The sequence below is a fragment of the Castanea sativa genome, chromosome 2, assembly GCF_040712315.1.
Source record: "Castanea sativa cultivar Marrone di Chiusa Pesio chromosome 2, ASM4071231v1".
NCBI classification, from domain to species: Eukaryota; Viridiplantae; Streptophyta; class Magnoliopsida; order Fagales; family Fagaceae; genus Castanea; species Castanea sativa.
The window spans coordinates 6,258,987-6,402,768 of NC_134014.1; the positions used below are offsets into that span (position 1 = coordinate 6,258,987).

The 143,782-nt window shown below is 34.2% G+C and overlaps 11 protein-coding genes across 17 annotated transcripts; 7 read left to right on the forward strand and 4 right to left on the reverse strand.

The window, feature by feature from the left end:
- The first annotated feature begins 9,982 nt into the window (after positions 1-9,982).
- LOC142624704 (mitogen-activated protein kinase 15) lies at positions 9,983-18,492 on the forward strand. Of its 2 annotated transcripts, none has more exons than XM_075798414.1 (11): positions 9,983-10,440; positions 10,596-10,792; positions 11,978-12,386; positions 12,546-12,673; positions 12,811-12,870; positions 14,417-14,566; positions 14,685-14,840; positions 14,921-15,132; positions 16,455-16,556; positions 16,703-16,863; positions 17,940-18,492. In XM_075798414.1, the coding sequence occupies exons 2-11, from the start codon at positions 10,769-10,771 to the stop codon at positions 18,230-18,232; spliced, it is 1,695 nt and encodes a 564-aa protein (XP_075654529.1). In that variant the 5' UTR covers positions 9,983-10,440; positions 10,596-10,768; the 3' UTR covers positions 18,233-18,492. The 2 variants fall into 2 exon arrangements, with proteins under 2 accessions (XP_075654529.1, XP_075654530.1); XM_075798415.1 differs by having other exon boundaries at positions 10,036-10,440; positions 10,615-10,792.
- A 3,339-nt stretch (positions 18,493-21,831) lies between these two features.
- Positions 21,832-32,320, reverse strand: LOC142624162 (BTB/POZ and MATH domain-containing protein 2-like). Its single transcript, XM_075797680.1, has 4 exons — positions 31,622-32,320; positions 24,469-24,817; positions 23,157-23,433; positions 21,832-22,313 (listed from the first exon to the last, which is right to left on the reverse strand). Exons 1-4 carry the CDS (start codon positions 32,062-32,064, stop codon positions 22,132-22,134), a joined length of 1,251 nt encoding a protein of 416 aa, XP_075653795.1. The 5' UTR covers positions 32,065-32,320; the 3' UTR covers positions 21,832-22,131.
- A 1,021-nt stretch (positions 32,321-33,341) lies between these two features.
- Positions 33,342-39,278, forward strand: LOC142624163 (guanylate kinase 3, chloroplastic). Of its 2 annotated transcripts, none has more exons than XM_075797683.1 (2): positions 33,342-34,732; positions 36,266-37,014. In XM_075797683.1, the coding sequence occupies exon 1, from the start codon at positions 33,845-33,847 to the stop codon at positions 34,718-34,720; it is 876 nt and encodes a 291-aa protein (XP_075653798.1). In that variant the 5' UTR covers positions 33,342-33,844; the 3' UTR covers positions 34,721-34,732; positions 36,266-37,014. The 2 variants fall into 2 exon arrangements, with proteins under 2 accessions (XP_075653798.1, XP_075653796.1); XM_075797681.1 differs by lacking the exon at positions 36,266-37,014 and adding an exon at positions 39,007-39,278 and having other exon boundaries at positions 33,346-34,732.
- A 3,539-nt stretch (positions 39,279-42,817) lies between these two features.
- On the forward strand, positions 42,818-45,838 carry LOC142623532 (uncharacterized). Its single transcript, XM_075796969.1, has 2 exons — positions 42,818-45,101; positions 45,239-45,838. Exons 1-2 carry the CDS (start codon positions 43,032-43,034, stop codon positions 45,662-45,664), a joined length of 2,496 nt encoding a protein of 831 aa, XP_075653084.1. The 5' UTR covers positions 42,818-43,031; the 3' UTR covers positions 45,665-45,838.
- A 2,780-nt stretch (positions 45,839-48,618) lies between these two features.
- LOC142624476 (elongation factor Tu, mitochondrial-like) lies at positions 48,619-53,965 on the reverse strand. The gene is made up of 12 exons (XM_075798047.1): positions 53,712-53,965; positions 53,016-53,091; positions 52,791-52,883; positions 52,537-52,611; positions 51,796-51,900; positions 51,603-51,693; positions 51,248-51,453; positions 50,681-50,764; positions 50,498-50,563; positions 50,362-50,424; positions 49,811-50,051; positions 48,619-48,950 (listed from the first exon to the last, which is right to left on the reverse strand). Exons 1-12 carry the CDS (start codon positions 53,903-53,905, stop codon positions 48,880-48,882), a joined length of 1,365 nt encoding a protein of 454 aa, XP_075654162.1. The 5' UTR covers positions 53,906-53,965; the 3' UTR covers positions 48,619-48,879.
- Positions 53,966-56,670: 2,705 nt separating this feature from the next.
- Positions 56,671-70,043, reverse strand: LOC142624475 (uncharacterized). Its single transcript, XM_075798046.1, has 14 exons — positions 69,527-70,043; positions 68,273-68,354; positions 67,489-67,592; positions 66,237-66,363; positions 64,215-64,309; positions 62,538-62,661; positions 61,689-61,769; positions 59,813-59,911; positions 59,031-59,189; positions 58,870-58,927; positions 58,686-58,756; positions 58,129-58,173; positions 57,602-57,778; positions 56,671-57,494 (listed from the first exon to the last, which is right to left on the reverse strand). Exons 1-14 carry the CDS (start codon positions 69,562-69,564, stop codon positions 57,000-57,002), a joined length of 1,755 nt encoding a protein of 584 aa, XP_075654161.1. The 5' UTR covers positions 69,565-70,043; the 3' UTR covers positions 56,671-56,999.
- Positions 70,044-78,927: 8,884 nt separating this feature from the next.
- On the forward strand, positions 78,928-84,868 carry LOC142623884 (glutamine synthetase leaf isozyme, chloroplastic). 3 transcript variants are annotated; one of them, XM_075797366.1, is made up of 15 exons: positions 79,055-79,131; positions 79,832-79,890; positions 80,176-80,448; positions 80,553-80,592; positions 80,715-80,818; positions 80,899-80,947; positions 81,059-81,165; positions 81,536-81,623; positions 81,737-81,865; positions 81,951-82,025; positions 82,793-82,846; positions 82,938-82,975; positions 83,361-83,520; positions 83,620-83,680; positions 84,426-84,868. In XM_075797366.1, the coding sequence occupies exons 3-15, from the start codon at positions 80,195-80,197 to the stop codon at positions 84,563-84,565; spliced, it is 1,299 nt and encodes a 432-aa protein (XP_075653481.1). In that variant the 5' UTR covers positions 79,055-79,131; positions 79,832-79,890; positions 80,176-80,194; the 3' UTR covers positions 84,566-84,868. The 3 variants fall into 3 exon arrangements, with proteins under 3 accessions (XP_075653479.1, XP_075653481.1, XP_075653480.1); XM_075797365.1 differs by having other exon boundaries at positions 79,832-79,885; XM_075797364.1 differs by lacking the exon at positions 79,832-79,890 and having other exon boundaries at positions 78,928-79,131.
- Positions 84,869-85,230: 362 nt separating this feature from the next.
- LOC142625771 (membrane protein PM19L) lies at positions 85,231-86,650 on the forward strand. The gene is made up of 4 exons (XM_075799484.1): positions 85,231-85,539; positions 85,636-85,855; positions 86,194-86,239; positions 86,316-86,650. Exons 1-4 carry the CDS (start codon positions 85,413-85,415, stop codon positions 86,433-86,435), a joined length of 513 nt encoding a protein of 170 aa, XP_075655599.1. The 5' UTR covers positions 85,231-85,412; the 3' UTR covers positions 86,436-86,650.
- Positions 86,651-90,708: 4,058 nt separating this feature from the next.
- LOC142626512 (pyruvate, phosphate dikinase, chloroplastic) lies at positions 90,709-98,373 on the reverse strand. Its single transcript, XM_075800350.1, has 20 exons — positions 98,320-98,373; positions 98,124-98,180; positions 97,765-97,998; positions 97,500-97,637; positions 97,058-97,220; positions 96,664-96,899; positions 96,417-96,545; positions 96,036-96,215; positions 95,482-95,619; positions 94,717-94,881; positions 94,468-94,629; positions 94,288-94,377; positions 93,632-93,770; positions 93,247-93,424; positions 92,598-92,727; positions 92,119-92,247; positions 91,787-91,924; positions 91,573-91,650; positions 90,993-91,084; positions 90,709-90,911 (listed from the first exon to the last, which is right to left on the reverse strand). The coding sequence occupies exons 1-20, from the start codon at positions 98,353-98,355 to the stop codon at positions 90,869-90,871; spliced, it is 2,655 nt and encodes an 884-aa protein (XP_075656465.1). The 5' UTR covers positions 98,356-98,373; the 3' UTR covers positions 90,709-90,868.
- A 5,025-nt stretch (positions 98,374-103,398) lies between these two features.
- On the forward strand, positions 103,399-103,752 carry LOC142624808 (uncharacterized). Its single transcript, XM_075798559.1, has one exon. The coding sequence runs from the start codon at positions 103,399-103,401 to the stop codon at positions 103,750-103,752; it is 354 nt and encodes a 117-aa protein (XP_075654674.1).
- A 2,917-nt stretch (positions 103,753-106,669) lies between these two features.
- On the forward strand, positions 106,670-112,062 carry LOC142626511 (protein ABCI12, chloroplastic). 3 transcript variants are annotated; one of them, XR_012842514.1, is made up of 9 exons: positions 106,685-107,151; positions 107,898-108,014; positions 108,664-108,900; positions 109,253-109,417; positions 109,540-109,615; positions 110,562-110,626; positions 111,221-111,396; positions 111,492-111,567; positions 111,834-112,062. XR_012842514.1 is itself a non-coding variant. In XM_075800348.1 (8 exons), the coding sequence occupies exons 1-7, from the start codon at positions 106,786-106,788 to the stop codon at positions 111,371-111,373; spliced, it is 1,179 nt and encodes a 392-aa protein (XP_075656463.1). In that variant the 5' UTR covers positions 106,670-106,785; the 3' UTR covers positions 111,374-111,396; positions 111,492-112,062. The 3 variants fall into 3 exon arrangements, 2 of the variants coding, with proteins under 2 accessions (XP_075656463.1, XP_075656464.1); XM_075800348.1 differs by having other exon boundaries at positions 106,670-107,151; positions 111,492-112,062; XM_075800349.1 differs by lacking the exon at positions 107,898-108,014 and having other exon boundaries at positions 106,682-107,151; positions 111,492-112,062.
- Positions 112,063-143,782: the final 31,720 nt, after the last annotated feature.

Sequence of the window (143,782 nt, forward strand, 5' to 3'; positions counted from 1 at the left end):
GTACAAATTAGCTTAAGAAGTTTCTTTAATTTTCTCTTTACATGGATAGCAGTAACGATACAGCCATAAAAACGTTTACTACCAACACGAAGATATACAGCTTCTTCCTAGCTTTTGTCTAATAAAATAAATAAATAAATTGGCAAACATGTATGCAAATACAACTAGAGAGAGAAAATATATATATATATATATATATATATATATATATTAAAAAAATAATAAACATTAAAAGCAACTACGAGTTGATAACGATGCCATACCATTGTGAATTTTAGTGGTGACTGGCACTTCCTCATTTGGATGGTCACTTTGGTCTCCTCAGAATCTATATGTATCTCTAAAATAATTTTAATAACACACTAATTTTGCGCTAAATTTCACAACATGTTGATTTGTGCGACTATAATTCATTGGTATTTTTTGTCCACTATTTTTTAAACAGATCTGAATTCATTGTTTTTTTGTCCATTACTAACTATGGTCAATTGTTTACGATCACACAAATCGATATTATGAATTTGAGTGTGAAAATGTATCCATAAAGTTATTGTTATTATTATTATTTTCTACGTGAAAAAGCTTAATGGACACAAAAGGCTCTTGAGTTCATTATCATAATCATAACGCGGTGAGATAGTCCACGCGCAAATACAGCGAGTGCAAGGCAGGCACCGCTGTGGGAATGGAACCCCACATGACAGTTTCACTTGGTTACATCATGGGGAAAGCGCGTGGAATCAATCAGCTCCTCTTTTCCCTCCCACTAATTTTTTTATTTTTTTAGAAAAATTGTAGTACCTTTTTTAAAAATAATGATAGTAACTGCTTTTTCTAATCTAATCATATTTTATTATGATTTCCACTTCGTGACTTTAATGCCCTTTCTTTTTTGAATTACTGCAAATATGCCATTTTTTTTTTGAAATTTTTTATATAAAATAGAAATTCTGCTATAGTTTAATCTAATTGTGTGTATATATATATATATATATATATATATATATATATATATATATATATATATATATATATGCTCGTGTGTGTGTGAAATTCTCATTTGAAGACTCGAAATCTGGCCCTTGCCCCCCACACCCAACAAGTACTTATACTTGTGGAGTAACTATCGTGCCAAAAATTTAAAATGCCTGAAACAAAATTACTAAATTTGCTTACTTTTTTAATTTCTATTTTAATATATGAAATACTTTTAACTGCTATTGGCATGTTAGACAGTAACCACTTCATATTATTAAAAAAAAATTCTCCAGAATTCTATTTATCCATTTTAAAATTAGTAAATTTAATTTTTGTCATGTTACCAATATATAAACAAACTTAATTAATAATATATGTGACTTATTAATATTGTTATAGCAAAATTTGATTCATTAATTTTAAATAACATATATAGAATTTTAAGAACTCTATAATGGATTTATTTTAAAAACTCTATGGAGCTTAATTCGCATGAGGTTCAAAAAATATTGGATGATGGTTTTGTATGCATTACACTACTTTGAGAGTTACTTACACTTATTTTGTTCAATTCTTTAATTACTTTGCCAAAATAAATAAAAAATAAAAAAATCACCTGAGTACTATTGATATGTAACAATATTGGATGTGTTTTTTTAATAGTAAAACATTGTATAAGCTTCTTTCATTCATATTTGTGATGTACACTGTCAACATGTATGCATATCAAACTAATATATGTGAGTATCCTTTCGTTGCCACCAATATGAGCCAAATTTTCCATTGTCTAACACTCCTGAGATTTTATTTTTATCTCCTCCATTATATGTCCTTTCCAGCCATGGACAGGTTCAGTTGTATTAACATAGATAAGAGCTTGCTTGCATTGTCATCAACAAATCACCCTCCAGAATTAACTTATAATTAAGCATTTTCTTGCTTACTTTGTTTTTGCCTTTCCACGCCACTTGATAAGCATTTCCAAACCAAGAATATATATATAGTCTTTTTGTATTACTCACCATATCAAAGTATCTTGCAGAAGTTGACTGCATAAGGGATTTTTCTTTGTCAGCTCTACTTCATTTAATAAGATTGAATCTATTAGATTAGATTCGATTTCCACTATTGCATGTGTATGGCCATCAATCAACTCACTCGCTTTTGCATCTTCCCCTAAGATTTTACTTGGGAGTAGTAGTCACTTTGTAAGTCACTAACTATAGTGGAAGCCATTAATTTGTCTTTGCCTAAGCTTCACAGCTTCACCATTGCCAATCCTCTATCTACATCCATATATTTATCAGGACTTCTCTTCCTAGTTCCTTCAATGATGCTCCTCCATGCAAAATATGCATCATGGGCTCACTTTGGTCTCTAGGAAAGAGTTTGTTGGAAAAACATCTAGCCTTCATCACTCAAAACAATAAATAGTAACGAATGTGGATTATGCACGAGTCGACAACCTTCTTCTATTCTCTCTCTCTCTCTCTCTCTCTCTCTCTCTCTCATGCGAAGTTGAAAGTTTCCGAGTCCTTAAACCTCACTTCACCTCTCAATTCTCTCATCTTTGTTTCAAAGAAAAAAAAAACCCATTTAGCCTAGTGAATCAGCTCCTCTTCCCTTCTTTAATTGTTTTTTGTCCTCACTAGAGTGTTTCAACTTTCAGCCATAATCATTAATTCCTTGCACAATTAAAGGAACTTATTGTGTGTGTGTATATATATATGCTGAGATTAATTGTGTTGGATTGGCTTGTGAGTCTAATGTTTTTGTGCACTGAACGCGACACAAACATGACACGTGTTTAAAATGACTACATGTTAGCCTTGTATACTATTTAGTACACAAGAGCACTGGATGAAAGCTTTATCTAATTGTGCAACCACCTTATTTAGAACTTCTCATTTCTTATTCTCAAAAAAAAAAAACTTCTTATTTCTATAATAGTAGTGTTTCCTTTCCAAGCTTGAAGTTTTACTCTTCTTCTTTTCTTTTAACTCCAATGAATGCTTGCTTCTTTGATTTGTAGCATCCCATGAACAATTGCTTACTGAATTCTACAATTTGATAAAAGCTCAAGGGATAATACTTTCAGAAAAGAAAATGGTCATAGGAGTATCTTTTATTGACTTCTTGGGCGTAAATATTTCAGATGAAAAATACACTTTGCAGCCCCACATAGCAGTTTCTCTTAGTGAATTTCCAGATATGCTCACCAGCACCAAACAGATCCAGCAGTTTCTTGGAATTGTCAACTACATGTCAAATTTCATCCCAAAAATCTCCAGATACAGGGATTGTTTGTCTAAATTGTTGAAAAAATCTCCCCCAGAATGGAATCCAGTTCATACAGAAGCAGTCCAACAATTGAAAAAACTAGCAAAAAAACTTCCCCCTTTGCAGATTCTGGGAACAGGCAAACGAGTTCTACAGACAGATGCAAGTGATAAGTATTGGGCAGCAGCTCTCTTTGAAGAAATTGATGGCAAAAAAAATATTTGTGGATATAAAAGTGGTGCATTCAAGCCTTCAGAGCTTTATTACAATTTTACTTTCAAAGAAATCTTAGCAGTCAAACATGGAATTGAAAAGTTCCAGTTTCACCTCATTGGCCACAACTTTTTTGTAGAAATGGACATGTCCTCTTTTCCAAAAATGCTCCAATTCAAAAGAAAAATGCTCTCACATCCTCAGTTACTCAGATGGTCAAATTGGTTTTCACAATGGTCTTTTCAAGTCAAATACATCAAAGGTACAGATAACCCTATCACTGATTACCTTTCTAGAAAGCCTCCAGTCCTTCATACCACAATAATTCCTCCACCCTTATGTGTATATCCAATAACAGATCCATCATCATCCTCAGGCCCTTCTAGTTCAGCCCCTAATGATATCCTTAATATGATAGAAACACTTCCCCCAGAAATAAAAGACCAAATAAAGACCTTGACCCTTCAAGCCAGATCCAAAAGAATCATTAGAGTACTCCATAATTACCTCAAAGAACACCAACGTCATTTCCTTGCCCTTTTCCCAGACATTGAACAACTATGGAAAACTCCATTTGCATTTTGGCTAACAAATTGGACTGTTGTACACTACCTTTACATGTGGTACTTACTCAATGAGTACTACTTGTGCCTCCATTTTGAACCGAAATTCTACTCATATATTTATCAGGACTTCTCTTCCTAGTTCCTTCAACGATGCTCCTCCATGCAAAATATGCATCATGGGCTCACTTTGGTCTCTAGGAAAGAGTTTGTTGGAAAAACATCTAGCCTTCATCACTCAAAACAATAAATAGTAACGAATGTGGATTATGCACGAGTCGACAACCTTCTTCTACTCTCTCTCTCTCTCTCTCTCTCTCTCTCTCTCTCTCTCTCTCTCTCTCTCTCTCTCTCTCTCTCTCTCTCTCTCTCTCTCTCTCTCTCTCATGCGAAGCTGAAAGTTTCCAAGTCCTTAAACCTCACTCCACCTCTCAATGCTCTCATCTTTGTTTCAAAGAAAAAAAAAAAAAAAAACCCATTTAGCCTAGTGAATCAGCTCCTCTTCCCTTCTTTAATTGTTTTTTGTCCTCGCTAGAGTGTTTCAACTTTCAACCATAATCATTAATTCCTTGCACAACTAAAGGAACTTATTGTGTGTGTGTATATATATATTTTGTGAGTCTAATGTTTTTGTGCACTGTACGCGACACAAACATGATACGTGTTTAAAATGACCACATGCTAGCCTTGTATACTATTAAATACACAAGAGCACTATATGAAAGCTTTATCTAATGGTGCAACCACCTTATTTAGAACTTCTCTTTTCTTATTCTCAAAAAAAAAAAAAAAAAAAAAAAATTCTTATTTCTATAATAGTAGTGTTTCCTTTCCAAGCTTGAAGTTTTACTCTTCTTCTTTTCTTTTAACTCCAATGAATGCTTGCTTCTTTGATTTGTCTATTAGTGAAGACAACCACAATCGTTTTTTTTTTTTTTCATGCTGCTTAATATCTTGGACTTCTGAAAGGTTCTTCCATATCCACACTTCTAATTTACTTTACTACCTCTCGTTATTTGTGTTCCTACATTCACATTTGTTTTCTCTAAGTTTAACTTGTGCCTCAATACCTCCTCATAAATTTGTGAACTACTTTGAATTTCTTTGCCTTCCTCCATCTTTGCATTACAAAACAAGATGTTGTCATTTGCAATATATATATATGTGTGTGTATATATATATTGGTTGCAATATATATATATATATATATATATATATATATATATATATATATGTGTGTGTATAATATTGGAGCCTTCTCCATTTACTGCTATCCCATGAGTTTTTTTTTTTTTTTCTCATCTCTGTTTTTCTCAACAATGTTGATAATCCTCATGCAAATAATTAATAAGTAAGAAAAACCACAACATAAAAATTAATTAATTGATCAATCACGATCACATATTATTAATTGTTGGTCCTAAACAGCTAGCCTAGATTAAGTAGGTAAAGAAAACTTGGTTAGAGTCGCAATCAACTTAAGTTTGACTGACTATATATACTATTGTAACACGTTTGAAGTTTTAGTATTTGGCAGCATGTGCTTACTAATGATGTGAGGCTGGACAACTATACCCCACCCATTTACAGCCAAAAGCAACTTATTTTTATTATTTTATACAATTAATAATAATATATTAAAGTAGGAGTCCAAGAAATTAAGAATTAAGTTCATAATTTTTTATCAAAAAAAAAAGAATTAAGTATGAAGTACAGTATTTCAAAATTAGATTTTAAATCAACTATATTTATTTTCAAGTGTCTATTCAATTTAAAGTTAATTCAAGCTTATATAAAACTGCTTCAAGCCTACTCAAATCCATTTCAAATCCATCTAAAAATATTTCAAATCCATTTAAATTTACTTATAACCTATTTGAATATAATTTGCACTCTTTTATCAAAACTTATAATAATTTTATAAGTTTCACAACAATTAACCGAAGTTGTATTTTAGGTTTATTTAATTAGTAAAATCTGGAATTTTGATAATGAAAAAAAAAATCACAACAGGGCTTATAAGAACCAAACAGATAAATAAAATGTAATAAATATGTTATATTTTTATGAATTTTATAACATTAAAATACCACTTAGTATGTACATGGGTATCATTTGTTTTTTTAGTATTAATATTTATACTATTATTAAAGGGGTTTCTTTTATTTGGACTGGGTTTTTTTTGTTCTAAAATACCTCTACATCTCTATGTTTAAGTAGAAACAAAACTAAAGGACAATCCGGTAAAAAAAAAACCCAAACTTCCACTAACGCTCTGTTTGTTTCAATGGAAAACCTTGTATAAAAATAATTTTTCTTATTTTTCAGTGTTTGGTAGCATAAAAAAAGATGAGTCAAAAGAAAACTATCTTTGGTTAACATAAAAAGTATAGCTTATTTTTAGAGATTGTTTTCCATTAAATGTTTTTGGAAAACAACTCTATCTCACATCAAGCTAAATAAGGGAAGTTAGGAGGTTGTATTTCAACTCATTTAAAATTGCTACCAAACATTGGAAAATCATATAGTTTTCTAGAAAATGCTTTTTAGAAAATAACTCATTTTCTAGAAAATATCATTGTTGAAACAAACAGAGCGTAAAACATTGCCTAAAAAATAGGGTTACTTTCTTATTGATTTTCAAATTTATTTATCCACTTATAAATTAGATTCTAAAAATAAAAATTATATATATAAAATAAAATAAAAAAACATAAGTTTTTTTTGCTACTACCACTAAAAAAAAAGCCTCATCGCACACGCAAAGCGCATGTGATGAGGCTAGTTACATATAATGTGGCTTACATAACATGCCTGTGTATCTATGAATGTTGAGAATTGCATAATGACATGTATATTAGTTATAATTTTGCCTCTTTAGAGTGGCTCTGTCATTGTATTTCAACAAGAGTTAAGAGAGGTTAGTGTAATTTACCTATTTAATGAGCGACACTTTATTAACTCATTTAAGCCCATAAATAAGCAAGAAGTTAGAAGAGAGGTCATGACTAATGACTCCAAAAAGTATACAAAGAGCTCAAGATAGGGTTATGAAGACAAAAAAACTCATCACGGGTTGAATTTATCAGAAAGTAGTAGACTAGTAGTTTAGCATGATAGAGTTTAACTTTGGATAAAACTATACCATATAATCTATATTATATAGTTACAAAATGCAATCAAAGATTCCCACATGTAGATCCCATGTGAGGCACATGCATCATGAAATTCAATGAATAGTGAAACCTTTTACCTTTTCCTCTTCCCTATTATTATTGTTTTAAATTTTTAATATCAACATGAATAGGTACACTCTCTCTCTCAGGCCAACAAGTCAAGATGAGAATATGGAAGAAACCAAGAAATCATATACACCATCCATGAAAGTATACAGAGTTACAGAGCCACATACACACAAAATATATATATATATATATATATATATATATATATATATATATATATATAATTTGAAGACAAAAAAACCTACACCACAAAGGACGTGGAACTGTGAAGTTCTTTCATTGGGCCTGTGAAGGTCTTTCAAAAAATATGCAGATAGCTAGTTACAGCAGTAGCAGCAAGAAGTTAAGAACCTCATCCAAAAATAAAAAGCAAGAAGTTAAGAACAATCACAAACAGCGATTAAAACTATTTGTTATTGCTATTATTTGGTGTCAAAACGACAGCTTAATGTTCTCTAATCATTATCTATTTACCAAGTCATCATTATTTAATAACGAATTCTTTCAACCCCTCCATATGGCTGTCAAAGTGTCAATGTCACTTAATTTATTAAATTAGTAATAACTTAGAGTAATTATAATAACACCATTGGCTAGGAGAATTAATTCTAGGGCTAATTTTTTTTGTTAATTCACAATGTCATGAATTACTGCCATAGCGATTCTTAAATCAAAACATAACAAAAATATGATTTTATATGTATTGGATCAACTATAGACCATTCTCTCTTTTTAACTTTGTTATGTGATCACCCATAACCTCACTAATTTTATAACTCTTTTACTTATTCATTTATTTTTTAGATATGTGAGTTGTGATTAGTTTTGTAAATTAGTATAACTTTTATTTTGTAACATTTTATGCAGAAAATTAATTCGACAAAATTACTAATGTACCTAAACAGGCGAGGCTTTAAATTTTTAAAAATTTGTACATAATAAAATAAAATAAAATAAAAAAACCTACAATATTAACTCTATGATGATTGTTCTTTATTATCAAATCAAATATAATTTTTTTTCTCTTTATTGCATGTAGGATTCAAATTTAACCCTTTCAAAGAAGAGATTAGTTTAAACCCACAATTTTTTTGAGAGAATTTCAATTTATGGCGTTTATTCCTAATGATTACTTTTTATCATCAGACCGAAATACCAATCAATTTTTTGTATAAATGGGAATTGAACTTCAGGTCTTTTATTCAACCATCAGTGATTTTAATCATTTTATCAATTGAGTTAATTAGAACCCACAATTTAAACCCACAATTAAATAGGAACTTGGTACTTTACTATATTAATAATATTAATAGGATATAACTAGGGGTGTGCATGGTGTTTAAGGATCGCGCAATCACTAGGTGGTAATGACATTCTTATTGATTGATAGGATAGAATTTCAACCTATGCATGGTTTCTGCTCATGATGATTTGGGTTTGAATCTTAGATTTTTTATTCAATGACAAAATTTTTTACCAATTAAGTTAATTGGAACCCACATGATATTCTTTATAATGTCTTATGTTTGTAATTTAAACCCTACATTTCCCTCATTATCTACCTAACTAAAAAAAAGGTACGCATAGTTTGAGTTGGGCTAAGTTTGGAGTATATATTTGACCCAACTCAACTTCCTCAAGTGGAGAAATCTTCAATACAACCTAACCTAACCCATAAATGTCAATATGGGTTGAGTTGAGGCCAATTAGTTTGGCCTAATAAATAAATAAATAAATATATATATATATATAATATTTTCATTCAACTATTAGAGTTATTATTCAATAAATGATTACAATATGCTTAATTGAGACTATATTCCAATTTCATCCAAACCAATTCTCAAAATATCAACATAAATCAAACTAACATACTCAAACTAAGCCACAAAATCCAAAATAAATCAAACTAATAAACTTAAAATACATTTATATTTTTTAAAATTGTTAAAACTGTGACTTTGGATTGAAAATTTTGTTAATTTAAACTCAACCCAAACCAAGCTTCCAAAAAAAATTAGTATTCACACCAACCCAATCCACCAACCTATGAAAACTAACTTGATATATTGAATTGGATTTGTGGAATTAATACGTTGAATACACACCACTAAATACAATTTTGGAAAACTAATAAGATAATATTTTTTAATGATCAAAAAAGGAGTAGGAAGGAGTGATCAAGGGTGATTTTCCTACCTGATTATAATCATAATGACATCTTACACATTAAATTTAGGAGTAGTTCTAGAATCACAAATTATATCATGACTTTTTTGCCACAACTCTGAAATGACAAATTGTGAGTGATGAACCATCACTTACACATATATGGATCTTTTTTTTTTCTTCACCAATTACACTCTGCCACATCGTAATTGTGGCAAGAAATTGTGAAAATTTTTGTCTTTCTTAGACTTTTTTTTTATAGATTTATTGAGCAATTGCTACCTCAATCCCACTATAAGACATTTAAGTTACTCATGAAATAGATGGTATATGAAGAGTTCTTCCATGAAAGTGGGAAAAGAAAAAGAAAAAGAAAAAAAGAATGATGGTAAAATTGGTCCAAAATGAGTGGCAAAGTGGTCTTTCATCAAGACCCAAAAGAAAATGCATCTCTTTACAATCCCATGTTTAATTATCTTACCTTAATTAAAAATAAAAAAAAAATTCTATGTCGCATATTGCTCTCTCTCTCTCTCTCTCTCTGTTCCCAAAAGCCTTAAAAAGTAAAAACTTCACAAGTACACACCACTGCGTTTTGCCATCTCTCTCTCTCTCTCTATATCTCTTTCTCTGTGGGATCCAAAAGCACTTTAACTCTTACAATTTCCCCTTCCAACCCGCAATCAATCTGCCACTTCCTTTCTTTACTTTTCAGCACCAAAACCAAAACCACCTCCAGTATTCTCTCAAAAAACCAAACCTTTCCTCTTCATAATTTTTATATATAAATATTTCTATATATATAAAATAAATATATCTATATATCTTCAACACGTTTAGAGGTTATCGCCATCTTTGATTCTCCAAAGTTTACCTTGTGATCTGTAACCTCTTTGTCTCCAGCCACATTTTAGTGACTTCCGCCAAACTCCTTGTCCATTTCATTATATTCCTTTCCTGTCTTCTTCATTTGATTCGTTTTCACTGACAAAGTAAGTACCCGTTGCTTATTTCAACCACAAAGTTGCTATTTTTGCCTCAAAACTTTATCTGGGTGTGGCTTCCTTTGAGCTCAACCTTTTTGCTTCTTTTTTTTTTTCTTACTGAAAATTGGGTTTTCACGCTTGTGTGTGTTACTGATTTGTAGTTGTTCCTTGGTGATCTAGACGTTATAGTTCCAGTTCAGTCTTATTGAAGTGATTTGAGCTTCTGGGTTACTGGAAATTTTGGTTGTTGATCTGGGTTTTGCGTGTGAAGTCAAGGCCTTAGATGCACCTATTAGTTTATTGCTTTGAAGGGATTTAATGCTTTATTGCTAAGATGCAGCCTGATCAGAGAAGAAAGGTAAATTTTACTCATTTCTGCTATATATATATTGGTTTGTAGTTTTGGTTAAGATTAAGTAGGAATTGAAGATTCAAGAAATGCTTTTGTGTTGATTTTATGTAATTTTAAGCTGAAAATTTTATTTTATTTTTTCTTTATGTAATTGATTATGGTCCTCTCATTCTTTTTTGTGGTCCATCTGTGTTGGACCTTTTGTTCTGTTGTGGGTATTATACCTGCGTCTGGATGAGATGGAATAACTTGTCATGTTCATCTCAGCTTCTCTGCCAGATGCTTTGTACCCATTGCAGTTTGTGGAAGGTCCCACTGAAATACTCTTGACTCATGTGAAATTGCATAGTTGGGGTTTTAATTTTTTTTTCTTTCTTTTTTTTATGTTAGGTTGGTTTTTTATAATTATTTTAAATGATAGTGATTGAAAGTTGAAACTGTTAGTCTGGTGTGAGATTACATCTTGATTTTCTGATTTAATTACCTATTGTATCTGACTTACCTTGACAAGCAACCTCTAATTTCATTTTCTTGTCTTTTCCCACTTTACTTCACTTCTCTTAGTCTTGAAGTTATCATGGATCCTTGAATTTATTTATTCATGCAAAGCAACTATTTATTGTGCTTATTGTAGAATTCATTGTGATGTTTTGGTAATTCACTATAAGTCATATTCCCTTTGCATATACTTAGCTGTGGTTTGCTGTATATATCAAATCTAAATCCTTCATCAAGGGGGGTTGTAAAACTTTCAACAGTCTCTTCTAAAATAGAATTATGAAGCATTTTAATTTATTTATTATTTATTTTTTTATGAAGTCTAGTAATCAATTTGGTAAGTTAGAACATTTAGACATAATTTTTCAGTAAAACTTGCATTAAATCATGATTGCAAGTTACTCGGTAAACATTGCCTTAGTTAATGCTGGATGCCAAGACAGTTTGTGTAACCAAATATGATGACCACTAATAGGTTGTCAATGACCTTTTTCTCTCTAACTGAACTAGTATGTGGACTATCGATGTCAGGTATATCTGATTATGAAATCTGATTGTAAATTACATATTTAGCAGAAATATATGTATATTTTTTAAATTATGTTGCAGATAATGTAAACTACATTTTGTACTTCTGGGCTTCTGCTAGGGTTTCATGTTGATAAAATTGTATGATTTAATGTGGTGATGCAGTCAGCAGTGGATGTAGACTTTTTCACAGAATATGGTGAGGGGAGCAGGTACAGAATTGAGGAAGTAATTGGTAAAGGAAGCTATGGTGTTGTTTGCTCTGCATATGACACACATACTGGAGAAAAGGTAGCAATCAAGAAGATAAATGACATTTTTGAACATGTCTCTGATGCCACTCGTATCCTTCGTGAGATTAAACTTCTTAGACTCCTGCGCCATCCAGACATTGTGGAGATCAAGCACATCCTGTTACCACCTTCCAGGAGGGAATTCAAAGATATATATGTTGTTTTCGAACTCATGGAATCTGACTTACACCAGGTTATTAAAGCAAATGACGATTTGACGCCAGAACATTATCAGTTTTTTCTTTATCAGCTTCTTCGAGGCATGAAGTACATACACACAGGTTATAATCTTATAGTTTTTTTTTTAATGAAATATATCTTATAGCTCAACTACAGGAATTTCAAGAGCAATTTTTTTCCATTATAGTTATGTTTTGGATTTATTATGATCATTCTGTGACTGATTTTTTTTTTCTTCTTAATGTTTAACTATCTTGTAGCAAATGTCTTTCACCGTGATCTAAAACCCAAAAATATCCTAGCAAATGCTGACTGCAAACTCAAAATCTGTGACTTTGGTCTTGCGAGAGTAGCTTTTAATGATACACCCACGGCTATTTTCTGGACGGTAATTTTTTTTGGCCAATTGTCTTTCGAGATTTTTCTTTGATTGGCCTTTTGGAATTAACTTGTATATGATTCACAAATTGCTGATTCTTCGACAATATCTCTAGAAATGATTATTTCAAATTCTTGTGGTGGCAGGACTACGTTGCAACACGTTGGTACAGGGCTCCTGAATTGTGTGGATCCTTTTTTTCAAAGGTGCAAAAACTATTACCTCTTTTTCTTTTTCTTTTTTTTGGTTGAAATTTTTGTCTCATCTCTTTCTTCTCTCTCTGAACCCCCATATTTGCAAGAGAGTTTTGTAACTTCGTCTTGTGTACACCTTTAATTTATGCTTCTCCTCCGAGTTATAATTTGTGCCATATAATTTGGATAGGTTCTACTCTTGATTAATAGTAGTTGAACTTAGCTTCTTTTTTTCCACTTCCTTTTTTTCACTACAGCTTTGACTTGCAGGGTCATCTGTAGATCTGGAACATTTTTAAGAGCAAGACAACCTATATGACAAAATATTAACTATATTAGAGATAGATTTTAGTAAAATACTGAGGTTCAGAAGAAACTCAACCAAATGTTCATGTGTTGTCCTATGCATTTTGTTATACTTCTATTTTGTTGGATTTCACAGAACTATCTTTTGACAGTTTTTAACTACTGGCCAACATGCCTTTGCACAGGGATGTGATTCCATTTGCAATCCTACAGGCAAGAATTACAATTTGGCAGGCTAGGCATTCATGCTTTTTAATGAGCGGCAGCCCAGCTTTTCTTTTCTCTTAGGTCAAAGCTGGGCCTGGCTTGAAGTTGACTTTTTGTCTGTAAAATGGTCCTTAAGTTACTTGTACGGTTTAGACTCAGAATGTTCCAAGTAATTATTTAAATTTAGTAGATCATAACTGGGTTCAGTTCATGTTTATGGAATTAATTAGGAACATTGTATTTATGTGCTTTAACACATACGACCAGGTTATTATGCCTGTGCTAACTGGACATGTGCAACCCTGCATTTAAGGATTGTTATAGCCTGGCTGGGTTGGTCAGGTTCTCCACTACTAGCTCAAGCACAGCCTTTCTTCACCCTCACCAAGTGGTCTTTTCTTAATGTTATGTTCACTTGTAAGTCCCAAACACTTGGTTGGATTTATGTCTATGGGAGGAATGAACATTTGCAGCATTCTGCTTAACTAAGTTAGACAACCTCACGGATGTGGATTGTGTTGGATGTGTGGTGGTATCCCTTGTTCTGATTATCAGGAAAAATGAACATGTTATATTGTCGAAAGCACTTGGGTACATGGCATTTGTTTGAAAATATTAGTTGAAGAATAGTGGATTTTGATAATGTTAAAGACTACAAAACTTGCTTTACAATCCCACAAAACCATGATCTGAACAATAAATGTCAAGAACACCTCACCTGGTGTCAGTTGAGGCAATAACTCCTAAAGGTTTATGCAAAGCACATATGGTATCTGTATATGCCCTTGATGACTGACATAAACCACCTTTTTTAAAGTGTGGATACATATATAGTACTTAATTGCCTGAGGACCATAATACTGTGAAAGAATTATGAATTTGACCAATCCCTGAAATTAATTTCTTCCTATTCTGCCCATAAAATACTTGTTTTAAAATGATATTATGAATCAACTATCGCCTGTTGTCAGTTTCATTGCTATTATAAATTTATAATGTTGTGGTCTCAATTTCCTTTTGTGATCGTCTTATGTTTTGTTTTCAGTATACGCCAGCAATAGATATATGGAGCATCGGCTGCATCTTTGCAGAACTTTTGACTGGAAAACCTCTTTTTCCTGGGAAAAACGTAGTCCATCAATTAGATTTAATGACTGATATGTTGGGAACGCCATCTGCTGACGCCATTGCCAGGGTCTGTTTCCTGTGATCAACTTGTTCTTATGGATTTTGAGTATATTAGTATGCACCATTTTTCTGTTGCTTCCCTTGCAATGATTATTTGTCCTCAACTGTTGATACAATATGAACAGGTTCGCAATGAAAAGGCTCGGAGATACTTATGCAGCATGAGAAAGAAGAAGCCCATTCCTTTCTCCCATAAGTTCCCAAATGCAGATCCACTTGCACTTCGTTTATTAGAAAGAATGCTGGCATTTGAACCCAAGGATCGACCTACTGCTGAAGAGGTAAATGTTCATGCCTCTTCATCGTACTTTTTACAATATATCTTCTCTTTTTATGGAGCATTTTGTATTGCATGTTGTAGGCACTTGCTGATCCATACTTCAAGGGCTTGGCCAAGGTTGAGAGGGAGCCTTCTGCACAACCGGTTACCAAGATGGAATTTGAATTTGAGAGGCGAAGAATTACAAAGGAAGATGTGAGAGAGCTTATCTACCGAGAGATTCTGGAGTATCATCCAAAGATGCTGAAAGAACAATTAGAGGGATCGGAGCCAACAGGCTTCATGTATCCAAGGTATTTTCAATTTTTCATTTTTCATTTAATACTGATTGTGGCTTGAACCTCTTGCCTTTATTTTGCGGTCTCATCCTATTTCATATTGTCTTGTTGATGAATGCCATGGAAATTTCTGTTGGTATTCTGATTTTTCTTTCTTGGTTTACAATCTGGGACACCTAAGTTTTTCTTCTAAGCCTTGAATGCTAATGCATTAATTGGTATAGTATCACATTGATTCCATTCAATGTAGGAATTTTCTATTCCTTAGATGCCCAAATAGACCACACTAGTAATTCAGAGTCACTGATCCCAATTTTAACTTCGCAAACTACTTTCAGTAAATAAAGTCATATCTTCTGACTTATCCAAAAAAATATATATATAAGTCATATCTTTTGTACCAGATGAGGTTCAATCTCATCTTGCTATATTTATGGTCTTCAATCTCATTATGGCCTTTTCAGCAAGAAATGACAAAGCTTTCCACTGTTATAAAGGCCATTACCCATTAGTGGGATCCTGGGAGGGGACTGTATACAGCCTAACCCTTCAGTAATTTTCATGAAATGGCTGTTCTCAAGACTCAAACCCAAGCACTTGTGCTTGACAGCCCCATCACCAGACTTTTATCAACTGGGCACCTGCACTTGCACTTTCCACTTGTGCTTGATAGCCCAGTCAGTTTCAGAACTTATAATCTGAACCCTCAATATTATTATAGATGTTAATACTAACCATTCAAGTGAACAGTAGCTTTTATTTCTTATATACAGCCTGAAAGAGGCAAAAAAAAAAAAGCTAGAAAAGTTGTAACAATCCATGATATATGCGAAAGGACTGGTTAATACAACTCCAGACTAAACTGAGCCAACAGTAACTTATGTGAAGCTTTCATGGTGATCTATTGAACCATAAGCATGTAGATATTCTCCTTGCCTACTTCCGTGAAGGCTAGAATACACAATTCTTGAACCCGTTTGAGCAATTTGGACATTATTGTTCTTAAGATTTAGTGGTTAATGATTCATTTTTGTTGCCTCTACAATTCGAGTGCACATGCCATCAAGATCCATCTTTGTTTGATTTTGTGAAATTAGATTTACCACAGAATCTGATAAATTGTTCAGGATTTGGTGATTGGCGAATATAAATTCAATGTAAATTTATTGGTAATGCAACCAAAGTCCTTTTGGGGTCAGAGCCTTGAAAACCAATCCAAATGTCAAAATGCTATGCAACCAAGCAGATTTGAAATCTTTTCAAGTTTGCTTTGATTTAATTGATGGGTTGTCTAAAGCCAAATTTGATTTTCTTTTTTCTTTTTTCTTTTTATGCAGTGCTGTTGACCATTTTAAGAAGCAATTTGCTTTTCTTGAGGAGCATTATGGAAAAGGTGGAACTGTTGCTCCACTTGAGAGGCAACATGCATCATTACCCAGGTGCATTTTTAGCAAGCATTTCAATTATGATGCTATTCCTTTTTTCATGTTTCCTCCTAGAGTTTTTTTTTCTTTTTTTGGGGGGGGCTGCCTGCTATCCATAGTTTGCATCATCTAGTCTTCTGATAAAAGGGTTGTGTCTGCAGGGCATGTGTATTATATTCAGATAACTCAGTACAGAATTCAGCAGAGGTTGCAGATGATCTTTCCAAGTGTAGTATCAAAGAAGTTGAGAAGCCGCATATGGACAGGAATAGTGGGATCCCTGTCACTAGGCTGCCAATTCAAGTTCCCCAAAGTATCCAAGGTTTGTTTTGCATATGATTGCCTATACTCTACACCATCATTGTTGTATCGATTTCTCTCTCCCTCTCTCTCTCAACTGAAATCAACTAAAGCTTTATTCCAAAAAAAGTTGGGGCTGGCTTTATGGATTCTCTGGAATATCTGTAAAAGATCAAATTCATAGTTAACTTTGACTTTGGTCATTAACGTGTTGCAACCCTCCTTTCTCCAGGTTTGGGATTGCCTGCTTACAAAATTTATGACACCAAGCACTAAAACAACTGGAGTCTGTTTTTTAATATATACTAGTAGTTGCCCCTACGATTCACAAATTAATTAAAAGTTGGATGTAAATCAAAGAAAATAGTAATTATGTTTAAATTAAAGAAATTATTTTACTAATGTCATCTAAAATGTCTTAATAATTAGCTAGCCACTTGAAACTAATAGAGTTTCACCTAAAGTAAATTAATCTTAATAATTAATGAGTCACATGACAAAAACACACAAATTTACCATGTGTAATACATACGCATACCTAGAGTAATCTATTCTAACAATATATAAGATATTTTGATAATAACTTTTAATCCGAGGTAAACCATCTTAATAATTAATAAGAACGACTTGGCACAACCACAGATTTTAGGATCCAACTTTTATTATATAATGTCATTATTGGGAGATCCCAGACACTGCATAAGCAGAAGCATTGTGCATTGGGCGTGACCTTTTTTATATTATTATTTGAAGACATTTGCATACTGACTAGCTGGCTGATGGAAGTATTGTATTCCAAATTCCAATCCTCATTCCAGAATAGCCCCAGAATTCCTTGCATGCCTTGAATCTATGCACTCACATTCTGCCCCTGATTAGGGTGCTTAGAAAATACTCTTATTCTTTAGTAGGATTTGTTGAAACTAATTCATAATTTTTTAACAAGCACAATTTAAGTTAAACCAGTAACGTTTAACGTTGCTTCGCTGTCACTCCTTGTTCCCCCCCTCTGATTCTTGGATAACCTCACGCTTGGGTTACTTAGCATATCTAATTACATGGTATACCAACACTGATTACGTATGAATTACCCTGCAGGAGTTGCTGCAAGGCCTGGGAAAGTTGTTGGTTCAGTGTTGCGGTACAACAATTGTGGGGCAGCAGCAACAGCAGAGGCTCTTGAACAGCGGAGGATGTCTAGAAATGCAGCCGGAACAACTCAATATACTGCTTCAAATGGCTCATATCCAAGAAGAAACCCAAATTGCAAGAATGAGAGGTGTGAAGATGATGGGGTTGAAAGTTCTAACGGGCTTCAGCCAAAACCTCCTCAGTATATGCCAAGGAAAGTTGCCGCTGCTCAAGGTGGAGCTGGAGGTCACTGGTACTGAACCATGGTGTTAATTTTGTGGCTGATCACTGCCTATTTCATTCTACCCTACCGAGTTTAAGGGTACATCAGTCACACCTCATCCCAGGTTGACCTGCTGTCAATTATAAACTCTTCAGATGTAATGACATAATTCGATCAGAGTTGTAAGATGGCACAGGTGCTTGGGAATATAGCACCTGACAACTTTCGTTGGTGAAGTGATTGCTACAAGTTGCAATTTGCATAATTAATTTGAAGTTTAGAAAGGGTTCATATGGACTCCTGGCTTTGATCCCACTCTCTGATTGATAACAAAAACCAAGATATATAGCAAGCTGTCATTAGTCATGAATGAGGAATAGGCTAAGCTATTGATTGACTTCCAAGTTCTTTTGTTACGTTCTCATTCTTTGCAAGATTGAAGTAATTCTCCTAGTTATATATATATATATATATATATATATATATATATATATATATATATATATATATATATATCTATATAGATATTTTCCTGGGTTTTCCATGACTATGACATTGATTGTATCATTTAACCTCAGTTATTTGTACTCTGGATCTCTCTCAGTAGAACATCTTGAGCAGTGATTTCTGCAATAACTTAGTCAAAAGATGTGATTTTTTTTTTTTTTTGGTTGAAGAAGCATATTTGGTACCTGTACTTAAATGAACTTTATTGCAGTTTCTATGAGTCTTCTTTTTCTAACTTTGTGGATTTCACTACCGGTCAATAAATTTTGTAGTTTGTCCTAGTATAATTTTTTCTTGCTTTAAACAAAACCCCCCATTACCCCAAAAAAAAAAAAATCTCGGTAGGTTTTTTTTTTTTTTTTTCTCGTTTTTTGTTTTACTAGAAGAGAGGTGGTTTTAGGTACCAACATACGTCCTTTGTGGGGGGAATTACCCAATAAGTATTTAATATACAAAATAAATGTTTATTTTGAATTTATTGTGAAAGAAGTGCTATTGAGTTAGAATTTGTTGATCAATTCCCCTAATATTCATATTCAATTTACATATTCCACTGTTTCTCAAATAAAAAAAAAAAAACATATTCCACATTCCTCCCTCTTTTCTTATCTTGAGAAAAACATTTTCCACATTTCTATGTGAGCTGACTAGTCCTGGAAATTATGGTATTGTGGTAATCATAAAGTGCAGGGGTTGTAGGAAGGTGTATATATGAATGGGAGGACTCGAATCTAAATGGGTCTTTGTCAGGCATTGTAGCACTGATGCATATAGGGCAACAGGTTATTTAACCAACTTCAAGATTTTTCCAGCATATGGACAGTGAATCCCAAAAATGTACCAGCTGAGACACCCGAAGGTACATTTCAGTGGATTCATCTTCATCTTATTTGCTCGGCACCTCTTGAAGACCCAATCGAGCTATAGGTGCACCGTGCATGGACTTGGCTAGTGAAGCATAACTGCTCTTCTTTCCATAGAGAGTGCTACCCTTGTTTCAGAAAAATAATTAGTCACTCGCAAGGAATGAAAAGAAACATATTTTATTTGATCTATTAAGTCCTATCTCCAGCATGCGTGGACCTGGAATGACTGACTATGCATAGATCACCTCAATTTGTGAGGCTGTTCTAGTGACATGTTACTTGATGTGGGTCTTCAACATTCACCTTTCATAGATTTGGGAAAGCATTATTGGCTTAGGAAGTTACATTAAGACTGCATTCTATAAGCGACTTGTTCTAGTGACATCTATTTACGAGGGCTTGCACTTTATTATAGGGAAAGGGATGAAGAGCCCCCTAGAGGGCAGGGTCGTCAAAATAAGGATTTCAACAGTGAAGAATGCAGCTATCCAGAATAAAGTGGTAGTCTACCAGCATGGAACACGATCTGGATCCATCTTTATATCTAAATATGGAAGAATCAAGCATATGGGAGTAGGGGATTTCAATTAGAGAGTTGCTGGAAAAGGACCTTTGTCACTGGCCATTATCACCTAGTAGATCAAACTCCTCAACCAGATTCTTTGAGGCATCCACCTCAACACTCGCACACACACACTACCCTATTGTTGCAGCATGCTCCTCAAATTTACAGATTCGTAGGGGCCTTGGGCGCCTTTTTGTTAATTATAAACTATAATTTGTTATATTGTTGTTTCATTAATTATAAAATTATTAATTGTTGTTTAGCCTAACATAATTTAATTTGTTTGTTTTTTATAATGTATTGGTTAATTAAATTATTAATTATTGTTTATTAGTTGCTTCCCCCAATTAATTATTGGTTGATTAAATTATTGTTTATTAGTTGCACTAGCACACACCCCATGTGCATTTACTTCTCCCAATTCAAATATCCCACCCTGGTCCCATGCCCCCATCCACCCCCACTCAACAGACAAGCCCCATGGCCACCAATCACAAGAGCCAATTAGATAAATTCACAATCACAAATCACAATACACTAAAAAACAAACTCAGTAACTCACCAACACCAATGGATAAAGTCAAAACAGGTTCAAATAAATATTAACAAAGTTATAAAGTAAAGCTAAGCAATCAATCAATCACAGTTCAAAGAGAATCAGATAAAGTTTAAAGAGAGAGACAGAGAGAGACTCACATTTCACTTTCAGTCTTCAGATAAAGAGAGAGAGACAGAGAGTCTCAAACCAGTCACCACCGTATACATAAGAGAGAAACTCATTAACCCATATATGTAAGTGAGAAAAAGAGAGAGAAGTAAAGTGTAAAGATGAAATACCTTGAGGTTGAGGAAGCAGGGAGGCTTAAGGTTAAGGGGCGGCGCCGTTGGGGACTCAAGCAGCACGTCAAGGCAAGGAAGACCGATCTCCAATGCTCGATGTGCTTTGGAGCTCGAGTTTGAGGCTCGATATGATGACCAATGTGCTCTGGAGCTTGCGCCGTCCGTTAGTTGTTGTCGTTGATGACTGATGAGGTTTTTTTTTTCCTTAAAGTTAGGTTTTTTATTTAAGTTTTTGCTTTACTTGATGAATAGGCAGATGCGTATATTGGGGTTTTTTTTTTTTGTGAGAATCTATGGGTTGACTACCATCTGTAATCTATTGGGTTTGCTTTACTTCGTTTTTTTCTTTAGATTGGGTTTGCTTTACCATCTGTTGTTTAGGTTAAATGTTGGACTTTATTTCCCAAGTGGGCTTGCTCTATTACAAATTTTTTTTTTTTAATATTTTAGTTCAAAAATTTTTTTGGGCTTTTTATTTTTGCTTGAAAGTAGAACAAATAAAAAAAAAAATTTATTTGAGAGTGTTCCTAATTTTTTTTAAAGGGTAAACAAATAAATTTTTTTAAATTAATATATATAATATATTTTTTTTTTTTTCAGATCAGGGTGTCCTGAGAACACCCTGGACTGAACGTGGCGCCACCATTGGTTACATACATGCAAAATGGGAGCCTCCGTATTAAGCTTTCCAGATTATAATCCAAAGCAAAAACACCTAAGTTGTCGCCGCTGATTTCTCAATTTACTTGAAGCAAATAGGTAATAGCATATTCTTTGCAGGTTTCCTTTTGTGAGGTGTCTAAAATGCTTTACAAGAGCAACGTGTGTTCAATCAATGGCTTAGACTAGACCACATAATATTCAAAGCAGATATCTTACAAAAAGTATCTAATCGGTATGCTGAATCTTGAACAAATAAAGTCATTCTCAACCACACAGTGACCGCACACACAACAAATATGTAGAAGCAAATACTAAGAGCTTCATATTACACAATATTAGCCAACGGCCAAATGAACCACTAACATCACTTCTCTTTTTTTCTTTCTTCTTTCTCATTAAAATCAGTAATTGTTAGTACAATCCAAAAAGTCTAGATCCTAACAAAATCTATTCTTATTCTTGTAGAAAAAGGATGTCCTATCTGTTATTCCTAAATCAATATAACCTCGGTTTCACTCGCCTTCCATTCACATCGCTATTATCCAGGTAGAACTCATTATGGTATGCACGAACCTTGACAGAATGCTCACCGATCCTGGCCACATATTGCAGCAATTCAGAGAGGACAGAGGGGCAACTTTCCTTCAAATATACAAACCCATCTGTTTGCATCACAGCTAAAAACAACAATACAACATAAGTCACTAACTGTGTATTCATAAAGAAAAGGGGGTTAGAAAAACTCCAAAAAATTGACCAATTTAAATTATTCTTCAAGAACAAGGAAAATGCAACATAATATGCAAGTTAATCAATAAAGCAAAACTTTTCCCTTGAAGCTCAATAATAAATAAAAAGCATTTTTCTTCCTGAGACATCAGAAAATGACACCTTATTGGATTGGTTTCCACGGTAGTCAAAATAATAATTGAAAGAGGTTCCAATCATTTCGCATTATTAGATGGCTAACACTGAACTAACCTCACACATGACATCTCAGAACATTCATTGGCTGTTGTCCAGCGGCCAAACAAGACCATGCATAATTTGGCCATACAGTACACTTTGTAAATTTTTAACAAACCATACATGAAATTCCCCACAACAATATAATAGATGAAGCTATATAGTAACAAATATGTTCAAATAACTAACATACAACATAAAGATTGTTTTTATAGATGCCCCTATACAAGTAAAAGAACAAGTTATAATGATTACAAAAAAAGAGAGAGAATATTAATAAACATCACTAGCCAATCTCAGGATATGTTTCTATTCTGTGAAAACTGCTTCTAGAACCATGCTTGCCCATGCAAAATTAAGTAGTAAGGCTTCTCTTGCTAACATGTCAGGTTCTAGCCTAGTCATTCAAAATCTTTTCATGTGAACAGCATGTAGGGTTTGAATATTGACATATTGACATCTGGATATGCACACATCATTTCCTACAGAACTATAGAACAGCTTTAAGAGCACATTGAAAAATCCAAAACAGAGGCTGTGCTGGAAAGGTCTACCTCTTAAGTTTTCAGGCAGCGCAATGAATTTGAGACATACATCTTTCAGTTGGAAACAATGGTGCTGATCTGCCAAGGCCAATGTTGTCGCAACAGTGTTTATGGCAACATCCTCACAGAGTTTAACCTCACAGAGCAATCTGAGCCTCTCAAGGGCATATCGGTCGGCCGCTGCCAGCAGATGCTGAGCCATCAGTGTAAAGGCCCATTTAAAGTTTCCACCAAAAAGCTCTTGCATGTCCGGTAGGGCATCCCAATACATAAAATGAAGTAAAACCTGCAGTCATCCAATACACAGAGAAGAGGATAATTATACTCATGCAAGCTTTACTATTTTTTTTTGATAAGTAACAAAGAAATTTTATAAAAGCACACAGCCCAGTATATAGGAAATGTACAAAAAGGCAAAACATCAAGAAACCAAATTACAATGATCTAACAACACAGGAAGGAAAATACATGAAAAAGATGGTAAAATAAGACACCATTTGAGAAGAGTAAAAAAGAAGAAAGACTTAAGCTCAATCATGGACCATTCACGACCCTCAAAGCTTCTAGAATTCCATTCCCGCCAAATACACCACATCATATAGTGCGGCATAAGCCTCCAAATAACTACATTACGATGAAGCCTGAATTTGCATGTCCAACAATCCAACAAATCCACTACCCTCTGAGGCATCACCCAACAAACACCAAACAAGCTAAAGATCATACTCCACATAACTCATGCAAGCTTTACTATTACTATTGCAATTATAATAAAATTAAATGAAACTTAAGGAAAACCTCTAAATCTCTATTAGCCTGAAAGCAGAATCAAATAAACAACAAATTCTCACCAGAGCTATAAATGCTTAGTCACATGTATGGTGAAACACAAGTGCATGAGAGGACATATTAAAACAATCGAAGCAGAGTCATAATGACTTTAGTTTTTAGCCAATGAAACTGAACTTGGTTCCTGTATACTTTTTATTTTTAATAAGTAATGGATGTATACTTCCTGTATACTGATTTTGAGATTTAATGAAATTATATTACTTACCAAAAAAATTATACAATGCGCAGAATTTTTTTTTATAAAATTAAAAAATAAACCAAGCTTTTCCTCCTAGACAACAATCAGTAATCATATCTGCTTCCCAACAATTTGATTTATGTTTACAGCAAAAGAGAAAAATAATTTGGTTTATGATAAATGGCACGGCTGATCTATTATTAATTGATGAGCATTAAATGTGCAGCTGAACCGAGAGAGAGAGAGAGAGAGAAAACCCATGACATATGTTTGTAAGTTGAGAGAGAGAACCTTAAAAACAGGAGCTGTCATCTCTTCAACTTTAATGCACTGACTGTTTTGATCCTTCATTGGACCAAAAAGTTGTGCCCTGAACACAGGTGAGCGTGCTGCAAGCACCAACTTGTGGGCAGAAAATATCTCCCCTTCAACTTCGAAAGTCACATCAGCGTTTTTTCCACTTTCTAAAAGCTTCCCAAAATGTTGACCAATATCAGGAGGTGGCACTGCTATAGAGTAAATCTTAGGTCCCTCAGTTTGTGTCTTAACAACACCAACACAACAATGAATTATGAGACAATCATCTTTGAGGTAGTCTGATGTCTCTAGAAGACTTCTTTTGAAGAAGCGTTTATAACCCCTGCAATATCCAACAGCAGCATCTATTTTATTTCTGTTTGTCATCCACTGAACCTGTTGTGAAACTAAATGCAAATTTGAATAAAAAATGGGGATGCCAAACTGGTATCTCTAATGATGACAAAAACAGAATAGGTTGCTCCAAGAGATTCTGTATGTTCCATAGAATATTAATGCATTGCTCTCACTAGATGATGCTTACTTATACTGTTAACAGGTCACTGTGATGTCACAGTGGTCTACTTCTGGTGAACATAAGAATTGATGCATGCACACATGAAAAGGTAATGAAAACCTCTAGATGAAAATCATACTAATAGAATCTACATAGTCAGTACTCTTTTAAAGGAAGATTTCTGGGAGGCATCTTCCACCCCCCCCCCCCCCCACCCCTCCCTTCTCCCAGTATATGTTTTTAGAAGCTTTTTACAAGAAATTTTATTGAAAAATGTAAAGATATACAAAAATGTGAAACAATCACTCCCCAAAGAATACACAATCACAACAACAAAAAATCTATAGAATTAACAAAAGATAACAAGGGTATGCTACTAAAGCAGTCACCCTATCATCCAAGGACCTCAAAAGAAACTCTCTTATTACAAAAGTAGGTCACTCCAACCCCACCAAAAATGCTGCTGTTCAGATTTTTAGCATTTCAGCATCAGTCCTCCTGACCACCTAGCCCCAAAAAAGGTAAGTTGTCATGGGTTTTGGCCCCTCCAATGAAGTTCAATTGAGACTACCTGCCATATATTTCAATTTTTCCTCTCTCTCTCTCTCTCTCTCTCTCTCTCTTAAATTTAAACTGTGTTCATGATATCTTCAGAACGAGCAAAATGGTGAGACCAAAATTGGCATGAAGCCAAAATCTCATATCCTTGAACATTAAAACATTACTGGAAAAATGAAGAAGATAAATAAACATGAACCCCCACCCCCCCACCCCCCACCTTGATCCTTGATCCAAGCAGAAATTAAGGAACAAAAGCTTTAAAAACGTAATTCCTTGTATCAATGAGCACATAACACATAACCCCATCAATTAATAAAGAAACAAGCTGACAGTCTGAACCTATAACCATTCAGACTTAAAGATAGTTTCTATCCTTACTCAAGTAATTTAGTCACTGAACCAACACCAAGCATTTACCAAGAAAAACAAGTACAGGAGAATCAAGTGATTGAAATTCAGTTCAGAATTTGAGAAACAGCAGTAGAAACTTCAGGAAAAAAATAAAAAAAGCATTCCAAATATTCAAAATAAACAAGCACAGATGAAGATAGGCAACATGAATTATGAGATTTTCAGAATTATGACGTCAAGAAGGAACTTGAGTGCAGATTCTGGGTTCACCATGTTCATTCATTTATTTATCAAGCATTTCAATTACGTATTCAAACAAAGATTGGGGCAGAATGTCAAACATGAAAAAAAAAAACAAAAAATAGAGGGCAGGAATACAATAAAACCAGCTTTTACAATCACATATTCTTGCTTTGAATGCAAATCCAAAAGCCACTTTTTTTATGACTCATTTACCAATCAATCAACTTGTGTTCGAAATCAAGAAAATTACTTTCAAACTTGACACATGCGTCCACAATATTTGAGGGGTTAAAAAAAGTGGGCAAAAACATTACAACAACAAAGACAACAAAGCCCAGGGTTGTCGACAGATCTATAACATACTAATCAGGGCCACTCGCATGACCCCATTTCTTTTAAATAAAATGAAATAGAATGAATCTATCACTTTACCTTAAAAAAAAAATTAAAAAAAAAAGAACCAAGAATGGATCCCATTTCTTTCAAATAAATTAAAAAAGAATTTCATTTCTTTCATCTCCCAATGCAAAAAAAAAAAAAAAAAACACACCAAACTTTTTATACTCATTCATCATTCAATCAACAAGTACATTCATTTTCAATTGCATCACCAAAGAAGCCAAGAAAGCTTAATTTTACAAAAATACCATTTCTTGCTCTATAAATTCAAACCACTCTCAATTGCATCACAAAAATTAAAAATTATCACATGCTTCTGCTATATCTTAAGGGTACAATATTTAATTATCAAACAACATAAAAATATCTTAAAGGGTACAAAGAAGTGGGCAAAAACATTTTAAATGAAAAAGAATGAATGAAGTCCAGTTCTTATAATCTCCGAACGCAGAAACACAAAGAACCAAACTTTGTATACTCGTTCATCAATCAATCAACAAATATATTTCATATTCAATTGCATCACCAAGGAAATCAATAAATCTAACATTTAACAAATAATACCATTTCCTGCTCTCTAAATTCAATACCACTAGCAATTGAAACACCAAAATTATAAATTACCACATGCTTCTGCTATGCCTTAAGTGGTAAAAATATATATATGGGAAAAAATATTAAAAATGAAATATTTGAATGAAACCCTTTTCTTTTTATCTCTAAATGCAAAAGGACAGAGAAACAAACTTTGTATACTCATTCTTCAATCAATCAACAAATATATTTCATCTTCATTTGCATCACCAACGAAAACCAAGAAATCTAATACTTAACAGATAATACCATTTCTTGCAATCAACAAATATATTTCATATTCAATTGTATCACCAATGTAAACCAAGAAATCTAACATTTAACAAATAATACCACTTCTTGCTCTCTAAATTTAAGACCACTAGCAACTGAATCAACAGAATTAGTAGTACTAGTAACCATTTTCAATTGCAAAACCAAAGGAACCAAAAAACTTAACATTTAACAAGCAATACCACTTCTTACTCTCTAAAGTCAAAACCTTTTGCAATTGAATCACAAAATATTTAAAATCACAGAAAATCAACAAATATATTCAATTTCAATTGCATCACCAAAGAAATCAAGAAACTTAATATTTGACAAATAATACCATTTCTCACTCTATAAATTCACAACCTTCCGACTTACTTTCTATCGTTGTTCTCTATTCCTACTCATGTGGCTAATAAAATTGAAAAGATGCAAAGGGATTTCCTGTGGGGAGATAGCAAGATTCACTTGGTAGGATGGGACAAAGTTTGTGCGCCTATAGCCAATGGTGGCTTAGGGATAAGGAAACTCACTACCTTTAATAAGGCTCTTTTGGGGAAATAGTTGTGGCGGTTTGGTAAGGAAGAGGGTCGTTTATGGAGGCGGGTAGTAGCTTCAAAATATGGGGAAGAGTGGGGGGGATGGACCTCAAAGCTGGGTAGGGGAGCTCATGGGTGTGGTTTGTGGAGAAGCATCCGTATGGGTTGGGAGGATTTCAGTAAAAATTGTCAATTTGTGGTTGGGTTGGGGAATAGGGTGAGGTTTTGGCAGGATGGGTGGCATGGGGATCAACCTTTTCAGTTGGCTTTTCCTAGGCTGTATGGCATTGTCATTGATAAGGAGGCTTCTGTTGAAGTTTCTTTGCATAGGCAGGGGGCGGAGGATAGAAGATCTTGGAATGTTCGGTTTAGTAGATTTTTTAATGATTGGGAGATGGATGAAGGGCTGCGGTTTCTTCGTATGTTGGGTGCTATAATCCCTCCTATGGATGTTGGTGACCGGATGAGATGGAAATTGAAGCGTAATGGGGCTTTTGACATCCGGTCGTACTATTACAAATTAAGAAATTCTCCTTCAACTATCTTTCCTTGGAAAGCTATTTGGAGAGTTAAGGCCCCTAGGCGAGTTTCTTTTTTTGTTTGGTGCGTAGCTTGGAATAAGATCCTAACGGGAGACAATCTGAGATTGAGGAGATTGGTTTTTGTGGATTGGTGCATTATGTGCCGTCATGGTGGAGAGACGATAGATCACCTTCTTCTTCATTGTGAGGTGGCCTATCGGTTATGGAGCTTTGTTTTTATAACTTTTGGCTTGGCTTGGGTTATGCCTAGTTCGGTTCCAGACTTGCTTTTTGGATGGTGGAATTGGCTGGGGAAGCATTCGTCTCAGATTTGGAATTTAGTCCCGCTGTGCATCCTTTGGTGTATATGGAAGGAGCGGAACCGGAGGACTTTTGAGGATTTGGATAGTTCTAGGGATCAGTTGCTTGCTTCTTTTTGTGGAACTCTTTTTGATTGGTCTCGGGCGTGGGGACTCACGTCTAGTGATTCCCTCCCCTCTTTTCTTTGTTCCCTTCTCTTTTTGTAACTCTCTGTTGTTTGGTTTTCTCCCTTGTTTCTCTTTGTTTTCTTTTTCTTGTATTTCTGGGTTGCTCTGTGTTTTTCAGGCATAGAGTAACCTTCGTATATATATCATTCTTACTTATCAAAAAAAAAATGGTAAAGGAAAAAATAAAAGTAAATGTGGGCACATAACAAATGAAAAAAATTAAATGAAGATCAATCCAAAACATAACATAAAGAACCAAACTTTGTATTAATCATTCATCAATCAATCAACAAATATATTCAGTTCCAACTGCATCCAGAAAGTTAATATTTGACAAACAGTAACAATTCTTTCACATAAATCACAAAAAATTTAAAAATATATCACATGCTTCTGCTATAGAGGGGTAAAAAAAAGTGGGCAAAAACATTACAAATGAAAAAACTAAATGAAACCCAATTCAAACCATAACATATAGAACCAAACTTTCTATTACTCGATTCATCAATCAATCAATCAACTACATAATTCAATTCCATCCAAGAAACCTAACATCTCAAAAATAATAACAATTCTTTCACAATTAAAACACAAAAGATTTATAAAAAAAAAAAAAATCACATGCTTCTGCCATATCCTAAGGGGTAAAATAACAAAGGTGGGCAGAAACATTACAAATGAAAAAACTAAATGAAACCCATTTCAAACCATAACATAAAGAACCAAACTTTCTATTATTCATTCATCAATCAATCAATCAACTATACAATTCAATTCCATCCAAGAAAACTAACATTTAACAAATAATAACAATTCTTTCACAATTTTTTTTTGATAAGTAACATAAGAAATTTTATTAAAAAAACCAAGCAAGTACACTGGAAGTGTACTACAGTGGCACAAATCAAAAACCCAGATTACAACGATCTATAAGATCGGAGAGAGAAAAACATGAATAGGAAGGCAAAACTAAACTCCACTCAAGGAGAGTACGGAAAAAGAAAAAGTTAATGTCAAGAATAGACCGTTCATGATACTCAAAGCATCTAGGATTTCACTCCTGCCAAAAGCACCAAAACAAACAATGCGGCACAAAACAAACAAGAATAACAATTCTTTCACAATTAAATCACAAAGGATTAAAAAATATCACATACATGCTTCTGCTATATCCTAATGGGTTTAAAAAAAAAGGTGGGCTACGAAGACATTACAAATCAAAAAATTAAAGAAAACCCATTTCAAACCATAACATAAAGAACCAAACTTTCTGTTACTCATTCATCAATCAACCAATCAACTATATAATTCAATTCCATCCAAGAAGCCTAACATTTAACAAATAATAACAATTCTTTCACAATTAAAACAAAAAAGTTATAAAAATAAAAAATCACATGCGTTCTGCTATATCCTAAGGGGTAAAAAAATAAAAGGTGGGCAAAAGCATGACATATCAAAAAATTAAAGGAAACCCATTTCAAACCATAACATAAAGAACCAAACTTTCAATTACTCATTCATCAATCAATCAATCAACCATATTATTCAATTCCATCCAAGAAACCTAACATTTAACAAATAATAACATTTCTTTCACAATTAAATCACAAATGATTATAAAAATCACATGCCTCTGCTATATCTTAAGGGGTAAAAAAAAATGGTGAGCAACAAAAACATTACAAATGAAAAAAAATTAAAGGAAACCCATTTTAAACCATAACATTTTTTTTTTATAAGTAATAAAGATAATTTCATTGATATAAAAAAGAGAGAGTCACCCAAGTACACAGGGAGTATACAAGGTAGAACAAATCAAAGACGAACACTACAAAAGTCAAGAAAATCCAAAATAGAAAGAAAAGGATGGCTTCTCCACAGAGAGAACCAATCAAGTAAGGTTCAGAAAAAAAGAGAACCAAACTTTCTATTACTCATTCATCAATCAATCAATCAACCATATAATTCAATTCCATCCAAGAAACCTAACATTTAACAAATAATAACATTTCTTTCACAATTAAATCACAAAAGATTAAAAAAAAATCACATGCCTCTGCTATATCCTAAGGGGTAAAAAAAATTGGTGAGCAACAAAAACATAACAAATGAAAAAAATTAAAGGAAACCCATTTTAAACCATAACATAAAGAACCAAACTTTCTATTACTCATTCATCAATCAATCAATCAACTATATAATTCAATTCCATCCAAGAAACCTAACGTTTCCCAAATAATAAAATTTATTTCACAATTTAATCACAAAAGATTAAAGAATATCACATGCTTCTGCTATATCCTAAGGGGTAAAAAAAAAAAGGTGGGCAAACAAAAAGTGCCAAAAACATTACAAATGAAAAAATTAATGGAAACCCATTTCAAACTATAACATAAAGAACCAAACTTTCTATTACTCATTCATCAATCAATCAATCAATCAACTATACAATTCAATTCCATCCAAGAAACCTAACATTTCACTTCTTTCACAATTCAATCACAAAAGATTAAAGGTGGGCAAAAAGTGCCAAAAACATTACTAATGAAAAAAATTAAAGGAAACCCATTTCAAACTATAACATAAAGAACCAAACTTTGTTATTGCTCATTCATCAATCGAATCAAATCATAACATTTCCTTTCACAATTAAATCACAAAGAAATTAACAAAGATTACCACATGCTTCCGCGATACTTGAGAGTATAAGGTCCAGCGTCCATCATGCGATTGAAATGGCTATGAACCTTGTGATTATCCTTGCCACTCTGGTCCAAAAGCGTGAGCTCAAAGAGCGCCCTGACATCGGTGCCCTCGCTCGCCAACGCGACGAAGAGCGATACATAGGCGGCGTTATCCTCGCCGCTCTTTCCGTCGGGGTAGAAGTAGACGGCCCAGGCGTAGCCGCCGACGGCGAAGGTATCGGAAGCGACGAACTTTCCGACCCCCATGCCTTTCGCTAAGGAGTACCCATTGATCTTGAACTCGTGGGTCCCAACTACTGTGTCGGTGCGCGAGGTCGACGACGATGAAGAGGTCGACGGAGAAGACGGCGGTTGGGACACAGACGACGTCGTCGACGGCTTCGGACGGAAGTCTCTGTGGTTTACGATTGTGCCCATCAACTGAGAGAGAGAGAGAGACACACAATTTGGGGGATTCGGAATTTGAAGTTTTTTTTTTTTTTTTTACAATGGGAATTGGATTCCAAGCTAAGGTGGGGGGAATTTGAGAATTGAGATATTCGGGATTTGGAATTGGAAAAGGATTTTTTTTTTTAGGTTGGGGCTGTTTGGCTGTGTTGTTGATGAATTTGGTTGGGTAATCTAAAAGTTGGGAGTCTCAGAAAGTGGTGACTGTGAATTGTGATGAATGATAATTGAATATCATTTCTACTGCGAATATTTATGCTGCACTATCATTTGCTTTTTCCATTTTTTTAATCTTTACAATTTTTTTTAATATATTACTATATTAGTATTTAATTATTTTTTCATTTCTAATATATTATATAGTCTCATAAGTTTTATTTGTTAATAAATTCAAAGTTTTTGAGGTGGAACCAGCATTAAAAAAATACACTAATTTTTTACTTGAAAGTGTGTTTTGAGGGACGTCTATAGGTTGGGTTAAGTCGAATGGGAGGCCAACTTGCAACCAGCTCAAACAATTTAGGGTTTACAAGTTTGAATCCGTCGTCAATTGAAACTGAATGAGTATTTTATTGAGTTGCCGGTTCGAGAATTTTGTTAGACTTAGGTAGTTTCGTTATTGTTATCATTTACAAAGAACAGTAAATCTACAAACTTTGAGTTACGACTATAGGTAAGAGAGGATAGTATGACATTAATAGAGCATAACAGATCTAAGGTGGCATTGTAGACGACTAAATTCTTAGTTCGTACAGGCATTATTAACAAAAAGTCATACGACAATGATAATTGAAAATATTGCAAATCGAGGTGTCGCAATGGCAACATGGAGGAGGAAAAGTATCTTTAGTTGGTCAAATATAATTATTCAGTTGTTTGCCACCAAGATCCAAGATTAATTTCTGAACCTCATCGGCCCGAGTCAAGTTGGTCAAATCAGGTAGGTTGGTCGGATCTTTGGACACCCTTGAATGCATTACAACAATACAATGTGTTCAAAATATGTGCATATTTTGCTAGCATCCATTATAGTGTTGTCATTAACTCATACAAGAGACGATTTTAACAACAAAAACGTGGGGGGTAATAATCACCTCCAAATGAATATTCTAATCCCATCAAATTGAATTGGTATTTTCTTTTAAAAAAACGTTGTAACGAAGTATTAACAATTTAACAGACCCAATTAACACAGAGACCTTCAGCAAACGAAAAAGAAAATGAACACAGAGACCCAGGCTTTGAAATCTAAGTGCCGGTGACTTTGACCACCTCAGCCGCCAAACAAAGTGCATTGCTGACAAACTTGATTCTCAGATATTTATTAGTGTCTGAGCTGGCACTGCCACTGACAAAGCATTGTAGTTGAACCTTCCTTTCTTCTTCAGAGTGAGTGGGGCTGCTGCACCCACAAACACAACATTAGTCCCACGTTCGTTTTCACCAACATTAAAATCCCCAGCCTCGATCATATCGAACTCCACAGATTTGCTTATCTCCAAATCCAAACACCCCATCTTCTCTCTCACGCCAAAATCCCCGTGGAAAATCAAATTCCTCACTTCCCTTTTCCTTTTTCCCAAACCTTTATCTTTTTTCCAGCTTTTTCTTTTTCCCATATAGCATAAATCCCATCATATTACCGATTCCAATTCCATGCACCGACACCACCAACGGACCCCTATATAAATACACCACCACCCACCGCTACCACACTATCTCTCACAATTTCACCAATTTTTTTTTCCCTATGTTCCGTAAAATCCTTTTCCCCTCTCCCCCTCCAGTTCTCTTTTTTCCCTTCAAATTTTCCTCATTTCCCAAACACAGGACATTACTATCCTTGTCCCCAAACATCATCCCCCACGCTCCCCTCCATTTTTTCTGCCTAACCTCGCCAATGTCGACCGACACCACGCGCCCCCGCACCGTGTCCATTCCGGCCGCCGACGTGGCCGACCGCTCCGACCTGATTCGGGCCCTGGAGACCTCGCTCGGGTCGCATTTCAGCTCCGACCCTATCGCACCGACTCCGAGCCCGCTGATAGTCGTGATCAGCGGGCCCAGCGGCGTCGGCAAGGACGCCGTGATCAACCGCCTGACGGAGCTCCGGCGGAACCTCCACTTCGTCGTTACTTGCACGAGCCGCGCGAAGCGCCCCGGCGAGACCGACGGGAAAGACTACTACTTCGTGACGAAGGAGCAGTTTCTGAGGATGGTGGAACAGGACGAGCTGCTGGAGCACGCGCTGGTGTACGGCGAGTACAAGGGGATTCCGAAGCAGCAGGTGAGGGAGCTCATGGGGCAAGGCTACGACGTCGTGCTGAGGGTCGATATTCAGGGCGCCGAGACGCTGCGGCGGGTCCTGGGGCAGAAGGCGGTGTTCGTGTTCTTGACGGCGGAGAGCGAGGCGAAGATGGTGGAGAGGTTGGTGGACAGGAGGACGGAGAGGAAAGAGGAGTTGCTTGTCAGGATTGCTACCGCGAGAGAGGAGGTTAAGCACGTCTCGAGCTTCGATTATGTGGTTGTTAACAAGTATGGGGAGTTGGAGAAGGCGGTGCAGACGGTCGAGGCGATTATCGATGCCGAAAAGGCCAAGGTGCGGCAGCGGAATGCCGTCCTATAATGAAAAGAAAAGGTAAGCAAAATGTGGTGTGTTTATGTTTTGAGTGTGTGTCGGGTTTTCGTTAACTTAACTGATAAAGTCTCTGTCGATGTTTGGAATGTGCTATTGGGAATAATATATGGTTAGTTGTTTTGTGTTGGATAGTGCAAATTGCAAAGTAGTAGACTAGCAGATTAAGGAAGTAGGGATTGAGAACAAAACAATTGTGTTCGCGTTGGTCCAAAGACCATTGGCTATGAAGTGATCACTATTGATGAGGGCTATGGTTAATTTAGCATTATTGATTAGGGAACGTACCTTATGAAGCAAAACTGATAAAGGGTCACCATCTTTTTGGTTCTTCTTAAAGCACAAAAGTTTTTAGAGTACATAGAAATAGATGAATTGATTGAGAGTATGACTAATTCCTCTTTGTTTTGTTGTGCTTTTGGATCTGAAAAGCGGTCCTTATTTCACAGCCTTGGAGTTTTTAATGCCCAAACCATGCATTCTTAATTGCTTTGCCCTGCTTTAGGTTTGGCTAAGTCAGCATGATTATGAAAGTAAGCAAGCTCGGTATGTTATGTTTTATGTTTGAGTATGAAGTCTCTTGTCATCGATTGAAGAATTTGGGATCGAATATATGCCATAGGTTTTAAATCCTATACCATTTATATTAAAAAGTGTGTTAGGGTGGTGTGTGATGTTGAGTTAATGTTTGTTGAGAGGGTTTTGGAATGTACTATGGGAATATTAAGTGTGTAGTTTCTTTCATTGTAGCAACTTGATTGTGTGTACGTTGTAGTAGTTTCCAATGGATCCCCAAACTTAAGATCTTAAGTGTATTTGGTGACACAGAGATTCCCTCGGTAGATAACCGTAGGTGCATATCAAAACTTGCAAACTTTCTCCTTAATCTCTTTTTAGGTCAACTTTGTGTTGAATGGTGCAAAGTGATATAGTAACAGCTCAAGCAGGAATTGAGAACATAGCAATTTTTGGTGTGTGCGTGTGTAGGTAAAATAGGATATAGTTGTGGGAGATTCTTTTTTATTGAGAATGAAAGAAGTGAAAAGTTTCAGTTACAAATCTAGGAAAAGTACAAGTGGGAGAAAACCTTTTGAAAGGTGCAAGAACAATGTGACAATGTGATATTGCATCTATTTGAAGGTTCCTACGATATCTGAAATGTGCAAGAGACCTTTTTCCAGTTGTTTTCTACCCTTTCAGTTTGGTACAAAAGCACCTGGGGCAAGACAATTCACGGTGCATGAATGTTTTAACAGTTTTCAACTTTTCGGACTGGCCTAATTTCTGAAACTTTATACCAATTATAACATCCCAAAATTGGTTAGGGACCATACCTCATGAAGCAAAATGATAAAGTCTGTTGTTGTGGAATAAAGAAATGTCTTAGGGTGGTGTGTAATTTTGAGTTAATGTTTTTCTGAGAATTTGGAATTTGGAATATACTATGGGAATAATACATGGTTAGTTTTTTGGTGTTGGATGCTGCAAACTGCAAAAAAATAGAGTAACAAAAGTGATTTGTGTGTGTGTGTGTAGGTAAATGCAAAGCTTATGTTTTTACGAAGGACTGGACCCAAGATTTTGTGTTTCATTGCTTGCTTGTGTCTGCATTGGTCCAAAGACCATCGGCAATGAAGTGATTACTATTGATGAGGCTTATGGTTGATTTTGGCTGGGTGCAGGCATTTTTTTTAGTGTACTTCTGAGGCTATGGAGTTTGAGTACTTTTTTTCATGTACCGTAGATAGACGTTTTCCTTGTATTTATTAATTATATTAGGAAAGTTAAAATTTCTAACCCCAAAGGGTAACAGAATCAGCTATGCCTCGTGAAGTAAACATCACTTGTTCGAATCTTTTCTTTCCTCTCCAAGTCTCCCATTTGGGCCAAAAATTACTTATCAAAAAAGAAAAAAGATGGAAAGTTAAAAAAATTTGCTGTGAGAATCAGATTCGAGTGTATAAAATGAAAGTTGTTAGGTAACCGTTAATAGACAAACCTAACCAACTACATGCATTTGGTTGCTAGTACTATTATAACTGAGCTGTTTGAGATAGGCCAGCAAGTCACAGTCCAAAGGTTTGTAATACTATCATATGTGAGTGCTGTCATTGTGGTTGATTTTATAGAAACACTGCTGTTGCTCATCAATTTAAGACATTATTTCCAGAAGTCTTGGGTTTGGACATGCTATTATTCTCATTTTACCCCTTGTTACGAGCATAAAGAGCCTTCACACTGTCCAAATTTGCAATAGACCTTTCATCAAGAACTGTCTTTTCTCATGCGCTTTTTTTGCATTGAATTCAATTGAATTCCTTCAAGATCCTTTCAGTCAGCAATGTATCAAACTCATCTTTGTTTTCAGTCACAGTTCTGACCTTATTCAGGGCGAGAGAATTGTCTCTAAATTCTTCAAGGGTCACCATCTTTTTTCTTCTTCTTAAAGCACAAAGGTTCAGAGTACGTAGAAATAGATGAATTGATTGAGAGAATGACCAATTCCTTGTTGTGTTATGCTTTTGGATCTGTAAAGTGGTCCTTATTTCACAGCCTTGGAGTATTTTATGCCCAAACCAGGCATCCTTAATTGCTTTGCCCTGCTCTAGGTTTAACTAAGTCAGCTTGACTGTGAAAGCAAGCAAGCTCGGTATGTTATGTTTTATGTTTGAGTATGAACTCTCTTGTCACTGGATGAAGAATTTGGCATTGAATCTGTGCATAGGTTTTTAGTCCTATTGCATTTATATTAAAAAGTGTGTTAATGTTTGTTGGTAGGGTTTTGGAATGTACCATGGGAATAATATGTGAGTAGTTGCTTGTGCTGAATGGTGCAAAGTAATATGGTAACAGCTCAAGTAGGCATCGAGAACATAGCAATTTTTGGTGTGTGCGTGTAGGTATATGCAAAACTTATGCCTTTACGTAGGATTGAACCCATTATTTTGCCTTTCACTGATCATTTGTGTCTGTGTTTGTCCAAAGACCATTGGCAACGAAGTGATGTCACTGTTGATAAGGGGTATGATTGATTTTGGCAGAACAACTGCTTTAGCCGAGTGCAGGCATTTTTTAGTATACTTTTTTAGGATAGATAATGATAGGATTTGAACTAATAGTGTCCGCTTCATGATAATTGTTCTTTACCATCATGCTAAGATACAATTGAGGAATTCCTCATAGCTCCTGCGTTAACTTTTCACCCTAGACTTGATATCCTTTTTCACATTCTGAACCTTTCCTGCTGGTGACCTTTGGTACAAGACCAGAAAAGTCACAATACAAGCAGAAAGACAAGGTCCTTATAGCGTCCTCTCCAAAGAGAACCACCTCATAATAAACTTGAAGTCCCAGATCCTAACAATTTAAGATACAGCACCACAATGTATTTTCACTCACAGCTCTGATCTTACCCTGGATTTGTTGAGGGCGATAGAATGGTTCCTCAATTCTTCAAGGGTCATCATCTTTTTTGTTCTTCTTAAAGCGAAAAGGTTTAGAGTATTAAGAAATTGATGAATTGATTGAGAGTCTGATCAATTCCCAGTTTTTATGTTGTGTTTATGTATCTGCAAAATGTTCCTTATTTTACAGCCTTGAAGTTTTCCATGCCCAAACTGTGTGTCCTTAATCAGTTTTCCCTGCTTTAGATTTGACCAAGTCAGCTTGAGTATGAAAAAGAAAGCTTAGAGAGAAGATGGAAAGGGTTGAACTCTCTTGTTAACATGATAAATACACGTTTTTCATACTCTTTTGTCGAACACACTGAAGGTCTCCGGTTTGAGTCTGGGCAGCGCCAGAACCTTATTATTTTCTTTTTACTAATCAAAAACACATTTTTCATACTCTCCTACCCTCTCCACAAATTCCGTTTTGCTTTGGAAAAACGAGGTCACCATTTTATAGAAGTACCTACTATGGTCTGATGGTCTAAATGCTTTACATCCAATGGTCCTAAATAAATGGGAATAATGAATGCATTAAACCATACATGTCGGCTTTACATTTGAAAGGCTACCAAGGTTAGGCTCCCATTGTCTTCTGCAAATGTGGAACCACTGGCATGCATGGTATTTCATGTTGTGTGGCTTGCGCAAACAGTGATTACATGATGTTAGGGGTATGGCCCTATGGAGGTAATTCTCATGTTATGACACGTTTGAGGTCATTACTGGTTAAAGTTCATCATTTCATGACTTATATCGACATTTGCCAGTTATTAGTTTTCTACTTTTCAAGGATATTTTTCTTAACTTTACACGTCTTTTTTCTTGTAGGTGATGGAGTTACTTTGTAAACTCAGCTCTTTCAATGGTTGACATGCACGATTAACTTAATTTAAATTATTTGGTTTGTTGGCGAATGTGGACTTTTGCAAGGCAATGCTTAGGATGAAACCTTTGCAAGTCTCAGAGAATAAGCTAAATATGGGAGAAGAGAAATAGATGGAGCACAATCAGGAGATTTATATTAATTTTTATGCCATTTGTGTAGCTAACAAAGGATTGAGTTAATTCAGTTTTGGAACTTCATACTTAAAAATCTTCAATCAGGTTCCTTGTTTACATGGCAGTATAGGATATAGCCATGGGAAATTCCATTTATTGAGAATGAAAGAAGCGGAAAGTTTCAGTTTCAAATCTGGGAAAAGTACACAAGTGGGAGCAAAACCTTTTGAAAGGTGCAAGACAAATGTGACAATGTGATATTGCACCTATTTGAAGGTCCCTACGATATCTGAAATGTGCGAGAGGCCCTTTTTCCAGTTGTTTTCTTGCCTTTCAGTTTGTTACAAAAGCACCTGGAGCAAGACCATTCGTGGTGCATGAACGTTTTAGCAGTTTTCGACTTTTCGTGCCTGGCCTAATTTCTGAAACTTTATACCAATTATAACAACCCAAGATTTTTTTTTTTTTTTTAGGTCAATGTCTTCATTTAGTTCATTAGATGTCCCAAAATGTGAAGAGAATTTAAGGGGTGTTTGGTACATGCACTTAAAAATTGAAAATATGTATTTGAAAACATGCGTAGAAATACGTGTAATGTTGTTTAAAAATTAAAAATATGTATTTGAAAATATGTGTAGAAATACGTGTAATGTTGTTTAAAAACTAAAAATATGTATATGAGTGGATGTACTAATCGAGAGGTCCTAGTCTCTCCTCCCTTGAAAGTATCTGTTGTAATATGCATTTGGCATACCAAATTATCCATTTATTAACAACCTGTCAATGACATGTTACGTCTCTCTCTCTCCACATATTTCCAAACTCTCTCTTTATATGTTCACACACACACCTAGTAAAAAAATGAAATTCCATTTTGAATACACAAAGTCAAAAGTTAATATAATAGAGTATGCTGATTGTCAAAACAAAGGTTCAATCAAGTGCAATTTGTCAAATATGAAGACCCAGCCAATGCAATTAAGTCAAGAAAATCCAGAACATTGATTGGAATGCATGTCTCTTTAATCTACTTGATATCCAAGATTCCAAATCCCAAGGCACTATTCAGCAGCCAATATGGCAAAGAAACTTTCTCAAATCAGTAATAGGAGATAAAGCAATTGCTGATCGTAAAGACAACACGCAAGAGCAACGCAAAGCAATTGCCAAGAAGCCACGGGTCTCTTTGGGGTCACAAATATGGCTGATGACTGTATATTCTGATTGCTTTTTAGCCATTGAGAGCTATCTAGAACTTTAAAAAATAAATATATTTTTTGAGCTATCTAGAACTTGAGCACATAAATTGCCAATGAGTTAGTTAGATGGGAATTAATTTCGTGTAGTTAAAGAAATAAATAATAGGGACATGGGACCATTAGAGCCTTTAACTTGACACAAGATGACTCTTCTTTCCCTGTGACCCATTTGTACAAGCTAAAGCTGAAACCAACTATTTGCCACAATCACACATTATTAGACTTTAATAACGTAGCGACAATAAAAACCAAAACGAGGAATTTACTCTTGAAAACTTGGCCTTGAATTTGGATATAGATTTTAAATTAATAGATTTGAAATTTTTTCTATTAATTTTAGGTGTTATTTTAAATTCAATGATTTTAAAATTTTAAAATTCTTATTGGATTTGTCAAATCCAAATCCTCGACTTTTTTAAACCGTACAAACAAGATATTTGTATTTTAATCGCTTAAGTCTAAATTTAAATGCCCAAATCATGTCATCCAAACGGACCTTATATGTATTGGCTACAACCTTACTCAATATGATTAACATTATTATATATTTCAAAAATCTAATTGCTGAATTGCATAATCCTTACGCTTTTAATATAAATGACAAATTTTATGCCAATCGGATATTATTTACTATATGATTTATAAGATTATATTTTATGCATAATTTTAAACTACAAAAACTTGCAATTTAAACTATTTATTGATGAGTTAATTTTCTAGAAATTTTGCAAGTTTGGAAGATATAAGAATGTGCATTTGTCAAAATTCACCTCCAATAAAAAATAAATAGTATTGAGTAAGGTTATAATCTAATATTACAACCAATTTTATAGCTAATTTTTTTCATATAAATATTTTGAAATACATACAAAGATTAGGCAAACCACTAATTGGATTTTCCATTTTACTTCACATGTTAGGGCATGTTTTGCAATCCATAAAATGGTGGGTATCATATTTGAATTTATTATTTGGCTAATATTTTCTAAATACAATTTTCAAAAAACTGTATCCTATTTTCCTGCTTTAGAACAAGATTTTGAAACCGGCTAAGGGGGTATTTTCAGGATACGAAAAATGTTTATAATGACATAGTTGTAAATAAATTGAACATACTGGATCCCACATATTTGTCCAAACTTTTTTATCTCTTAAATTAAGAAACTTATCTTTATTACAAAAAGAATTCCCACACTTCAAATTTGAAACTTATCACCACTGTACACCATTGGTGCAATAGTCACTTCACAAGTATAAGTACTTGTGAGATGTGGGGGGACAAAAGTCGGGGTTTAAGTCTCTAGAAGGAAACTTTACACACATATATACTTAGATTATGCTAGAATAGAATTTTTATCTTGTATAAAAAAAAAATTGAAACTTGTCATAAAAAAAATACATGATGAGTTCTATTCCCTTATCATTATCCACAAAAAAAAAAAAAAAAAGTAATCTACAGATTTTATACGTTACTTTTTATAAATATTTTTTTCATAAAAAATCTCAAAAATAGAAATGATCTCCCAAAAAATTATTTTTTATTTTTAGTATTTTGAAAATTGTTCTTAAAAGTGGGAGTCAAACACGTATAATATAAAAATTATTATCTGAAAACTAATTTCAAGTTCAATATTTTGAAAATTGTTTTTATACTATTTCGAAAACAAAGCAAAAATCATCCTACTTATAAGGCCCTTACACGTATCAATTTTTATATTAATAAATCATATTAGGGAAGAGCATCATATAGTTATTATTGATAACATAGGTGTCTCGGATTCCAATCATTAATCCTTCTTTAATATGAGTCTTTAGCTGGCAAATCATCCAACTGGTTTAGTTGCTGTATGACTTGGTATTATATTAGATTAATTGCTAATTCAAAAACATAAAATATTTTAAGCAAGATTCAAACCGTAGCATAGCCAAAAAATAAAGAAGAAATATAGAAAGAGTCAAGGCCATGACGGAGCAAGCAATATCTTGGTTTCATACTTTATAATTCATACACCTACCATGATGATTGTGTCCATAAAGTGAGGAAGAACGAATATAAAAGCTTTTAACTTTTTCTTTTTTCTTTTTTTTTTTCTGGATAAAGCTTTTAACTTTTTTAGGTAATTAAATAAGAAGCTTTTGAATTGTACCTTTGGTTAAGACATTGAACTATTATAATATGACTGAATTCAGAGAATCCTTGCCTAAATCTTGGGCGGTGTTGCCAACAAAAAACATAACCAACTTCTGAGAAAAAATTGAGAGCAAAAAGAAGCAACTTTAAGTTACTCTTTCCTCTTCATTTCCACAGAATACAAACGTGCTCCCCAAGTTCAGTTAAATCCTTATCATTATAAATACCACTTCTACATTCCTTTCAGTACAACTCAAACCAACAAGACCCTTAAACCCAAAAGTCCTCTCTAGGACAAGGACTTCATAGAATCATAGCCAACAACTACCAGGCATCTTTTTTGAGGTTATACAATCAAACCAATCAGAGTCCCTCTAGACCTTCTTAGCCAACAACTACCATATACCTCTTTTGAGGTTGAACCCAGTCGATCTTATAGAAAGATAAATCCATATTCCGATTTGATGGATCATAGGATATCTACAGAAGAAGGAAGCATTCATCTGAAGATTTCTGAGCTTCAAAATCTCAGTGAAACATTCAGTTCAGGTGCCACAATTTTTGAACCTCAGGGGGGTATTGAGAAGAGAGAGAGTAGTAATGCAGATTCTATTTCTCCCACAACAACACCAGCAATTCGTGCACCCGAAAAGAAGCTTACCCTCTTTGCTCTACAGCTTGCAGTTCTTGAGAAAGCAGCTACAGGCCTAGGAACTCTTGGTTTCATCTGGGCAACTGTTGTTCTTCTAGGTGGTTTTGCCATCAAATTGGATAAAACCGACTTCTGGTTCATTACAATCATCTTGTTGATCGAGGGGACTCGAATATTCAGCAGGAGCCATGAACTTGAGTGGCAACACCAAGCCACATGGTCAATTGCTGATGCTGGAATCAACAGCTTCCGAGCATTGAGGTCCAGCTCACACTTCCTCATTCGAACTGTAAAAGCATTTTTCCGGCCAATTCTTGCAGTGCGGAAACCAAGTCAACATACTAGAGAATTAACCAGGACAATTGATGCAGCTAGTCCTCGATTCGAAGATCACCACAGAATGCCAACTCGGACATGGAAAAGCTCAGATGTTCCTCTTCTTCCATTTAGTCAATGGGTTTTCCTCTCAAGAAATGTCAGCAAGATTCTCCATTGGCTCCAAATCATATCTGCATTAGCCTGTGTGGTCCTCTCATTGATGAAGCTCATCAAGCATAACTACGGGCAGGTAGAAAAAGGAGACACTGACAACATGAATCGGGAATCTGCTCTGAATATTTTCTATGCCTTGGCATTAGCAGAAGCATTGATGTTTCTAACGGAGAAAGCTTACTGGGAGTGGAAGGTGATCTACCAAAAACTTTTGGATGAAGTGAATAAGGAATGCGAGTTTGGACCTTCAGGTATGGTTTCAATCAGAAGATTCTTCTATGATGCCTATTCAAGATGTATAAGTGAAAGCATTTTTGATGGCTTGAAAATGGATATGGTTACTTTTGCTATGGGTCTCTTGGATTCAACTTCCCCTGATGAGCAACTAATTGGAGTTAGAATTCTTCGACAATTTGCAATGCATGTGCGGTTTTCAAGTGACACCCTTCAAAAAATAGGGATAAATATATCAGTGATAGAGAGATTAGTTGAGATGTTGAATTGGACAGACCCACAAGATGAAGAGATCAGGCGATCAGCTGCAGAAATATTGTCAAAACTAGCTGGCAAAAAGCAAAACTCCCTCCGGGTTGCTGGCATTCCTGGTGCTATGGAATCAATATCATCTCTACTCCAAACCAACAGAAGCAACAGTGGTGCAGCCGACGAAATTGGTGAAAAGAATATCATCTTTGACCACGCAAATTACGGATTCTGGACATTTAATCATTTAGGACTTCTTATCCTGAAGAAACTTGCACGCAACCATGATAACTGTGGAAAGATTGGAAATACAAGAGGCCTCCTACCAAAAATCATAGATTTCACCCATGCTGGGGAGAGGTTGTTGAAGGATGAAAATGTTGCAGCTTCTCAGATTCTGACAGTGAAACGATCCCTGCAATTGGTGAAGATGCTGGCAAGCACAACTGGCTCTACAGGGAGACATCTCCGAAAAGAAATTTCTGAGATAGTTTTCACCATCAGCAACATCAGAGATATTTTACGGTATGGAGGGCAATACCCAATGCTGCAAAAACTTGGAATAGATATTTTAACAAGTCTTGCCCTGGAAGAGGATGGGACACAGAGGATTGGGGGCACAGGTGGAGTTATGAAGGAGTTGTTCAACATTTTCTTCAAAGAGGAAGTGCCAGAGAGTCAGATTCATGTAAGAATCGCTGCAGGAGAAGCACTGACAATGCTGGCTTTAGAAAGCAGAAGTAACTGTTATCATATTTTGAAACTGCATGTACTAGAAAGGCTCATAGGAGCATTGGAAGTTCCATTGCTTCGTGAAAGTGCTGCAAGAATTTTAAGAAACTTGTGCACCTTCAGTGGTGGAGATTACTTCAACCAGCTGAAGGGAGTAAAAGTTGCAGCACCAACAGTAAGTGCCTTTTACAATAACTATGATATCCTACATTTTCTTTTTCCTTACATATACAAGCTTTCGTGTTCAATTATCAACACTAAAATGATGATAAATGTTGTGACTATATTTAACCCCTTACCCTCCTATTGCAGGTGCTTCAAGCAATCATGTTAGAAGAGAACAAACTACAAGAAGTGATGGTTGGACTAGGAGCACATGTTTTTAAATTCATGACTTCTGAGGAGGCAAGAATCATGTTTGACAAAGCTGGAATTACTGAGGCTGCATTGGCTAGTAAATTAGTCCAGATTCTGAAAAAGCACCAATATCCACCAATCAAAACTCCAAGAATAAGGAGGTTTGCCATTGAGTTGGTGATATGGATGATGAGAGACAAGGCAACAAATGTATGTATATTCAAGGATCTGGAGATGGAGATGGTGCTAGAGAATGTCTTGGAGACTACGGCAGAGCTTGAAAGCTTCAATATTTTCTCTGGGACAGTTGGACTTAGCCGGCACAGCACTACAATCCACTCACTGGCTGAAATTGCTTTGAAGCTATTGGCAGATGAGTAAAATCTCACAGATACTGGATCAATCGCTCAATACACCATTTTAAATTGAACATATAAAAAAAAATATATTGTAAATATGGGCACATAAAATTGCGGGAGATTCTTTTTATCTATGTAATAAGGAAGCAGATGTAATTTTTTAATTTATGACAATTCAATTATTTAATTTATTGAATCTTCTATTGGTTGAAAATTGAAATTGGTTACCATATTATTGGAATTTTCTGTTCCAGACTGTTAATATAACTTAATGAATTCAAATGCCAGTCTGATCCAAACAAGACCAAAAAAGACATTAGGATTTCCCCTTCTTTGGCACAGAATAGAACCAGAATATATTTTTTGATACCACAAGGGCATGTATCCTTTATCAATTATCACTCTCCTGTTTACCATAAACTTCTGTCCACCAGTGTGGAGAAACCAATCAAAGATAGCAGTTAACGCAGAAAGATAAATTAGCACTGTACCTCATCAATATATATATAAAAGCAGAGACCTCATGTGAGAGTGCATGAGGTCCTACCATGTGGCACTCTAATATTACATTTAACATTTTTTTACCTTTTTTCGTTAAGTTATTTTAACCGTTACCCAATATATCATAGTAACTCATTTTTACTATTATATAAATTTAACATTTTTTACCTCTTTTTATTATGTTTTTTTTACTGTTATCCAATAGATCATAATAACTTTTTTTTACTGTGTTGCCACGTGGCATTCTAATATTGCATTTAACATTTTTACCTTTTTTCATTAACTTTTTTAACCGTTACCCAATACATCATAGTAATTTATTTTTACTATTATACAAATTTAGTATTTTTTACCTCTTTTTATTAAGTTTTTTTACTGTTATCTAATAGATCATAGTAACTTCTTTTTACTATTATATAAAATATAGGTTGTTCTTGACAATTAGACCCATTAGACCAAATTACTTCACTATAAAATAAACTACCTTTTTAAAAGTAGACCAAACCTTATGAAAAACTCAAGCCAGTTCTTACATTACATATTATGATCCAAGTTTGACCCTTCTCACGTGTAAATCAAAGCAAAAACTCTTACCCTCTTACAAACTCTCTTCTTCCTCCCCCACGTATAGGTGATACTTCTAGAAAATCTCATCTTCATGAAATCATGTCTTCATTTTTCCCCAATTTCAATTCAATATGCGATTGTCTATTAATAATGTTCTATGCAATTTATGCAAGCAAATTCTCTATCATCGACCAGTGCAACAAAAATATATATAAATCTTAAGATCCTTGAGGTTGCTGAAATAATTGACAAGTGCATATTTCTAAAATTTATAATAACAAAAAAGTTTAATAAATATCATATACTATCTCACAAAATGCTATTAACTCAATATTTTCTTTAAAAAAATCAATGATAGGAATGGTAAAAAACATGATCCTATACTAGAAATACCACAAATACATGCAAAAAAAATTTCATAGAATGATTTATCTTTAAATATTATGAAGACAATAGTAAAGGTAATATGCATTGAATGAGATCCTACGAAACAGGTTTGTTAATCATTTCAATTTATACTCATCATTTACAGGGGAAAAAAATCATACATCATATTATTTACATTAAAAAAATAATACATGTTAATTTCAAAGTTCATTGCAAGATGTAAACTGCTAGGGTATTGCAATAATAAGTAATATTGATACAACAATAGGTTGGTATTACATTTTATGCGTTCTTGGTGAAAGTAATGTCAAACCACAAACAAAATCATTTTGGTATGCAAAATGTGAAACAAAAATAAATCTTTCTATTCCAAAGTTAGAGGTACTCACATTAACTACATACCCTCCAAATATTTATAATATATTTATCTCACTATAACTACTATATATATATACAATTGCAAACTACTTCAGATACATGATTCAAATTGAAGTTTTTGATGAATTATCAAAACAAATTTTGTGATATTTGACTGAGATGCCGAGAAAATCCTAATTGAATCTACAAGATATTTTGCTGAAAAATAAACTGAGGTACAAGTTATTTAAATTATTGTAAAAATATTGATATTGGAGAACGAATTCCACGTGATTTGAAAAAAAAAAGTAGGAAAAAAATGGATTTCTCTACTTCATTTGAATGAATTCAATCTAAAGGGTGGTTTTGAAAATTACATAGTTGCTAAGATTTTTGATGCACTTTCAAATTATAAAAAGGAATGGAAGAAAAAAAAAATACACAATTCAATATGCTATATTAATTCTTTTTGCTGCACTATTCCAAAATTAACAAAAAGAAAAAATAAAAATATTTACAAAAAACTATAACATCATTGAAATTTAATATAAATGCAAATACTATGAAAAATCTTAGCGACAAGGTCCAAACTTTGTAAGATCCAATTAAGAATCTCTCGATGCTAATTCATTAGTGATCAACACAAATGATGCAACAAAAGGAAAAAAAAATGATGAAAGCTCAAAAATTGAACAAATATGGACAAACTAAACTTCAAACGTTGAAGATAGAGAAATTGACGATGATAACAAGCATCACCATACCTTAATAACAAAGATTGAAGAAACAAAAAAAAAAAAAAAAGATTTCGTAATAAAGCTTTTTATTACATCATATAATAAAAATCAATAATATAGAATGAATTAATATGCCTTTATCAACTTTTATTATACAATATTACTCCAAGTGGTTTTAATTATTACTCATTACTTGAACAAAATAATTATAATAGATATATGTGAGCAATTTATAATTGTTACTTTTTATGTTGAACTCATTACTAACAAAGTTTTATAATAAATATGCTATAATATATGTCTAATATTTTCCAAAAATAAATTTACATAAAACATTACAACAGTATTCGTGCATCGCACGGGAAACTTACTAGTAGTTATAAATGAGCATCAAATTATAAATACAAAAGCTACATATGACAAATAGAGATAACATTATTTTTTATTCAAATTTGAACAGAAAAATTACTACTAAAGTGAACAAGAATATCTTTGGATAAGTTGCACTTCCAAGAAATTTCCAATCTAATATCCAATTTATTTTCACTGTAAATGTCAAAGAATAAGCAATAAAGTAAATGCTATTAACAAGTCAGCAATTATCACTCGAAGTGCACCCTCATTCTCTATTAACACCTTTCCACAAATGAGAGGACACAAAAAATTCAACAGGAAGTGTACTGCCCTCTCAGCCAATTACTTTTGAGACAACCCCTGCACCAACTGTTCTACCACCTTCTCTCAAAGCAAATCTTTGTCCTGTTAAACCAACAAACAAACAGCCATATGTTAAAAACTTCCACAATATCAGATTCTGGATTTGTAAAGATGCCATAATGGAAAAGCATGAATTAAATTAAATTAAAATTATTACACCATATACATAGGATTTCTTTCCAGGTAGTAACTTTAGAAAATCCAGAAAAGATCATTAGAGATTTTCCAATAAGCAACCATCAAGTCAAATTCAACATCACTTTCATACAATGCCCTTAGCCATTAGGCCATGTCAAAACCGCTATATTATTACCTATACATAAAATAAAATAAAAAGGAAGCATAAGATTTCCTTGCACCCAAATGGATCCATCAGAACACAAAAATGGCTTCCATACACACCCGCATTAGATTATTAGTCTTCTTGATCACACAGACTTAATAGAATCAGTTACCTTCTGAAATCAAGTTAATCAAATCAATGACCAAGGTGTAAATGCTTATTCATGACCAAGTGAAAACCATTTTAAAACTAAGCACTAGGTACAAATAGATTCCGAAGAAGCATCCTTTATCCAGCAGCCAAAAACTTCCACTTGATTGAATCATATGATTTGTTGATTATAAGGCACACAGGTTGTAATTACTAATTAAAGAAATGAAAATGCAATCTTTACATAAAAATTATGCTGATACAAATTATTCCAAGAAAAGAAATTTAGTAAAGAATAGATCCAATTTTATAGTTAAAATCTGAGTTCAACACAAGATAAATTAGTAACTAAAAAATGACTTTTGGTAGATTTTTACTTCTTGGATTTAGAAATTTGAATAATTTTAATTGTGGCTCATATTAATCTGATTTTTTTTAATAAAAAAATATATTTAAGAGTCAATCTAACCTGCTTCAAGAGGAACTGGTGCTATTAGTTCAAAAGTTGCAGTCACATTATCACCAGGCATCACCATCTTTACACTTTCAGGTAGTTCCACCTTCCCAGTTATATCTGCAGTCCTCATGTAAAACTGGGGCTTATAATTTGAGAAGAAAGCAGTATGACGGCCACCTTCATCTTTTGTTAGGACATAAATCTCTGCCTCAAACTTCTTATATGTTTTCACCGCACCAGGTTTGGAGATTACCTGTAAAAAACAAATAGAATTTAAAAATAACAAAAAAAAGATAAAAAAGAGGGGCAAAAGACCATGACATTAAACCCATGAGAATCATAAATATAAAGCTATGGATACAAAATGCTGAAGCACACCTTTATAGTGTTTCTAGATAGACTTTTTCATTATCAGTTTCTTATTGATATACATAAATATTATTCACTAAAATATCACATATCCAGATTAAGTCATTCTACAAAACCTAGATTCCATCTGATCTTGATTTGTAACTATTACAAATTCACAATTGTTAATCTATACCTCAGATAGTATTACTCACCATCCCTCGTTGTACATCATCACGTTTTAAACCACGCAGAAGAAGACCCACATTGTCACCAGCCTAAAAAAGAACACAATTAATTTAACAATCAGCAGTGCAGTACAGTACAAGTGATGTAAAGCCGGTTAATTACCTGCCCATGATCTAAGATCTTCTTGAACATCTCCACACCAGTCACTGTAGTCTTCAAAGGTCCACCCTATAAATTAAGAAAGGCAAAAACGAGTCAAAAACATGATAAACTCATAATGTTCAAGAGAAGCCAATGAGACAGTGGTATCATTAAATATAGTTCAACTTTAATCTAGATATATACCTGCATCAAACCCATTACTTCAACCTCCTCACCAACTTTGATGGTACCTTGTTCAACACGACCAGTTACAACAGTCCCACGTCCCTACAAACACAGTCACATAAACCAAAAAATATCACAAGTCACAACTTAGGTGCCTGGGCCTGTTTTTGATTAATAAAATATGATTACGCACAGGAATACAGAGAAATGTAATAGAAAATTTTCTTGGTATCTAACCATTGTTATAATCTTGGCCACAAGTTTAGAAAGGAAAGGCTAGTAAAATTTTCAACAGAGGAACCAACAGTCATTCTCTAGAATGAAAATAACATCTTAAGACTCCATAACAAGAGATATTCAACTCAATAGTTATTTCAAATTATTTTGCCACATTTAATTATGCATGCCGAAATAGAGAAAACAGAGTTAACACTCCCCCACCCAACCCCCCCCCTTCCCTCCTCTTCATCTTCTTCTTCAAAAAAGCATGAACAGCAAGAAATTGCTGAAAAGTCTCAATGCAATGGAGCAATATGTCATCCATAATTGATTTTACCACCAATGTTGGTATGCATGTTCGCTTACCTGAATCGAAAACACATCTTCTATTGGCATTAAGAAAGGCTTGTCAAGCTGGCGCACAGGATCAGCTATGTATTGATCCACAGCATCCATCAGTTTTAGAATAGCCTTCTTCCCGAGTTCTTCATTTGTACCCTGTAAGGCAGACAAAGCTGAACCTCGGACAATTGGGATTTCATCCCCAGGAAATTTGTAGAAGTTGAGCAGCTCTGCAAAATTTGTTTGTCCATGTGAACAGAAACAATTAATTCAATATCTACCATAAGTAAGCAGAAGTACAAAACTAGAAAATCTAAATTCAAAAAGCATTATAATTTACAAGTGTTAAAAGCACACCAAAGTATAAGATCTATCATACCACGAAGCTCCATTTCCACAATTTCAAGCAACTCCAGATCATCCACAGCATCCACTTTATTGAGAAAGCACACCAACGATGGCACACCAACCTGAGCCATAAAAACAAACGAACCATTTAAAGATGATAGCCCCATAAACAAGTTGTAATAATCACTGAGGAGCTGTACAAATTAATTGACTAAATTAAGCACCTGACGAGCAAGCAGAATATGTTCCTTCGTCTGTGGCATGGGCCCGTCAGGAGCAGATACCACCAGAATGCCCCCATCCATTTGAGCGGCTCCAGTGATCATGTTCTGCATTTAGCAAAATCCATTAGTGAAACAAAAAACAAGGGAATGAATACTGCAAGAAACAGCAGCTAGGCTTTTGACTCGCATAGGAAACATTTATGTTAGTTGCTTTAAAATTCAACCTTTTGGCCTTGTCCAAACTTATGTTCAAGTTAATTACAGACTTCCCCTTCTTGTCTCCTTAACTACTTTCCTAAGTGATAATTAGTTTATTGAGTGTAAAAGATACACCTATCAAGTATCAACATTACAACTTATCTAGATCATATTTAATGTATTAAATTACCATGAGAAAACAGGGGAAAAGGAAAGAAAAATGACAAACTAACCCTAAATCATATGACTGTAACAAACTCAGTTAATACAACACATTGTTCATTAGAATGCCATCACTCAACACATTAGAAGAAGAGTGATAATTCATTAGAATTCCATTACTCAACATATTGTTCAGAAATTGCTATTGATACAGATTTCTTTTTGAATTCATATCAATAAGACCCCTCTCACTTTACTCCCAGAAGTCAGAACTTGGACTAAGAATTGGCTATGTTCTATCTTAAAGCATTTAATGCACAAAGCTTCCAACTTCAAATAGGAAAATGCGTTAACAAGACCGATGTATTTCTCAAGGCTTACTTTAACATAATCTGCATGTCCTGGACAATCAACATGGGCATAGTGTCGCTTAGCAGTCTCATACTCCACATGGGCCTACAAGATCAAGATAAAACCCAGGATAAGTTACACAAACATCATGAAAAACATGTACAACAGAGGAAACAAGAAAAGAGACAAAGAAAATCCAAACTATATCTTATAATTACAGCAAATAGGGCATGTCAAGAACTAATAAATAATAAGAATAACAGAGTAGCAAACTATATCCTTACAGTAGCAATAGTTATTCCTCTCTTCTTCTCCTCAGGAGCCTTGTCAATCTGATCAAAGGCAATAGCCTTGGCTTTGCCTTCTTCGGCTAGCACCTATTTTATAATGTCAATCTAATTTTAGTACCCCAAAATTTGGTAATTCTATCAGTTATATTCTTTGAAACATGAAAACGAGAAAAATTTATGATCATTAAAGTGATCAATCATATAAAAAGTTATCTAAACCTTTGTAATTGCAGCTGTCAATGTTGTTTTTCCATGATCTACATGCCCGATGGTCCCCACATTTATGTGGGGCTTTCTGTAACAACAATATCAAGGAAAGCAAAATTATAATGAGAATGATTAGTAGCAGAATTGCAATGAAAAATCAAGAAAGGAGCAACACAGAGCTTCCACATATAGGTTAAATGTCTATTGACTCATTTATAAGAGGCAGAACACATAATCTGAACTATAGATGATGAACAAAACACTAAAATGCATCCCAATTTAATCATTTCACCAATTATCTTCTCATCATTTCACAGTTGGCTAGTATATAATCACAGCCAGCTTTATTATTTTTACTGAGTGTTCTCTCTGTCTCTCTCTCTCTCTCTAAACTAACCAAGACAACCCTTCATCTCAACAACCATAAAACAACAACAATAACAACGATAGTAAATCAAATTCATTGTTTTACACACACACACATATATGTATATATATACATATTCCATTCCACTTGATCAGCATTTTATTTATCAACCAAGCAGAGAGGCAAACACTCATGCATTGCATTAACTAGAACTCGATCCAACACGAACCCAAAACCAATGCAGCAAAAACTTCAAGCTTTTCCAAAACCCATTTACAATAACACCAAAACAAACAAAACCCACAAAACCAAAACCCCCCAACAACAGTGATCGGACTTACGTTCGAGTAAATGTGGCCATGGAGCGGCAAAACGACAGGAAGCAATCGGTGGCATTTCCAAACGAGGAGTCGAGTAAAGAGAAATGGGTGGATCCGAGTGGACGAGAAGAAGAGTGGTTTAGGAGTGAGAGAAAGCGCTTGGTGTTTTGGCTACTAGTAGTAATACTACGGCTTCGGATAGCGACTGAGGCCATTGACAGAGACAGACAATGAGAATCACAGAAGCAGAAGCATAAGCAAACGTGGAGGTTTGTTTGTACTTCGTAGTTTGTAGTTTGTAGTTTGTTGGAGAGATGAGTGGTTTTAAGGTTTATGGGATAAGGCCCCACGTTGTACAGCGTGTCAAGCTCACAAGTTACTTTGTTTTGTTTTTTTTTTTTAATTAAAAAAATTCACCTTACCCTTTTATTTTTATGTATATTCTATTATCATCCCAAAATGCTTAGTTTCTTCTGCTCTTAAATACTCTTATAGTTACTCGTTCCATTTCTCATCATTTTTATCTTATTAATACCAAAGACTCCTGATCAAGGATGGTAAAATACCTCCAACTTCTCTCATCAGGGATAGGCCATCCTTGATTCAACTCTATCCCATTTTGTTGCCGTTCTTATCTATATATATACAATATTTAAAATTTGAATCATAGTATTTATCGTTATTACATTTTTATTGAGTTATGTTTGTGGTCATGTCATAATTATGTTTCCAACATTTATTAAAAAAAAATTTGTATATAAATTAATGTATGCAATAATGCATTATGTCTTTACTAATTCTCAAAACTAATGATAACTTATCAATCATGATATGGCTATCACCTTTCACTACCATAACTTTATACATTCTTGAACCTAAATGTAACTTAAAATTGAAAATATATGTAATATAAACACCTTAGGTGGAAACACCATTTATTTATTTTTAGTTTATAATCACTTGAAAAAAAAATCATTCCACTACTGTATTTATATTTGTATGTAGTATTCAAAGCCAAGTTGAAGGGTCTAGTTCCGCTACTTAGAGAACCATATATCATTTTTATCAACTCTTTACCCCATTCCTTTTTCCTTTTTGTATAAAATATTACACGCAAGTGATTTTTCTTATATGTTTTTTTTTTGTGGTGTACCAACTTTCTCTAAATAGTAAATGGTACTGAATTCAAATTGAATAAAACATTCAACACGCACATAGAATTAGAAACACATGTATGATAATTTAGTTAAAGATATTAATGTGCTAACAAATCTGATAGGTGTTACTTCAACAAAAAAACTTTTTCCATTACATTGGAATACATTACTTATCATAGATTATGATTTTACTTAACTTTATTATTATAATTATTATTAATTTTTTGAGTTATGTTTGCTAACTACTGTTTGGCATTCGGCCTATTTGGGTTCACTTTAGTCCAATTCAGTCCACTTTGAGCCACTTTAGTTCATTTGGTCCACTTCGATCCATTTCTGTCCACTTCAGTTCATTTGGTCCATTTGTTCCACTTCAGTCTAGTTTGGTCCCATTCTATCCAATATGGTCCATTTTTGTCTATTTTTGGTCCAAGATGGTCTTTTAGGTCTACTTCTGGCTACTTCAGACCAATTTGGTCTTTTCAGTCCATTTAGTCTATTTTGATCCATTCAGTCCACTTCAATCCAATCTGGTCTATTTGATCTACTTGGTCCAATTCGGTCCATTTCTATGTACTTACTTAAGAATGAGAAAATACATGTTTGGGTTGAGAATACTATCAATTATTTGAGTAATATCAATTGTAATTCTATGATAGGTTCTCATTATCATGATAATCTCCTTAAGAAAAATTTTGAATAATAATTCGAAATTTAAAAATTTTAATTGTACCAAAATAATTAGAAAAATAGAATGCATAATAAAAATAGTTAGAAGAATATAGATCACTTCAAAAAAGAATAATGTCAATAAAAAATTATTAAATTATATATTATTAAAAATAGAGAGTTAGAGATTGTTCAATTTTTAGGAAGAACAAATTATCTACAATAAAATTTAGAGAATAAATTATACATTATACTATATATTAAAATAATTATATATTCTCACACATCGCTTGGGTATGCCACTAGTGTCATATAGTCTACAAGTAATGAGAGAACAAAAAAACCATTATGACCTTTTTCACAACTTACTAAGACAATACATTGCAATTGAAGTAATATCATTTTCATATGAGCTCACTATTAAGACCATTTTTATTATGTACTAATCATAACCAATAGTCTTTAAAAACATATATACATCAAATAATATCCATAAAAGAAGGTTATACCCAAACCACAAAACTCCCACTTTTGCAGGGTCCAAGAAAGATCATGGTAGGTAACCTTACTCCCAATTTATTGGAAAGGTTGATTCTCAAACTTGAACTTGTGACCTTTCATTTTTTGTGAAAGACACTCATCCTTACACTAAGGCTTCCCTTCTATCACACTTACGGGAAAAAAATTGTACTGGACTTACTGATATTCCAAAGGTAAAAAATTCAAAATATTAATATAATAAAAGGTTATTAGCATATTGTTTGGCACATCTTTGTCAGAGATCAAAGTCTAAGCAAGCTTAGCACCTTCCTTGTCAGTTAATTGGATTCCTAGACGTGCCAATGGGCTTGCCAAATGTTCTAGCCCGCTAGTCTCTCTTTATTCGCAAAAAGAAAAAGCAAAACATACATAAGCCCCTTCCAAGGGTAAGTTTAACAACCTCAGGAAGGTTATCCAAAACATTTTTACCATCTGAGTAACAAAGAAGGCTGGCAATGATAGAGCATTTACAAAAATAGTTTTCAATTGGTAGATATTCACATAGATTATCAAGTGTCGATTTTTTTTCAATTGGTAGATAATTCTTACATTGAAGTCACAAACCATCATTTATTGTCTCTCTACAAAGATAACATTCACAGGTCTAGGAAGAAAAAAAAAAATCAAGCACAAATATCATTCCATAGATTACCAAAAGTGTTATTTGTTTTTGATTGGTATTGACAGACAATTCTTACATTTAAGTAACAAACAATAATTTCTTCTGTTTTTCAGTAGTCAATGTAGAGCCTTGTAGATAAATCAGAAGGAAATATGCTAGCCTTCTTACACACATTCACAACTTTTTTTTTTCCCTTTCTCTGTCTTTCCTTTTCCCCTTTTTCTTTTCTTGGAAACAATTTACAAAATACAATCCCTAATGCTAAGGTACAAGACAATACTACACCATCAGAATGTCCATTAAAATGAGCATCTTTTCATCTCATCGATTGTGACTGTTTCGGAAAAAGTTGAGATCCCAACGACGCATCAAACCATCCATAATATGGCTCGCTGGGTTACGTTCAACAGTTAATGTGGCTATTGTATTGGCTGACATGTCAGCATCTGTGGAGCTCTGTATGCTTGCTGAAGTATCACTATGAGCAGAAGTCCCTGTGCTTGCAGTTTCCATGCAAGATGAAGTAGCATCAGATGCAGGTCCCAAACCTATATCAGGAGATGGATGCTCAGATGCCAAATTTTTGGCATTGATCACTGAAGTGTTGTTGGATTCTGCTTTTGAAGGTTCACAATGCTCAACTGAAGTGGAAGTGGATTCTGTCTTTAAGGGATCACAACGCCCTGTAGGAGAAGCCTCCTGGTCATCTTTATGTACAGGTTTTACAGAACTAGAGCTAACACTAGGTGGTTCTCCTGCTTGGGGACGTCTCATTTCCAAGTCTTTTAATGATTCAATCACTGCTTCCATGAACATCTGAAAATGGTAGGCAAGTCAAAGGTCAATTCAAAGCAACAAGTTCATTGGACGGAGATGAACATTTTTTTTTTCGTAGATGATGGAAAGCCAATAATTTGACTTACCCTTTCTTCCTCCTCTGCATTGCATGGAAAACCTGTAAAGTCATCAAGCGGATATTCTACATACTGATCATCATCCGAAGTAGTTGGAACATGGGGGCCAATAGGATGGCCATTTGATAATTCAAAGCTAATCATTTTAGAAGATGTTGAGCTATGATCGTCATCATTCGTTAAATCCTGCAGCAGAGCATGACTATTGAGTATCTTTTATTTTGATTTGCATTTGTTTTATAATTCCTTTTCTACCAATTTGTCCTTTCTTTTTTCTTTTACGCCATGCAAGGGTTAGTTAGGTACCATGTAAATTGTAAATTAGCAGCTTATTGACTTGCCAGCATGTAACAAAATTTGAGCTATGATGACGAACACTTTGTCTGTTAGTTTTATTAAGTAGCAAATTATTGGTTAAGGGTGTCCCATACATGTGTATGGCTCTATATCCATTATAAATATCATGGGATAAAATCAAAGGAAGAAAACTTAAGACCTATGAGATGGTTGAGTAAGAGAAAATGTAAAGAAGTTACCTCATCTTCAGATTGATCATCTTTAGACGGGAAACTAGAAGGAACCTGAGCAAAGTAAAAGAAACAATGAATAAACATGCCACAAAGAAATAAAACAAACTTCAAGTCAATAAGGTGGAAGCATCAAAAGTGCCATATATTTTGGGGTTAGGCAAGACAATCTCAAAAACCCGACACCCTGTTAAGAGAGAAAAAAGAAAAAGAACTAAACCTCATTCCTAAACTACTACTTAGCCATGCAATTGGGAGAAATTTTACATGATTTGAACTCTTACCTTACCCTTTTCCTCTTGATTTCCTCTGTGTGTGCATGTGTGTGTGTGTGTGTGCGCGCGTGTGGAGAGAGAGAGAGAGAGAGAGAGAGAGAGAGAGAGAGAGTTGGGTGTCAGGGCTAATGAAAATTGTTCCACGCAAACTAGGCGTCCATCATACACTACTCTTAAAATGTGTGAACTTTGATCAAATTGGTTTGGACAGAGTGGTATGTGTGGCCAACCTTTTGTGTTGTGTGTAATTTAGACATCTAAGCACCAAAAGAAAATCAACCAATTACTAACCTCTGTCCTACTCATAGGTCTTTTAGGTCGGAGTAGTTTAATGGAATCTGATGTGCTGCTTGTTGCCGGTTCTGCAACTAATAAGCAATCAATGAGAAAGAGAAAAATGAACGGTAGATGAAATAAAGATCCTGGAAGAGATCATAGTTTGGGAAGTAAATAAAATGAGACACTTGAGTCATGCCTTTTGATGCAAGCGAAGATTCATGCTTGTAAGCTTCACGCACATTTCTCCAACTACCCTGAAGGTATCACAGTCAACCATTGCAAAGGGTTGTGAATATGCAAATTGGCAGTTTGAATAAAATTGAAAGCTTCAGCCAGATGTATTGGTGTTCAATTTACCTTACCGAAGTAATCATCCATAGGGTCAAAAAAGGTTCCCCCTGCTTCATCCTCTGGAGGTTGCAAAACATTGTGGAAAAATATATTTATAGAATCAAAGTAGAATTGAGGGCGTGGAGAATTATGATCTCCCTCAAATTTGATAATGTTTTTGTCCCCCTGCAAAAAGCATGCATTAAAAGACAAGCCCTACATAACATTCAATGCATGGAATGGCAGACTGCAGACACCAACATACCGAAAAGATGATCAACAGGCATCACTTGATTAAGAAAATTATAGAAAATAAAAGTAGAGCATATGCAGTGAATAGAACGATGAAAACCAGGGGTAGGAGATCTAAAGGCACTCTTGCACGAGGAAATTCTTGCAGATATGGTAGCAGCAACAATTGATAAAATTTAAATGTGAAATCATTAATCAATGAGCTCAATCCAACAGTGTCCAAGGGTCTTTCTAGTTGATCAAGACAAAAAGTCAGGTATTAATCCATAAAGTTCTCTCTCTCTCTCTCTTTGGGGGGAGGGGGGCTTAAAGTTGGACCTTCCAAGGGTCTTTTTCTTTTTCTTTTTCTTCTCTTATTCCAGAAAAAAATGGAAACACCAGATGAGAAGCAGAATGAAGATAATGATGCATGCGCGCATGATTTATACAAATAATTTAAACTTTAGCACTAAAACTTTTGCTTTTAGTGCAAACCATAATTAGCTTAAATATGGTGCATGATTGCATAACTTTGTACAAATTATTCAAAATTAGGTGTATATATGAGCAATAATTACCATATAAACTTCAAATATACGATCTGAGTGATGGGGGCGTATGAAATCATCATCAATGGCATGTCCTACTAAAACTGGAACGAAGCTAGACTTTGCCACCTGTGAAAAAAAATAGTGGAACACTTTTGTCAATGAGAGTAAACATCAAGAAATAAACACTGAAATGGGTATGCTTCTATTTCTTTAACATCATGAATATATATAAACTTCATCTTTCAAATGTTTCATAAATACTTTGCATTCCCTACTAGAATTAATTCCCTCCCCAGTGACAACATTCATGCATGCCCATAAAGCCCTGGCAACCTGTTGAAACACTAGCACAGGACCATGAAACAATGGTGACTGCCTCTTAGCACTTCATCAAGTCACACCAATTGACTCTCAATGCATTATGAAAATAAATTAGTTACACAGCCATGAGAGCAATAGCAGGTACAGTCCAAGAGTTGGTCTGAGACAAACCAAAGAGACACTAATCCATTCTCATTTTCTGGACTCCCAGTCTCTTAAATTTTTCATCTATTACTCTTGTCAAAGCTCATATGTACAAACTGAAAGATTTGGAAAGTAAACTGAGAACATGTGTGGACAGGTTCTAGAAGGTTATCATGCATAAACAAGTTTCTTGTCATCTGGTAACATTGGTGATACCCAGTGGCCAGCACATATACACACTGCTTATGCCTGATATTACTTGCCTATGTACATCCTATGGCCTCCAAGGGAAAAAAGTGCACACTTCTCACCAGAATGTAGAAGGGTCTGGTGGCATTGAAAGCAAACAAATAACCACTCCTTATCAAGTCACTAATTTCTGTATAGTCAGATTTGGCTAAATGAGGATGTTTTAAAAAAATTTGAAACCTCCTATTCTTTTTTTCTTCCCCTTATTGGTAAATTACACTTGTGCTCATGTGTCTTGAACCCACTACCTCATTCCAGAAATTCACTCTTACAAGGGCAGGATCTGCTATTTGAGATAAAGCTATTTAGTCAAGTTGGTCGTATAATAAATACAACACAATTTATTTAGTAACATACTAAATGAATTAGTTCTAATAATTACCAATTCTCCCAAAAGCTATAGTTATTAGGAAATGGTGAATTTTATCACTTAGCCATAATTCTAACACCCATCATGTGTGAAACTAAACTCCCCTTAATAAGTAAGGCTCAACACGTAGGATTTTTTTGTTTGTTTTTTTTTTTTTAACATTTTAAATGGGAGCAGAGTGGAGACATGAATCAAACTCAAGACCTCCTACTTTGATACCATGATAAATTACCGACTCTCCCAAAAGCTTACATTGTCAAAATTCTAACAGGTTCTACAATTTGATTCAGTCAACTTGGTATGTATCATAAACCTGAATTGAATCATATTGTTTCCATTTTGACGAGTAATATTTTGTAGAAATGAAAAAAAAAATTGTTTTAAGTTGAGAAAAATATTGTAGATCAATTATAGAGAGAGCAGAAGTGATTAAGAGAAAGAGAGAACACACAAGGGTTACATGGCTCCGCCTAAGAGCTTATGTCCATGGGATAAAGCCCTAGTGGTTACATCTTATTGAATTCTCAATTGCATTACAGAACCCAAAGTAGGGTTTACATACTAGAGAAACCTAAACTAACCATTGATTAACCCAAGGTTAGTATGTTTGTTCTCCAAGCACATGGGTCTACAAAACCCATATCTTTAACATAAATAAGTTGTCTTTTACTAAGATGGGAAACGATCAAAATGGGTGGACAACAACATCTATCCATATATATCCAGAAGAAACTTATTGTACATTATTAGCTTAAAAAAGATACAATGATTTGAAAGAATACAACCCAACAAGGAAAAAAATCATTGATACGATAAAACCTTAATGGTGTTCAGTTCCGTTATGTCAAACTTTGCCTTCTTCTGGATAGCTCTTCGCATGTATTGAATTGCGAGTTTCACCTAGAATTGGCAAAGAGGATAAGTAAAAGTTATAAAAGTCCTTAGAAATAGAAAAAAGGTAAAGTACAGGTGACAAGAGACCATAAAAAGATTTATGCAATTGGGCCTCAAGCAAAAATAAATCCGAATGGTCAAAGAAATTGTACAATTAAGGGTGAACACATATATGGACCTTTTAGAGATGAGGAAAATAGCAAATATAGAAATCTGCCAGACAAGAACAAGATTTAGCTGTGGCCCGTGTGTCTTAAAAAACCCAATATGTTTTTCAGTGGCTATCTGAAGCAAATTTAGAATTTAAATCCAAATAATAAAATATAATTATAAATGTTGATCTCAGAAACTTTTTTTTAATGAGTATGTAGATCTCAGAAACTTACGGTTTCATTTAACAAATATGTTAATAGTCAAAGCTGAATTCAATAGGACATTTCAAAAAATCTGAGGGAAAGCTAACAAGTTATGAAAAGATCATATTGCAAGGAGTTTAAAGGAAATTATGTTCACTATTTGTTAATAATTTTTCTGAATTTAGTAGTACATTTCCCTATTTCAAAAAATTCAGACTTGCTAAATTTAACAGTATATTTGCACCTTTATATCCTAACATCTAATTTTTTTGACGAACTTTTCTGTCTTCATGTTTTTTTTTTAAGAAAACTCTTTACACTTGCCCCAAACCAAGTAGAGAATTGGGTTTCTCACAAAAATAAGTCTGTGCCTCATAATATGAGTATCTAAGAGTTTCATTTGAATGAATTTACTTACGGTGAACTTGGGTAGACGTATTTTGTAGGTATCCACCAGTTCCATCATCAAGTCAACCAAATCAGAGAAGGGACTATCAAGAACCATTCCAGCAATTGAAGGATCCTCAGCTCCATACATTAGGCTGTGGGAGAAAAAATAAACTACATTGTCAATGGCTTATAAATAACCAGAACCACCTAAGCTACAGAGCAAAAGTACTCAAGCTAAAAACCCATAAATAATACTTGGGAATGCTAGCAACATTACCTTTTTTTTTATATGAAAAAAATCTGCCTGATGAACAATAGATAATATTGATCATTTGACCATGATGGTACACTACAGCAACACACAAGCTAATTCTTCCAATGGTTACTCGGTTTCTAAGATCATGCTTGTAAGTGAGTAAATGCATTGTATCCAAGGAAACTTCAACAACTTGGTGGAAATAATATAAACTACCCAAGATACATCATGACGTTATTTTAATTTCTGCTTGACAGAGCCATACAGAATATTGATCAATCTCAGAGTTGCAACATCCAGTATCAATGGTTTCATATAAGCTAGTATCCTCCAAACAATTAGAATGTTGAAATTACTCAAATTGCAACAACAAAATTATTCCTCATGAAAGCCATATGAGCAGCATTAACGATGTCTTTATATTATCATGGTAGCATCATTGCCAAATAATCCATATGCCTAATGAATGATAGAGATTTGTGCCCGAAAGTTTGTTCCTTTACAAAAAATAGTTACTTTATGGTTGGATAGAGAAGGTCCAATGGTGAAATTTTCTGAACCTTAGGCTTCATGGACAACATGATTCTGCAATTTTGCCTTTTGGCATTTAGGGCAAAGACTATATATAAAAGGACAGCTCATGTTGGAGAATTAGAAGAAGAATGTTACTTCAAGTACCACTTGTTGGTATTATGTGGAATAGGGGGAGAAATTAATTAGGAGAAAATCTGTCCCACCTTGGACGCTAAATAATAGATTCAACATTTCTTTAGGGAAATCTGAAACCATTGATTATGTTTTCACTTAAGCAAATAAGCAAAAGACAACCTATCAAGTTAGAATCATCTCAAAATATCATCTTTTTTTTACACATAATGAAATTTATTGATAAAGAAACTACCTTATTTATACAAGGTGTATACGTAAGGTAATCTAGTGAATTACCAAAAAAAAAATGTATATTACAGTCAAAATGAGAGGTAATCTATGAAACCTACAATAACTGAATAAAGTATCACTAGAGCCCAATACAACTGACATGAAAACAATGATCTAGTCAAATACATCTTCAGTTGAACCACCAAGGTTTCCACTTCTTCATATTTATGAAGTAATGATAAAAAATCCCATTCTTGAATGCTTTCTCAAAATCTCACATTCATGCGGATACAATGTTAAGACTCCAAGGTTCTTTGCAATTCATATCTAAGGCTTCAAATAAAACTTAACATCTTCAAATTTTCTAAAGGCATTGGAACTTATCCAAAAATAAATAAAATACATTTTAGCATTGGAAACAATTGATCCTCTTATTTCACTGAGAGATGATCAATTGTCTTACTAGTTACTAATAAAAAAAAAAAAGAAAAAAAGAAAAAGTAAAGAGATGTTCTATGTTCTAATTTTGTATGCAAGATTAAGGGAAGACAGAAAGTGAATGGAGGAAACCTAGTAACAGCACCCATTGAACGTCCCCACAAGCCTATCAAAGAGACATTTCCATCTGCCCTCAAATAATCAACCACAGCCCTTAGATCGTCCTTCTGAAAAACAGTCAACAATGTCAGAAGGCAATTTTATGATGAAGAATGGTGATCTAGTGCATACACAAAAATATAGTAAATAAGACCACTTATTTTGATATTCAGTGCATTTATAAAGAGAGAGAGTATGAATGAGTACATGCGTTTAAGAGTTGGGTGGCACTGATTGAAGAAAAGAGAAAGTCATTCTAGAAATTGGCCACGTGTAATAAAGTCCAAAAGATGCACCAATGTACTTAATCATGATAAAAGTGGCTAAATAAATAAAAGGTGGCCTAAGATAATGTGGGTAAAAGTAGAAAGGATATGGTCATTAAATATATAACCAAGAATATTAGCTAAGATTAGTATACTCTAGTTAAGATTTTATTTTATTTTATTTATTGCATAGGAATTTTTCTTTTAGTGCTCTTGATGCTAATCGCAAACAAGCCTAGTTACTGATTCTTGGATTACTATATTTATCCCATGCGTGGTGTTGATTCCACGTAACTACAAGTGCTGAAACCTAGGCTCTATTAGTCTAATTTCATCTCTTGGTGTTGATTCAAACCAAACCAAACACCGAAACAAGCCACCTATGACAACCATAAAGAGCCTCAAGACAAACCCCTGTCACCCTTGCCTTCCTTTTATCCTAGCGCATTGAACACCCAAACAAAAACTAGCCACTGTGAAATCAAATCCAATAATCCCTTCAGCTAAAAATGACCTAGAGCAACCCCATTGTCCCTGCTGAGTGCTGAGTCCCTTAGCAGGTCCCATAGTCAATCTCAAGCTCCACGTCAACTGGCAGATCCATCAAACTTGGGGCCTTGTGACCATGCTTCCAATCACCATTCATTGACAGCTTCAAACATCACTTGTGAGCCCACCATGCACTGGCAATTGAACTTTCTTAATTCCAATGTGCCGCTGTTGTCTCCTCTGTTCCATGTGCACCATGCTACTGCCAAAACATCATCAGGCTGCTCCACTCGCCATTGCCAAACCCTCAACCAGGTTCCAGATTTCTTTAAAACTTAATTCACCACCACTCGATCTTGAAGAAACCCCACAAAGCCTTAAAAAAACCCAAGCTTCTAACCTAACCGGCCAACATGTATATGTGTATATATATAATTTTTTTTTTTAAATTTTAAAAACCTTCAACAAATTTGAGCTACACTCAAGCCCTCTCTAGACCCCACTCAATCCAAGATCTGTGACCCATCTAGTGCCACCATGAGCTGTACTTGACAGGATCAAGTTTCTCTCACCCAGAGAGAGTTGGTGCGGAGACCAAATTTGAACCATTAAAGCTAATTGATTTTGTTTGATCTCATTCATCGTGATTGTTCTGCTTGACACAGATTGATGCTATTAGAAAGATTTGCTTCCTATTTGAATTTTATTTTCATATATGATGTAATCTCATTATTAGTTTATTTTCTTTCCACGTTTGATGTATTTAGGGGACTATTTAAGCACTGCTGAATATTGAAAAGACTCTTTACGCAAACCTGGAATTAATATTTCTGCATATTATTTATTGGTTGCTGCCATATTCCAAATGCATGAGAGGTCATTATGAATATCTTCAGGTGGTGCTTTTAATTTATTTATTTATTTAATTGGTGAGTTACACAAGCAGCCAGTGGGTTTGGTACCCACGACTCATCATCCACCTTGCTCTTACAGGGAGAGAAGATGCCATTTAAGCTAGAGCTCATTGGCAAGTGTTTCTAAATATTAAATTATCTCCAGTTAAATTGTTAACTTCTTAAATTTTAATGAACAGGAGAGAAACGTCTAATTTCCCAAAAGCAACCCCACTTGGTGGGCGCCTTTTTTTTGGGGGGGGGGGGGGGGTTGATTTTTTAGGTTGCTTTGTAGTCAGCCTTATTATCTGTTTGATTTCCATCAAATTAGTTTTCTAGCCACTTACTTCGTTCCACCCCAGGGTGACGTGCTCTCCTCCAGACAGTCCAGATCCAGAGAAATCAAGAGTGAAAACTGTAATGTTTGAAGGCAACAAAATTATAGCAGCCTCACTAGCATCGGCCCTGCACCCACTGTGAAGAAAATATGCTGCGAGTCAATGAAGAGAAATTATTGAAACAGTGTAGAACATCATGTAAATGACTACAGGAAAAGACTTAAAGACCTGCATCCAAAGAGATGAAAACATAGCTATAAAGTCCAAATTTGATTGGTCATCCAGTGGTTCCAAGAACAGAACGCACAAAAGCTGCACAGATTAGGTTGCAGAAAGAAAGCTTTTAGGTGATAGGTGTTCATCACATACAAAGCATTAATCATATTTCTGTGCCAGTGGTTCTGTACAGATGATTCAAAGGAATGTAAGCTGTTGTTCTATTGAAACATGAGTGGCATGTGCAGGAGCTTCTAATAGGGTCTTTTCACTAAGACCCTGCTAGAGCCCTCCCTATCAGATATAGTGAATATCACAAGCTGTTGATTGTGATATTATTTTTATTTTTATTTTTTTTTATAGGTAATCAAAGAACTAATATTAATGAGAAAAAAATGAATAGTACAAGATGTTCATGATGATGAACAGTAAGAGATGAAGAAAGATAATCTAAGGGAAAACATAAACTCTAAAAGAGACGAAGAATCAGTAAAGCCCCAGCAATGAGACCACTCAAAAAGGCTACACTGACATAAAACCTTTAACTCATCCAACGTCTTCTCCATGTTCTCAAAGGAGATATTATATTTGTTATAAACATATCACTGCATGTTGATTCATATGATATTAAATGGGAGATAGAATAAAAAACAAAGATCGAACTCAAGATCTCATGCTATGATACCATATTAAATTACCGATTGTCCCAAAAGCATAAACTTTAGGAAATAGAGAATTTAATCACTTAACCATAATTCTAACAATATTCTTTAATTATAACTAATAAGAAGTTCAAACAAAGAAACAACTTATAAAACTGATGCACATAACAGTTGAGAACCCCCAACGTTTTAGCGAAAACTTATGCCATTTAAAGATCGATTTTGTCCATTGCTACCAATTCCATTTCCGCAAATGAGGTGCAAACCATTAATAGTTTTCTTTTAAATTGTAATAAAAGTTAGCATTCATTTAAGTCTGAAATGTCAACAAGAACAACTGTAGAATCTAGAATAGAATGAGAACCCTCCAGTCACAGATTCACCTGTTCCCATGGCAGTATATCACACAGGGCAGAGGCTTTCCTTCAGGACTAACAATAGGTGTGTAATGACTACACTGAAGAACATCTCCCCGACTGTTTTTAACCTGTAAAATTTGGAAGCCCTTAAACGAAAGCCAACAACCACTTGGAAATTTCAAAAATATATAAAGGATGTGCAGGATAAAAGTAGTCAAGAGAAAATTCTAGAATTAGAAATAAATACAGGTTTACAATTAGGTTGTGATAGGATGTAATAGCAAGTATAATTAGCATGGAGTTTAATCATGTAGCCCTCATGGGTAGCCCTTAATAGAGGAGGACAACAGGCCCTATCTGTTTCTTCCTCCAAACAATGAAACATAAAATACACACCTTGATACCACCAAAAGAACTATTTTCTTGAATAAAGTGACTGACATGTTGATGTAGGTTGAAAATATAGTGAGGATTGATTGGTATCCTTTTAGAGCACAAAAGAATTTATCAAGTGATATTATTTCATAAAAATTTTAACAAAATAAATAAAAATTTGATAAGCAATATCATTTCATAAAAATTATCTGTATTTTGAATGTGTGCAAAACTTCTTGAAAGTCTATACATAAGCAAACCTAACAAAGTTATAAGCAGACATGATACTATTATACAAGTATATATTTTGAAAAAGTTTGAATTTTATGGGCATCAATGGTAATTTCTCTTAATATGAGCAAGTTTGAATTTACTGGTGTCTAGGGTTGTGCACCTTCAAAGATTAAAAGGTAGAGTAACCATGGGTCTTTACCTCAATATCTTTCCTCTGAAACCATTTCCCTTTCAGCATGAACTCTTGATCTAATAAATCATTTTGTGGATCGTATTCAGCTCTGCAGCCCAAAAATCGAGATTCTCATAACCATTTCAATTACTTGAAAGCAAGTTTAAAACTTTAAACCCAAAATGACAAAGAACTGACTAAGGTAACAGAAGTTAAGTTTGAATATTTACAATCTTAGTTTTCTCAATATAACCCTCATACGTGTTCTTATAATCATGATAGATGCAGTCTTCTGCCTAAGTTGTGCTTCTTTTGAGTATCCCACAGTTGGAAATGTGTTCCTTTGTGTACGTAGCCCAAAAGGTTTCCGTTTTCCCCAAAAGCTTATTGCAAAAGCCTATTGCAAAAGCCTAAGATTCTTTTCCAAAACCATGATCATTCTTAGTTTTAAAAATTATCTCCATCTCCTCTTAGATGCAGGACAAAGGATACAACATATTTAAAGCTCAGAGGGTCTTTTGGATTTTATACATGATAATCTACCTACAACTTGAAACATGGAGGTTCAGGAACCAGTTTCTAACATTAACAATTGCTTCACTTTAAAGCTCAGTCTCATAATTAAATTAAATCAGATAATAGCTTATAAATTAATCAGTTTTGAATTACGATTACAAAGAACAGCCATGTGAACCTCACAATTTTATCAGCAGGTGAAATCTGATTCCTAATGTAACTCATACAAATAAATCAGAACTAAAATCTAAAGATTCTAAAATAGAAATTCAAAGTTGAGCAGATCAACTGGCTGTCATTTAAAAATTTATGACATATTCTAAACAAAGGAAAGAATATCATAGAAACTAACTTTCAAAGATCTCAGGTTTCTTACACGTCTAACAAATAAAAAAAGTGATACCTAATACAGTTCACTACCCTCATGCACACCAAAATCTTAACAAAATGAAACAAACTCAGAACTTTGACTGCTGCACTCTATGTTTTGCTTCTTTTCCTCACCCACAAATACAGAATAAGCAAATAAAAAGGGGGTAAAAAGAAATTTCAATCATACTGAGCCAATTTCAAATACTTGAATCAAGTTGAAGGGTTGATAATCCTAGAGTCCCAGACCCAGATGCCCAAAATCAAAATTTTATTTAATTCTATTACTTTCCCATGTTTTCTCAGCAAGCAAATGGATCATAAGCCAAAACCCATCTACAATTTTAACTAAAAGAACAGAAAAAAGAGAGCTTTGGAGGTGGTTGGTATGGTTACCTGGGTGGCCGAATAATAAAGCTGATAAGCTGTTCCATAGATTCAAAGATAGACAAAGATCTCCTTCTTCAACTTTGTCTGAACTATTCTTCAATCACTTAATCGAATAAGATATAGATGTTCACAATTTCTTCCTTGCAAAATTGTTTCTTTATCAGATAATAGCAAGCACAAGAAGCAGAGCAAGAATATCAAATCAAAGAGAGAGAGAGAGAGAGAGAGAGAGAGAGAGGAGCTTTTTGATGGGTAGTAATGGATTTTTGGTTCTCAGACAAAAAACGAAAAGAAGACGAAGAAGCAGAGGAAGGACCGGCCGTTGTTGTTGTTCCCCATGTGTGTTTTTTGTTGCCTGGTAAAACAAAAACAAAATTACAAAACAAATATACAAATTATCTGTTTCTTTTTTCTTTTTTCTTTTTCTTTTTTTGGGTTTTGTTTTTTGTTTGTTGTGTTGTTTTTGTTTGGTTCAAATTACATAATAGTAAACTTTTTTTTTTTTTTTCCGGTTTGGTACACGTGTGAATCTTGCTGCTGGCAAAAAAATGGTCCAGATGTGTGTTTCTCACTCTCTCTTCTTTGCTTTAACTGCGTGGCAACTGGCAAACTGTCCGTGTCTGGTTTTCCAGTTTGAACTTTGGAACAAGACGGATTTTGATAGGCTCTGGCTTAATCGGGTTGGTGTCAAAATCGGGTTGTTTTGGTTTTTAATTATGAATCTTATTAGGGTTGGATTAACATGATATGACTACTATATTTTTATATGTCAGAAAAATAATAAAAACTTTATATTACATAAATTCTTAAGCGTACACCCTATAACGTTTTTATATTAAATTAAAACTTTCAAGTCTTAGGCTTCGTGAAGAAATAATTTATATGTAATAATTTGTATGTTTATAGGATGAAAAGAACTAAAAAAATAAACAAAATTTAAAAAAATAGTAAGTGAAAGTGTGAAATAAGTTTACACATGGTCAGGTAAAAAAATAAAAATAAAAACACACAACCACAATAAGTGGAACAAAAACTAGGATTAAGCTTACCCGTTATTCTAACGGGTGGAGTGTAGATTGACACGTTTATTTTATAGGTTTAAAAACTCCTTTTCATGCCTATATTTTTCGAGTTATCGGATCAAGGTCCAATTTTGGGTGTGTTGGCCGGGGTGGTGACTATGGCCATTATGATATAAATCTAATTGGTTTATAAATTTTAAAAAGAAAAAAAGAATTAAATCTAACAGGGGATTTTTTTTGGCCCAACTGGGAAGCCAATTATCCAATTGGAGTTTAGCAACGTGGAGACAACTTTCTCTCTCTAATCCTTATTATATTCTTCATTGCATCAAAGTTGTTCCTTTTTTTTTTTCCCATAAAATAATTGGTTTTCATTGATATGGCCGTTTTACATCCTAAGATATGTGCTTATAAAATAGGCTAGATAGCCTATTTTCTATCCATACACATGTTCTATATATGAATTGAGCGTGTCTTGCTTAACCAAAAAATTGCAAGTAATCATCACTCAACTCTGCCCTTACTCACTAAACCTTACAAGTAATCCTTCACATTACCTTCATTAAGTTTTGTGTTCCTTTGGTTCCATATTTGTCACAGGGGCAGAGCTATAGCATGGCTTTGGGGGGGAGGGAACTATGTAGCTACAAAAACTTTATATTATGTATAAGTATTAAAACTTTAAATATTTAGTTACAAAAATAGAAGTTGGCCCCCAAATATTTGAGTTAGTCCAATAATGCTCTTAAAAACCAATAGAATTTGTCAATTGGTCTAATAGTTATATAGATAAGGTAGTTTTTGTTTCCTCTAATTGGTTTTTTTGTACATGTTTAATATCAAACTAGACAGTTTTTGTATACTCATTAGAGTTTAAAATATGATAAGTTCCTCTAAAAAATTATCTTGCGAATATATATATTTGAAAGTTGTTAATTTTATGTATAATATATTTATAAATTATGACTTACTCTAGTATCAAAATATTAATGTTTATATTTGTGTATGTACATTTAAGCATGTGTATGATAGTTTATCTTGACTTAAAACTAATATATTAATACCAAAATTTGGCCCCCCAAGCAAAAAATCCTAGCTCCACCCCTAATTTGTCATGCCATGATGAGAGAAACAACTCCAATGTAGTCATAGAATTTTGATCCTCCATTTCCCATGTCATTGTACCCTGTTAATAATTTGAATTATTGGGAAAGCAATATTCCACACCTTTGATATATATTCACATTTGCACTTTCCACCAGAGTATGAGCTATGCTTTCATTTGCTTTCTTGCACATGTCACAAACTTTTTCTATGATTCTTCCCATTCTTTTCTAGGTTTCTGTTTATAGCAAGAATTTCCTTGCATGCTTTCCAAGCAAACAATTTAATTTTATTGGGCACTTTCTTCCGTATTAAGTGATTTCCAAGCAAAAAGAACAAAAAGAGAGTTTGTTTTATGCATATAAGTCTCCATCCTTATTTAAATATTTTGTTGATAGGGTAAGATTAATTAATTGAAAGTTTGGCTGTCTCAAACCCATTCATCCATGTAGAGTTTGGATTCACATAACTTAACCCAAACAGTCAAATAGATTCTATCTTTCATATATTTCTCGTCCCCACCAAATTTTACTTATCATGAAGTTGAATTCCATGCATCTAGAATCTTAAAACATCCAATAGCTATATTGGAATTGCTTGATCAACTGCTTTGATGGGGATTTGTCTTCCCCAATTTGAGAGCATCTTTTCTTTCCGTCTTTGAAATTCTTTTTCATACCCTTTCTTTTGCCTTTGAAAAGTCTTATCTTTTTTAGTTTTTACCTTCCCTACAAGTGAAGGCAACCCTAAATATACCTTTTCATTGTTGTTTTGCTGGCTTGCACATCTCAATAATCTTGTATGACTTCTTTCATTTCATGTTGTGTTTTGTTGAAAAACAGGGTAGTCATCTCATGTCATGTCTCTCGGAGTCGCGGTTTATATATATATATATATATTTTTTCCTGAAGCTTCTTCTTCATAAGCCTTCTATAATTTTTTTTGAACTTTCTGACACTCCTTTTATTGTTGCATGGCCATAGATAAACTGATAAAAGGCTGCCATATACGAATAATATGGGTGTTAATTTTGGCCCTCCTTTGCATATGGCTTGTTGGCTACCCATTTATTCTATATATATCCTCCTCTAATTTTCCCAAAAGTACTCTTGAGTATGAGACCTTTTACAGACAACCAGACCAAAAAAAGGAAGAAAGAGAGGGGTCACTTATCATAACACCTTTATGAAAGAATATATCCTCAAGATTTACCATTTATATATATAAATAAATATATATATATTTTATTACCATTTGGAGAGATAAAAAAAATATTTAAATGAATTAGAGGTAGAGTACTGAGGCTAGTGTATATTTATATTAAACAATGAAAAGGTTTTGTAGTATACTTGTGTAGTTGAATGCAGTAATTGCTGTATGTAGCAGCAAAAAGAAAAAGACAAGTGTCTAAGGTCCACTTAATGCACATGATCATGCCCCTTTCTTTTTGCTGTCACATACCTCTCTATGTAGTAATTGTTGCATATAAGTATGCAGCAAAATCTTTCCCATTAAAAAATGGGTTGGCCAAAATAGAAAATGTGAGGCTGTTTTTATTAATTAATTTGGCTAAAACACTATTGAGCCTGGTGTGATTGCTATAAAACTTTTAAAATATATTTATAAGTTACATTACACAAACCTTTTGTACTCGGTGATTTTCATTGGACTCTTTGTTTTTTATGTTAGGCTGTGTGGGTGAAATTTATTTTCTGTAGCAAATTACCAGAATTTAACATGAGAGAACAACTTCAATAACACTATTTGGAAAGGAGTGGGAATTGGTGGTTGAAATAATTTTTTAAGAATGATTAAAGTTTTATAAACCTTAACCATATTAGTAGGTATAATTGTCAGTGACATGCTTTAAGGATAATAGAACGGTTTAGAAGAAATTTGTGGGCTCCAAAATGCATCTCAGTCCCTCACTTTGAATCAGAAGTAGAGCAGATAGATAAAGTAAATAATGTGATAATGACTTCATAGCTTTCTCAGAAATTCATGATGTGAATTGTGAAGTATCACCATCCTCACCAAATGGTTTCTCATCAATATCATTTTGTGTGAGCAGCAAAGATCACTCATGTTGCCCATATATGATATAATAGGAAGCCCACACTAATCTTAGAACATCACTAGTTCTATGGTAATTGGTAACCACTTTATTGCCTAGTGCCTTGAGGAATCAATGACTTTACCTCCCACAATGGCCCAAATACAATCATCGATTCCCAATGTGAGTGATTACCATTTCTCAACTCCTAAAATGATCCATTTTTTCAGGTCCCCATTGTGACACCCAACATGAAAAGGGTATGTATTCTGTGTCAGTCTTGAATGGTTACATATTGAATTACGAGTCTTGCTACTGCAGAGTACCTGAACCTGTGATCCAGATCAGTGTGCAACCACAATAGAGTATAATAATATAAGACTAATAAGAGCTATGGAGAAAGAAAGGATTAGATATAAGACTCTAAAATATCACAGACATATCAAGAGGTGTTAACCAGTTGAGCAACAAGACTTTTAGCAAATATCAATGATTACTTGATTAGGCTTGTAGCAACTGCTACCATAGTTATAATGACCTTTTAATCTTGAAGTTGAAGCAAAAAACTGCATAGCCCTCATGATCTGAGAGCTCAAAAGAGAATTTGAACTTGTGCATCTCTAAGATTCCTTAGCTGGTGGTCCTGAAAGTGCAAATAAAAAAAAAAACAAAGGTCATGGTCACCAACAACCATACAATTTGTACAAATCAATTTAGGAAAAAGAACAAAATTTTAGAACAGTTGTTGGTTTTGGCATTCCTTATGGTACTGGCGGATTTGCATGTTTTGCGCATCATACAGTAATCAATAATGTAATTTCCCCCACATCACCAACAGTGTCTTAATTTGTATTTTTTGGGTTGAGACAAAGTAGTGCTGGTTGGAATTAGTTTAATTAATGCTAAACCATCATAGTTTGGTGTCATGGCTCATAGGATACTAGTTATATAAATGGGGTGGGACAGGGTTTAGTGTTTTTATTTATATTTTTTATAAGTATTTTATAATTCTTATGGTACTGAACAAATAAAAGAGATTCGAATCCTCAAGGAACACCAACCAATGACATAAGGCTGTAAGTATAAATTTAGTTTCTGATTTTTTTTTATTTTTATTTTATTTTTTAAACTATGTTCCAGACTTCTAATTTTGTTCTTTCTGTCTCATTGACAGAATTAACATACACCTCACATTAGTAGGCCACATAAAGTAACAAATTATTTAAAATATTCAGCTCACCTGGATGGAGGTATCATTGCCTTGGGGCAAACCTTTGAATTACAAGTTGTACTCTTAATAACATCATTGATAACATCATTGATCCTTTTAAGAATAATTTTATAACTACAAAATTTAAATAATCCTACCTTTTAAAAAGTTTTAAATAAAATAATTTTGTCTTTACGAGCAGCAAGCGCATGCTACCAAAAAAAAAAAAACCATCAGCAATTAAGCAGCAGCAAATGCATGCTTCATCCTCATAGCTTAACTGACATTTTTCGTTTTATTCAATTTTTTTTTTCTCTACTTTCATCTTTCTCCATCATGTCTCTCCTTCCTCAACGCTGTCGAGTGTCTACCTCAACAACCTGTCATATATTTTTATTCATTAGTGACACGAAAGTCCCAACTCAATTACAGCACTATCCAGACTTGTCTAAACCACCATTTTTACCTACACAATACACCTCCACAGCAAAACACCATGCACACAGTGAACAAAATGAATGGCCAATAGACCTCTTATACACGCACATCTATGAGTTACGGTATTCACTTCATGATAATTTTTATTTATTATCAAGCTAAGATACTATTTGATTTTTTTATGTATGCAGGATTTGAACCATTAATCTCTTGTTTGATGACAATAAATAGTAAACCTCCTTTGTAGCATCCATTTCCATACCAACAAGTCCCAAAAAAAAAAAAAAAATGCAAAAGTGACAAGGAAAAAGAAAAGAAAAACCCAACTTGCATTGCTACCTTTCCAAGTCGTGCCATATGAATGGGCTTGGTCTTTGAACCTGGATTCACTACTCACACCAACACTGGTCAGTTTTGTTTGTGTGTCTAGTGGTGTGCCTTAAAGGGATCCACACATAAAGACAACTATTCACAAATAAATGGTTAACAATAAATTTTCTTGATATCACAAATACTTTCATCATTAAAAACATGGGACAATTTAGAAAGAGGTGATAAAGAAGAGAAAAGAGGCTATACTCGTGCTGCCACAAAAAATGCAAAGTAAACCTTCTTTTAAATTTAGTGCTTTAAAATAAAGATTAGGTTTAGGTCCAGTATTCAGTAGTATTGGACCTGTTAAGATAATAACATATGTCAATTTTTAGACACGTGTCACTATCTGACCAGTGCACTGGACCTAAACCAAGTCCTTAAAATTAAATCAATTACTTAAAATAATGATCTAACAATTACTTGCTTTGGGTTGAGAGAATAAATGTGACTAGATGAAGGTAGGTAAAACTTGATTAATGCTTGTATTTGTCATGACTTTATAGAGGTTCAAGAGAAAGTCTAATAAGATCCATTTTTAGGCTGTGAGGATAGGTTTTGGTTGTTGGATTTTCATGAGGTTGACTACTCGTAATATTGAGTAGTTGGATTGATGGGAAGCTGCAATAGTTTGGTTTGACGTCAATTTGAGTAAGGTGGCAAACTACCCTTAGTCCCACTGGTGGCTCTATGTAGAGTGCAGGTTGGTCATAGGAACACCTGACTTTGAAAAAAAAAATAATTATTTTATGTAAATTTTAAAAAATTTATAATTTTTTATTCTTAAAAAATATTTGGGACCGTCCTAAATTTTTTTAGGCTCAACATAATTATATTTTGGACAATATTTAGCAATAAACTTGGTTGTAGATTAAGATTACAACTCCACTCAATCTTTTTTATTGAATGTGAATTTTGATAAATCCACCATTTGATTGCACTTTTTTTCTTAAATTCTCCAAACTTGCAAAATTTCAGAAAAATCAAATATCAATAGCTATATAATCATTCAAATCTTTAAATTTTAAATTTTTGTTGTTCAAAATTATACATATAAAAATAAGACTAAATAGTAAATAACTTCTGATTGACATGAAATTTAATATGTGTTTTAAGAACATAAGGAACATACAATTTAACATTTAAATTTTCAAAATATGTAACCGTGTTAATTTGTTTAGTAAGAGTTGTAGCAAAAGCCCAAGAAAATTTTCATGAAACTAAAATTTTGAAAAAGATATAATTTGCAGTATTGATAATGAGACTATTATGCAAAGATTTCAAAATAAGAAAATTCAAAAAGGAAATTCTTAGACTCATGTCTTTGTGTGTATATGTGTGTGTGTGTGTTTTTATTTTTATTTTTTATGGTCAATATATGAAGTTCTATTTTCATTAAATTTTGTATAATTTAAGTTTCTTAATAACTACCCTGAAAAATATTTCTAGAGCCGTCACTGCTTAGTCCCTCCTGAAGTTACTAACTAAATTTAAGGGATATGTCAATATGCATTAAATGATGATAGACAAACTTTTTCATGGTTAGATGCAAATTGGTTGAAAATTAATGTAATATAGTATATTTCTAGAGATGGTTTATCAAATATTATAGGTTTTGCAACTGCTCCAAGTCCCCCTTTGCATAGGAAGAAGTTTCCCTCCAAAATCATTTTTAGAGAAAATTTTTCCAACCCATTATGCGGTGATTGATAAATTAGTTCATGTGTACTTTTTTGGTTTTCTACATGACTTATTTAATGAGTCATGTGTCTTGATTAAATAATACACAGAGATGGTTTCATAATTAAAAAAAGTTATAAAACTATTCACCTGTACTTTTAGTCACATGACCTAACTAATGAGTCATGTAATATGTTTAAATAATACATGTGTATAGTATTATGAATCGTGAATAAATTAGAGGAGATTCATTTAAGCCAATTTGGAGAAAACTTTGTTCTTATAAGTTGTCATATAATGGGTAAGAAGAAATTCCTTTAAACTAATTTGGAGGAAACTTTATCTGAAGGAAAATCTCATTTTAGGTCTATGGGTAAACTAAGAATAAACACTATTTCGTCCTCCAAAGTACAAGCCACGTTCCTTCAAATTTTCAAATAATTTTTTATAAGGGCTTGGGCCACATGGGTTCAAGAAAAGACAAAACAATGGGCCCAATGGTACTTGGGCTTGGTAAAAAAAGGAAAAGAAGGGCCTTAATAGTATCCAAAAAATAAATAAAAATAATCTGAAAACCCACCATACTAAGGCAAAATTGGAAGACCAAAGTCAATAAAAGTAGAAACAACAACCATCAAGAATTTGAGGAGAGAATGAAACAAAGTATTGCATGAAATGGTACAATATTCTTCATGAACAGAGACCATACCCACAAAACAAAAAGAAAAAATCATAAAGCCAACGAAATCACTCCAACAAAATTGAACAAAACATACCCATTAACATAGAACAAAGTCACAAACTGAAAAATAATTTTTTTTTCTTTTTTAACACAACTATCCTAGAAATAAACAATCAAATCAAATCCAAAATATTGGTCTATAAAATTTACTGATGCGATTAGGGTGTGCATAAATTGAATTGAGATTTTTTTTTATTCAACAAGGTCAAGTTAAGAAAATCTCAACCCAACCCAAGTGAGTCGAGTCTAGTTGGTAAATTGGATCTTAATGTTTCATAGCCGATAAAGAAAGAGTTTTCAATCACTATATAAGTAATATTTTTACAATAAATTATTTAAATTCATATAATATGTCTAAATCATATTCCAATATTTTCAAATTCTTCAAAACTTATTCTTATAATACCGATATAAATAAAAATAATATCATACAAAATTTCACGAGTTGGCTAAATTATAGAGACCCCAATGTAAAATTCTACACAAACCATGTCCTTGTCAATTTGAAAATTGAAAAACATATTATATGCACGTCAAAGGGTCTAAAGTCTTAAATAAATCATAGTTTAGAGTCTAGGCCATGACTATATTTTCAAACCACATTATTTATCAAAAAACAAATATGCAAATCCTCATTCAAGATTTTAATTTAAAAATAGAACGTGAAATGGTGTAGAGAATGAGGTAAGATTGCACGAGGGAAAAAGCTTTTGAGGGTTGAAAAAAACACATTATCCCAAAAAAAATGTTAATATAATCCAAACCTCTCTTGGTGCCCCTAAAGATACCAACCTGCCATTTTCCTCCACTCATACAACACCCCTATCTAGCTAGGAAAAGCCAAAATACCTTCAACCTATCAACCACTACTATAATTTATAGACACTCCTCACCCAAATACCCACTTCACTTGACTACCTCTCACTCTCTCTCTCTCCTTCCTCCGCAGGCAATTCCTGCAAAACCCACCAGCCATTTGGCATTCCTGAGGTATGTTCATTACCCTTTATGTTTGATAACTTTTTCTTTGTACAAAGATTTTATTTTTATTTTTTTGGTTAAATAAAGATTTAATTTTTAAAGTAATGAGGTGATGGGTTTGCCAGCCTTTTAAGGAAAAATGTAACCATGTCAGTTTAGTCATATATTTGTCTAACTTTGCCACATGTCAATATTTTTTTGGGTTTATACTTTATACATTATATGTTTTTTCTTCAACGGTAAAATTCAAGCCCAAATGCTTTCACAAATTAGGCCTGTTTATGGAGGTTTTTGAGCGTTGTCTTTATTTTCATTTTTGTAATGTCCCATAGTTAATCCAGAAGTAAAATTTTTATTGCAACTAAAAGTGAAAAAAAAAAGAAAAAAAAGAAAGAAAAAGCACACAAGTTGAGGCCCTTTTGCTCAAAGTAGGTAGGTGAGGTGACTTTTTTTTGAGGATGATTCCCATGCAGGTAGGTCCACAAGTTGAGGACTTTTTTTTTTTTTTTTTTTTCATTCAATCAGTAGATGCCAATTCTTAGGATAGACTCATAAAATAATTGGCCACAAAGTCAACTGTTGAACTTCATATTTGTGGATTACAATTTTTTTCCAAATTGTCCTTCACAAATGTTAAATTTTCTTATATTCATTTTGTAGTTATGTGTGACTTTTTTTTATAACCAATTCCTGCTTAATTTTACTTCAGCTCAAGTGATTCTGATTCTGTAACTTCAGATTTTTTTTCCCCTCCTCTCTAAAGGTGAAGTAAGTTGCTGAGTATTCATATCTCCACAATGATTATAAATGATGATACAACATAACATATGATTAAAAAGAGAGATGCAAACTTATCAGTTGTCTAGGCACTCATTTTACTTGAGATTTCATCATATTCATAACACTGTGTTGTGATGGTCTTGGTTAGAATTATTGAGTTTGCTTTGGTGAAAATTGATAAGGAAGAAATTGCATCACAGTTCATCATTCAATATCTTTCCAATCTATTAAACTTTTAAGTCTGACTCCAAAGATTTTTTTTTTTTTTTTCAGAGTGGGGAGCAAGTGAAACATGGCGCAGATTTTAGCACCCTCTACACAATGGCAGATGAGAATTACAAGGAACTCTGTGAGTTCAAGTCCCATGACAACAAAGATGTGGAGTTCTCTATTGTTGAAACAGAATAAGAAATGGTCATCTAAAAGCTCAGCTAAGTTTCAAGTTTTTGCTGTGAAGTCTGAAAACGGTACTATCAATAGGATGGAAGATCTACTAAATTTGGACCTCACTCCATTTACTGACAAAATTATTGCTGAGTACATTTGGTACGTGCTCTTTCTAATTTATATTTGTAACTAACTCCTGGTTCAGCTCACTCCATGTGAGCACTCCTTTAAATATAAAATAATTTGAGATAATTTTGAAACAGGATTGGAGGGTCTGGGATTGATCTGCGTAGCAAGTCAAGGGTATGTTAATGATATGATAAAGTAGAACATGTGTGTGCATTCTTTCTTAATGTTTGAGTTTTATCACAGTTCAACATGTTGAAAATTTGAGTTTGTTGTTATCTTATTTTCCAAATTTTCAGACTATTCCTAAACCTGTTGAACATCCATCTGAGCTTCCCAAGTGGAATTATGATGGATCGAGTACTGGTCAAGCACCGGGTGAAGATAGTGAAGTAATTCTATAGTAAGATCTTCATGGCAATATGATATGTATATTTTGTAAGTCTTTGTTTGTACCATAAGTTGACCTAATACTTTCTCCAGCCCTCAAGCAATTTTTAAGGATCCTTTTCGTGGTGGTAACAATATCTTGGTAAGTAGCTAGTTAGTTCAGAAGATATTGTATTAATAATCATATTTAATTACCACTCTGAATTTGTTTGCTTTTAATTGATATTATGTCTTGTGCTTTAAAAAAAAAAAGGTAATTTGTGATACATACACGCCAGCAGGCGAGCCTATCCCAACAAACAAACGTCACAGGGCTGCTGAGATCTTCAGTAACAAGAAGGTTGTGGATGAAGTTACTTGGTGAGTCTGTTTATTTTGGTGTTCACTGTTGCATACTTCATAATCAAATTGTTGGTTTTTTCCATGTTTCCTATGTGTGTGTGTGTGTGTTTGTGTGTGTGTGAGAGAGAGAGAGAGAGTGAGAGAGAGAGAGAGAGAGAGAGAGTGATTGCATCCTTTCTACTATGTTTAAAAGGTGTGATATACTTGCAGACATATATTTTTAGTACATTGCATGTATTTTTAGTTGAACAGTGATTATATATAGGGTTCCTGAAGTGAATATGTATATGCTAATACATGGTGATTAAGTACCATCCTCATATACATTTTAGTTATTGAAATGTATTTTAAGAGAACTTTGCTGATGATTTCTGACTAATTATCTCAGGTATGGGATAGAGCAAGAATACACCTTACTTCAAACAAATGTGAAATGGCCATTAGGTTGGCCAGTTGGAGGCTATCCTGGTCCTCAGGTACTATCAATTTGTATTCACAAATTATGATTATAAGTTTCTGCAAATTTGATTGTATGGTTTTAGTATGTGACATGAATTCAATGTATATGATACTTTTAAGTTTGTCTCAGGGTCCGTACTACTGTAGTGCCGGGGCAGACAAGTCATTTGGCCGTGATATATCAGATGCTCATTACAAAGCTTGCTTATATGCTGGAATTAACGTCAGTGGCACCAATGGGGAGGTCATGCCCGGCCAGGTTCTCCTCTCACTCTCCTCTTTCATATCTTGCCTATGAACTCATGTAATGTTTGTCACTATTAATTTTTGTGATTGCCTTGCAGTGGGAGTATCAAGTAGGACCTAGTGTGGGAATTGAAGCTGGAGATCACATTTGGTGTTCAAGATACATTCTTGAGGTAATTCATTCCTAATTACTTTTGGGTCTATGAAACTGCAGAACCTTATGAAAAAGTATAAAGACTGCAGGTGCCACTTCAATGAAGAAAGACCTTTTTTTTTTATATATATTTTATATCAATGAAGAAAAGACTTTAATGGCTACAAATGATCAGTTAGAAACATTTGATACGTAAAATTGAGTGTCACTATAAAACTAAAGAAGTTCCATTTTGCTTATCCTCATGCAAGACAAATTTGAAAGTGCTATGCTAGAGAAATATTAAGTCAAATGGTATCTTATTGCTCTTAGCCAATGGGTATTGAGTTTGGATCCTTGATAATGATATCATTGTATAAGAGACTTTCTATCAAGGATGTGAATAGCTTTTCTAATTGAATCCTCCCCTTCTCTAAATGAACCAAAAAAAGAGTTGAATATGATAGAGCAGCTAATAATAATAAACTGTTTCTATGAAATTGTTCTTGATAGCGCCATGAAGAAGAAATTGTTCTCTTTGTTTTTTCTATTCTTTTTTGTATATTATACTTGTGGTGCTTCTTTTTGAACCTGAAAGGTGGTTATTATTACAAATAAATAGTTCACAGCCATAAGTAACATATACGGGATCAGATATCAACCATGTTGCCAATGAGTTGTCGGACTAGTAGATGATGACTTGCCTATGGTATCCATTTGTTCTTATGGTCATGTGTTTTAAGAATCGTCTTGTGTGTCTGTTCTACCATTAAGTTACTCATATTTTGTTTCTCCTCTGTCTGACAGAGAATTACTGAACAAGCTGGTGTTGTTCTCTCACTCGATCCAAAACCAATAGAGGTAATAAACCTCTATTATACAACTTTCCTATCTTCATATGAATTAATTAGATAAACTGATGAAGCTCTCTTTGACTTCTTTGTTTTGACAGGGTGATTGGAATGGTGCAGGATGCCACACCAATTACAGGTTTTTGTTTTCCACCTCTTTCTATTTTTGCTTCATTTGGTATCTCCTCTCTTCAAATAAAATCCTCTTTCTCACTTTGAGTGTTTCACTTTATGTTCCACTAATCACAGTCTAATACAAGTTCCTTCCTCCCCACCTTACCCCCCCTTGTTTTAAGTAACCAAGGTTTAAAATGAGCAAAAAAAAAAAAAAAAAACACAAGACATACTGCAATTGGTGAAGCATAAAGTGGTACACTAAGAGTGGGACAAAAGATTTTTATTACCTCTCTTCAGGCCCAAAGAGGGGAATAGAAAGGGACATGGTTCTATTAATGAAATCACTAATATGAGTATATGGAAATGGTGCTAATTCTATGAAATTTTGATTTATCATTATTTCACAGTACAAAGAGCATGAGGGAGGATGGAGGCTTTGAGGTTATAAAGAAGGCAATTTTGAACCTGTCACTTCGCCACAAAGAGCATATTAGTGCCTATGGAGAAGGGAATGAAAGAAGGTTAACTGGAAAGCATGAAACAGCCAGCATTAACACATTTTCTTGGGTACGCTCTTCTCCAAACCCATTTCTAACTTAAGACAATTAGTAATGGACATATTATCATACTTCTGTTAATAAAATCTCTTAAAAATTCTATATGCAGGGAGTAGCTAATCGTGGTTGCTCAATACGTGTGGGGCGTGAAACTGAGCAGAAAGGCAAAGGTAACACTTTAGCAGTACCACAACAATTCTCATGAAGGATCTAATTAATTGATAGGGAAAAAACAGAAGATGATTTCTAAATTCAATTTTTATCATAATTTAAATCCAAAGAAGACCTGTGGCTTTTTGTCATCTAGCTTTATGATTCTCCAAAGGGTAGGAACATTTTCTTTACCCAAAAAAAGGGTAGGAAAACTTCAGTCATGGACTGAAGTTGAAACAAACATATCAAAAGCATACATGACTTAACAATTAACATTCTCAGAAGGAATTCATTTTTAAACTAGAACAAATTTATATAATAATGTAGGGAACCTTTTTGAAGAAGAGCCTTTTGGACTTGTCTCTAGCCAATAAAACCTATGGACAAGGACAACTGACCCACTCACCATAACTAGTTGCTGGGTAATTTAGGGGCATTCACCCTTCACTGGCTAAGCAATTTATACTCATGTCCAGAAGCAGCTATAACAAATATGTTATCAATTAATACTGCAAATTATGTCAATCACTGTTAATAAATCTGGAACGACATAACTATATGTGCAAATCTTTATAAAGTCAAGTTGATTGCGTTTGTTTCAAAATTCATAGTACTCTTTGCCCTATTTTGTTATCGCTATTTGCTTTTTGGCTATTCCATGGATTTCTTTTCCCCACCTTTTTTAAGTTTTGAACTTTTGAATTCTAAAATTGTCTCTGTTTTGATTGCTAAACCTTTTGATATTGCCTACTATTGTGTTAGGGTACTTGGAAGATCGGCGTCCAGCTTCAAACATGGACCCTTACATTGTGACTGCACTATTGGCAGAAACTACAATTTTATGGGAGCCAACACTGGAGGCTGAAGCTCTAGCTGCTCAGAAGCTGGCATTGAATGTTTAAAGTCTATTTGTTCAACATAACCTGAAGACATTAAGAAAGAAATTACTGGGGATTAGTTAGCCCACATGCAGGGAAGCCTTCTAGATTTGTTAGAGCAGATCTTTTGTAAATAAGGGTCATGACAGTGAGTGATTGTTCATGCCCAAGCTTGTAGAATGGTTTATCAGGTGTAAGACATCCTGCATCATGAATACATTTGACAGCTGTTGGGCATATCACTTGGGATATCTGCACCTTCAATGTTCTCAGACTTGGTTCTACTATAATGTTCATACCATTGAATTGTGTTTTTTCTTGGCTGAATGAATTGTGGACTGTATCTTTAGCAATTTTCATCTCTTTTTATATTTCAAAAAAGCATGTGAATATAAGTGGCACTCATCTATTGGGGTGCAAGGACATAATGAAAAGCAATTTCAATACAGGATACCTCAACCAGGAAAAGGAATACAGGGGAAGTTTATTCTTTTCTTTTGATTGATTAGTCAGGTAAAGATATTCCAGCCAAACTGATGTCCTGCAGATTTAATAATATAAATAAACCAGAGAATCTTAGTTTTACGACCAGGGAAATTGACAAAAATTCTTTTCCCTTCCATGAGGCAAGCCCCTCAATGGAAAGGAATTCAAGCGGTTTCTTTGAATTAAAGACACTCCATTTAAATAATGAAAAGCAAAGGAACACACCAAAAAAAGAAAAAAAGAATATATGACTGGACCACCCTCATCTGGCATTGTTTCCTCGTGAGATAAAGAACAAGTCGTTGCTTATATATTCCTCTCCTGATCTCAAAAAGGGTAACCCAGTTCAAGTTTTTCCTTTTCTTAAATTTCAACATCAAAATCCATGGCTGCTGGAGGTTCCAAATCAACAGCTACTATTCTCCTAATCCTCAATCTTGTTTTATATTTTGTCATAACTGTGATTGCTTCATGGGCTATAAATCATGGGATTGAAAGAACTCATGAGACAGGTAACTAAACTTGTTTTTTACATATTAAACTTAGTCAGCTATTGTCATCCTCTCACGGTTATAACTTATGGTAGCATCTATATACGTGCATTGCAGCATCTGTTTTGCCAATTCCAGCTCGCATATTTCCAATTTACTTCCCAGTGGGCAATATGGCGACCGGTTTCTTTGTCATTTTAGCACTCCTTGCTGGTGTTGTGGGCATGGGCACCTCATTTACTGGCCTCAGTAATGTTTCTCAATGGAATGCACCCAACCTACTCGCAGCAGCTGACTCTTCTCTTGTAACTTTGTCACTCACTCTATTTGCCATGGGGTATATAAATTATTCTGCTCTTTTCTATTTCTCTTATATATCGTGACACATGACACGACAATTCTTGAAAAATTAGGACATGGTACAGTAGGATACGATAATTAATATATAACTTCAGGTATATTTTCTTTAGGTATCGGAAAATTGTGTTTAAGTTTTCAAAATAAATAACAACTATCAAATATCTAAATCGTATTTAAAATCAAAATATTTTTTTTAATTGTTTTTTTGGGGAGCGTGTGCCAAACACGGTAGAGATTTTGGAGTGTCCGTGCTTCTTAGTCTCTTTATATTCCTTGTATTTCTTTCAATTTCTAATATTGAACTGAATGTTACAGATTGGCATGCAAAGAGATTCAATATGGATGGACAGATTCAAACCTGGTAAGAATTTTTTATTTTATAATCATAGAAAAATAAAATTAGGACAAGTATAATATTGTTGTGTTATAATATGCAGAGGACTCTAGAAGTCATCACCATAGTTGCGAGTGCAACACAACTGTTATACACGGGTGCTATCCATGCTGGGGTTGGAAGTGTTTCACGAAGACCAAGACCATATGGTGGAAGAGTTTGAGCTACACTGCTTATGTGTTGATTATTTTTATAAAAGTGTATATCCATGATGATTGTGGAATAGTATTGCGAGTGATTTTCTTTTATATGTTTCTTCTCTTTTTGGGTGAGGATTTCAAGTGCTGGTTGTGAAGTCCATTGTGTTGATCTTAATTATACAATGTAAAGTGTGTGATTTTATTTCATCCTGACAAATAAATCAAGGCGTTTCCTGTATGCATCTATATCTTTTCATTCACCGAACACAATTTAATTGCAGGCCATAACAGGTTTATATATATATATATATACACACACACAAATACATATGATTGTGTTATAAAACTTGAGTGGAAAATTATTGTTACTTGTTAAAGTTAAATAAAGTGGATTATTCGGAGTTTGATGTGTGAATCTAGGATTAGTGATAAATTATGTAAATCTGGAGTTTGAGACTCCACATTACATATGTTGTTAGCATATCCTTGGTCTTTGTTGTGGCTAACATTTATTACCTTTGTGTTGTACTTTTTTTGTTGTTGAGAAATTTGGGTTGGTTCTTGTTACTTGTTGAGAAATTTGGGTTGGTACTTGGTAACACTTGCTTTATTATATTGATTGAGACTTTGCTTTTGCAAAATAATTTATAAAGACTCCTCACCCAAATACCCACTTGACTACCTCTCTCTCTCTCTCTCTCTCTTGAAGGGCAAAACCCACCAGCCATTTGGCATTCTAGAGGTATGTTCATTACCCTATCTTTGATAACTGTTTTCTTTGTACAAAGATTTGTTTTTTAAAATAACTAACCGTGAACCCGTGCGTTGCACGTAGGGATGGCAATGGGGCGGGGCGGGGCGGGGCAGAGCCGAAGGATGGGATCTTCGCCCCCGCCTCGTATAGATTTTTCTTGACCCATCCCGCCCCTTAAGGCCTCGCGAAGACCCGCGAAGCTCCGTCCTATATCGTAAAACTTTATTTCTTGTTAATTTTTCCTATAACTATTACTATTTTTTCAAATAAAATGACATGTTTCAATATTAAAAATATACTTGAAATTATAAATAAATTTATCCTATCAAATCAAACTAATTTTTAGCAAAAACTAAATAATATTATCTAAATGTTTAACAAGACAATGTCACAACAAAAATCTCATAGTATAACACAAAAATCTCATATTATGTTAATGATGAAAAGTAAGTTAAGAAAGACATATGAATCATGAATGAAAAGACAAAAAAAAAAGAGTTAAAATTGGTACCTTATTTCCAACTTTGCTTGAGAGAAAAGAGAGGTAGAACCATGTTAGGTAGAATAAAATAAGCTAATGATATTTTTGTTTAAATAGTAGGATTTTAGAATATGATTAAATTATAATTTAATCCTTATTAATGCGGGGTGGGGCGGGGTGGGTCTAAAAAGTGTAAACTCATCCTCACCCCGCCTCGTGATGCGGGTCTAAAATCTCGCCCCATCCCCGCCTCATCACCTTTGTGGGGTGGGGAAAACCCGCACGGGGCGAAGCGGGGAGGGGCGGGGAAAAATTGTCATCCCTAGTTGCACGTGATAATCATTTTTATGGTGATTTTATTAATTTTTTTTACAATTTAAACTAATTTAATAAAAAATTAATGTATTTCATAATCATATTTTTATTTATTATAGAAATAATCATAAATGTAATATAAGAATAATCATAAATCATTAATATAAATTTGTCGTACAAAAATGAAAACAATACAATTTTTCTCAGAAATTCAGAAAGCAAGTTTACGAAAATATTCATTTTTTAATAAAATTTATTTATAACACTGTGTATCACTAAAAATAATATAAAATTTGAAAAATTTTCTTTTAGTTTTAAACAAACTTTCTCAAACCTTATTTTTTCTGCCTGCAATCCAAAACACCAAAAAACGTAACTAAAAAAATTAATAAACTTAATAATGATTAATTGGACCAATTAGGAAAAATAATTTGTTGTTGATAATCTATTAAGGTTGTTTTCTTTGCAGAAATTGTAATTTCTTCCAACCAAAACATATTATCAAATAAACAATTCAAATTTCTATATATGCATTGTTATAAAATAATAATAACAATTAAAGTAAAATTGCAAAAAATAAAATTTGTCACCCATCTAATTATTTTCATTTGGCTAACTTTTGCTTTTCTCTAAATATATGGTATTATAGAGTACTTCTAATACAACTATTAAGAGTACTTTGTCCACCACAAATGATTAAAAAATAAACAAAAATTAGTAAAGTCTCATAATTTACATCTAAATTGAGCACCATAAAAAATCATGATGTGTAATAGACTAAATACCAAATTATTCAAATTATGCTATGTAATAGAGTAATATTATATTTTTATATGCTATATTTAATTCTTTATAATGCAATAGGATAAAATTTAACAATTAAAGAGAAAAAAAAACAATTTAACAAACAAAAAACAAACAATAAATGCCAAATTATCCAAATCATGTTATGTAATAGAATAATATTATATTTTTATATGCTATATTTAATTCTTTATAACCCAATAGGATAATATTTAACAATCAAATAAAAAAAAAAAAAACTAAATCGCATTAACCTAGGATAAAATTTAACAATCAAATAGAACAAAAAAAACAACAATTTAAAATAACAAAACTAAATCGCATTAACCTAAAGTAGAGTTTTAAAGAATATAAAACATTATTAACCTAAAACAAAGATACAAGAAAAATAAAAATAAAAAATCTTCAAAAAATTTGAGAGAGAGAGATATAACCTTTTTTTGTGAGGCAAATTATGCATAAAATAGAAGAGGTAATGACGAATTTATAGTAAGAGGGTATAAATAAGAAAATACAAAAATAAAGGAAGATGAATGGAAAGAGAAAGAATGATATTAATGTAACACTTGGAGGCCTTAGGCATCTGCCTAATTGGCCTAGTGGAAGGACCAACCCTGAGTAAAGGGTAGTGGGGAGATGAAAAGATAAGAGAGAGAGAAATGTTGAAGATGTAGTGGAGAGATGAAAAGATAAGAAAAGGAGAAAGGTTGAAGAAATATAAATATTAAAAAAATAAATGTTAAAGGTAATTAGAGGAAAATTGAATAGTTGAGCTAAGTGCGACCTATATAAACAAATCAATTTTAATACAGGATACCTCAACCAAGAAAAGGTATAGAGGTGAAGTTTATTCTTTCCTTTTGTTTGATTGGTCAGGTAAAGATATTCCTGCTAAACTGATGTCCTGCAGATTTAATAATGTAAAATAAACAAGAAAATCTTAGTTTTAGGACCAGGAAAATTGACAAAAATTCTTTTTCTTTCCGTGAGGCGAGCCCCTCAATGGAAAGGAATTCAAGCTATTTCTTTGAATTAAAGACACTCCATCTTAATTATGAAAAGCAAGGGAACACCACGCCAAAAAAAAAAAAAAAAAAAGGAATATATGACAGGACCACCCTCATCTGGCATTGTTTCCTGCTAAGATAAAGAACAACTCCTTGCTTATATATTCCTCTCCTGATCTCAAAAAAGGGAGACCCAGTTCAAGTTTTTCCGTTTCTTAAATTTTAAACATCAAAATCTATGGCTTCTGAAGGTTCCAAATCAACAGCCACCATTCTCCTAATCCTCAATCTTGTTTTATATTTTGTCATAACTGTGATTGCTTCATGAGCTATAAATCATGAGATTGAAAGAACTCACAAGGAAGCTGACTAAATTTGTTTTGACATATTAAACTTAGTAAGGCATTGTCATCCTCTCAAAGTTATAACTTATGGTATCATCTATATGTGCATTGCAGAATCTGATTTTTGAGATTTCATAATTCCAATATAAATTATTCCTCTCTTTTCTATTTCTCTTATATCTAACGTGACACATGACATAATAGTTCTTGAAAAATTAGAATATGATACAATTAGAGAATACAACAATTAATTAATATGTAACTTTAAGTATATTTTATGTTTATTTTTAAGTTTTCAAAATAAATAACAACTATCAAAATCTTTAAAAACATGTTTAAAATAAAAATATATTTTTTAAACTATTTTTTTGGGGGGAGTGTGTGTCAAACACAGTCGGAGATTTTGGAGTGTCGGTACTTCTTAATGAGTCTCTTTATACTGAACTGAATGTTATAAATTGGCTTGCAAAGAGATTCAACGTGGATGGGATGATTCAAACCTGGTAAGAATTTTATATTTTATAACAGGAGAAAAATAACTCCTTATATTATTAATCAGGTTTTCCTGTCAAACCATATATTCTGACCCCCTCTTCCCCACAGGACTATGAGGACTTGTCCTTTATTTTTTTTACACTAATATTCGATGGCATCCCTTCTTCTCCTTATTCTTCTTACACCAATGTAATCACTGAATATTTCTGTATATGATACATACATGTCAAGAAATGTGCTGAAGTAGCTAACCCTCTCAGACAACAACTTGAGCAGCTGCAAGCCTAGCAATAGGAACCCTGTTGATAAAATTTAAATCAGGATTTTGTTCCAATCATGAAAGTAGCATAAGAAATTTCAAAGTGCCAAGACAGCCCAACCTGAATGGAGAACATGAAACATAGTCCAGTCCAGCCTCTGCAAAGAAGGCAATGGAAGAAGGTTCCCCCCCATGCTCTCCACATATTCCAACCTGTTTTATCATGATCATTTATCAAGTGAAGAAAAATAATCAATCATACCAACCAAAAAAAATTAAAGAAACTTGCCCCTACATAAGTACATTACAATAAGCTACTAGCAGAGCTGGTTGCATGGGATATTGAAATAGTTAGAGAATTGATATCAAGTTCAACCTGATTATAGATGATGGGCACATTTAAAAAATTAATATTTTAAGAGTGATGGATGCTGCAAGATTCAGCCCCATCCCTGACAGCTTGACATGCCATCACAAAAGGCATGAAGCTGAAATATTGTCATAAATGGCTAATTGAAGCTATGTATTGCTTGGCATCATCACATTAATGTGATTTGAGTATCATTTTTGCCACAATCATGAAATGCTATCTTTCTCAGATAAACCCAAATCCAAATGTCCTATCAACTCTCCATTAGAGAGGAACATTTCTACATAATTCAAGAGTACATGCATATCTACAATGCAAAGTTTCCATTTACCTTTAAGCTAGGTCTAGCTGAACGACCCCTTTCTGTGGCAATCTTGATGAGCTGACCAACACCTCTTTGATCAAGTACCTGCAAGCAACAAAATTGGAGTATGGGCGTTATAAGTTTCAATTTTTCTCCATTGCCTTAAATATGGAAACTTCTGTTTCTTGTAGTATAATCTATCTTCCCAAGAAGCCCACGGACGTATTAAAATAAGACTAACCTCAAATGGATCATTTTGCAGAATGCCTTGGGCTAGGTAAGTTGGGAGAAACTTGCCAACATCATCTCTACTGTAACCAAAGGTCATCTGTGTGAGATCATTGGTTCCGAAGGAGAAGAAATCTGCTTCCTTTGCAATCTGTAATCATCCATTACAATATGTATGGCATTATGAGCAGTATTCAATATTACATTCCTTTTTATGGGTTGAAATTTATAATTTTTTGCCCAGCTTCAAAGAGAGTAAAAAATAATGCCTTTCCTTATAGAGACTTCCCTATGACTTAAAAAGTACTTATAGAAACCTGGAAGGAACATTTCAACATAGTATACCTCATCTGCAACAAGAGCAGCTCTAGGGATTTCAATCATGGTCCCCACCTTATAGCTCAAGGAGGAACCCATCTCAGAGAACACCTTCTTTGCAACACTTTGTATTAATCTCACTTGATGTCCAAGTTCCTGATATAGAAAAATGTCAATTTATCTCACCAAAAAAAAAAAAAAAAAAATCAATATGGATGTTTTAATCCCCTATATACTAAACTGTAAGAATTCCTATCAGTTTTGACTTTATGACTATGAGTTCAAAATTGGGAGAATAGCATGTCTAAAATTTCATGAAGTTTGATCACACTGAGGTTTCTTGTTTCAAATTACATACACATATTCAAGATAAAGAAATAAAGAGACAATACATGATTTAGAATGAGGAATGTAATATTGCTGCATCTTTCTCTATCATTTTAAGCATAATAAGGAACCTAATATTACACAAGAATAATAAGACAAAGGAATAGACAGAACCATGCCTGAGGTGTTCCAACAAGGGGAGCCATTATCTCAGGAAAAACTTTAACACCTTGTTTGCTCATTGAGACAGCAGCCTGAAAGATTGCACGTGCCTGCATTTCAGTGAGTTCTGGATATGCTATCCCTAGCCTGTTGACACAGGAGAAAAACTCATTTGTGAACTGTGAACAACAATAAGATGTCTTTTGAATATTTCTTGAAGTTGTGTTTTTCAAAGCAACTACAGTGTTGAGAGTTCTTTCATACTCATCCTCACAGAAGTTTAATAAGAATTCATGAGGATAGTCAATTGATTCTATATTGTCAGAAAACGAATGAGGCAGTTGTGGATTGATCAGTATTATGAAATAGGGCCAAGATGAAGACAATGGCTGTTGGTTCTCAATCTATCTCACACAATTTTTAGCTCAGTGTGATGATATTTGGAGCCCAACATGATGTAGGAGACATCAAAGTAGTGTGATGTCTGTTCAATAACATCTTTATTGGTTTTTAACAAAGAATCATCTCCATTGAATATTCAGAAAACTTTAGTTTTTAATATGGAAAGTAATTAAAGAAAGCTATAATTATACTAGCCGATGAATGCTATGAGAACACATTTTGAGCAATCTTAGAAACAAAAGCTCATAAGAAGGGCCACCAAACCTGCAGCCTCTGAAACCAAGCATGGGATTTACTTCTGATAACTTTTCAATTCTTGAAAAAACTTCCTCTTCATTTATGCCAGTCTCTGCAGTTAGTTCGCTCACAATCTGTTGGTTGTCACCATGGGGAAGAAATTCATGAAGTGGAGGATCTAACAGTCGGATAGTTACTGGAAGGCCTGAAATTCCAAAATAAAACTGGATAACAAAAAATTGAACAAAAATGTACAATTATGATTAAATAAGAGTGAAGTGCCCGAGATAATGTGATACTAAGCTGTCCATCTCACCATTGGTATTGTGATTGCATTTTACCAAAGCTGTTGATCCACATGGTAGATATTTCATAATTTTCAAAATTTCAAAACAAAAGAAGAGGAAAGTACCATCCATTGCGCGAAAAATTCCCTCAAAGTCAGATCTTTGATAAGGTAACAAAGAGTTCAAAGCTGCCTTCCTTTGTTCTTGTGTAACTGCCATTATCATCTTCCTAACAGCCTTTAGCCTTTCATCTGAAGCAAAGAACTGAAACATCCCAAAGCATGAGAAAATGAAATTTGTAACCTTACTGGACCAGATAAAAGATGATCTAGAAAGTAAATATAAGTTATTTTTTTTAGTTAACACCAACATGTACGCTAACTTTCCTGCATATGAAACATGTTTGACAAAAATTATTAAAGTGGGTGTTTGAAGTCAAGAAAAAAACTTGATTTAGCTCCTTGAGCTCTACTGAACATTTGCAATTGACGAGAAATTGGGGTACTTACATGGATACAACATTGTAATAACAAAAAAATAAAATATATTAAATTTTAAAATGTCCTTCCAACAATTGTTAAAGAAAATTTGCGTGCACACGTGTACTCTACTACTGTAGTACAAGGCTATATAAACAACTCATATTAGATCCTCCTATCTGGAGACCATAATGAACCATCCATATTCGAAAGGACTTACACACTCCCATCGATAACTATATATCTAGGAAATTTGTTTCTTTTATATGTGAGGAGGACAGTGATGTAAGAGATATAATTACCATGTGCTCTGTCCTGCAAAGGCCAATCCCATTGGCACCATTCTTTCTTGCTATTAATGCATCCTCAGGGGTGTCAGCATTTGCCATAACCTATTACAGCAACGTACCACTAAATTAGTTAATAGAAGTTCCAACTACTGACAATGCAAGCCCTTAGAGCACTTAACACAACTGTAGCACCTTGAGATGCCTTATCTTATCGGCCCAAGACATAAAGATCTCCAAGTCACCACTTAATGTGGGAGGAGAGAGTGGTTGTTTTCCCAATATCACTTCACCTGTGGAGCCATTGAGTGAGAGCCATTCTCCTTCCTTAATCACTATATGCCCAATCACAACAACCTGTATTGTTGATAAACAAAACCTATTATTACACTCCTTCTTTTGGGGCAGCTATAATGTATAGGAGATAAACTTTTAAAACATCACCTTCTTGAGGTCATTTACATGGATTTCAAAACAGCCGGAAACACAACACTTTCCCCACCCACGTGCCACAACAGCTGCATGAGACGTCATGCCACCTCTAGCTGTCAAGATCCCAACAGCTGCATGCATACCACCAACATCCTCAGGTCTGGTCTCTGTCCTCACCTTCAATTATACAAAATCATGGAAAAACTTCAGTTCTAACAATGAAATGGGATTAAAAAGTTGAAACGCATATAGCATCTAATATCATAACATTCTATAATTTGACAAGCAGCCATACAAGCATATGGGTTTTAATACAAAGAGTGTGTAATGAGGAAGCGCTAGTCACATATGCACTTATCCTCAAAAGGACTAGTCAAGTTACAAATAGGGCTTCTTGTAATTACTTATAAACTAGTCAAGTTAATATTGGGGCTCCTTGTAATCACTTATAAACCCTAGATCCACCTTGGAAACACCTGATGTGGGTCTCGACACATGCCCGCTCAAGGCACTCAAACAATCCAATCAAATCAAATCCGCATAATTTGGGTACCACAAAGTGTGTTTTAGTCATTTTACAGTGAATGGCATTAGAAAAAAAATTTGCAATTCCATTAGAATTATAGCTGAATCTATTCCATCAGTAATCTTAAGCCATCACCAAAGGCTGCATTTTTTTTTCCAACATATCGAAAATTCCCCTTTGTTTAGATCAAAACAAACTAACAGTTCTTGGAAAGAAAAAGAATTGTGAAAAGGGTATTATTTTGAGCATACCAAGATGACACTCTTTCCTTCTGCATGCCATGTTTCAGCATCCTCAGCTCTGAACACAATTTGCCCCACTGCAGCTCCTGGAGATGCTGGCAAGCCCTTGGCGACCACTTTGTCTTTGTAAGCAGTCAGATTCTCAAACTAGTTCAGCAACATCCCAATGAAGTCAGAAGACCTTTATGATCACGTGAATGTGATCATATGTAGATTAATAATTACAAACGTCTACAGTGCATTATTAGGCAGATGTAGGGATCTTCACCGTAGAACAGAATAGAAATGATAAGCAGGACAGCGTTGAGTGCAAAGTGCAAAATAGGAACACCATATATAAAAGAATTAACAAGCTAACTTAATCAAATAAACTGATTGAAATATACTAAAGATGCAGGCTCATGGCAATTTTACTGCATATATAGACAGCCATTAGTTTCTACTTCACATCGAAGTTGACCTTTTAAGTTCCTTAAAATACAGTTAACCAATATCAAATTGCAGTTTGACCTATGATTTTTAATTTGCGGTTAAGTTTAAAATTTCAATCTCTATATATATACCTGTGGATGAAGAAGTTGGTCAAGATGTTGTGGCTCCACCATCTTGATTGCAGAGCTCATATCAACAAGCCCTTCGTTAACCATGTCTACAGCTATTGTTACTGCAGCTTTACCAGTACGCTTTCCAGAACGGCATTGCAACATCCACAACCTATCTTCTTGGACTGTGAATTCGATGTCCTGTATTAATCAGAGAAGACCCCATCTTAGTATTCTACTGCAATACAATAGAGATCATTTTATTGTTAAATTTCGGCAAAATATGACTGACATGCATTTCATAATTTGAGAAAGTGAAGACCATTATCCTCTCAGAAATCAAGAGGGTAATGAATGTAATGATGACAATTAGAATCATCTGCTAAAAATGTGAACTTTTACCATCATATCTTTGTAATATCTCTCTAGAATTTCACAGTTCTCTACAAGCTCCTTGTAAGCGTTAGGCATGCTACTTTTCATGGTGTTGAAGTCTTCTGGTGTCCTAATTCCAGCAACTACATCTTCTCCCTATTTAAAGCCATTCTTTAGCTACACTCATCAATACTAAGATAATCTCTACTGATATGTACATAAAAGGAGAAGTTCGAGTCTTAAAGCAAGCTCAAGATGGGACTGGTATAAGAACCTGAGCATTGGATAGAAACTCCCCATAGAGCTTCTTCTCACCGGTGCTAGGATTCCTAGTAAATAGAACACCTGTCCCTGAAGTATTTCCCCTGTTCCCAAACACCATGCATTGAATGCTTACTGCAGTTCCCTTTAGCCCAGTTATTTGATTAATGCTCCGATATTTGATGGCCCTTGGGCTATCCCAAGAATCAAAAACAGCTTTAATAGCCAACTGCAATTGTTGTTTTGGATCTGCAGATAGATACAGCCAAAAAGGGGTGAGTTTAAAGGGATAGAATATATAAACAGTTTTTGGCCATATTTTCCTATGGATTCTTTATCAGTCAATGTAAAGGTTTTTCTAAGAAAAGAAAGAAATAAAAATAAGTTTTCAGTGTCATACTTGGTACCTGAAGGAAACTTTTCACCCTTGGATTCAAGGTAAACATTCTTGTATTGTTTCACCAGCTCTTTGAGATCAGAGGCTTTTAGATCAGTGTCAAGTTTGACTCCTTTTTCACGCTTCAACTTTTCTAACTTCTCCTCAAATAATTTGTGTGGAATTCCCAATACCTCCAATTAAAGACGACAAGTTTTTCAATAAATTAGCAACAAGAGAATACAACAGTTTGATTCATTTACCCCCATTTAAATAAAAAAAAAAAAGCACACTCAATTATCAACAGATTGCATTGGTTTAGAGGGAGCATTATAGTTGGGTAATTTTAAATGTTTCAGTGACTCTGCATTGCCAAACAAATTGTGGAAGACAGGAAACTAAGCAGAGAATTGAGAAGCACTGGAACCGAACACAAGTTAGCATAGAGAGCAACATCTAGAAGAAGCACTTACAACATTTCCAAACATGTCTAGAAAACGTCTGTAACAGTCATAAGCGAAGCGCTCTTCACTTTTTAAGGCCAAACCAGTAACTACCTCATCATTAAGTCCAAGGTTTAGGACAGTGTCCATCATGCCAGGCATGGAAATCTACATATTATATAATTAGAAGACTATTCAGTTCCTTTTATGTATCACTGATATAGATGCAATTCAGTTAGTGCACATTATAAATTAATAACATGTAGCTACTCTATGGTCACTAGCAAAAGCTTACCTCAGCACCAGAGCGGACAGAGATGAGGAGGGGCTTAGAAGGGTCACCAAGAGAAGCTTTAATGTCCTTCTCCATCGTCTCCAAGCCTTCCAATACTTTCTCCCATAAACCTTTTGGCAACTCCCTTCCATTCAGCTGATATTCTTGGCATGCTTCTGTTGATATAGTAATTCCTGGTGGTACAGATAACCCAATGCTTGCCATTTCTGCAAGGCTTCCTCCCTTTCCTCCCAACTGCAACCAAACACTAGTACAAAGTCATATAATGTATACATTCAATCATTCTTACACGTCCACATCCACCATCAACTTGGATATATCATAACAGATTCTAGAGAAGTAGCTAAAATAAAGCTTACCAAGGACTTCATGCCCTTTTTACCTTCACTCCTTCCTTTGCCAAAAGTAAAAACTCGCTGTGTAAATGCAGTGAAAGACAGACGTTAATATGTGATGCAAAAATTCCTAACACAATTAGCAACCTATTTGGTTTGCTCACACAATTTGATGAAAGACAGACACAATGTGAAATACACAAACGTAAAGAAACCATACCTTAGTTTCACCGGTTACTCTAATCCCATTTTCCATCACGAAACCGTTCTCTGTTAACAGTTCAAATTAAAAAAATGTTCTCTAGCTAGTCTTTCTTTGATAAACCTGTTTGAATGAGGGGAGCTTCACATGAACCAAGGATGGAACTACGTTGGAGCTGAGGAAAAGAAAACACCATTAGTATATATACTAACACAAAAAAAAAAAAAAAAATCTTTCGATCCTAGAATTTATATGTTATCATCTAATGCACTGAACTCGTTAAAATGATAACATATAACTAAAAATGGATACATTTCATTATCGTGACACGTTTAGAATAATTAAACACTGAACCTAAGCCATGCTCTATGCCTTATATTTGCCTTATATAGTTAATATAGCTAGTCCTATGCAACTATAACTATTTAACAACTATATTTTTACTATTTTTTCAAAAATAGCAATTAATGGAGATTTTGTCAAAATATATTTAATTTGACAAAATCTCCATTAATTCAAAACAGTGTGCCACTTTTGGCATAGATAAAGAAAATTCAAAACAGTGTGCCACTTTTTGCATAGATAAAGAAAATTTAACAAGATGTTAATTTTTTTTGGGTAAGACAAATATGAACTTGTCCCATTTCTAAAAGCCATACGTCAGCACTATACAGAGCACGGTTTTTTTTAATTTTTTTAAATATTAAAACTAGTTTGGATTTTTTATTTTATACAAACCGCAGACTCGGGTGAGAATAGATAAATATTATGTAATGGGGTGTGTAATACATAAAAAGTAACAATTATTTTAAGTGTTGTTTATTTAAAAAAAAATATTTCTACAAATATTTTATTTTTTTATCTTTACAAATATTTCATTCTTTTTTTTTATTAATATTTTTTGAGGTGAATCATTTTCTTCTAACTTTATGTTGTATTTGTCTAATATACAACTAAACTTTATAAGTTTCAACTTTATTATTCAAGTTTCTCAACTCTTAAGGAATAAGGAAATTATCATAATAATCAAAATTCATCACAAAATTATTATATATATTATCTTAACCAAAATTAAAATGAAATCAAATGAATAAAATATTTACTTTACAATTATTTATTACTCAGACAATAGGTATACATATTCAAATTCATAGCCATGTAGATTTTGCTTTGATATAAACTCAAATTCCTATTTCAAAAAAAAAAACTAAGTATTAACCCAAATCAAAGTTCAACAAAAGCTATAAAAGAGAGAGAGGATGTTGCGATGGCAAATTTAAAAACACAATGCCAAAATACATTCTAAAAAATGAAACCATTAATCTCTTAATAAGGAGAGAGAGAGAGAGAGAGAGAGAGAGAGAGAGAGAGAGAGAGAGAGAGAGAGAGAGAGAGAGAGAGAGAGAGAGAGAGAGAGAGAGAGAGTACTCACAATTTTGTGTAAGAAAAATATAGATTAAATAGTAGAAATGATATCAAATTTCATACAAAATAAAATAGGGAGAAGAAGAATCAAAATATAGAAAGGAGAAAATGATGAAGGAGGTGTAATGGAAAAGTAGAGAGTAGTGAGGAAATAAAAAGGCAAAAAAGAGGGGAAATGTTGGAAGAAGTGTAACACTAGGTGTGGATTAGTGAGGGGAAGAGGAGTTTTTTTTTTTTTTTAGAATAAAGAGAAGAAAAGTTTAAAAAGAAAATGTAGAAATTAAGTGGATGATGTGACCGTTGATATGGCTCAACAAAAGTGCAGTAATAATAAATATTACGTTTCAACTTTTAAATATAATAGATTTGATATTAAATAAAATAATAATAGTGACTTATTACTAAACTAAGAACGATATTAAAAATTTTAGTAAAATTGCAAATAGTTTTAATTATCAAAATTTTGGTTTTAATTAAATAAACACAAATAATGCGAGAGAAACATCCAAATTCAATAGTGTCATTATTGACGAAGAATTTTAGTATTAAAAAACTAAAAAGTAATGCTATATTCAAATCTAGAAGTCAAAAAAATTCCTTAGAAGATGAGTCACTTTCAACTGGATTCTCATCCATTGATCTTATAATATTGCAACATATATTAAAAATAAAAATTCATATCAATATTCTAATATATTATTAAAAATAAATATGAATTAAATAAAATTAATATACCTTGTTTAAGAATTCTTTGATCCTTCAATGAACTTTTTTTTTTCTCTTCTTCTGTTTAATATTGGTAAAATGGAAAACGGAAAAAAAAAGAAAAAAGAAAAAAAAAGTGAGTTTAATATTGGTAAGGTGAAAAAAAAAAAAAGAGAATATAATATTAATGTATAATTTTTTTTTTCTAAAAATAAATACACATACAAGAAAGAGGAAAATATGTTTAACAAGTTTAACATCATGCAATATTTAATATGCATGATGTTGATTAACCATTAATTTAACCGTTTTATTAGGAAGAGGAAAGTAGGTTTAACATTATGCAATATTAATATGCATGATGTTGATTAATTAACTATTATTTAACCATTATTTTAACAGTTTTATTAGTGCAATGCTTGCCATGAATTTGAACTTTTAACTATAGTTTCTGTAATTTTTTTAGAATCTTTTAACCATAGTTATTTACTTATTTATAGCACTATGAAGTTTTTGTTCATTGTTTTCTTTCATTACAGCTCACATCTATAGATAGATGTATAGATGACAATTAGAAGCTATAGAATCAGACTCCAGAATTTTGCTACTTTTCTCCTAAAATGACACTCGGCCATGAGGTGTCCATTTGCATGCTTGTTCAACATCATTTTGCTGCCACTTAGTTCTTCACTTAGCTAGATTGTTGACATCTAGTTTTTCAATTTGCTTCTTTCCTTGTGTCTTTGACACCTAGAGATCGAGATCGATCAGCCAATAGTTCGGCCATCCCCTTAGCCATCTGCCACGCCAATACATACGAACGATTATTCCGCAACACTGCCTCCACATGATGTGACTATTTTCTGATAAAATATAGTTAATAATTAATACAATATATTAAATTTTCTAAATTAAGTTATTTATATTTATTATTATTTAAAAGTGTTTTAAATTTTTGTAAGTTTTATTTTTCATGAAAACACAATATATTTTATATTCAATTATTATATAAGACGATATATTTTGTTAATAATGTAACGTGGAGTTGGAATAATAACATAAGAAAAATATATATTATCAAGAACTTACCAACATTACATTGTGAAAGTAACATAATTGTCAATGAACACCAATCAGCTTTTACAAAGGATAGATTGACTTTTAACAATATCCTTATAGCTTTTGAAACCCTTCATTGTTTGCAAAATTTTAAGTCTAATACTCATGGTTTTATGGCGGTTAAATTAGACATGAATAAAGCTTATGATTGGGTAGATTGGGGTTTCCTAGGAAAATTGATGAGATAGATGGGTTTCAATGAAAGGTGGATCCAATTGATAATGGGGTGTGTAAAAATTGTTTCTTACTTAGTGTTGGTGAATGGAAAGCCTTGTGGTATGATACAACCTACCCATGGGATAAGACAAGGTGACTCACTATCACCTTTTCTTTTTCTGCTTTGTACGGAAGGCCTAAATGGGCTATCAAGAGAGCTGAAAATAATGGAGAAATACATGGTTTTTCACTATGTAGGAGAGGGCCCAAATTAACCCATTTGCTTTTTGCAGATGATAGTCTTCTCTTTTGCAGGGAAACCATAGAAGAATGTGACAAGGTATTGGAGATTTTGAATATGTATGAGGAGGCATTGGGGCAAAGAATCAATAGAAGCAAAACTGCATTATTCTTTAGCAAGTGCACCCCAAGAGAAACGAAACATGAAATAAAGGAGGCTTTTGGTGTTCCGAAAATCATGCAGTATGAAAAGTACTTGGGTCTTTCCTTCATTTGTGGGTAAAAGGAAAAAGACAAGTTTCAACTACATCAAAGAGAAAATATGGAAGAAGTTACAAGGATGGGAAGGTAAATTGCTCTCTCAAGCAGGTATGGAAGTGTTACTAAAATCAGTCATACAAGCTATTCCCACCTATTCAATGGGTTGTTTTAAATTACCCATTGGATTGTGCCATGAAATTGAAGCTCTAATAAAAAATTTTGGTGGGGTCAATGTGGTGAAGATTCATTGGACTAAGTGGGAGGACATGACAAAATCAAATATAGCGGGTGGAATGGGTTTTAGAGATTTAGCAATATAAAATGACTCTCTACTAGCGAAGCAAGCATAGCATCTTCTGCACAACAAAACATCTATATTCTATAAGGTGTTTAAGACCCGTTTTTTTTCCCAAACTCTACAATCATGGAAGCGGCAGACTCAAGAATGGGATCCTATGCATGAAAGAGTATCCTTAGAGGAATGGATATTATTCAGAGGGGAGCAAGATGGAGGGTTGGAAATGGAGAAAATATAAATATTTGGCAGCAGAGTTGGCTACCTAGAAAACACCCACCAAACCTTCCAATATGCCCCATACAAGACTTTGAAAACGCTACTGTGTCTTGCTTGATTGATCAAACCACGAGGCAATGGAGGGCAAATCTGGTGGATGGGTTATTTATGGAGGAAGATGATGAATTAATCAAATCAATGCCATTGAGTCATGTGGAAGCAGAGGATGTGCTATTCTAGCCGTACACAAACAATGAAGTCTATACGTGTAAATCGGGTAATCAATTCCTCAAAGAAGAAGCTGAAATGGAAGCCACAAATCAGGTCCCTCCTCTTCAAGACAAATATGTGTGGAAAGTTATTTGGTCGATGCAAGTACTGCAGAAGGTTAAGATGTTCATGTGGAGAGCTTGCCGAAACACCATGCCAACGAAACATGCCCTTATGAGACGCACAATCATTGGTAATTCAATCTGTGATCGTTGCCAAGTGTCATGGATAATAGTAGAGAGTAAGCAGCTGGATCTCTTTGCAATCACCTCATGGTCAGTTTGGAATCAAAAGAACCAGGTTCGGTCACAAGCTTCAGCCAGTGATCTTCATCAGGTAGCCGCTGCTGCAAGAACCAGGTTGGACGAGTTCCACATGACGAGGCAGGGGCTGGAGCTTCAGAGGCAATGAGTTGTTCAATCAGCACAAACCGGTGGCTTGCTCCTCCAACGGACGTGGTGAAAGTAAATTTTGATGGAGCAACGTGCCCAAAAAAGAAGAAAGCTAGTATAGTTGTGGTGGTTCGAGATGTAAATGGTTTGGTGCTTGCCTCATGTGCAAAGATAAAACACCAACCTTATAAGGTAGTGGAGATAGAATCCTTGGCAGCAGCAACAGTCCTATCCTTTGCAACAGACCTTGCTTTCCGACGCATTATTTTGGAGGGAGATTCAATGGAAGTGATACAAGCTTTGCGAGAGAACACACAGTCCCTTACACCATCGGGGTTATTGATTGAGGATATCAGAAGGTTTTCCTAAAACTTTGATCAATTGCTATATTTTTCATACTAAAAGAAATGGCAATGTTGTAGCTCATAGTTTGGCTAAATATGCTTTAAGCATACTAGATTTTTTTAGTGTGGATGGAGGGTGTTTTACCACACATTCTTCCTATTGTACAAGCTAATTTAGCGCAGTTACATTAATAAAGTTTAGTTTTTTCTCCCTAAAAAAAAAAAAATCTCCTCCCAAAGTATCACTGAAGTAGATTGAAGTGGATTGAATTGGATCTAATGGATCAAATGTTACACTGATATAACTTAATAAGAGTATAGCAATAATAAATGCCGCGCTTCAACTTTTAGATATAAACAATGCATCATTGTCAATTTCTAGTATCGATGTTCCATTTTTTTAAAATACTTGAACTCCTAAGTTTGAATCCTAATTCCATCCCTAGTAAAATACCTCTAACTTGCCCCATTACCGGCTTGCCCTCCTCTTGTCTCGAAGAAACGATAGAATGGGGATCGAACATCCCTCATCCAACCTCATCCCATTCCGTTATCATCCCTTCATCCTATTATTTAAAAGTCATGATCGATACCCAAAAAAAAACCAAATTAACCTCTTTCACTACTTATTAATATAAAATAATTATTGAAATAGCTTCATTTTTATATGAGTATATTAGCAATGCCATTTTTTATTACATAATAATCACAGCAAAGAATTAAAGAAAATCGCATCAAGCAATATCAATCATTGATCAATATAAAATGAATTAAAATACATATATAAGTCGATCTCACTCTATATGCATAATATTATTTTGCACATCCTTGTCGGAGATCAAAGTCAAAGCAAAGTTAAGACATTCCTTGTCAGTTAATTGGATTCCTAGATGCTCTTCCCATGTTCTAGCAGGCTGGTCTCTTCCTACTCTCATTTTTTTCCTCTAAAAAATGAAAAAAAGAATTCAAAGCATACATACCCTATCCAAAACATTTTTACCATCTGAGTAACAAAGAAGGTTGGCATCATTGGACAGAACATCTAAAAAAATAGTTTTCAATGGGTAGATATCTTATATTGAAGTTCATCAAAAAAGAAAAAAACAGAAAAAGATATCCTTTATTGAAAACTATTATATTCTCTGGAAGCATTGCTCCCTCCTTCACATGAGAGGTGAGCTCCACATAAGAAGAGGGAACAATGCTCTCGAAGTATATAATAATTTCTCATCTTACATTGAAGTATCGAAGTGTCAATTATTTTCAATCGGTTAAGATATCTTATGTTTGAAGTAACAAAAAATTATTTCTTTTCTTTCTTTACCAAAAATAACGTTCATAAGTCCAAGAAAAAAAAAATCACAAATATCATCTCATAGATTACTGTAACGGCGAAAAAGCAAGAAATCAAATTTGTTGTCTTAAATAATGATTTTAGTATTTGCTATCACAATTAATTTCTTTAGAGATGAGAAGTCAAGTTTGTTTTATGATATCCAATGCCAAGACTAAGAAGGCTTATGTCAGAGAATTGAATGAGAAATGATATTTATTTCATTAATGAACAACTTGAAAGCTGATTAAGAAAAAACACAAGTGTTGGTCCTTGGGTCTAGTCCAAGAATGAGGTTACAAAATGGATGACCTATCTCTTTCTTTTTTTTAGCACTCTTTTTTGTGTCCCCCAATCTAGATCTTCTTCTTGCTTTATATATCCAGCTAGAAGGTATTTGGATCCTACACTTGGAGGAGTGGCATCGTACCACTAAAACTCTTGTCCCATCTAGAACATATCAGTAAGTTTTATACTAAAATCTTAGCTATACTGCCACTGTTCATGGTCACTTCTTTATTAATGCGGCCAGAGGAGTGGTTGTCTTATATTTAATGCGAAGGGGATAACTTTTATATCATTCTTTCTTCATTCTTTTCGTATTTCGTGCCAAGTTTGCTTTCTTTCGTGTCTAATGGTTTAACTTTGTGTCTCTCATATAATTAGTGCTCGTCCCCCGAGGTCCGAGGTATGTCCTCGAAACCTTCATCAAGTATGTTACCCCAATCTCTTTTCGAATCGTGAGATCATTGCCCTAGATCAATTGTTGGACTTTAGCCCCTCGAAAATAACCTTGACTGTCTGTTTACCAATTTTTGACAGACAATCCTTACATTGAAGACAATAATTAACAATACAATCATTTCTTTTTCTGTTTCCCAGTTGCCAAGATAGAGCATTGTAGTCAAATTGTCCATTTTCATAATTTGACCTAGTTTGAAATGACATTAATTAACCTTTTTTTTTTTTTTTTTTTAGATTTTGTCATTTTACCACCATGAGTGTGAAGGACAAGGGTTAGGTATAAACTTTTAGTAGGGAACTTCATACATATATACATTGTTTTTTTAGAAATAGATTTCAATCTATTGCGTCCGCTTTTGATGATAGATTTTTATCATCAAACCAAGACATCAATCGGTTTTTGATATAGATGGAGAATGAACTTCAAATCGCTATTCAACTTTCATAGACTTTACTAGTTGAACTAATTAAAACTCATTACATATATACACTTAAATTACGTTAGAATAAAATTTCTATTTTATATCAAAAGGTTTTTTCATTTACAATTCCTTCTTTCTCTTATATCTCCCTAATTTTCATTAATGTATACAGAAGAGGAAATTGTTTATAATAAATAAATTGTGTATAATAATAAATAAAAGGGTTTTGTTAATAGTCACCCCAAGCTGCCCGTTAACCACTTTTTAAAATTTTTTATGACAATTTTTTTGTTTTTTTTTATAGCTTTATCTCATTCCTTTTATTTTTATTAGTACTACATCATGTCTTTTTTTACTTTTTTTTTTCTGACTTTTTTTCTAACATTTCTCGTGAATAAATAAATAAATATACACGCACACACAGAAGTTAATTTGTCATTTTGGGCTGGATATAAAACAAAGTGGTGCAGAGTGCAGAGTGCAGAGTGCTATAAACTGCAGTGTGCAAGAGTGCAAAGTGGTGCAAACTATATACTACAAAACCCTCTTCCTAGGCTACATGATAATGAACTGTACCTTCCCAACGGTCACATTTCCTGCAATTCCAAATCTTGCTACTACTGCATGTCCTAAAACCCTGAATATCACTTCCCTCAAAAACCCTATACCCTTTCTCAAACCACCAAACAAGATACACCCAATAAAGCTAAAGCTAATAAAGATAAGTTTCAGAACAAGAGCCTCCGTGAGCGACAGCAATGGCGGAGAAACTGGGAACTGGGTCAAGTGGATACCTACCGGAGCATTCTCTATCTCCGCCGATAAAGTTTTCAGGCTGATTTCCGGTGCCACCGCCAGTCCCATTTACCAGTTCGTTTCGTCTCCGACCACTTTTCTTCATTCTGTGGACCCCAGAATCAAATTGGTGCGTTTTTGTTGTTCTGGGTACTTATTTTGATTTTCTTGGTTAATTGGGTTAGATTTAATTCATGGGTTTTGGGTGGTTTTCGGCTATTGATGGAACTGATTACTCAATTGGTCAATTTGAATTTGAGCATTTAGTTTTCGTTTGTGTTCAATGTTTTAGTAACTTAGAAATGTGTAATTTTGTTTTTGGAATGTTTGTGTTCAATGTAGACTCTTAAGTGAGCAATGAGAGGGTATTGGAACATTTTATAATGTCTGAATTTTAATTTAGGCAGTCAAGTTGGAGATGATGTAGAGAGAACAACATTGTCATACTACAAATTGCAAAAGTTAGGAACTTGTGTGTGTTTTTTAGTTGAGCTGTGTTGTGTGTTTTGCTATGGGTGTTTTATCTTCTTCTTGTTGCGATCGATGTTGAAAAAGAATATATATAGTTTGTTGGAGTGTATTTGAAATTTGGAGAAGCAATTGAAATTGATGCTCTCAAGTATTAGCTTTTGAGTACTAGCATAGGAGATTTTTGTGAAAGAATTGGCTCGTTTTGGCATTACTTGATTATTCTGAGCAGATTTTTTCTCCCCCGCCTCACCTTAAAGTTCCCTGGTGAAAGTCATCTTGATGCTGGTAATTTTGCTTAATAAGCAAGTGAAGAAAAAGTCAAAATATTTGGTTCTTAGATTCTATTTTTGTTTTTCCTCCCTGTTTTGATTTTGTTTATGATATCAAGGCATCTTGGTTTTGCAGGTATGGCTTTTGGCTTTAGTTGTTTTACCAGCAAGATCACATATAGTAATGCGTTTTGGATTAGTGATATTCCTGTTTTTTCTGTCTATATGGATTCTCCCAAGACATGTTTGGATGGTGAGTACCAGCCTTTGACTTAATTATATGTAAGGAGCAGTTATCATTAGATATTTTTTTTAGTGTATTTATACATATGTTGGTTAAGAAAATTGGTTTGATTTCTGTAACAATACAAATATTCTAATCTAAATAAATTAGAAGGGGGTTTGAACCTTGTCTAGGTTTGAAGCCATTAATTAGATTGCTTTCTAACTAACTACTTAAGCGTGAGGAGGTGATTGCTTTCTAACTAACTATAGTGATCAATTTTTAGGACTCCTTGTATAATTTCTTCTGAATTTTTTTTTATAACTTATTAGCAAAATTGTCCATTTCTAGCCTTTCGAAACCTAAGTGGTTACTTTCTTGCAACTTTCTCTGCTCTTGTAAGGTTAAGTGATTTTGCCTTGTTTTGGAGAAGTTGAGTATGGAGTAAATGCATGACATGAGGTAACTAGTTTAAGTTGTTGACATTTGTTGAAGCGAGTAGAAACATTGTCATCATCATATTTATTAGTTCAAACTAGTATTATTCTTTCTTGTAATCATTTCATTTGGTGGCGCAGAGTAGGAAGTCATAATGTATATACTAGTGCTTCCATTTTAAAACAATAACCAATGTCCTAATGCAGGGAATATCTTGCTAATTCTCCAACAACTCTTGCAGGACCAATTGGGAAGAGTGACTTTGCTCTCTGGCATTTTATTCATTATGTTGGGGCTAGGTGCAGATGGTGTAGCACCTCTTGTCCAGTTAAGAACTCCACCTCCTGCAATGATGGGATTGCCTAAACTTCCTGCATCTTTGGGTGGTTATTCGTATTTGATTATGAAGCTGGGACCATTACAATTTACAAGGAAGGGACTGTCAGTAGCAAGCATTGCTGCATGCTTAACTTTTACTGTAAGTCAATAATAAATTTTCTTGGTTTCAACCAACACCCCTCCCTCGGCAGCCCCTATAAGTACCTTGGTTACACTCTTTCCTTTTATTCATTCAGTATGTGTGTTGATTCTCACGGAAATGTTTTATGTTATAAGCCAACATAAGGAGTAACAATAATAATTATTTAAGACAAGTCATTGCGTCAGAAAAGAGAAAAAAAAAAAAAGTTTTTGTTTTTGTTTTGATCATTATGAAATTTCTATAAGAATTCATTTAATTTATTTTGATTTTAGGATAGACTAATTATTAATGATCTCAAAGAAAAATAATATCCTGACTGTTCTGAGAACTGTCTCTATTTTTGTGAAAGGTCTTCCAAAGTGCGAGCCTTTGTCTAACAACAACAACCCCTGAACAACTTGCATTTGCCTTGCGGTGGTTTATGCTTCCTCTGACATATATTGGTGTTCCAGTAGCTGAGATTGTTCTTACCCTTATGCTTTCATTAAGGTTCATTACCCTAGTGTTTGATGAGGTAAGAAAAGTAATTTTTAATAACTTTTATGTCGAAAGTAATGCCTTGTTCTGATTATTTAGTTACATGACTATTCACATCGATATTTATACTCTTGGAATATTGACATAATGTCTTGGCAGGTCCGTAATGTTGCACTGGGGATTGTTTCTCGTAGGATAAATTGGCAACATTTGACCATGATGGAGACGATTGATAGTAAGCATATATATTAGGGGCTCCCCTCTTTTCTTTTTCTCTTTTATCTACATATTATTACAATTTCGTTGTCAAGTCCCAAAATGTAGACAGTAGAATTGTTCTAATGGCTAAATGCCACTATAATATGTCATGCTAATTATATGGCACCCCCACTGTTGGTGAGCATCATCCTAGGTATTTTCATCAAATCTCATTTTTGCATAGTAATCTTACTAACAGTGGGGGTGGTTTAGGTGTTTTTGTTTTACTCCTAAAACTTATGGTAAAGTCTCCCTCGGTTATGATTTCTGTGTGTGTTTCACACAGGAAGGAGAAGACAGTTTAATTTTTAAATGTTAAAGCCTTTTCTTGCTTCTTTGCTCACACCAACTCGAGATCATTTAGATATCAAGGTTTTCCTAGCAACTCTCTCAACAACGCCCTCCCCCCCCCCAAAATAACATTAGGAAAATTTATGGAACAATTCTAAACTCTGCTTTACTTTGGCTGGTTTGAAAGTTAGACCTTCAAACTGAGGTAACTTGCAACACTCACTTGATAGCAGATACCAACCAACTACAGCTTGTTGATGTTCCTTTCTCCTGGGATGGTCTTCATATTCTTCCCAGGCTTTCTGTTGTGGTCATTGTTTGTGCATCAAATGCAACCAGTCATCGTTCTTTCCTTAATATTTTGCCATAATTTTAACCTTATTTTGGTCGTTACTTGGAAAATTATGTCTCAATGAATGAGAAGATTAGTTCAACCATTCCCGTCCTGTGTAACTCTTGAAAAGACACTTCATGTTTTGAAGCACTTTATGTAATAGAAACTTAGTCCTTAAGAAACAGTAGTTACGTAGTTTTTTGAGATAGATATTGAATGATAATCTATGTGATTGTGTCTGTTTTAAGATGCTTTCCCAATATGGTGCTTACTTTTTTCATATGGTTTGTCTTTGCAGTTTTTGTTATCTATTTTCGCCGGATCTTCAAAAATATTTTTATCCATGCAGATCAGATTTCACAGGTTTATGTTCAACTTGGCACTTAAATAATATGTCATGCCCCTAATCAATTGGTTGTAACATATAAAGTTTGTGCCCTTTGAATAGCTTTGTTTTATCACATGTGCAACTCATGCCAAGAGCCGTGTATCTCAATTGTCACCTCCTGGTGTTTTCAATAAAGATGTCCATGGTTCAAATCCCCACCCCCAACCAAACAATTAGGAAAAAAAATTCATATGTTGCAACTCATAGAGGCCTAGTCACTCTCTCATCCTTGAAATGATGCGCAGAAATCAAGGACTTATATTATTTGCTTATGTTTGTGTACTTCACATTTTGAAAAGTCTGTTTAAAGTTAATTTTTTAGGATGAGTTCAGGAATTTTTCCCTAATGCATATTTTAGACTCCTGGAGCATTCATCCACAGTCCAAAAAATACTTATGAGGATTCTACATACGTTAAGAGACCTACCATGCTTTTGGGATATGCCTGGAGGAACTTCTTGTGGTCAATCTGCATTAGCGTATTTAGCGTGTCATGCTAACTTGAAAGAAAATGTTTTCTTCTAAAAGTTTTCAATTATAAAATTTTATCAAATCTATGGCTTTTACAGGCAATGATAGTCAGAGGCTTTAGAGGGGACAGCAAAACTCATAAAATTTACTTTCTGTCAGAGTCATCCTTTGGGATGGCAGATATTGTTTCTTTGCTGTGCCTGGTTGGTGTTACAGGTGCTGCCCTTTTGTCTGATTACTACCTTGTTTGATTCTCATGCCCACTCTTGCCTTGGTAATTCTCTGATCCTTTAAAACTTTTATGGCAATTGGAATGAAAGTTTTGTTTCTTTTCTGCACATTTATCAACTTGATTGATTTGATTTGCAGGAAACAAAGCTTCTTGCAACTTCAATACCATATATCATTATGGCTCCATCCCCTTATCTTTAGTGGGGAGGCATGGGTATTATACAACTTGAAAGATTTGCAGTTTATTAATGAAAAGAAAAAATCTAGTACCACAAACTATTACACAACTTGTATGCTACAACTAAGATGTGGCAGAGTGTGAGTGGTAAAGAAAAAATTGTGGGTCCATATCTAAATGATAGGCAACCATTCACAGTCTACCATGTCAGAATTGTGACAAAAAGTTGTAAAATAGTTTGTGGTCCTACAACCACTCTAGTGAAAATATATTCATGTTGACAATACATTTACAATTCATAGATAGAAGCAATGGAGCTGCATCCTGGTGTCTATGTCAAGCATGCCTGGATGTTGCCCTTTACTGCACAAGTATCTTGTAACTGTCTAAATCTTAGCATAGGTTTAAGTAACCATTTCTCAATCTTGATTGTATCCATAGCAAGTTTCAAGTGCTGTAATTCTCATCCCTTGTTACATTATTTTATTGGGAAATGAGTTTCTGCTATTGAAAAATTTCACCTATTAATTTTGTACGTCTCCAACTAAGATGAATGCCAATAATAGTTTGTAGGTCCAACTCATGTTTCTGTTGTACTGGCATATGAGGTTTGTTGTAATAGAGGTAGCCGAATTGGGCAAGAAAAATGCATTTGGAGTAATTTCTTAGTGTTTCTATTTATTATCTGAAAATAGTTCTACAATTTTCATTTTCATGATAATTTTAAGAAAAACAATTTTGGTAGTATGTCATGGAAATATTTATAATAGTAATGAAGGTGCGTCATGGTGGTAGTAACGGTGAAAGGAAATATGAGAGTAATTACAAGCATGAGTGTTAATAATTACAAGAATGGTGTAACATTACTTAGAGTTGCACCAAGTATAACTTGTAACTTGAACTCAACTCATACACACACACACATATATGGGTTCAAGTCAAGTTAGTGAAGTTATACTTTGTGTAATTTTACAAAAATTACACATTTTATCCACCGTAAATCTCTAAGCAATTTAACTATTCAAAAGACACAATCTTAATTAATATTTCATGTTTTGGTGTTCCCTCTCTTATTTATTACAATAAATTATGAAATTCTATTACTATATTTTAGTATTTTTCTCCATCTTACCTTGGTTCCAAAATAAACATACGATGAAGCAACAAATTAAAATAATGCAACACAAAATAACAAACGTACATGCTCAATGAATTGCCGCTATTAGAGTGATTTCTATTAGGGGGCTTGATTCCTACGACTCCACCACCGCCTGGGGGTTTGATTCCTCTGTCTCCACCACTGCCTCCGCCTCTTCCAATGCCTCTTCCAGCGCCTCCTCTAAATAGTCCACCCTCCACTAAAGATAACATGATTGAAAGAATTGTGAGAACCAACATAAGTTTCACTAGCTTGCGTGCATGGCGAATTGTCATGCTTTCAGCTGTGGTTCCAAACGTAGCAATACATAGCCTTAAAATACTTGGAACCTACAAGGTAGAGATCTGAAATCCATCAGAGAAATAGATTATAAATTGCTGATAGTTTATTCATGGAAGAGACCAAATTTTCTTTTTAAAATTTAGGGACCAATTTATATTAAGGATTCTACGAAACTTAATTTTAAAGTAGAAATATTAAAATAAAAATATAGGCCAACTAAACATAAGCCAAATTTGATTTTAAAACTCTGAAATAAAGCTATCCTCAACAAAATTCTGAAAACTATATAATAAAAAATAAAAGTCTTACGCCACTTCTATTTGTGTAATACATATAATCACCTCACCTTGCAAATTGCAGAATTGCACAATATCAATTTTTTTTTTTTTTAAAGTCACGGCTATGTGCGTGCTCGCATGTGTATGAGAGGCAGGGGCGGAGTCAGGGGGGTCGAGAGGGGGCACTTGCCCCCCCTGACTTGCCCAAAATTTTCCTTTGTTATGTGTGTACTAGCAGTAACATGCGGATATTTTATTGAAATTGTGATATATATCGTGTGAGTAATTGAGCTGTATTGAAAACTCCTTCAGCTACACATTTTAAAATGAAATTGTAAAGTGTAGAGCTACAGTAAACTACGTACATCCTTTTTTTTTTCTTTGTGTGTATAAATAACTCCCTATTTTTTTGAAAAGTCAAACTCAATTGATATATCATATATTTTCATATCTTTTTTTACTTTATCAATATTTTTTAAAGTTCAAAATTTATAAAACATAAACAATGATAAAAAATAAACTTAAATAAAGAAGAAAAAGTCTTAATTGAAGAGACAAAAATACCACCCAAAAAAGAAGTTCCTTTCAAAAGTAATAAGATATAAAATTTGGAAACAATTACGCGACAAATTCCATAAAATATATTAGGGGATTATTTTATTGGCTATATATTAAAAAAAAAAACTAATAAAATATACACAATACAATGATATGCAATGATTTTAGGGGATCTTTCAATATTGAATGATCACTTACTATTCATATTACTGGCATTTAATTGTCAAGTTTGGTTAATATTTTGTATATATAATGCATATGTTGCATGCTACATACACAATATGTATTTGTTTATAGAGACACATGTATATTAGTTATAAATTTTGCCCCTCCTAAAGTCGAATCCTAGCTCCGCCACTAATGAGAGGATGTGAATTCTATGTATATCTCCATTGGGAACGCTAAAAAATATGGGTTAAGTTATACGGTATGATTCTATCTTATCATCATGGATATAATTAGTTGGCCCTTAATATGCGAGCATGCTTATGATTAGTCACATCTCTTAATAATGTTGGGTTCGTGCAGATTGCAGACGGTGCACAATTTTTTTTTTTTTTTGGAGAAAGAGACAGTGCACAAATGATCCATAAATAATAACACTAATATATACTTATAAGTTGTAATTATGATGAAAAACTAGAATACATAAATGGTGAATAAAATTATAAAATAGAGAAATCATAGCTGTTCATCTGCACTTCGAAATTTTGGGAGGCTTGTACGTAATGGTATTGAGATAGGAAAACCACCATATATGGAAAGGTTATTTATATAAAGGAATAGTATCAGGTTTAATTTGTGTATTTATTTTCTAATTAAGGCTTGCTCTCTCCCACTTAGAAACGTGATACTAATCCTTTATATAATTAATTAACCTTCCTCATCTAATATTGCGCATGCCTGTATTAGATGAGGAAGGACGTATGTGTGTTTTTACGTTTTGCAGATGAAAGACTTTGATTTTTACGATCAAAATCAACAGATAACTAACCAAAATTATTCATCAACAGACAACTCTTGATATTTCTACCGTAGATATTCATTAACAAATATTATTTCCTTCCTTGGATCAAACTTTTTTTTTTTTTTGAAAAAGTTTTTTGAATCAAACTAGGGTATAATCATATAAAATCTTACTTGATGATGCCGAAAATCATTAGGAAGTCGCACAATCCTCACTTGCTCTAAACAAAACCTACGCAGCAAAGAAAAAGAGGATCTCACAGAGAGCACCGATATGGTACCAACTAAATACCCTCCGAAGTTTAAGATAGAGAACTTTCACCACTCTAGAGTGCCAAAACTACGGTAAATTTCTGAGGGTTTTGAGTTTTTGTAGTAGTATAGAACCGACCTTTGTTTCTTGGTGAAGAAGATGTAATGCAGGAGCATAACTAAAAGTTATTTCAAAATTTCATTTTAGATTTTCAGTGGATAATTTTAGATTGTAACAAAGTTATTTGTTTAGTTTGGATTGGTATTTGAGTTTGGTTAGGATTAGTTCATCATTATCCTTTATTTAGGATTATCGGATTAGTATTTGAAATTGTTTAGGATTATCAGATTAGTATTTAAAACTGTTTAGGATTCGTTTAGGAGAGTTTATCCTTATCTTTGTGATTCTTGGAAGCTGCATATAAAGTTTCAGATGATTTCTTTTGTAGGGACAGACTATTATTATTATTATTATTATTATTATTATTATTATTGAGATTATTTGCAAAGATTGCATTGATTTGTTTGGTGGTGATTCCAAACATTTTAGGTGGGAAGCCTAAGGTTCTACGATAGGACTAATCTAGGTGGGAAGCCTAGGTTGTCCTACATCAAGATGTTTCCTTGTAGGAAATATTCTCATAAATACATGTATTTTACGGGATCCTTTTCATATAGAGATTTTGTCAATTAGGGTTAATCGTAGGGCACAAGATATTTCCATTTAAAGTTTCTTAGAGACAACTTAAGCCATGTGGTTGCCACGTGACTTTGCCAACCGTCTACTTTGTATCCGTCTACTTTGAATCCATCCACCATGGAGAGTCCGTCCATCTTCTCTTTCTCTCCGTCTGGGTGCGATCTTTATTCTGCCCGTTGTTTGTCAGTACGTTTAGACCGTCCTTCTCTTTGGCACCATTGCTTTTGGTTGGCTTTATGAATAGATCTGTCTATCTCAAATTCTATCCCCTCTATTACTAATTAAATTCATAATAAGACAATACACCATTCATAAAAGAGGAGCCCGGGTATGTCATTAATATTCTCTTGGCTCCAATCTAAATTTATGATCTACGTAATTTTGAAACCAGGTCAAGCAAGCTAGTAAAATTTTCTAATAATAGACAAAGTCCAAAAATTACACAATTATTATACAATTTTTTTGTTTTTGTTTTTAATTTGTAATTTTTTATTTTAAAAAATATTTAATGATTCTATTTTCGTATGCTTGATTAACCTTTTTTTCTTTTTAGTTTGTCATTTTTTATTTAAACAAATAACTAATGATTCTAGTTTGGTATTGGTGTTGAAGATATGAGCCTCTCACATTCATGGCGAGGTCTATCCATTAAATTCATAGTGGGGTTCAACAAGAATATGAGAGGAGGGAGCACCATTTTCGTGCTCCAGGAGTACCTAAGAATTTTTCTCAATTAATTAGTAATAAAACATATAAGAATACCATTTATCCCAAAAAAGTTAAGCTAATGAGTTTGGGTCCAATTATGTTATATTAACTGCTCACTCTTTTTATCATTACTCAATTTGGGACTTTGCTCACACATATATACCCAACAATTACTTCGATATATTTTTATGTAATGAAGATGTTAAAATGTATTTTTTTTTTAATTAATAAAAAAAACTTATAAGATTTTATACAATGAAGAGTTACACACACACACACACACACACACATATATATATGTGTGTGTTCAAGTTACACCTAGTATAACATCAAAAGAATTACACATTTCTATCATTATCAATTTTAATTTTTATAAGATCTAATGGTGAAAAAAAAAAAAGAATACTTTATCATGTCATTAATATTCTAGAAATTACTGACTTAGTTGCCTCTGCAATAAATGCATTCTATTTTATTTTTTAATTTCCCAAATTACCTTCGCTTTTTCTTCCACAACACCACCCCTCTTTGCCATAAAACCAGCTGGGTTTATGACGAGGATAAAAACTAAACATATTAAACCTGTTGGATTTGTAGTAGTGTTTTATTACTTAGTAGTAGTGTTTTATTACTTAGTTTGCATGGGAGGTTTTCAAAATGACAAAACTTAGATACAGTAACTTAGCTACCTTTTTAAAATTAAAACATCTATCCAATTATTAACAGTGATACTGCCGTTTCCTTCTTTGTTTATTTCTTTTCCTTTTTTTTTTTCCCCCTGTTTTAGACTAAAGACTTCCCACGAGAAAACTGAAAACCCCAAGCTCCTACCGTTCTCTCCCTCTATTCTTCTCTTTCTCTCTTTCTTTCCTTCACTCTCAGTTAGATTAGATGGAAATAGACGAATCCAGCTCTGAATTCTCTATCTCGCTCTGTTTTCACAGATTGGTTGGCTGGCACTAAGAAAATTCGTTAGTATGTATTGGCTAAATCTCATTCTAGGTTTTCAATTCTAGTTGCTGGGTTTGTGTTATTTTAAGGTTTGGTAGAGTTTTTCTTTGTTGATTATGATTAGGGTATTAATTTTTGTTATTGGGTTTGTGTTATTATTGCTTTGGTTTGTTTTGATTTGGGTTTTCAATTATAGTTACTAAGTTTGAGTTATTTTGAGGTTTGGAAGAGTTTTCCTTTGGCTATTTCTGATGAAGGTTTCAATTTTGGTTAATGGGTTTGTCTTAGTATTGCTTTGGTTAATTTTAATTTGGGGTTTCAATTATAGTTTATGGGTAAGAGCAACCTTAAATAATTTACATTGACCAGAATTTTTTATATGTATACAGTGAGGTAAACCAGAGGAACATAGCTTTAGCAATATTGCTACACTTTGGTCCAAACATGATATACCTGTTAATGTAAAATTCGAAAATTCCAAAGTGATTTTCTATAACAATTAACGAAGGGAATATAATATATATAAGCCGCAAAGGAGGGGCTAGCTAGTTAATTTGTGCCAAGTTTCACCTTGGATGCGCCTATTATCTTATTATTTTAAGCACTATACTTTATACTTGAAGTGATGGGCAATTGTAGAAAATTTTTACCAATGCTAATATAATGTTCTGCTACTTTTGAGTTCTTGGAAACATATCTCCAGATCTGAAAATTATAGTTATTGCTATCAGATGTGAAAAACTCCCCAAATAATTAAAATGGTGTTCAATGTTACTTGAACACCATTTTAATTAGAAGAATGTTTCCTTGATGATTATAGAAATATAGTCTTTCTTGTCGATAATGAATTTGACAGTCCTTTTAATTGTAATCTTTCTTGGCTGGTTTGCAGTTGCTTAACATTTTTTATATTCCTTTTTAGCTCAAATGCAATTGCTTTTGTTAGAAATCAACTTCAACAGCATGGAGATGTTCAGGTGTAGTGTTAGTACTTATTGGTCCCATACAACCTTAAAGCCAGTATAAATTGCATATTCTTTTCTTTTCATTTATATTTTAAACATGGGCAATGTTAACTTTCCTCTTGTTTTGATTTCAGCTAGCTTGTGATTTGTGAAACACTGGCTCAAGCAGTTCTGGTAATGAATTAAATGATCATTTTTTCTAATCTACACAAATTGGTTAGGTATTTTACTTGGGAAGTTATAATAACTTAAAAATGCATATACCTTGCAGGACCAACGATTAGAAGATAATGTCAGCATTGTCATTGCTGATTTAGGGTATGCACCTATTTGTTCATATATAACTTTTATATTTCATTGGGACGACTCTATCTCAGCAATGGCGGCAAAGGCTTGGTCCTTAGCTAAAGTTGTGGTGGTTTTATATGGAGACACCCTCACAAATGCCAGCTTCATTGTTAAAGATTGAACATGAAGCTTTAATCTCGTTGTTTTTTAGAAGTAAATGAGAAAGAAGACAAACTCTAATATGTTCATATCACTCTATAACATTGGTTTCTCTCAATTTTTTTGTTTTTGTTTTTATTAATACTGGCTAAATTCTCATATGATCAATGTGCGGTGCAACTTATTATTAGTTTTCTTGAATATTTCAATAAGTTTACCATGAATCTTATAACTTAATTGTTTGGCACCTTAATTTCCAATAGAGACATTCATAATTTAGATCCCCCAAACTATCAATGTATAAAAAAAAATTTGAATAAATTTTCTTGTAAAGAATTGTAATCTTCAGTTATTTATAAACAAAATAGAAATCACACTATATACGTGTGTGAGTGTGTGTGTGTTTACAAATTGAAAATTACATGATATAGTGGTTAAAATAGAAGATCATGTTTCATGCCTCCTAAAAAAATGCATATATCCTTCAATTATTATTATTATTTTTTTACATTTTTGATTGTGTGCTACCAATTTTCCCCCCTTTCTTTTGGACATTGCGTCAACTATTGCATGATATAATGTTTCAATTTTTTATTACATTAAAAAAAAAATTGTTTCTCATATAAATATTAGAAAAATTATATTAAAATTTCATTATGCTATAACAAAATAAATATATCTATTTTATTACACACACACACACACATATTACATGTGACTCGAAGGGGTTAGAAAATTTTAAGAACTAAGATTTATTTTAGTAAATTCACAAATATTTAATTTTTTATGGCTTTTGTGCCAATTGATGTCAAAGCAACTAAACATGAGTAAAAATGTCATATTCCAACTAAAAATTATCTCTTATACAGAGTTTATAAAAATAAACTTATAAATTCATTTGATATAATTAATTAATGCACAACTATAGATACTTAATATAAGCATTTACTCTATTGGCTAATTTAATGAACTAATACTTTGATATAAATGCAAACTTTGTTAATTTAGAATCCTAAATAAAGAGAATTTCAAGAAATGCGCCACATGGCACAACCACATACTCTCTAACATGAGGTCTTTGTGGACAAATCATGAGAAAGTTTTAAAATAAACAATAGGAACAATCATGTAGCCTTGAAAAAAAAGGTTGTAGATTTTTCTAGCGAGTTATCTGCATGTAAGCCTCCTTAGCAATCATCTATTCTAAATAAACAAATCTTATTGCTTATTATGACAAATACACATTAATATTTATGCAAAATCAACACCTAATTTACTGTTTCTATTGAAATGAAATTGTTATTTAACTGGAAAAAAAAATGTGGGATAACTTTCAAAAATATAATGTGTTCATTAAATAACGTAGTGAAATTTAATATTGATTGTTGTATTTGCACTGTGCATTTACTTTAATTCTTTTCTAATCTCGATTACCCAAATACTTAAATCAACGTATCTAACATAAATATGCAAAACCAAACCAATTTTAACACAAATACCTTAATATATAAACCAAAATCTAAAATCAAACCCGAATTAAAACCAATCTAGCCAAAATACTCAAGCCAGAACCAAATGGAAAAAGAGAAAACTTTACCAACAACGGCCCTCTAATCTCTCGATTCACACCTTGTGGAGTCTCTGTATAGCAGTTTTCGTCATCTGACAGGGGCGTTAGGGCGGTGGTATTTCTTTGAGTAAAATCTGTCATTCTATTTTATTCTGATAAGTATTTTATTATTAAAGATAACCTTACCCATAACGGCTCTGACAGTATGATGGTTGAGGAAAGCTAGTTTTCAGGTGGCTACAAATGGACGATGGCAGCGGTGGCCCTCGCTCTTTCTCTCTCTGCACCTTACAAACTCTCTATCTCTTTATATCTCTCTCGTGATCCTTTTGGGTTTTTATATTTAGTTGAGCGGTTTTATTAAATTGTATAAAGTTTTTTTTTTTAATAGGGAATTGTATTAAGTTAAATGGTTTGTAAAAGCAAAACACTATAACTTTGCTCTTTTAAAATGTTAATGTGGCAAATTTTTAAGTGGCTTTTTTTCCTTCATGTTGCAATAACCTTAATTGTAGGAAAAAAACTTCTGATATTATATATAGTATTAAATTAGATTATATTATTATTTTTAATATCTTTTACTCTGATACTATGTTAATTTAATAATTATTCAAAAACTCAAACTATTAGAATATGGTAAATTGAATTTCGTATTTCTAACACATTTGTTAATTACTTACTACCATATGGCCCATTGATGGATATTAAAATATGTATCAATTATTTAATTGTCGTGTCCTTGTGAGAGGGTGTCCTTCTTATTTGAGATTGATAGTCATATCATATGTTGTGTCGGTATGCATGCTACGTACATATACAGAAACCAAGTCTCTTTCTTTGAAGTTACACAGGTAGACCAAAATATGAGAAAATGCTGTTTTATTCTATAAGAACAGATCACGTCCGTTTAAAATAAATAACTAATTAACAGAGGTCCGAGTATAAGAATATTGCGTGAGAAACTTAAAATTAACCAAGAGATTAGGATCCATTATTCCCTCGGAATATAATGCAAGTGATTCAACTGAAAATGCCTTGAAAAGAGCATGGTGTTTCTCTTTTGATAGGTGTAATTGACTTGGAAACCATAAACAAGAAAGGAAAAGAGTACCCTATATAGTACCTCCTAAATGTCAAGTTGGCAACTGAGCACCACTGGATGAAACATATCATATGAAAAAAGACAAACTCACAGACAAACACAGCATTGAATGGAACCATGCATCAGGTGAGTTGGGAGCACTGTTACTATCATTATGATGATGATGAGCGTGCCAAGTAACAGGCCTCCTGTTTTCATCTTCATGGTCATCGTCTTTTCTGCCCTTTTGTTTACGTTTGGCATCAGCAGATGTAATCAGGAGGTTCAAAATCAGGAGCACAATTACAAGTTTCATCATGACCATATTAGGTGCCAACTGAGGCCTCATCTCTTCAACTGCATGCACATATGAAAGGGCATAAAATGATGAGTCTCTTGAATTGTTAACGGATGCATGCAATTCGTGTGTCTATATATACGTTGTCATTTTCTATATGATCTTAACACCACACAATCCTTAAACAAATGCAATTTATGATGGTTCTTCTTCTTAGTGGCAGGATGCATGGACGAGAGTGTCATGCATGAACTTCCCGAAGAGTACTCGTATTCTTCTTAGTAGGTAGGATATCATTTGACAGTAATCTCCCCAGTCTCCACATCAACATTTTTAGCCTTTCGTGTATTTTTAGCTTACACAATTAAGAAAGAAAATACTTGAATAATACTTACTAATCCTTTTAAAAAAAATAAAAATAAATTCAAAAAAAAGTTTTTGAAAGCACAACAAAAGAGAAGCTAACCAGTCCATGAAAATTCATGTATAAACAATGGGTTTTGATTCTTTCGTATCTAATGTGGGGCCGCCATGGCCTTGGCTGTGTGCCCACACTGGGCTGCCATGACCTAGGAAGCGTGCACGTGAGCATGCTGTGGCCTTAGCTGCGTTCCCATGCTAGGCTGCCAGAACCTAGCTAGGCACCTTGCACACTAGGCTGCAAAGGACATGCCAATATTTACATTCTTTCACATCATGTCTAAAGTGTGAATATTCTTGAAAAACACGTACATTTAGAATGAAAGTGTAAATATTGTATATACAGAATATAAATCAAAGAATGAAAAACAAAAATTTTCAATATATATGCCAAATAGAGCATGAACAAGAGGGAGTTCTTCCCTACAACTCCTGGACATGTAATGAAGCAACAAAAATAATGCAAAACAAAATAAATTAAAAAGATACTTGATCCAACTAATTAAATTATATATATATATATATATATAATTGGCCCTTATTATGCGAGCATGCTTATGACTATTAATCACTTCTCTTAATATTGGGTTCGTGCAGATTGCAGACAATGTACGATTGATAATGTTCACCTGCACTTTGATAATGTGGGGGGCCTGTACGTAATGGTATTTGAGATATTGGAAAGCACAATATTTGAAAGGTCATTCACGGTAATAAAATAGATATTACAACACTCAAATTATACCCAAAATTTGAGTTCACAATAAATTGAAAAAATACAATAATACATCTAGGAACAAATATAACCTCACCACAAAACCCGGTAGCAAGATCTTCCACTCTGAACACTTCAATACTCTGTGATTGTAGCACCCAAATAATAGTCTTAGAGAAAACCCCAATTTATCTTCCTTGTGTGTCTTGAGCAAAAGAAAAATCACATTTTCTTTTTTCCCTCAGTGTTGCACAAAGGACTATTTTTTTTTTTCGGTTGGCTTTAAAACTGTGTTTCACTCTTCTGTCTCTTTAAATCTCTCTATTTTTCTCTATATATGTGAAATACACATCTCAAGCTTTATATAAAAGCTCCTGCCACCACCTGCCACTCTCCTAATTACATTAGGAATATAAGTTTTATTCATGTAGACCACTTTCACCTATTTCTTATTGAAATAGGATTTTTATGTGCTTGTGATAATGCCAAAAAGTCACCAATAAGCTGCACGCACTCCCAAATCGAAACAATACCTGCAAAACAAAAAGAGAAGACCTAACAGAGAGCACCGGTGTGGTGCCGGCCAAAAACCCTCCGAAGGTCAAGTTAGAGTTTTTCACAACTCTAAAGTACCAGAGTCGAGTTAATTATGCGTACCTTGATTTACAAGGGTTTTGGGGTATTTATATTGGTGTAGAGTTATCATCCATGCCTTGGCCAGAAAACCCTTTCCTTTTCGGATAACACCTCTTCGATTCTGCATACCTTATAGAGTTCTTTTCCTTGTAGGAGTCTTTTGATTATGGTGAAACGTGTAACGCAAAGCCATATTAGACTTATCACGAGATGCAAGTTGATTCTGGTTAGGAATCCTTAAAGCCTAATCAATACCAACGGAGGCCAAATGTTACAACCGTCCACTACATGTCCTTGTAACATTGACCCATCGACCATCCACATGTCAATACCGTACCGTCATGATTCACGAAGATAGATCCGTCTCCTATTTTATCCTCTTCAGTTGCCCCCTCACTCCTTGAGTCCGTCGCTACGAACTAGACAAACTCATGGAGTGGCAGTCTTCCTTTCTCATGGCAACCTATCGAGACAGACGGGCTAGGATTATTTATGACAAAGGACACGCGGCCTTCATCTATTAGCTGTTCACTCTAATCGAGGCGTCCCTTCGTATTCTGTGCCCTTTGCTCTATAAAAGCTTGCCTTTTCTTTCTTCATTCTCACCTTCTTAGAGAAATTTTGAAATCGGAGCGCCACCATCATTTACTTTGCGCACTTGTACCGTCCTGCTAATCTCTCCGTCATCTCATACTACTTGATTTCAATCCGGTATGTACTTCACTGAACTTTTTCTCTTCTTTTTTTTTCGTACTTTCTGTAAATCCGTCAGTGTTTTAGGTTTTACCGTCATATGTAGGTAATGTCTAGTGCGTCGAGTAATCATTTGTTTGTCCGCGACGGGGCGGGCTACGATGAAGGATTCCCGTCAGGTCAAAAAGACCCTGACACTTCAAGTGAAGAAAGGAATCTGTCCGCTACTTCTCCTTCCTTAGATGACGAAGGTTTGGAGTCGGATAGCTCAGAGGAGGCTTCAAGTGATGGCCTAGACGGTGTCGATCCCCCTGTTCAATCTGTAATTGGTCCTGACGGCCTTAGGGAGTTCATAATGCTACCCCTGTGGACGGTCAATGATTTTAGGTCTACGGTCAAAGAATCTCATTTCAAAACTATTAGGGCCAAGTACCAAATTCCTGACAACATCCGTCTCCGTCTCCCCCATAAATCCGAGAAATGTTACTATAAGGGCGTTGAAGGTGTTGGGATTTATGAGCAAATGCTAAAGGCAGGGATCAGATTTCCTCTAAGCTCTCTCCACCGTCGACTTCTTCAGTATCTTGGTTCATTCGTCACACAAACATCCCCAAACGCCTGGAAGGTTTTCATAGGCGTGGAGGTCTTATACGGGGCCATATCAGACGGTGCACGAAGGCTGACGGTGGAAGAATTTTTTCACTGTTACCTTCCCACTGAGATCATAAAGTCAAAGGGTATGTATAGTTTCGTAGCTAGGAGCCCGTTGTTGAGGCTCGTGCGTGATACACCTAACTCTAATAGGGACTGGAAGAGTAGGTATTTTTTCATTGAAGGGGACGAGTGGATGTGTCGTCCAGGGGATAAAAAATATATGCCCGTCGACACAACATGGGGCATAATGCCTCCATCGGGTATGCACTTGCTTTAGTTCCCGTGTGTGTTTAAACCTTACTTTTATTTTTTGTAAGTTACTCTAAACATCTTCTTTTGTAGCTCGAGACCGTCCGCAAGTTACATTGGAGCAATAGAGCTTCTTGGAGAGGATTTTTAATAAGACCAAGCTCGAAGAGAGGACGTGGGCAAAATTAGTTACCTTCGACACACTCCACTGGTATTGTGAAGGCCTCGAACCAACTTCAGCCGCCCGTCGTTATGATAATAGAGTTCGCAAACGTAAGCCCGTCATTAAACGCTTTTAGTTTCCCTTATTCATTCTTTTCTAATGCTGCATATCCGTCTTTTCTTTGCAGAAATGGACGTTGTCAAAAGAAGAGCCTTTATCAAGCAGCAAGCAGCTAAGAAGAAATAGGAGGCTGGTAATCAGATTAAGGGGACGGGTACATCCATTCCGTCCAAACGGAAGCAACCGGAGAAAATGGACCGTCAACAAAAGAAGCAGAAAACAACCCCTGAGCCCGTCGTAGCACTAGAGGCCGAGACCAAAAGAACGGTCACTCCCATGGGGCATGGAAAGGGTAAAGGTTTAATGAATGGTCCAACTCCTGCTGGTGAGAAACCACCCGTCCTCCTGAGAGAAGATTCAGAATATGCCTTGGAAAAACTCTCATCTATTATGACTGTTGACGATTATGAAGACCTTGGTAACCACGCTACAGAGGCGATGGGAGAGACGGGCCTTTTTACCATTGCTCAGGTATTTTAAACCCGTCATCAGCCTTGAACCCGTCCTTCCTTATCTGTCATTTATATCATATTCATTTTGACTTTGTTTTCAGGCCATGTTGATGATGAAGGAGTTGGTGGGTCGTTGTCTAAATCATGAGACAACTTTGTACCGTCTTAGGAAGAAGAATAAACTGATGGAGGATGAGCTTCATGATCTGAAGGCTTGGAAGATCAATATGGAGAGAAAACTCACATGTTCGAAGCAGGTTAGAGAAGAGCTAGAGAGGCAGACGGAGCAGCTGACACAAATCCTGAAGGATAAAGAAAAGGAGGTGACGGACGTCAGGAATCAACTCCACGATGCCAAAGAAGAGGCGATACGGGAGTATCGTGACTCCGACCTTCTTTTAGCAGAGCTTGGGAGCTCATTTGCTGACGGATTTGATGATGCCCTCCGTCAGGTTAAGGCCTCATATCTAGATCTAGATGTGTCCCATGTCTCCATAGACGCCCAAGGGCAGACACTAGCTCACTCCGTCCATTCAGAGAGTACAGAAGATTTGTTTGCTGTTAATGCTCAAGATCAACCAAACGAAGGCCAGACTCTTGCTCAAGATCAACCAGACGATAATCAAAAACTTGAAAGCACTCCCCCCCCCCCAGCATCATTAGTAGTTTTTGTTTTTTTATAAATGTCAAGGACAGCTTTTAACCATTGTAATTTTTTTGTGGACATGATTCCTCTTGTAGGACTTAACTAGCTTATTTGCTTGTTTTTATCCGTCGTGCATTTTTTAATTTATGGCTCGTACAATAGATAGTCTAATCATGTCGTAGGGGTCCGTCCAAATGTGAACATGTATATACGATTAAGACATCTTTTACCTGTGAGGTCTGTCCATATCACAATTTGACTCATACATTTCATCCTTGAGAGGATGATCCGTCCACTTTTTGGACTCACATATTCATCCTTGAAAGGATGATCCGTCCACTATGTGGACTATTTTTCATCTTTTTAGATGATCCGTCCACTATGTGGACTATATTTTTCATCCTTTTAGATGATCCGTCCACTATGTGGACTTAGTATATTTTTCATCTTTTTAGATGATCCGTCCACCATGTGGATTTTGTATATTTGTCATCCTTTTAGGATGATCTGTCCACTATGTGGACTTAGTATATTTTTCATCCTTCTTGGATGATCTGTCCACTATGTGGACTTTGTATATTTTTCATCCTTTTAGGATGATCCGTCCACTGTGTGGACTTAGTATATTTTTCATCCTTCTTGGATGATCCGTCCACTATGTGGACTATATTTTTCATCTTTCATCTTTTTGGATGATCCGTCCACTATGTGGACTGTATATTTTTCAACCTTTTTGGATGATCCATCCACTATGTGGACTTGACACATGTTCATCCTTTTGGATGATCCGTCCACTGTATGGACTTGATATTTTTTCACCCTTTTTGGATGATCCGTCCACTATGTGGACTTGGTAGATTTTGAGCAAAAAATATTCCATATGCTCTGAATAAATTCCTTATTATAATGGATTGCTAGAATATTGTTCATAAAAATGAAAAACGCCATTTGGCTTTAAAAGTGCTGGTATGAAATAAAAACTAAAAGATAAACTGGAGATGAGGTAAATGATGCTGTTGTCTTTGTCCTTCGCCTACTGGTAGTATTTCTTCAGGTGCTCCGTGTTCCATGGGTGACTCAGATTTTTTCCGTCTAGTGTCTGTAAGTAGTACGTTCCCTTCCTATGCCATGAAATAATCATGTATGGTCCTTCCTAGTTAGGACCCAGTTTCCCTTGGGAGGCATCCTTTGTAGTGCCGAGTACTCTTCTTAAGACCAGATCTCTCACTTGGAAATCCCTGTGCCTAACCTTGGAGTTGTAATGCTTTGCCATCAGGTTTTGGTATCACGCTAATCTCTGTGCAGCTGTGGCCCTGACTTCGTCCACAAGGTCGAGCTGTAAATGCAAAGCTTCGTCATTCTTGCTCTTGTCGTAGTTCTCCACACGGTAGCTTGTTAACCCTACTTCTGCCGGTATGAGAGCCTCACTGCCATATGTCAATCGAAACGGTGTTTCCCCTGTCAGTGTTCTCGCTGTTGTCCTGTACGCCCATAAAACACTTGGTAATTCGTCCGGCCATATGCCCTTTACCCCCTCAAGCCGGGTCTTGATAATCTTAAGCAAGGACCAGTTCGTGACTTCAACTTGTCCGTTGGCCTGAGGGTGAGCGGGTGACGAGTAGTGATTCTTGATCCTAAGCTGGGAACAAAAGTCTCTGAATGCGTCGTTGTCGAATTGTTTCTAGTTGTCTGAAACGAGCACCCTTGGAATTCTATACCTGCAAATAATACTTCTCCATACAAAACTACGGATATTTTTCTCGGTGATAGTGGACAGAGCCTCTGCTTTCATCCATTTGGTGAAGTAGTCAATACCAACGACTAAGAACTTGAGCTGTCTCACCTCTGTCAGGAACGATCCCATGATGTCCAATCCCCATTGTGCAAACGGCCATGGGGCCGTCATAGGGGTAAGTTCTTCCATTGGTTGCCTTATGAAATTGCCAAATCGTTGGCACTTGTCGCAAGCTCTAACATTAGTGTGGGCATCCTTCTGCATTGTTGGCCAGTAGTATCCTGCTCTGAGTAGCTTGTGCACTAAAGACCTTGATCCAGAATGGTTTCCACAAACTCCTTCATGGATCTCCCTCATCACGTAGTCCGCTTCTTCGCGGTCAAGGCACCTTAGATATGGTCGGGAGAATCCTCTTTTGTATAGGACGTTTTTAATCAAAACGAACTGGGCAGCTTTAACCTTCAACTTCCTTGCGTCCTCTTTGTTATCGGGTAGCTTGCCTTTCTTGAGATATGCCACTATTGGAGCCGTCCAACAACACTCATTGCTTACCTCCTACATGCTAATGTCATCTAATAATGATGAGAGCTGGACGAAGGACAATACCTGTTTAGGGATGATCATGGGTTCGGCCGAAGCTGCCTTTGCAAGTCAGTAGGCTTCTTGGTTCTCCTCCCTTGGGATTTGAATCATTTTGATTTGGAGGTTATTCATTCGACCCTTCACTTCCTCAAGATATCTTTTCATCCTTTCATTCTTGCAGTCATAGCTCCCATTAACCTGATTGGTCATGATTTGAGAATTGGAGTAGACGACCACACTCTTAGCTCCTGCCGCTATCGCAAGGTCCAGTCCCACTACCAAGGCCTCGTATTCCGCCTCGTTGTTGGTAGTAGCGAAGTCCAAACGGATCATGCATTCAATCTTGTCTTCTTCCGGGGTGTGGAGTACACTCCAACACCTCCAGCATGTTTATTGGAAGATCCGTCTGTATGAACTCTCCATATAGGCATCTCTTCTGCCCCCTGATCTTTTGTGAATTCAGCAATGAAGTCTGCCAATATCTGTCCTTTCACGGCTGCCCATGGTTGATATCGAATATCGAACTCACTCAGCTCGATTGCCCATAGCGCTATTCGTCCAGCAACTTCGGGACTACTCATTACTCTTCGTAAGGGTTTATCTGTCAGGACATTTATGGTATGCGCTTGAAAGTATGGTTTGAGTTTCTGAGCTACGGTTACTAGAGCAAATGCGAGCTTTTCCATCTGAGGGTACCTCTCTTCTGCTCCTCTCAGTGCTTGGCTTATAAAGTACACAGGCTTTTATACCTTTCCTTCTTCTCTAATGAGAGCTACGCTGACCGCGGCTGAGGAAATGGCAAGGTACAAGAACAATTCTTCCCCCGGCATAGATGGGCTAAGCAACGGCGGAGCGGAGAGATACAATTCTTCAAATGCCTTTTGGCACTCGTCTGTCCATTGAAATGATCTCTTTAGTGTGCGGAAGAATGGGAGGTATTTGTCCGTTGCTCTTGATACAAATCTATTCAAGGCTGCGATCTTGCCGGTCAAGTTTTGTACTTCCTTTACCGTCCTTGGAGGAGATAGTTCCATGATCGCCTTTACCTTCTCTGGGTTGACTTCAATGCCCCTCTGGGATACCATAAATCCCAAGAATTTTCTTGCGGTTACTCTGAACGCGCATTTGCTCGGATTCAACTTTATTTTATATGACCAAAGAGTATCGAAAGTCTCCTGGAGGTCCCTCAGGTATTCATACTCTCGCACGCTTTTCACCAACATATCATCTACGTAAACCTGCACGTTTTTGCCAATTTGGTGCGTGAACATCTTGTTCATTAATCTCTGATATGTGGCTCCTGCATTTTTAAGTCCGAAAGGCATTACATTGTAGCAAAAAAGCCTTTGACTCGTTACGAACGAGGTTTTCTCCTGATTAACCTTGTCCAATTTAATTTGGTTGTAGCCAGAGAAGGCGTCCATGAAGCTCAATAGTTCATGTCTTGCGGTGGAGTCTACTAGGGTGTCAATACGTGGGAGTGGGTAACTATCCCTAGGGCAGGCCCTATTCAGATCTGTGAAGTCAACACACATTCTCCACTTCCCATTTGCCTTCTTGACCATTACTACATTTGCCAACCAATCAGGGTAGTACACCTCGTGTATGAAGTCCGCTTCTTGTAGCTTCCGTACTTCTTCTACTATGGCTCGATCTCGTTCAAGGGTGAACACTCGTTTCTTCTGTTTGATAGGGGAGAAAGAGGGTGACACGTTCAACCTGTGAATTATGACCGACGGGTTTATCCCTGGCATGTCCTCTTGACTCCATGCAAAAACATCTTGGTTTTCCTTGAGGAATAATGCGAGCACTTGTCGAACTGTTTGGCTGGCCAAAGTGCCGATTCTTGTGGTCCGTTCGGGCCTAGAATCATCCAGGTGTACTTCTTCTAACTCTTCCACCAGTTCTGCCATCGTTCACTGTTCCTCGACGCTCATTGCTTGTAGGTGATCATCCATTTCCATCATGGCGATGTAGCATTCCCGTGCAGCCACCTGATTTTCGCGCAACTCTCCAACTCCGTATTCGGTGGGAAATTTGACCATTAGATGGTAGGTCGAGGTAACAACCTTCCATGCATTGAGAGTGGGCCATCCAAGGATGGAGTTATAAGCAGAAGAGCAGTCGACCACAAGGAAAGCTACATTCTTGGTTACTTACTGTGGGTAATCCCCGACTGTCACAGACAATGTGACGACTCCCAAAGGATAGGCCATTGTCCTTCCGAAGCCAACAAGGGGTGCATTCGTTAGGACCAGTCGTTCTCTACTGATCCCCATTTGCTGGAATGCGGGGTAGTAGAAGATATCCACTGAGCTTCTGTTGTCCACCAAAACTCGATGCATGTTGTAGTCCCCTACCCGTATGCTGACGACGAGCGCGTTGTCATGTGGGTGGTGAAGGCGTCGCGCATCTTCTTCCGAAAACCCGATGCTGGGGTTATCTTGTCGCATCACTTTCAGTGAGGAACCTGTCTACTGGACGCTTTGAACCATCCGTAAATAGGTCTTTCTAGCCTTTTTGGATGACCCTGCAGAAGTAGTGCCCCCTACAATCATCCGTATGTCTCCTACAGGTGGTCTAGGACGTTCGTTCTCCCGTCGTTGATTCTGTTCCTGGAGTTGATCCATTCTCTCCTTCCTCATAAACCTTTGCAACCTTCCTTGCCTAATGAGGGCTTCAATTTGCTGCTTTAAGTCATAACAGTCCGTCGTATTGTGGCCATGATCACCATGAAAACGGCAGTATCTATCTTTCGGCCTCTTGTTCGGATCTCCCTTCAGCTTGCTAGGAAACATCAAGGTTCCTTCATCTTTGATTTGCATTAACACTTGGTCGATTGGGGCTATGAGAGGGGTGAAGTTTGTGAATCTTCTTGTGGGCGGTCTGGGTCGTCGATCTTCCCGTCGTTCTACGGTTCTAGCCATCTTCCGTCCCTTATCCAATCGTATATCTTCCTGCCTTTCCCTTTTTCTAGGTTTTTCCTCTCGGGCCAGCAAGGCATCCTCCGCGTTCATGTACTTCCTTGCCCTATAAAACACTTCGGACATAGTCTTTGGGTCATTCTTATATAGAGAAAACAGGAACTTATCCTTCCGCAGCCCGTTTGTGAACACCGCTACAAGTATCTTGTCATCCCCCTCATCTATTAAAAGGACTTCCTTGTTAAAGCGAGCTATGTATGATCTTAGAGTCTCGTCTTCTCGTTGCCTAATGTTCATCAGACACGCGGTAGACTTCTTATGCTGGTGACTCCCGATAAAGTGTGATACGAACTGTGCGCCTAATTCCTTAAAAGTGCTGATGGAATTAGGCGTCAGCCTACTGTACCAGTCCCTCGCAGGTCCTTTCAACTTGGTGGGAAAAACCCTACACATGATTTCATCCGGTACACCCTGAAGATGCATTAGGGTCTTGAAAGATTCCAAGTGATCCAATGGGTCCTTGGATCCGTCGTAATTCTCCACTTGAGGCATGCGAAATTTTAGGGGAAAGGGGCATGAACTTACGAGCGCTGTGAAAGACGAATCTGTTCTATGGACTAGGTCATCCAAGTCACTAGAGATTCGACCTTTGAGGGCGTTCATCATCACATCTATTCCCTCATCTCCTGCATCTCAGCTGCTATGTGAGTTGGTAAGGTGTCCGAGATGGATGGCCGGTTGGTCTTCTGCCGCTCTAGTCTACTCAGAGCGTTGCTACCTTCAGGCCCTTCCGCGTTCCTCCCCTCCGCACTAGCACCTTCCTAGTCTTCCTCTGGTGCGCTTGGATGTGCATTCCTTTGCAGCAGTTGCTCTTCTAAATCATGATTCTGCTTGGTTAGGCGCTCAATCGCCGCTGCAAGCGTTTAGACTTGCCTCTCTAGAGCTGTGGCGTGCGATTTGTCATCTTGATTGTTGGTTGTTGTCATCGATCAAGTGAGTATCATGCAACTTTTTGTCTCAGGGGTAGAGCAAAGGCTAAATCAATTTTTCCCCCAGACGGCGCCAACTGATGATGCCGAAAAAGTCACCAGTAAGCTGCACGCACTCCCAAATCGAAACAACACCTGCAAAACGAAAAGAGAAGACCTAACAGAGAGCACCGGTGTGGTGCTGGCCAAAAACCCTCCGAAGGTCAAGTTAGAGTTTTTCACAACCTTAAAGTGCCAGAGTCGAGTTAATTATTCGTACCTTGATTTACGAGGGTTTTGGGGTATTTATATTGGTGTAGGGTTATCATCCATGCCTTGGCCAGGAAACCCTTTCCTTTTCGGATAACACCTCTTCGATTCTGCATACCTTATAGAGTTCTTTTCCTTATAGGAGTCTTTTGATTATGGTGAAATGTGTAACGTAAGAACTTTCTTTATTCACGTTTGTGTGAAGATCAAGCAAAGCCATATTAGACTTATCGCGAGATGCAAGTTGATTCCGGTTAGGAATCCTTAAAGCCTAATCAATACCAACGGAGGCCAAATGTTACAACCATCCACTACATGTCCTTGTAACATTAACCCGTCGACCATCCACATGTCAATATCGTACCGTCATGATTCACAAAGATAGATCCGTCTCCTATTTTATTCTCTTCACTTGCATTCCTAATTGGGTTGGACTCTTGGTGCAGCCGTGCACCTCAACAAATTCCTCTTTATTGTTGGGTGCATGTCTGTATTAATAAATTTGTGTAAGAAGGGCGCATGCATGTGTTGTTTTTACGTTTACAGCAATATATCTTGCCCATGAAAAACACTAATTCAAGTTCGAAAGTTAAAAAATTTTTATTTCTAACAATCAAATTGAATTAATATGGTCTATTACATAGTATTTTTATTATTATGAATTTTAGAAGCAAAATCAATCTAAAAAATATTAATCATTATTAATAAAAGTAAGGAAATAAATACATAATAATGTAATCATCATTCAAAATGTAATATAATGTGAACTATAATTTATTTTTCAAACTACGTTAATTAATTATTAAAAATATAGCAATATGTCTAGAAAGTTAAGAACTACCTCACTGCCTTGATTGCTTTTAGAAAATTATGTGGAATTCAAGTTTATTTTTTATTTTTATAATTATTTAAAATTTGAGTTGATAGGCAAAAACTTGGGAATTTAAATTTTGAAAGAGTCAATAGATATAAAAGAAAAAAAAAAAAGAAAAAAGAAGGATTGATGGAGGGATTGGGGCATTAATAGAGATTTAATGTCATAAAAAAAAAAAGACATAAGTTTTTTTTTTTTTTTAATTATGTTAAGTTTGACATGCTACTTTGAGTTTAGATGCATGAGAAAAATGAATTTGATTTTAACTTAAAAGCGACATGATATGGGAAATTAAATTTCACTTGCTCTAAAACCGATGTACTATTTTATTAGAGTTATAGCAATTTATATATTTTCCTACATACATATGATTTTTATTTATTTTTATGTTTATAAACATATAATTTAAAATCCACATATTTTATAAACTCAAGTATTAGCCTAAATATAATAACCCAATTTATTAGCTTAAATAACATGTTTTATAACATTTTTTAATTTGAATTTTTATTGTATTAATCAAAATAGTAAATTTTTGCTACAATCGGTACAACCCGTTATTTTATCTTATACATAGGTTTCAAAGGAAGAGTTTGTACTATTTTAATAGTTGATATAATATATATGCCTTTACCAATATAATATTGACTACCTTGAATAAAAAAAGAGTTTCAAGCAAATATTATGTTGATTCTTCTTTTCTATTTCTATTTTTTTTCCTTTTAATAACATCACATGAAAATTTTTTTGTCTTCATTTTTTATTTCTTTGTTAGGGTGACAATTAAAACAGATCTAAAATTTTTATTAGTATGCTAATTCAAAGGAATTGTGGGGCATGTCGGGTGCCTATGACCCTATGCATTAAAGTAGCTAATAAAACCATCTAATAATAAACAAAATCCAAAAATTACATGCCCCTAACATCAAAAGATATAATAGTAGTAATATTCCAATGCAAGTTTTGATCTCTCTCTTTCTCACTCTAGAACATCAGAATTTGCATCTCTCTTGCTGATTTGCACCTCAGAGGCTATGGACTTGTCTTGCCGGCATTCATGATCTTAGCCTTGTCGATGCTAGTCTGGGCTCCATGATGCTTTTCTGCGTGTACAACGCTGCTCTTGAACTCTCTCACAAGGCATGAAGATGCTCCCACTCATTAAATAAATCACCAACATCTCAATCTCAATCTCAAGTTCTCTTTTTTGATAAACCTTTATTAATTTGCTTTGGTCTGCTTTGGAGTGGGTATGCAATCTGTTTTTGTTTGTTTTGCTGAATGTGCGAGTATGCTTTCTATTCTCTATTAGCAGCCCTTCATTAACTTTCACGCATTCAATACATTACCCATAGTTATTAGTATCATACCATGTGTATCAAATCAAGTGAAAAAAGTATTATATCATAGATATATCTTAAACATGCTCACGAATAGTACAATACATAAACATGTGAGGTTAAAATATATTTTTTGTTAAAATTTGTGCTATGACTTGAGACAAGAAGTTATTGGACTTGTTTTAATACAAAAATTGTTAGGTTACTTAGTTGAATTCAATAAAATAACTTGTTCACAAGGGTTTTTTTTAATAAATAAACTAAAAAATTGGACTATACAACTAACACTTTACTTTCACATTCATCAATTTGTTTCCTATATTATGAATAAAGTGTTAATTGAACATATAATTTTGTTTTATTGTTGTTATAATCGTCATAAACCAAAAAAAAAAAAAACTCAAATATCAAGAAGAAATATAAGGGAAAAATTGAAATAGAAGAACAAGAAAAGATAGTAATTGTTGGAGATGAAGAATAAGAAGATGTCAATGAAGAGTTTACATGCTCTTCCTCATGTTTTAACTATGGGAAATTGTCCTAAGTGACTATATTATTTCTAGGAGATTTACTTCTCAAAAATAAACTATATCAACGAAGAAATGTTTTGCAAGAAGATGAAAATAATAATGACATTGGATGTGGATTTTATATAATTTTTCATCACTTTTGAGTTGACCCATTTGAATGTGAAGTTTATAAATATATTTTAAGTTGATTTATATAATACCCTTTGTTAAATATTAATACATAAGTGATTATTATATTAAAAATATACTATTTATATTTGTATAAATATAATTATTTTTATAAATTTTATTAATTTCTATATATGGAAAAAATGAGTCATAATTCGATTCACGTTTTCAACACTATACCAAACTTATGACTCAAACCAAAAAAAAAAAAAAAGGCCTAACTCTTCTTTTCGGCCTAAAGATCAATATGGACCATTACCCAAACAACAAGTCCATACTAACTTGTTAGTTGCTTCTCATAGAGCCCATTGATGGATGATACTTATTTTTAAAACCTAAAATAAATATAATATATGTTTTAAAAAAAAATTTGGAAAAATGTTATAAAATATATAAGATATATCTAAAAAATATATTTATTGATTATTCAATTGCCTTGTCTCTGACATATCATGTCTTTTTTTTAGAATTCTTATCTCATCTCGTTTTGCTTTTTTCTTTATTGTTACGTGGATATAGCAATGCCAAAATATGAAAAAATGCTATGTGTTATCCGAATGGAACATATTTCATCCTTAAAAATTAATTTTCTTTTTTTTTTAAATCGAGTATAAGAACCTTTCTATTGCGTGAGAACCTTAAAAGCAAGAGAATAAGAAAAATCTTTCTCCATTAATATTCCTTTCGGAATGCAAAGTGATCCAATTGAGAAGGCCTTTAAAAGGACATGGTATTTCACTATTTGTTCTTTTGAATAGTGTAAGATCTATATTTGACTTGGAAACCATAAACAATAAAGGAAAATAGACCCTACAGTACCACCAAAATGTCATGTTGGCATTGCAACTAAGCACAACTAGATGAAACATATGTAACATAAGAAAAAAGAAGACAAAATCAGTATTGAATGGAACCATGAATCTGATAAGTTGGATGTATTATTGCTGTGATGAGGACGAGCATTCCCATGAACAGGTATAATTTTTGGTTTGCCAGTAATGTCACCGTTTCCATCTTGGTGTGATCCTGAACCTTGATCTGCTCCACCAGCTTCATGTCCGCCGCTACCTCCGTGTCCACCAGCTCCATGCCCACCTCCACCGCCACCTTTGGCAGCAGCAGACGTAATCATAAGGGTCAGAATCAGGAGCATAATTACAAGTTTCATGACCATGTTAGGTGCCAACTTAGGCCTCATCTCTTCAACTGCATACACACACATGAAAGGGCATAAAATGATGATCCTCTTCAAATCTTAACAGATGCGACTCACTTCAGAAAACATAAAATCCTAAAATAGAAGTGATTTTGTATGGCAGCTTTTTCAGTTGGGATTTAGGAAGAGTGATATCAAACTGAGAGTTCTTTCACTATTACAACAAAGGAGGAATCTCAAATTAAATTCATAGGACTCAAGCTATTCTCATTTTATAATCACATAAGAGAATTTTAGTTGTTTTTTTTATTTGGAAAACCTTTATTCCACTCAAGAATAGTTATAAATCGAGTAATTTGAGAATATAGACAATTCATGAATTACTGACAACTCCACGCACTCTGTATCTATGGCACCTTGTACCATTTAACTTCTGTCCTACACTGTAATGCATTCTATTGTCTTAATGTATCATATATAACCAAATTTTATCCCAAACCAATTTGGAAGAATCTCGTCACATCCATTACATAGTGATTTATAAAACAATCTGCACGTATTGTTTAAATAAGTTACATAACTTCTTATACTAGTCCTATGAATCAAAATACATAAAAATGACTCTTTCAACCACCGCGTATAGTGGGTTAGAGAAATTCACTTCCAAATCGATTTAGAGATTAACATTTTCCATTATATTGTTTTCTTATAAGTGAGAGAGGGGGATCAAACCCAGGTTTTATTTTTTAGGAGAACGGGACAATATCACTAAATTACATGGTTCTTGACATCTCAATGTATTGCATACAGCATATATAGGTTTCTTGAGAATTGAGATCCCAAACGATTTAAACTCAAGTTTTTCTCTAGAAAAACAGGGCAATATCACTAAATATTAAGGTTCTTGACAGCTCATAGAACTGAATTATTTAAATTAACCAGATTATAAGAATGTCTAAAGAGTGTGTTAAGCACATGTATTTTCGGCTAGGCTTCTCAACTGCCATAATTGTGACCAAATGCCAAATTCCCACAAGGCAGGCAAGTTAGTAATAAATCAAAATTTAGAAACCACAAGAAAGCTAAAGATGTCACCAAATAATCGTATTGCAAGAGTTATCCTAATATCTATGTTCCCGTACATGTCGATAGGAAAATCAATCATCTTAGGTTTTCACACTATTTCGATCTCCTGGCTAGTGCCAAAACAATTTTAGTAAAGCAAGAGATAATGGTTTTAATTTGAGAAAAAACTAGATAATATTTCAAAAGACTAACCTTTGTGATAATTTTTCTGATTCATATTATTTGCTGAGCGATCAGTCATGTATAGACTTATACATTCCAAAATCGCTTATCAACAATTACTCAAAAGATAAAAAATAAAATAAAAAAGAAGAAGATAAAAAATTTATATCATATATTATATAATAAAAATTTTATTAAAAGTCATTGTTGTGCCAAGTAACTATCAACTTTCAACAACAAAAACAATTGTGGTTTCCAGTTAGCTAAACTAGTAAAATCTTGATTAAGAGATTTGTATTTCAATCTTCATCTACACTAAAAATCGATTGGTGTCCTGGTCTAATAATAAATGACTATTATTAGGAGCAGACGTCATAGGTTAAAACTATCTCAAAAAAAAACTTTCAACAACAATTGTGTGGACATAACACACTTACCCCTTTTTTTTTTGCGCTGATATTTGTGTATCCCATGTGCACAACAAAAGCAAGACAATTCACAAATTTTTTCATATTTTCCTAGCGCCACCACAAGTTCTATGTGTTGGGTCACAATTTAATTAGTTTTTGTTTTTTATCTCTATTTTAGCTTAATTTATGTGTATATGTATGCAGGGGCGGAGCCAAGGGGGGGCGAGAGGGGGCAGCTGCCCCCCCCTGACCTGCCCCAGAATTTGTATATAATTTTTTTTTTTTGAGAAGCTTATATAATAGTATAATAATAGAGTTTGATGTTAGAAAGCCTAAATTGCCCCTACACATATAAGAAAGCATGTTACTATAAGAGAAAAAAACAATCATCATACTAGTTTTCGTCTTTTCTTAGTGGGCCATTTAAATAGTTAAATTCACTTTTATAGAATTTATTTGCTTCTCACAAGGTCACAGTATATAATACAAACTACAAATTACGAACTGGTATTTTTTAGACATAAAAAAGGTCAATGATGAAAAAATTAAAATCACCTTCTTTTTGTGTATAGAGCATTAAAAAAATCTATTTTGTGTTCTTTCCATTCAGGATTTAAATCACAATATATGATTTAATTTTTTTCTAATGACCCACATGTATGAAATGATGTGCTAAGTTGAGGAATGTTGTGAAATTGCTGTGAATTTTTATTGTATCCTTGACATGACTTATATTTTCTTTTAATTTTTTCACAGTTTCATACTCTTTCTATAAATCTTAATTTTAACTACTTAAACAAATAAAGAAACATATGCTTAATTCTACAATTTTTTTTTAAAAGAATGCAAGGCACTGAAACATTAATACAACTTTATAGGTATATTATTATATTTCTAACACTCCTACATTAATTTATTTTCTCAATTTATTTTAATTTCAACATTATGTATTTAGATTTTTTTTATTTACTATAATTTGATTATTTTTGTTTTCTTTATTTTAATGATATGAAATATATACACACACATGTAGTTAATTGAGCTTATGAAGAAACATGATCATAATAATAAGTATCGAAGTGTCATTTAATCTTGCCCCCCCTGAGTTGAAATCCTGGCTCCGCCACTGTATGTATGTGATGTCTTTTCTTAGAAGCCTAGATCCCGGTACATTACATAAAAAACCCTTTTCTCGGAAAAAACATATGAAAAATTTAGAATAAATCCACTATTATAAAATTAAAACACTTTCTTATTAAAGGGAAAAGACATATCACAAATTTCGAATAATCAACTATTATAAAAGTAATTACAATATCTTCCTTAGAAATAATATATTCTCTAAGAATTAATCAAAACTCACCTGTATTCTCACTTACTTTGGATTTATCTTTCTTTCTCCTCTTTTTTTTTTTTTTTCCACGCAGAGAGCCTTTGTTGTGACTCTACCAGTACGTCTACCTCTATCTCTCTCTCTCTTCCTCTCTCTCTCTCTCTCTCTCTTTTGCGTCACCGCACACCAATTTAAAACCACAGAAACCATTACTTTTATATAAAATACCTAACCGACTCAAAGCTTCTAATCCTTAATTATCACAATCATAACTATTTAATTAACACAATTCCTATTAGAATAGGTAATGCTACAGCTTGAGTTCTTGACCGCAACACTTGCTCATTAGAGCCATGATCATATGTGGGCTGGACTAAAGGTATAATTATATTATATATATACCCATCGGCGGCTCTCCTTGTATGTGAGAGGGTGGTCTAGTGACCACCCTTACTTGTCAAAAAAAAAATTTTATATGCAAAAAAAAAAAAAATTATATAAATATTATTTTAAATTAATATGTTCTGTGACCACCCTAATTTGAAAAAAAAAATGTATATATGTACTTTTAAAAAATATATTAAATACTAAATTAACCTATTTTGACCGCTTAATAAAAATATTGAACATTTACTTGATAATCATAAAAATTTGAGTTCAATAAATATAAGAGTAATGCTACATCCACAACATTTTACAATAATTTCGCAATAATTCTTATGTGGTAAGCTGTTACTAATTCTAATTCGGGTTCAATATTGACATGTTTTACCCACCAATAACAAGCTAATAACTTGTTGCATAAGATTTGTTATGAAATTATTGTGGTCACTTTATTATTTTCATGTCAGCATTTTCAATTTTCAATTTTCAATTTGCACTTTATCTTTTATTAATTTATTTTTTTCTTATTCTCTTCGTTAGTATAAAAAAATTGTAATATTTCATGTATTTGCATGTTTTTTTGTAACGTTGATATATTCAAATTGTCTCTTTATTAAATTTTATATAATTTAAGTTTCTTAGTGATCATCATAAAAAAAAAAAAAATTCCTAGAGCCGCCAATACACCTCAGCACTACGTACTCCAAATAAAGGTTTGCCAATATGGAGGAACCATATGAAATACTTTCATATACAAAATTTTTCTTTAATGGAGGATAGGATTTTGGTGTGTGATTTATGTACTTTAGCTAGTAAGCCTTAGCCTAATAATGAGTCCAACATCTACTAGATAAACAATGTTTTAATGAGCGTTAGAGAAATTTTCAGTTGAGCTTTCCATCAAATTACTCCGAGTTCTTTTGCCTTTTGATTTTCTATTCCACAAGGTTTATGATCAAAAGCTCTTTTCTCGTTACGATTAATTTTCAAAATCATGTGCTGGAAAGTATGATTTACTTTCCTCAAATTGGAGACAAAAATCAAGGAATTAGTTGTTAAGAGTAAATCAAGAGATTGAAACAATCAATTGTATTGAGAATTGACTTATTTTTAAATTTTGTAGATCCTATCATAAATATGTAATTCATTGCAATATGTTATTATTAAGTGTGTGAGTGTATTCCCTTATCTCATTATCCTTCCTATATGTGTGTGTGTGTATGTTTCTCAAAAAAAATACTCAGTGTTGTTGAGTCATCCCACATCGGTAAGGTATGATATTGAAAAAGGGTTTATCACTTACTCTGCGACATTAACTGCCACATGCAGTTTGGTGTTAACGTGTGAGTGTATTCTCTTATCTCATCCCCTTCTCCTATATATATGTATGTGTGTGTTTCTAAAAAAAAAAAAAAAGTATTAATCAAGTCAATACAAGATGTAGCAAATTGGCCTTTGTTAACGTGGACATTGATTTTAGTAAGATCTTTTGTTCTTTCTTTCTTGTATCTTTCTTTATGTTGCATGCTATTTCAAACTCATACATCATGATCCATTTCATCAGTATATACTCATCTACCAGTAGATGTAGTAGATCCTCGATCACCCCTATGGCCCTATGCAATTTTCGATTGGATGAGTCGCTACTCGCTAAGCTAGCCTTTAATCAATTAAAAACTCCCCAAATGGCACAGCCTTCATAAAAGTCGGTCAAAACCATTTTTAATTCAGACCCACTATAACTATTAAGCAAACACTCATTGAAACAAATCCCTATAGCCAAACCCAGTTTTCATTTTCATAAAGGTACCTAAAGGCTAAAGCCCAGCCGTGGTTTGCATCTTTATCCAAAAAAAAAAAACTTAAACTTGGTTTGCATCAACCTATGGACAAGTCCAATCATTTCATATTTTATCTCAAAAACTACAGCACACATTTACTGATTTACATATTCGATCAGGGAAAAAATGTAGCAGCAAAAAGACAAAGATATGTTTTTATTTCTTTTACTTATTTATTTTGGTGGGATATTATTTTTTATTTTATTTCTATTTCAGAATAATTTTTTAAAAATAATAATTTTAATACAATTTAATCATCTTTTATTGAAAAGAGAAATTTTAAATCTAGATTATCCGTCACTATCCCGAAAAATAAAAAACAAACAAACAAACTTTTGACTATCATCACTAATTAATGTCTTTAGTGAAAGTAAGAACATATCTCAAAATTGAATATGCTTAATAACCTCAAATTTCAAAAGTTCAACACCACTAAAAGGAATTAAAAATTACCTGGAAAATATTTCTTAGATTCTTGACTCCTCTCTTATTCATTCAGAAAAAAGAAAGTCCTCGAATGAATCTCTAAATTGCTTCCGTTGATACGTTTTCTTCAATTTCCGGATCAAACAAAGGGGCTAGAGTTGGCTTGATAATAATCGAAAATTTGAAACCACTATATATAATAAAGTGGGTCTATATTTTTCACACACCACGTTGATGATATAACTCCTAAGTAAGTAATCATGCACGTAGAAAAAGATTCTGGGTTGAAACCTAAGGAAGCTATAGACAACATTGAGAAGATTAAGCTAATTAAAGAAAGGTTTGCTTTGGTGTCTAACTCTGAATTTGAACTCTCAAGACTCATGAAATGAGTCGGTGCACATGAAAGTATTCAACATTTGATTCCTTATGTTTTGTGCTTTTTGTGGTCACTGGTCTGATCTTCTATCTTTCCTTAACCAGTGGAGAGGATCCTTTTCTGAACGTTCTAGTCCTCGATTGCAGCCTTCTCTTTCTCACTTTTTTTTTAATTCTTTCTCTTTTACTTTTTCAAACCCCTTAAATTGTGCCCCTTTTTTTTTTTAATAGTTTAATATGCCTTTGAAAGAACTTATTTTTATTATTCTATTTTGTTATCTTGGAAAATATGATCCTTTGAAAATTTTCATATTCTTTCTTTTGGGGAAAATAATCTACAGGAGTCTTGTAGTTTTGAATTATATGCGTTCACACTTCTTCTCACTTCAGACATTTTGCATTTGATTTGGAGGTATGATTAAGGGTTTAAATTTATATGATTTTAAAATTGTATGGTTTGGTCTGAAACTAATTAAACCATATACATTCAATTTGTAACAATTTAGGATTTGATTTGAAAGTTTTGAACGCTACAAGAGTCTTGTACTTTCCTATTATATATTCTCTTCAGAGGCATGGTTTTAAAAATCAGACCGAACTAGTCGGTCCAGTTGAACTAGGAACCAACCACTAATTTGATTCGGGAAAACACTAAAAACTAGTCAATAATCAGTCAAAACCTGTAAAAACTGGAAAAATATATATATTGGGAATTGGAGGC

Bases quoted from the DNA above. Each gene is read 5' to 3' on its own strand.
- LOC142624704 (XM_075798414.1), top strand. From the start codon at position 10,769: ATGCAGCCTGATCAGAGAAGAAAG. The intron at 12,674-12,810 runs GTAATTTTTTTT...TTGTGGTGGCAG, and splicing joins CCACGGCTATTTTCTGGACG to GACTACGTTGCAACACGTTG. The intron at 12,871-14,416 runs GTGCAAAAACTA...TTTTGTTTTCAG, and splicing joins GTGGATCCTTTTTTTCAAAG to TATACGCCAGCAATAGATAT.
- LOC142624162 (XM_075797680.1), bottom strand. From the start codon at position 32,064: ATGGGCACAATCGTAAACCACAGAGACTTCCGTCCGAAGCCGTCGACG. The intron at 23,434-24,468 runs GTTCTCTCTCTC...GGATGACTGCAG, and splicing joins TGACAGCTCCTGTTTTTAAG to GTTTTACTTCATTTTATGTA. The intron at 22,314-23,156 runs GTAGACCTTTCC...TGTTGTTTTTAG, and splicing joins GCTGCCTGAAAACTTAAGAG to CTGTGATGCAAACAGATGGG.
- LOC142624163 (XM_075797683.1), top strand. From the start codon at position 33,845: ATGTTCCGTAAAATCCTTTTCCCCTCTCCCCCTCCAGTTCTCTTTTTT.
- LOC142623532 (XM_075796969.1), top strand. From the start codon at position 43,032: ATGGATCATAGGATATCTACAGAAGAAGGAAGCATTCATCTGAAGATT. The intron at 45,102-45,238 runs GTAAGTGCCTTT...CTCCTATTGCAG, and splicing joins TAAAAGTTGCAGCACCAACA to GTGCTTCAAGCAATCATGTT.
- LOC142624476 (XM_075798047.1), bottom strand. From the start codon at position 53,905: ATGGCCTCAGTCGCTATCCGAAGCCGTAGTATTACTACTAGTAGCCAA. The intron at 53,092-53,711 runs GTAAGTCCGATC...TTGTTGTTACAG, and splicing joins ATGGCCACATTTACTCGAAC to AAAGCCCCACATAAATGTGG. The intron at 52,612-52,790 runs GTAAGGATATAG...TTGATCTTGTAG, and splicing joins GAGGAATAACTATTGCTACT to GCCCATGTGGAGTATGAGAC.
- LOC142624475 (XM_075798046.1), bottom strand. From the start codon at position 69,564: ATGGAACAGCTTATCAGCTTTATTATTCGGCCACCCAG. The intron at 58,928-59,030 runs GTAAATTGAACA...TGATACCTTCAG, and splicing joins TGGATGATTACTTCGGTAAG to GGTAGTTGGAGAAATGTGCG. The intron at 57,495-57,601 runs GTAAGTCAAATT...TACCATTTTCAG, and splicing joins ATGCAGAGGAGGAAGAAAGG to ATGTTCATGGAAGCAGTGAT.
- LOC142623884 (XM_075797364.1), top strand. From the start codon at position 80,195: ATGGCGCAGATTTTAGCACCCTCTACACAATGGCAGATGAGAATTACA. The intron at 82,976-83,360 runs GTTTTTGTTTTC...ATTATTTCACAG, and splicing joins GGATGCCACACCAATTACAG to TACAAAGAGCATGAGGGAGG. The intron at 83,681-84,425 runs GTAACACTTTAG...CTATTGTGTTAG, and splicing joins AACTGAGCAGAAAGGCAAAG to GGTACTTGGAAGATCGGCGT.
- LOC142625771 (XM_075799484.1), top strand. From the start codon at position 85,413: ATGGCTGCTGGAGGTTCCAAATCAACAGCTACTATTCTCCTAATCCTC. The intron at 85,856-86,193 runs GTATATAAATTA...TGAATGTTACAG, and splicing joins CTCACTCTATTTGCCATGGG to ATTGGCATGCAAAGAGATTC. The intron at 86,240-86,315 runs GTAAGAATTTTT...TATAATATGCAG, and splicing joins GATGGACAGATTCAAACCTG to AGGACTCTAGAAGTCATCAC.
- LOC142626512 (XM_075800350.1), bottom strand. From the start codon at position 98,355: ATGGAAAATGGGATTAGAGTAACCGGTGAAACTAAG. The intron at 97,221-97,499 runs GTAAGTGCTTCT...CTTTAATTGGAG, and splicing joins TAGACATGTTTGGAAATGTT to GTATTGGGAATTCCACACAA. The intron at 91,085-91,572 runs GTAAATGGAAAC...ATGATAAAACAG, and splicing joins CAGCTAGACCTAGCTTAAAG to GTTGGAATATGTGGAGAGCA.
- LOC142624808 (XM_075798559.1), top strand. From the start codon at position 103,399: ATGAGTTGTTCAATCAGCACAAACCGGTGGCTTGCTCCTCCAACGGAC.
- LOC142626511 (XM_075800348.1), top strand. From the start codon at position 106,786: ATGATAATGAACTGTACCTTCCCAACGGTCACATTTCCTGCAATTCCA. The intron at 108,015-108,663 runs GTGAGTACCAGC...CAACTCTTGCAG, and splicing joins TCCCAAGACATGTTTGGATG to GACCAATTGGGAAGAGTGAC. The intron at 110,627-111,220 runs GTTTATGTTCAA...TGGCTTTTACAG, and splicing joins ATGCAGATCAGATTTCACAG to GCAATGATAGTCAGAGGCTT.